The 133,993-nt window shown below is 45.5% G+C and overlaps 1 protein-coding gene and 2 non-coding genes across 3 annotated transcripts; 1 reads left to right on the top strand and 2 right to left on the bottom strand.

Moving 5' to 3' along the window:
- Nucleotides 1–8,321: 8,321 nt before the first annotated feature.
- On the top strand, nt 8,322–8,437 carry LOC115467405. The gene has a single exon (XR_003941700.1). It is a non-coding gene; the product is annotated as a U5 spliceosomal RNA (small nuclear RNA).
- A 2,991-nt stretch (nt 8,438–11,428) lies between these two features.
- Nucleotides 11,429–11,544, bottom strand: LOC115467406. Its single transcript, XR_003941701.1, has one exon. It is a non-coding gene; the product is annotated as a U5 spliceosomal RNA (small nuclear RNA).
- Nucleotides 11,545–24,437: 12,893 nt separating this feature from the next.
- SLC22A7 (solute carrier family 22 member 7) lies at nt 24,438–127,663 on the bottom strand. The gene is made up of 10 exons (XM_030195707.1): nt 126,990–127,663; nt 104,323–104,426; nt 96,281–96,435; nt 83,849–84,017; nt 70,076–70,199; nt 62,234–62,343; nt 51,137–51,351; nt 38,660–38,768; nt 30,388–30,594; nt 24,438–25,076 (listed from the first exon to the last, which is right to left on the bottom strand). Exons 1-10 carry the CDS (start codon nt 127,362–127,364, stop codon nt 24,962–24,964), a joined length of 1,683 nt encoding a protein of 560 aa, XP_030051567.1. The 5' UTR covers nt 127,365–127,663; the 3' UTR covers nt 24,438–24,961.
- Nucleotides 127,664–133,993: the final 6,330 nt, after the last annotated feature.

Below are 133,993 nucleotides of genomic sequence, written 5' to 3'. Positions count from 1 at the left end.
CTGTTAACATGTCCTGTGCAGCACTAACTACAATTTCAGACTTAGAATTCAAAAGGGTACAACATGTGGGAAGAATTAATCTTGCCACATACGCTGTTGCATGTACAAGGAGCACATCCACCGCAAAGCGTGTGTCAGTAACATATTTAATGATGTCATCAATTTGGTCTTGTAAAGCCATAATGGCCTTACGCTGGAGGTGCGCAGTGATTTATACCACTGCCTGCAAATGCCTTATAGCAGGACCATATTTTGCTGCAAGTGGAATCCAAGCTGTGCCAGAAACTGCATCATGAACTCATTTAGACAAGGGATAAGTACATAAGTACATAAGTACATAAGTAGTGCCATACTGGGAAAGACCAAAGGTCCATCTAGCCCAGCATCCTGTCACCGACAGTGGCCAATCCAGGTCAAGGGCACCTGGCACGCTCCCCAAACGTAAAAACATTCCAGACAAGTTATACCTAAAAATGAGGAATTTTTCCAGTCCATTTAATAGCGGTCTATGGACTTGTCCTTTAGGAATCTATCTAACCCCTTTTTAAACTCCGTCAAGCTAACCGCCCGTACCACGTTCTCCGGCAATGAATTCCAGAGTCTAATTACACGTTGGGTGAAGAAAAATTTTCTCCGATTCGTTTTAAATTTACCACACTGTAGCTTCAACTCATGCCCTCTAGTCCTAGTATTTTTGGATAGCGTGAACAGTCGCTTCACATCCACCCGATCCATTCCACTCATTATTTTATACACTTCTATCATATCTCCCCTCAGCCGTCTCTTCTCCAAGCTGAAAAGCCCTAGCCTTCTCAGCCTCTCTTCATAGGAAAGTCGTCCCATCCCCACTATCATTTTCGTCGCCCTTCGCTGTACCTTTTCCAATTCTACTATATCTTTTTTGAGATACGGAGACCAGTACTGAACACAATACTCCAGGTGCGGTCGCACCATGGAGCGATACAACGGCATTATAACATCCGCACACCTGGACTCCATACCCTTCCTAATAACACCCAACATTCTATTCGCTTTCCTAGCCGCAGCAGCACACTGAGCAGAAGGTTTCAGCGTATCATCGACGACGACACCCAGATCCCTTTCTTGATCCGTAACTCCTAACGCGGAACCTTGCAAGACGTAGCTATAATTCGGGTTCCTCTTACCCACATGCATCACTTTGCACTTGTCAACATTTACATATTCTATAGCCAGGGTAAGGGATGCTTCCCCATCTTCAGAGGAAGCTATAGCTGAAGATGTATATCTGCTTACTTGTACAGGAGAAAAAATAGAAGCTATCTTGACCTACAAATAAAGAAAAGGAAGGAGTGGAGCCAGATAACACGTACCTTTCCAATTTTGTGCTAGGTGCAGTAGACAGAAGTGTCGTTATTGGCCAAAGCAGGGCCTGAACCATTGTTAGTAAAGCAGAAAGGAATAGGTGAGGGGGGGGGGGGGGGTAGTTGGATCAAACAGGACAGGGAAAGAAGCGGAATAAGACAAATTAAATGAAGACCACAACAGCACGTCCATCCACAGAACCACTGTGACATAGAGTATATGTAGGGACAACATCTGTAGAGGGAAAACAAATTAAATTACCAGAGATCTGACTGAGGGACAGAGAGAGGGAGGGTTAGAGCTAGGCACTATAAGTGTACAGACCACGCAATCAGACCTGATAAGCACGTGGAACTGGCCAGGTATTGGACATATAGGGTATTTTCCAAAAGATGGGGAGAAAAGGCCAATTTTGGGCGCCCTCAACTGCTTTCCGTCGCGGGGACGACCAAAGTTCACGGAAGCGTGTCGGCAGTGTAGCGAAGGTGGGACTGGGGCATGCTTAGGAGATGGGCGTCCTTGGCCGATAATGGAAAAAAGAAGGGCGTCCGTGACGAACACTTGGGTGACTTTACTTGGTCCATTTTTTTTTCACAACCAAGCATCAAAAAGGTGCCTGAACTGACCAGATGACCACTGGAGGGAATCGGGGATGACCTCCCCTTACTCCCCCAGTGGTCACTAACCCCCTCCCACCCTCAAAAAAAATCTTTAAAAATACTTTTTTGCCAGCCTCAAATGCCATACTTGGGTCCATCGCAGCAGTATGCAGGTACCTGGAACAGTTGTAGTGGGTGAGCCCTCCAAAACCCACCAGAAACCCACTGTACCCACATGTAGGTGCCCCCGTTCATATGGTAGTGGTGTACAGTTTGGGGTTTTTTTTAGGGGGGGGGTTGGGGGCTCAGCACCCAAGGTAAGGGAGCTATGCATCTGGGAGCTTTTTCTGAAGTCCACTGCAGTACCCCCTAGGGTGCCTGGTTGGTGTCCTGGCATGTGAGGGAGACCAGTGCACTACGAATGCTGGCTCCTCCCATGACCAAATGGCTTGGATTTGGTAGTTTTTGAGATGGGCATCCTCTGTTTCCATTATCACCGAAAACCGGGGACAACCATCTCAAAAACGGCCTAAGGACGACCATCTCTAAGGTCGACCTAAATTTCATGATTTGGGTGTCCCTGACCGTATCATTGAAACGAAAGATGGACGCCCATCTTGTTTCAATAATACAGGTTGCCCTGCCCCTTTACGGGGCCGTCCGAGGACGCCCTCATGAAAACTTGGGTGCCCCATTTGATTATGCCCCTCCACATGTGTTTATTTATTTATTGCATTTGTATCCCACATTTTCCCACCTATTTGCAGGCTCAATGTGGCTTACATAGTTTTTTAATGGCAGAATTTGCAAACTTTGTGCACAGAATTTTGCAGAATTTAGATTTTTATTGGCACAACATACTGGCAGGAAGAGGCACACCACACCTCTCACTCTTCCTCCCCCAGGTACACCCCCACCTGTCATTCTACCTTCCCTCAGGTACACCCCCCACCGCTCATTCTTCCTCCCCCAATCATATCCCACACCTTTCTTCCTCCTCTCCGGCACACCCCTTACCTCTCATTCCCCCTCCCCTCTGCACACCCGACATCTAATTCTTCCTCATCTCCGGCCAAACTCTTCATATCTTATTCTTCCTCCCCTCAGACACACTTCCCCACCTCTCATTCTTCCTCCCCAGGCACATCCCACCCCTCTCGTTCTTCCTCCCCTCAGACACACTTCCCCACTTCTCATTCTGCCTCCCCCAGGCACATCCCACCCCTCTCGTTTTTCCTCCACTCTGGCACACCTCCCACTTCTCATTCTGCCTCCCCCAGGCACATCCCACACCGCTCATTCCCCTTCCCCTTGCACACCCCACATCTAATTCTTCTGTCTCACAGGCACATCCCACACCTCTTGTTCTTCTTCCTCTTTGGACACATCCCCTACCTCTCATTCTTCCTTCCCTCAGGCACACCCCCCACCGCTCATTCTTCCTCACATCTATTACACCTCCCACCTCATTCTCTCTCCCCTCCCCTCATTCTCTCTCCCCTCTGCACACCGTCTTTCTTATTCTCTCTCCCCTCAGACAAATCCGCCACCTCTAATTCTTCCTCCCCTGGGACACCCTCCACCTCTGATTCCTCCTTCCCCAGGCTCACCACCCACCTGTCATTCTTCCTCCCCTCTGGCACACCTCCTGCCTCTCATTCTGCCTCCCCCAAGCACATCTCACACCTCTTGTTCTTCCCCCCCCCCCAGTCACATCCCACCCCTCTCGTTCTTCCTCCCCTCAGACACACTTCCCCACTTCTCATTCTGCCTCCCCCAGGCACATCCCACACCTCTCGTTCTTCCTCCCAAAGCACATCCCATACTTCTCATTCTGCCTCCACCAGTCACACCCCCCACTTCTCACTCCGCCTCCCCCTTGCACACGCCACACCCTCTACCTCTCATTCTTCCTCCCACAGGCACATCCTAAACCTCTAATTTGTCTTCCACCAGGCATATCCCCTCCTCTCATTCTTCCTCCACAAGGCACCCCCCCCCCCCCCACACACACACTTCTCATTCTTCCTTTCCTCAGGTACACCCCACACACCTTGCATTTTACCTCCTCTCAAGTCCCCCCCATCTATCATTCTTCCTTACCTTGGCTACACCCCCCACCTATCATTCTACCTCTCCTCAGGCACACCCTGTCTTCATCCCACACCTCTCATTCCCTCGCCCCTCAAACCACTATCCTCATTCTCCCTCCCCTAGGCACACCCTCACCTCTCATTCTTCCTCCCCCACCTCTTATTTTTCATTTCCTGAGCATACCCACCTCTCATTCTCCATCTCTTGAGGCACACATCTCTCATTCTTCCTCCCCCTAGGTACATCCCCACCTTTCATTCTCTGTCCCCTCTACACAGCCACATCTCTTTCTCTTCCTCCCCCACCTGGCATTCTCCTTCCCCCAACTCTCATTCTCCCTCCCCTCTTCATACACCTACCTCTTATTCTTCCTCCCCTCTGCACACCTCCCCCACCTCTCCTCAGGTGCACAATCTCCTCATTCCCTCTCTGCTCAGGTGCACTCCCACCTCATTCCCCTTTTCGTCAGGTGCACACACGCATGGCAATGATTTGATTAACAATGATTTGCAGGACATCTTGGAAAGACTGCCTTCTGTGGTTTACAACTGGCCCACACCTAGTCAGGGTAAACAGATGCCTTTGACAAGTTACTAGTAACTATCCCATGCTAATGGTGGGAGGTCAATGAAGTAGCGCTGATTTCATAAATCAGATATGTGTATGGAGGCACCATTTTTTGCTTATAGTGACCCCTACCTACCTGTGTGCGGAAACCCAGCTTTTCCTCTAGGACAGGACACTGGGAGATGTTGGTGATGGAGCCAGAAAGCAATGAAATATTTGCTTCATGTAGTGACCGATAACGGAAAGGTGAATTATTTTGCAAATTTGCAGTAGGAATTCTCACTCGCTGTTGCGGGTCCATTTGCTCGTATGCAACTTCATCATTCGTCTACGCAGACAATGTCACAATATACATTCCCTTCAGACATGATCTGACAGAAATCACTATTGAAATCAAACTCAGTCTGAACACTATGGACTCATGAGTAAAATCATTTCAACTGAAACTGAACACTGACAAAACACACTGCCTCATCCTCTCATCTCAACACAATACGTACAAATCCACAACCATAAACACCCCACCCCACACCCTCCCTATCTCAGATAGCCTGAAAATACTCGGCGTTAACAATCGACCACAACCTTACAAGCAGTGGTGTGCTGGAGCCAGCTTGTATCAGCTCGCAAGAGCAGGTTGTTAAATTTTTTAACATCTTGCGAGCCGGTTTTGCAGGGCAAGTCGGCTCCGGTAAATGGGGTAAGCATGGCTTGTGGCGCTGATGCAAGCCATGTGGCGCTGATGCAAGCCATGCTTACGCCGTTTACCTCACCTCCCACCACTGCCCTCATTTGCCTGTGCCGCCTTGGGGGGGGGGGGGTGGTTAAACCTTTCTTATTACCTCCGTCCGGCCGTGTCATTGAAAGCCCTGGGTATGGGTGGCTGGAGGGGGGCAGGGGAGAGGAGAATCGCTGGGTATGGGTGACTGGAGGGGGACGGGAGCGAGGAGAATCGCTGGGTATGGGTGGCTGGAAAGGGGGCATGGGAATGAGGAGAATCACTGGGTATGGATGGCTGGAGGGGGGGCAGGGGAGTGAGGAGAATCGCTGGGTATGGGTGGATGGAGGGGGGGCAGGGGAGTGAGGAGAATCGCTGGGTATGGGTGGCTGGAGGGGGGCAGGGGAGAGAAGAGAATTGCTGGACATAGGGTGGATGGAGGGGAGAGCTGTGGGGAGAGGAGGGTTGCTGGACATGGGTGGAGGAGAGGGAAAGGGAGAGGAGGGTTGCTGGACATGGATGGAGGAGAGGTAAGGGAGAGAGAAGAAATGCTAGACATGGATGAAGAAAATAGGCAAAAACTGCATCCAGGTTATACCTCCTCCACTCAGTTCCACGGGGGAGGACCCAGCTTTTACTTACAGATGTAGGGCAAGAAATTAAGAAGAAAGGAGGAAAGTAAATAAATAAATGGAAAGGAAGCCCTGGAAACGGAGTTAAGAGAACAGATAGCAGCAGAATCGGATACTGGGCCAGCATGATCAGAAAAACAAAGTCACCAGACAACAAAGGTAGAAAAAATCATTTTATTTTCATTATTTTATTTATTTGTTACATTTGTATCCCACATTTTCCCACCTATTTGCAGACTATTATAGTGTTTGGAATATGTCCACTTTGAGAATCAGGTGCTCAACATTAAAAGTTTATATTTATTTACTTATTTATGGCATTTTATCCCACATTAAACATGAATTAGATTGGAACCTGGGATCATTTAATTTTTTTTTTCCTGGAGTAATGTATTGCCCCCCTCCCCAGGCTCTCTCCCTGGCTATAGCCAGCTCTGCAATTTGGGGGGGGGGGCGCAGAGGTGGACCATGGAGAGAGCCTGTTGTTAAACATTTACCAGCACACCACTGGAGCCAGGTGAACTCCACAACAAAGAAAATGTTCCACTCAATGTGGAAACTTAAACATGTAAAACCTTTCTTACCGAGGGAAATATTCCGTAACCTAATACAATCAATGGTACTAAGCCATGCAGACTATTGCAACGGAATCTATGTGAGATGTAAAGAACAACTCGCAAAGAAACTCCAGATCGCTCAAAACACAGCAACCAGGCTGATATTCGGTAAATCGCGATTCGAAAGTGCCAAACCCCTCCGAGAAAAACTGCACTGGCTTCCAATCAAAGAACGTATAACCTTCAAAATATGCACCCTGGTCCACAAAATTATCTACGGCGAAGTCCCAGGCTACATGACAGACCTCATAGATCTACCAACCAGAAACGCAACCAGATCATCACGAACATACCTAAACCTCCACTACCCAATCTGCAAAGGACTCAAATACAAAGCAACCTACGCATCCAGCACACAACTATGGAACTCACTGCCGAAAGCTGTGAAAACAACCTACGACCATCTAAACTTCAGGAAATCACTAAAAACCAACCTGTTCCAAAAGGCATACCCTACTGACCTAACATAAATGCCTACACTCTGCAACACAGCAAAACCAAAGCTCGTAATGGGCACTATATAACCGCTCCTCTCTTTGATCCCCATTGTGTCTGAACCTTAATCGATCACAACATCACCATGTATTTGTTTCTCTACCGGACTTGGCGAACGCCTTTACGGTACTATGTAAGCCACATTGAGCCTGCAAATAGGTGGGAAAATGTGGGATACAAATGTAACAAATAAATACATTGTGTGCTGTTTTCCATGGGAGCATTTGAGCCAAGATGTCCAGGATACATTATCTACAGCATATACCGTGGGGTTTCAAATTAAAGTGCCCTTGTCATCATATCACCACAACTATCTTCAGAAATTGCCCACAGATATTGACTATGCCAGGCTCCCCTAGTGCTGGACCCAGTAATTACATAGCACATTGAAAAGCGCACAGTTGCTAGCGTTTGCAAGATGAATTAGAAGAGCGATGGACTATGTACTCCATTGGGAAATACTTTACAAATTTGCCTTGTGATTATACGTGTTTCCCTGGCAGGCAAGCCGCTGCGTAACACTAGTAGCGCTCTAGAAATGTTAAGTAGTAGTAGTAAAAGCGGACGTACAGTAACCCTACCTTTACAAGCCAGAGCAGTATCCTGAATTCAAGCAATTTCTCAATTGTACTAAAAGATTTTATTAAAAAGCAGCTCCTGCAATCACACAGACATCACTGGTCTCAGGCCTCCACCTAATGTAGGCGAAAAGCTCCCTCTGCCTTTCCGTACTGTGCATGTGCAATGCCCTTATCTATGGCTCCAGTAAAGCCACAACATTCAAGTGCACATGTTCCCTGCAATCAGAATAGAATGGTTGCTGTGGAAATACAGGCAATTAAGTGACAGCATTAGGAAAGCAGCAAAAGCGTCAAAATTTCCCATCCCAGAGTGAGAAAGAAGGTAAGTGAGGCTTCCTTCCTGGACACTAAGATTTCATGCATTAGCTCTGATCTTTCTCTGGTCTGGGAGGGGCAAAGGCGGTGGCTCCAGAATGCCAAGGTTATTAGATTACAGTGCTCTTAATATATGCATACCCACAATGCCCTGCGCAATGGTGCGGCTTTATTTTTAAACACTTCTGGTGATATTACTACCTCTTCATTTCTTTTAATGAGAATTTACTGCTTGTTTGTGGTTGGTTTTATCTGACACTATATGAGGATACGTTTTTTCCAGGTTTGTATTTCACTCCCTGCAATTTGTTTAGGAGCTGCTTTTGGTGGCATTTGCAGTGTAAGGGTGATGAAGTTATAATCTCTGGTTTCTCTTCAGATCGAATAAATCTTTCGCCTTTTACTAAAGATTTCCGTGGAGAGGAACATTAATGAGTTTCGTTCAATTTTTGAAGGTCCCGTCTTTGATGGGACTAATATTGAGTTTCAAAAGAAAGATTAAAACTTTTAATTTTAACGCCCCTATTATTTTGGGTTGTAACTGCAGCAGATACACGTGGTATTTTGGTTTTGTTCTTATTGCTACACGTGGAAGAGCTCAGGTGCTTGTGCTTTCTCACGGTCGTGCCCCCACACGCTACATAATGAGCATGACCCGGTAGAGAACAGCTGAACATCAGTGATAAGGTGAAGCCTTGCAAAGAAGCCAGTTAGGTTAATTTCTGGTTCCACTCCCCCTCCTCCCCCCACGCAGCCGTCATCTCTAGAAAAGCGTGGTCCACCTCTAACAAGTCGAAAGCTGTTTCAGTTGGATAGGCAGTGCCTTAAAAGGTGGAGAACAAAAGATTTTTCATTTATTTGATTATCAATAGAAATCAAACAAAATAAAACATGGAAAAGAAAATAAGATAAGATTCCTTTTTTATTGGACATAACTTAATACATTTCTTGATTAGCTTTCGAAGGTTGCCCTTCTTCCTCAGATCGGAAATAAGCAAATGTGCTTTCCGATCTGACGAAGAAGGGCAACCTTCGAAAGCTAATCAAGAAATGTATTGTTATGTCCAATAAAAAAGGTATCATCTTATTTTCTTTTCCATGTTTTATTTTGTTTGATTTCTATTGATAACCTTAAGAGTGGACTAACATGGCTACCACACTTCTCATTGATTTGAAAACTTCCCATATGTAGATATAAATATCATGAAATAACGATTGAATATCACTAAGAGCTTAAAAATTATAGTTGGTAGAAACAACAATTTTAAACTGTATTTTGAGAAAATTTTCTATACCAAAATATAAATAAATAAATACACACACTGTATACAATACAGATGGCCAAATTTCAGTGAGCATGTCCTTTTTCCTGATGGGTTCGTCTTAGCTGTTGTAATCCACCTTGGGAAGCCTGGTGTTATAAAGATGATAGAATATATTGAAATTAAATGGAACTAGAATTAAACAACCCTCCATTGCCCCATGTACAAATAAGTATCTAAGCCGCATTGAGCCTGCCATGAGTGGGAAAGTGCGGGGTACAAATAAAAAAAAAAAACTCTCCTATCATGGAATCACATCTTCACCTCATCTCTTTTGTTCAAATGGATTATTCTGTTTTCAGCCTGTTTCAGAGATAAGTGGTTTTCATAAGTCAATGCAGAAGGGTAGATAGTGGGGTTTGCAGGGGTCTGTGTTGGGGAGTGGACGCAGAGACAAACCTCAAGCACTGCCTGCAAAGTCAACAGACTGGATTTCTTGGTCCTTGAGATCTTCCCTCTCTCCACCTGCTTTTTTACATATTTATACATTTGTCCTTTAGATTGTAAGCTCCTTGAGCAGGGACTGTTCTTCTATGTTAACCTGTACAGCGCTGCGTAACCCTAGTAGCACTTTAGAAATGTTAAGTAGTAGTTATAAATGCTAGGGTGTCCCCATTACCAGCCCCTCGAAATGACAGACATTACAATGTATAACAAAGTACTACTCTATTTATTTGTTGCATTTGTATCCCACATTTCCCCACCTATTTGCAGGCTCAATGATTATGCCGTAATGGCGATTGCCATTTCCAGAATGAGAAATACAAACTGGTATTGCATTAAAGTTCATAAGTGACAGAGTAGGTTAAGCATTCAAGTATAAAGAGTTAATTTCCGGAATGAGAACTAAAGTGGAATTGTGTTCAAGATCCTTAGTGAGAGAGTGAATGAAGCAGTCAAGTGTAGAGAGTTCGGTTTTGTCCAGTTCCGATATACGTTTCGTTGTTTGGTATCTATGAAAAGTTATTCTGTTATTATACTTCCTCTGTGTATATCCTTGTGCTGCAGAAGCTGACATGTTTGAAAATATAAGTGAGGTTAAATTAAAATACTACCAACAACAAAGAATGACATTGTGGATGCAGCATCTCATAGGTTTGTTTGCTTTATTTAGCCACTGGCTTAGGCACAGGCACCGACAGCAAAGTCAACACTGCTGCTGCTGCTGCTGCTGCATAGTCAACGGGTTAAAGCCAATTAAGTTTGTCTCTGCTTCCACTCCCCAATACAGACCCCTGCGGAACCCCAAGTTTTAATCTGTTTGTGTGCGTGCGTCTGACGTCCTGTGTTTAGGACGTCAGATGCACACACACAAACAGATTGCAACTTGATCAGATGATTTGTCCATGTCGCGTAGCCGAGAAGAGGACTTTGGCTGGAGGGGGTTGGGGTCCCCCGCCAGCACAGGTACGTGATGGCGGCGGGGGAGGGTTGGCGGCGGGAAAGGGGGGGCTCGAGCGGGTCGCAGCAGGGGGGGCCAGGGGTCAGGAACTCGGAAGAGGGGTCTGGAAATCGGAGGGAGAGAGGGATTCTTCTGACGTTGCATTACCATGGGCAGAGCTATTACGAAGCCTACGAACACTTCAGGGCTTCACTTCCAAACTGCCATGGAGTCAGCTTCAGAACGGAGGTGCGAATTATTATATTAGATATGGGAAGCTTTCAAATAAATGAAAAAGCTGTCCAATATGTTAAACTCTTTTGTTCTCCACCCTTTAAGGCACTGCCTGTCCAACTGAACCAACAATACAGACCCACAAGGTGGCTGCAGCAGCTCATAGGCTTGCTTTGTTTTGAGAGTACTAGAGATGATGGCTGTGTGAGAGAGTGGAAACAGAGATTAACCTAACTGGCATCTTTGCAAGGCTCACTTCTCTTTAGACCCCACTGACGCGGGTCACGCTCATTATGTAATGTGTGAGATCGCGTGACACACAGCACTGGGAACATCCCCACATGCACCAGCAAAGAAAAAAAATGAATTATGAAAATCCATTGTTTACCAAAACCCTGCTTGCATCTGGTGCAAAATCACAACTTATGAAAAACAAAAAAAAATTTAAACCCTTTGTACACAAGCATTACCCAAAATAGTGGGACAATTAAAAACCAAAGTATTGATCTTTCTTTCAAAACTCAATATTAGTCCCATCAAAGACGGGACCTTCAAAAATTGAACGAAACTCATTAATGTTCCTCTCCACGGAAATCTTTAGTAAAAGGCGAAAGATTTATTCGGTCTGAAGAGAAACCAGAGATTATAACTTCATCACCCTTACACTGCAAATGCCACCAAAAGCAGCTCCTAAACAAATTGCAGGGAGTGAAATACAAACCTGGAAAAAACGTATCCTCATATAGTGTCAGATAAAACCAACCACAAACAAGCAGTAAATTCTCATTAAAAGAAATGAAGAGGTAGTAATATCACCAGAAGTGTTTAAAAATAAAGCCGCACCATTGCGCAGGGCATTGTGGGTATGCATATATTAAGAGCACTGTAATCTAATAACCTTGGCATTCTGGAGCCACCGCCTTTGCCCCTCCCAGACCAGAGAAAGATCAGAGCTAATGCATGAAATCTTAGTGTCCAGGAAGGAAGCCTCACTTACCTTCTTTCTCACTCTGGGATGGGAAATTTTGACGCTTTTGCTGCTTTCCTAATGCTGTCACTTAATTGCCTGTATTTCCACAGCAACCATTCTATTCTGATTGCAGGGAACATGTGCACTTGAATGTTGTGGCTTTACTGGAGCCATAGATAAGGGCATTGCACATGCACAGTACGGAAAGGCAGAGGGAGCTTTTCGCCTACATTAGGTGGAGGCCTGAGACCAGTGATGTCTGTGTGATTGCAGGAGCTGCTTTTTAATAAAATCTTTTAGTACAATTGAGAAATTGCTTGAATTCAGGATACTGCGCTGGCTTGTAAAGGTAGGGTTACTGTACGTCCGCTTTTACTACTACTACTTAACATTTCTACAGCGCTACTAGTGTTACGCAGCGCTGTACAAATTAACAATTAAGGACGGTCCCTGCTCAGAAGAGCTTACCCGGACATGTCCTCTTTTTGAGGACACAGGCAGGTTTTCCCAGTTTGTCCAGATTTGCAGACGAATGGGCAGGTGGACAGGCAGGCGGGCGCCCTATCTTCCCCTCCCCTCTTTTACCTTAGGGTTGTGCCTTGGTGGGTGATCTAGTGACCAGTGGCGTACCAAGGGGAGGGGGGGGGGGCAGTCCGCCCCGGGTGCACGCCACTGGGGGGGGGGGGGTGCTGCACGCACCTGTCCTTTGTTCGTTCCATGCTCCCTCTGCCCCGGAACAGGTGCTCCGGGGCAGAGGGAGCATGAAACGAACGAAGGACAGGCGTGCACCCGAGGTGTCCTTTCGCCGGGGGGGGCGCGCAGCATCCGTGGGGCAGGAGGCATCGGCGATCCGCACCGGGTGTCAACCCCCCTAGGAACACCACTGCTAGTGACCTCTTTGGGGCAGGAAAGAGCCCCCTCTTTCCTGCTTGGCGCATTTGCAGACTGTCTTGCTCCTGGTGCCGCTTCAAAATGGCAGCTGAAAGTTCAAGTAGCTGCTTCGCAAGGCTTTCGTAGAAGTTTTGCAACTGCTTGAACTCATGGCAGCCATTGGTCTGACCCAGCATGGCTACTCTTTTGTTCTAAGGTGTAAATAAATATGTGGATAAAGGTGAGCCAGTTGATGTAGTGTATCTGGATTTTCAGAAAGCTTTTGACCAAGTTCCTCATGAGGGACGTCTGAGAAAGTTAAAGAGTCATGGGATAGGAGGCAATGTCCTTCCGTGGATTAGGAATTGGTTATTGGACAATAGAGAGGTGTGGTAGCCGTGTTAGTCCACTCTTAAGGTTATCAATAGAAATCAAACAAAATAAAACATGGAAAAGAAAATAAGATGATACCTTTTTTATTGGACATAACTTAATACATTTCTTGACAGAAAACAGAGGGTAGGGTTAAATGGCCATTTTTATGAATGGAGGAGGATGAATAGTGGAGTGCCGCAGGGGTCTGTACTAGAACCAGTGCTATTCAACATATTTATAAATGATCTGGAAATCAGAACGATGAGTGAGGTTATTAAATTTGCAGATGACACAAAACTATTCAAAGTTCTCAAAACACATGCAGAAAAATTGCAGGAAGACCTTAGGAAACTGGAAGACTGGGCTAACAAATGCCATAATGCACACTGGTAAGAACAATCCGAATCATAGTTACCTGATGCTAGGGTCCACCTTGGGGGTCAGCACTCAAGAAAAAAAGATCTAGGTGTCATTGTAGATAATACACTGAAATCTTCTTCCCAGTGTGCGGCAGCGGCCAAAAAAGCAAACAGGATGCTAGGAAAGATTAGGAAAGGGATGCAAAATAAGACCAAGAAATTATAACACCTCTGTATTGCTGCATGGTGCGACCCCACCTTGAGTATTGCGTTCAATTCTGGTCTCAAAAAAGGTGTAGCAGAATTAATAAAGGTTCAAAGAACAGCTACGAAAATGATAAAGGGGATGGAACTCGTCTCATAAGAGAAAAGGCTAAAGCGGTTAGGTCTCTTCAGCTTGGAAAAGAGCTGGATGAGGGGGGGGACGACATGATTGAGATCTCTAAAATCCTGAGTGGTGTAGAACAGGTTAAAGTGAACAAAATTTTCACTCTTTCAAAAAGTACAGACCAGGGGACACTCAAAGAAATTACATGAAAATACTTTAAAAACAAACAGGAGGAATTTTTGTTTTCACTTAAAGAATAGTTATGCTCTGGAACTCTCTGTTGGAGGGTGTAGGGTTAGCGTATCTGTGTTTAAAAATGGTTTGGACAAGTTCCTGGAGGAAAAGTCCATAGTCTGCTATTGAGACAGACATGGGGAAGCCACTGCTTACCCTGGGATTGGTAGCATGAAATGTTGCTACTATTTGGGATTCTTCCAGGTACTTGTGACCTGGACTGGCCACTGTTGGAAGCAGGATACTGGGCTAGATGGACCATTGGTCTGACCCAATATAGCTATTCTTAAGTTCTTAATACACACACATTGCATATGTAATACACACATGCAAATACTATTAAAAACAAACAAGCAGACTGATCCACGAGAAGTTGCTGTCATGCAATGACACCTCCAGTCCCGTCGTAACATTTTGAATGTTAAATGTAAGCGTTTCTTTCTGTGCATTGCACAGAATGCTCATTTTAATACTAATTAGTTTGTTGTAATACGTCTGCATAGGATTATTGAATGGCAAAAGCGACGCAAAACCCCTTTGTGCATTAGACGCTGAATAATGTGTACGCTAGACTGGCTGCTAAATCAAACATTGCAAGCATGGTAAGCTTTGAGCATCAGAGCCTCAGTCTTTAGGTTGAATAAACTTGTGTGATTGCTGTTTAAAATCCATGTTAATGGGTTTACATGATACAGTGATGATGAGAGGACGCTGAACATCTTAGCTGCCGGCCTCTACCCTCACAATCCTCGCCATCGTTCCTGAAATCCCCGCATCCAACAGCAATTTGACTGATTTGGGGTGTCAGAGTAGTTCAGGGGGCAAGTCATGATGCTTTATTGGAAATAATGACCTCCAAGCTGCCACAGAGAGACAAGGACAAACTGCAGACCTCTGAGACCAAGATGGCGGGCCCTGCAAGTCCTGCGGGCTAGTCCATCAGCTCAGCAGAAATCATCATGGTAGTGACAACAGCAGTAGAAACGATGCTGGATACGAAATTGCAATTAATAGGCGATAAAGTGGATGCAATTCATGAGAGACTGGATCGCTTGGGCCTGGAATCCAATGAATGCATACAGAGAACCAGTGACTTGGACAAACTGCAAGAATTCAAATCTGCAGGAGCGAATGAGGAAGCAAATTACTTACTTGGAAGACAAAATAGAGGATTTGAATAATCGCTTACTAAGCAACAACATGAGGCTAGTGGGGATTCTGGGGATTCTGGCAGATGGGGAGCTTCGTGGATTTGTTGACACGTGACCAGTTGCACAGACAGTTGGGACCTCTCCAGGTAAAGAGGGCACACAGACAGGCCACAAAGAGATTCTTCAGACCCCTGCCCACAAACCATAATATTTAAGGCAATGCTTGACAAACCCAAGGCGCCAAATCGCCATGGTACCTAAATAAAATCAGATCTGGTGCCTAGGTTTTTGTCCCTGCTTGTAGTATTTCTCTCTCCCCCCCAACCCCAGCCAGGTCCAGCTGCCGTCTCTCTCCATCTCCCTACCTCCAGCCTCCCGAATCCAGCAGCTCTCTCTCACCCAACCTGCTTCCCCCCCCACCACCACCACCACCACCACCAAAAAACTTGCCTGAATTCCCAGCATCGGCAGCCATCAAGACCTGTTGCTCTGGCCAGCATCAGAGCCTTTCCTCTGCTGGGTCCTGCCTTTTCTGAGGTAATTTCCTGCTTCCTCTTGGGCGGGACCCAGCAAAGGGAAGGCCCCGATACCAGCCACAGCAGCTTGTCATGATGGCTGCCGCTGCTGGGGTCCGAAATAAGCTTTGAGGGGGGAGGGGGAAGGAGAGAGACACTGGATTTGGTGGGCCTTAGGTAGGGAGAAGGAGAAAGATATGTTGGGCCCATTGTGGGAGGAGCTGGATGAAGGGCTTGAGGGATATGGAGATGTACTAGACCCTGGGGTGGGGGTCTGGAGGGAAATGTGCCGAACTCTGGGGTGGGGGAGCTGGAGGGATATAGAGATGTGACCGGGGAGGGAGGCTGGAGGGGAGACACACTGGACCTGGGGGGGTCTGGAGGAACATGGGGATGTGCTAGACTTGGCAGGTGCTGGAGGGAGATAGAGATGTGCTGGACTGGGGAGATGGGGCTGGAAGGAGACAGGGCTGGAGGGGCACAGAAATATGCTGGATCTGCCAGGAAGGGAAACACAAGAGGGGAGAGAGAGATCAGACTGAGGGAGGGAAGGAACTGAGATTGATCAGGGTTTGAGGGGTGGAACAGAGGAGGAAAGATGCTGGAGCAACAGACACAGCGAGGTTTATGACAGAGCATGGGGGTGGGGCAGGGGAGAGAGAGGGAGAGATGCTGAACCAAGGGTGTGGGAGGAAGGAAAGAGAGGGGAGGGACAGGGCACAGACAAGAAGTGCTGAGCATGGAGTAAAGTAGAGACAGGGCAGTGGTGGGATAGGGACACAGAGGGGCAATGCTGAATATAAGGGGAGGATAGGGACACTAAAAGAGCAGATTGTGAACATGGGGGAAGATAGATACAGGGACAATGAGGAGAGATGCTGGACAGGACAGATAGGGACACGGAGAGAGAAGAAATGTCGAAAAGTCAGGAGACCCTGGAAAGGCAGGAGAAACAGAGAAAAGCAGAAGAGACACAGACCAAATCGAATGGAAAAATAAAATGGTCAGACTACAAAGGCAGAAAAATATATTTTATTTATTTATCAGTTGGACCATGTCAGCTTTGGGAAATGTGCATCTCTGATATCTAGCATTTCTGTTTCTCTAGTATTGCTGGGGGTAGCGGGGGGAGCATGAACTGGATGTCTACACTACTGGAGGGAGGGGGAGGGAGAAGGTGAGCGCAAACTGTGCAGGGCTGCAGGAGCTGGGGAGGTATGTGCAGGTGGAGAAGATAAAAAGCTGGGGAGCGGTATTGAGATTCAGTTTAGGTGGGAGACAGCTACGGGGGGGGGGGGGGGGGGGGAAGTGTATGCCACAGGAGGGTATATGGGGAGGTGACTGACAGATCTGTGTGTGTGTGTGTGTGTGTGTGTGTGTGTGTATGTTGACGCCTGGCCTAGATGTAAGGTTGTCTTCGCCACATACACTGCGAAATTGGTTGCCTGTATAATTCAAGACACTGATGAAGCTGTGTGTTTTCCGGTGAAATGAGTCCCATTGGTTTTTTTGTACAGCAGATCTTTTCTGTTGACTGATAAATTTGTCTATATCACAGGTGCTTTAAAAACCGATACTGGATTGAATATGGAAGAAATGTTGTTTCCTACTGCATTTTTTGCCTACAATTTTGTGGATGAGCATTAAATAAATTTGGACACTTTCTTTGTATTTGACTAGGAGCTTTTATTGTCTACCAGGATTTGTTGCGGTCTGCTATTTTTTTCCTGTGTTTTCTTGATTATAGAGGTGTCAAACCAAAGCAATTACTCGGTGAATCGAGTGGAGAGAGGGAAGATCTCAAAAATCAAGAAGTCCAGTCAGAGAACAAGAGAATGTTTCCCAATATTTTGGTTGCCACAGACTTGATTTAAAAAAAAAAAAAAAAAAAAGCTTCCAAGCGCACCTGGATAAGTTGCTCAAACTCATTACATCTTCAGAAGGAAACTCTTTGGCACAACAAAGTTCTTTGGCGAGGGTTAGCCATAAATTTGAGAGACTGAGATCGTACCCTGACTCAGGAGTGAGGTTCATTGCAAAACAAACCTATTTGGAGAAATTGTCCCACAAGAATTCCCTTTAAGATCTTAATTCTTGAGCATAACATTCAGGTTTGCTGATATCTGATCTGCTCAATTGTTCTTTACTTCACTTCACATTCTTATTTTCTGCAGTAACCTGAAGTTTTATGTGGATTACATCTCTGGTGAATAACAACCAAATCTTAAAACTAAAGATAACAATTAACATAGTTAAAAATTCCAAAGACATGCGTTTAAAACTGTCTTCAAAATATAACAACTAGGGGGGGACTTCATCAAGGAGTGGTAAAAGTTTGCCTTTTACTGTACCTCGATGTCCTGCGGGATCCTGGTACCACAGGTTCCTGAATCCTGGGCCAAGAGAATAATGCTGCTTGTGAGCCACCTTGCAAGCAATGCTATTCTCATGGTCTGGGAGCATCAGGACACGCAAAGCCATGGCCTGATGCTCTTGGCCTGCAGCTCTGGGTCTTCAGTCATGTGAGATTACCGCTAGGAGGACAGCGCCCAAAGTGGGCATTTCTCCAGCCTGAAGAGCCCCTGGATGACCCCCCTCTGGACTCTCCAGATCATCCCCTGGATCCCCGGATCACCTGCCCTGTATGACCTCCCCCTCCAGACTCCCTGGACCTCCCCTTACACCACCAGTGACTGGTAAGGTGGCCACTATGGGAGGGTAGGTGGGCCTTGGGGGGGGGGGGGATGTACCCAGAGCTGCAGGCCGGGAGCATCAGGCTGCAGCTTTGTGGCCTGATGCTCCCGGATAGTAAACTAGCCTCAGCAAAAAGCAGGGCTATTTCATCATGCTTTCTAGGCCGTAATGCGACTTGCAGTATATCACTGAAAGTGATGTTAGGGTATTTGCATAGTGATGCAAAATGTATTTGCATATTTTGCATCTCATTACTCACTAACACACAGCGACTTAAATATTGCCTTGGTATTTTAATGCGACTTAAAGCCCTGTCGCTGCTTGCTGAATCCCCCCTAAATAGTCAAAAATGACTTTCAAAAATGTTGTTTTCTCTTTCATTAGTCCTTTCCTTGGACTAACATGAGAATGAGCAGATTCTTTGCTGGGTATCTCAGTGCCAAGAAGTAACTTCATGGAATCATTTGTAAGTTGGTTGCAGTGAGTTATGCTGTTCCAGTGCGCTACGATGTTGTTCACGGGCCGCTGAGAGACAAAGCTGGGCTCGGGGAAACAATCTTGAAGGCCCCCCCACCCACCACCAACAACCATTTACTCTTATGGGCTGACAGAAAAGAAGGCTGCCAGCCACCAGCAACATACAGATACTGATGCACTATTAAGAACAGAAAGGGGGAAAATCCATACAGCTCTTTACTGTATATTTTCTCATACTGTTACAGAAGTAAGATGAATTCATTGCCTGAGAATGTGGTAAAGGCAGTTAGCTTAGCAGGGTTTAAAAAAGGTTTGGCTGCTTCCTAAAGGAAAAGTCCATAGACCATTATTAAAATGAATTGGGAAAACTCCACTGCTTATTTCTGGGATAAGCAGCATAAAAAGAAAAAGATGTGAGCAAAATCCAAATCCCAAAATAAAAATGTATTGAACTTTTTTGGGGATCTTGCCAGGTATTTGTGACCTGGATTGGCCACTGTTGGAAACAGGATTATAAGTTTGATGGACTTTTGGTCTGTCCCAGTGTGGCAATACTTATGTACTAAGTCAGAGCTGGATTGCATACAAAACAGAAACCAGACATGCCAAGTTACCTAGTTCCAGGAAGGAGACCTTTTAGCCAATCCTGGTTTTGAACTTATACCCCAAAGCAGTGTGGTAGCCAGCCTTCTGTGGGGGAGGGGTCCAGAGCCCGGGGGGAGGGGGCACATTTTAGCCCTCCCCCCGGCGCCGCCCCCCCACCGCTGACATTGCCGCCCCCCCTCCCGCCGCGAACCCGCCGCCGCTGCAGCCTACCTTTACTTTTGCTGGCGGGGGATCCCACTCCCCGCCAGCCGACGTCTTCTTCTCAGTCACTTCCTGCTCTTCATTTTGTTTGCTGACGTCCCGCACGTACAATTACGTGCAGGACGTCAGCAAACAAATTGAAGAGCAGGAAGTACTGAGAAGACGTCGGCTGGCGGGGAGTGGGATCCCCCGCCAGCAAAAGTAAAGGTAGGCGGCGGCGGGAGCGGGTTCGCCGGGAGGGGGTCCTGGGGTGAATCTGCGGGGGCCCCGGCCCCCTCAGGCCCCACGTAGCTACGCCACTGGTGGGAGTTATAGTCCCTGATTTTACTCACTAAAATCCATGCTGCATGGATTCAGGCCCATAATGCATCAGTACAGGGCTGCCAGAAGCCAGAAATGGTGTAAAATCTCCCTGTTGGAACTGGGTAACTTGACGCCTCTGAGGATCTCAGTATAAACCCTGAACCTTCAGTTTTGTAACACACACCACAGTCCCCGACAAAAGATTTAGAACCTTTCCCTATACAACTCACCATACAGAAATATTATTAAAATCACAAAATATAAAGTAAGTTAACAGTTTCTAGTTGCTAAATTAAAAAAATAAAATGCTTTATTCTACCTTTGTTGTCTGGCCATTTTATTCATATTTGTCACAGTCTGCTTTCCTCTGTCTTTTCTTAAATCTCTTTCAAGGGTTTCCAGTCCCCTCATCTTCCTTACTACTAATCATTTCTATAACGCAGTACTGTACACATTATATGTAGGTACTTTTTTCTGTCCCTAGAGGGTTCACAATCTAAGTTTTTGTACCTTCCTTTCCCTCTGTCTTCTTCACTTCCTCTCCTATATCTGTCTCTGATTTTAATCTTTTCGTTTCAGTTTTTCCATTTATTTTTCTGCCTATCTGATTTAATTAATTTGTAATATCTAGTCCAGTCTTCCTCTCTTTACTACAGCTACCATCTTCCTCACCCTATTCCTCCTATTTCTCATTCTATGATGCCTCAGTTTTCAAGCTAGTACTCCCCCCGCTTTCTCCCCCCTCCTCACAGTTTCTCCTCCCCTCTATCCAGTTCTTCCTCTTTCTGTCGCTTCTCCTCTGAACACTCTCCATTCTCTTCTGTCCTCTGCCCAGCTTCTCCTCTCACTCTTCCATCCAGTATCTCAACTCTTTCCATCTCCATCCAGCATTTCTTCATCACTCTAATTTGCACCCCACCACCCATGTCCAGCTTCTTCCTCTGTCAGTATTTCCCCTCTCTGTACCTATTCTTCTCCAATTGTCCAGCATGTCCCCTTGCTTTCTGACTACCCCCATGCCCAGCATGTGTCCTTTTGTGTCCCTGTACCCCCATGTCCCTACTCAATCTAGCATTTCCTCCCTCTTCTCCTCCTCTAAGCCAGCATCTTCCCCCATCCTGTTCCACTACCCACTCTCTTCCCCATTCCCTTCTGTCACCCTACTCCCACCATGTCCACAATCTGCCCTTCTCTCCCTGAGCAAGCATAGTTCCTTTCTTTCCATCCTTCCTTGATCCAGCATCTCTCTGTCTTCTCTATCAACTTTTGCCCAGCATCTTCCCTCTCTCCACCCCTCTCTCCAGCATTCTTCCCCTTGTCTCCCTACTGCTTCTTCCCATGTTCAGCATCTTGTCTCTGTTTCTCTCTCCCCCTCCCCGTCATGTTTCCTCTATCTTTCTACTTTCCACCACAAGTCTGGCATTTGCACTTTCCTCTCCCGATCTAGAATCGCTCCTCTCTTCTTCTACCTGGTGGATCTTTTTGCCACTCATCTCAACAACAAAGTCCCTCAGTACTGCTCCAGACTCAGATCAAATGTCAGGCTAGCAGAAGATGCCTTTCTTCTCCATTGGGGAGCAAAGTACTCAACGCAACAGCTGGTTTGGTTAGACAGTACGGCAGAAATTGTTTAGTGTCTAGAATCCAACTCCACCTTCATAGGCCCATTATTTCTGTTCCTGGCTGCATCTTCACAACCAGCTTGTTTTGTTTTCAGGTTGATTGGTTGTTTAGGCCTTGCCATTGCAAGTCCCTATTGTCCTAGCATTGTTGTTTTTGGTGAGCCTGGTAGCTAGGGATTTCCAGTTGTGAGATGATATGGCCTGCATGTCCTCAGAGAAAGTTAAGTAACAGGTGTTCTCCAAGGACAGTCAATAATTCTCACAGACCCTCCCTCCTGTCCTTGGAGTTGTCTTGTCTAGTTATGTTATTAGACTTCTGGTCCTGCGCTCGCTCGCACGCTCGAGTGGGAAGGCACCCGTGTATGCACAGTGGGATGCTGCCAAAGGCTTCCTAAAGAGACAGTGTGCTGGGCAGCGTCCACAGCGGGCTCCGTCGGATGACATCACCCAGTTGTGAGAATGATTGGCCTGCTGTCCTCGGAGAATACCTGCTACAGGACAGGTAAGTAACTTTACGTTATTAGTGGTATCACATATCCGAATGGTTATTTAAAATGAAATGGGAAGTTTCCTCATATTGCTGGCAGTACTGTGGAAAAGTTGGAACCTTTATCCTTGTGTTGAGATCCTGCCCAGTTATTCAGCCACTTTTGCACAGTTTTACTCAATGTTGTCTACTCATTGAGCCAGCTATGATACTGTTAGGTCTCAGTCTGGGCCAGTACAGGCCTAAAAACAAGAGTGGCGTTCTACTGTTAGACCATTGCTTTAATTGCTCGCACTTGGAAATCCCCTTGAAAGCCTCAGATTTCTTCTGGTTCCAAGGTATTTGGCATGTTATATTAGTACATGAGTGTTGCCATACTGGCACAGACTGAAGGTCCATCAAGCCCAGCATCCTGTTTCCAACAGTGGCCAATCCAGGTCACAAGCACTTAGCAAGATCCCAAAATAGTACAATACATTTTATGCTGCTTATCCTAGAAATAAGTAGTGGATTTTCCCATCCATTTTAATAATGGCTTATGGACCTTTCTTTTAGGAAGCTATCCAAACCTTTTTTTAAACCCTGCTAAGCTAACTGCTTTTACCACATTCTCTGGCAACAAATTCCAGAGTTTAATTACACATTGAGTGAAGAAATATTTTCTTCTGATTTAACAACTTTGAATAACTTTGTGTCGTCAGTAAATTTAATTACCTCACTAGTTACACCCATCTCTAGCTCATTTATAAAAGATCATTATCCCGATGTAGTGGGTGTCTGAAAACCTTTTTTGCATGTTATAGATGGGAAGACTTAGACAAAGTTTACTCAGGGCTCCTTTTACTAAGTTGTGGTAGGTGCATGCTTACCACAACTTAAAAGGACTTACTGTGGGACGCACTTAAGTGTCCTGTGGTGAAAACCCAATATATGGGCGCAAACCATGCGCTAAAACACGTTTCATTATCTTTCTCAGAGGGGGCGTGTCTGGGGGGAGAATAGACTGGGCGTGACAGTGCAAATCAGTTAGTGCAGCCAATATCACTGCACCCTAACTGATTAGCATGGGATTAGTGCGTGAGGCCTTTCCACTTTCAAAATAGGTGACAGTCAGGGCTCATGTGCTAAATTTGGTTAACGGCCTCGCTCTAATGGTAACATCTCAACAACATGGCCATTAATTCAGAAAATAGAAAATCAGCCATTTTCCAGGTGTGGTAGAACGACCTTAGCACGCAGGAAACACCTGTGTAAGGGCATAAGACCACTTTTTACCACAGCTTAGTACAAGGATCCCTTAATGAAGTTGCCAAACTGCTGGGCCCCACTTCGAGGCTGAGAAGGGGGGCAGACTCAAGAAAAATGTCAGGAAGTATTTTTTCACGGAGAGAGTAGTGGATGTTTGGAATGCCCTCCCGCGGGAGGTGGTGGAAATGAAAACGGTAACAGAATTCAAACATGCGTGGGATAAACATAAAGGAATCCTGTTCAGAAGGAATGGATCCTAGGGAGCTTAGCCGAGATTGGGTGGCAGAGCCGAGATTGGGAGGCGAGGATAGTGCTGGGCAGACTTATACGGTCTGTGCCAGAGCCAGTGGTGGAGGCGGGGCTGGTGGTTGGGAGGCGAGGATAGTGCTGGGCAGACTTATACGGTCTGTGCCAGAGCCGGTGGTTGGGAGGAGGGGCAGGTGGTTGGGAGGCAGGGATAGTGCTGGACAGACTTGTACAGTCTGTGCCAGAGCCGGTGGTTGGGAGGCAGGGCTGGTGGTTGGGAGGTGAGGATAGTGCTGGGCAGACTTATACGGTCTGTGCCAGAGCCGGTGGTTGGGAGGAGGGGCAGGTGGTTGGGAGGCGGGGATAGTGCTGGGCAGACTTATACGGTCTGTGCCCTGAAGAGGACAGGTACAAATCAAGGTATACACAAAAAGTAGCACATATGAGTTTATCTTGTTGGGCAGACTGGATGGACCATGCAGGTCTTTTTCTGCCATCATCTACTATGTTACTATGTTTGGGTCTAATCTATGATCAATCAGAGTATTGTCATCTTGCTGCAGGAGGGGCCGGTAAACTCTCTCCCTATAGCTGATACAAGCTACCTAATATAAGCTGTTGAAAAATAATGATATTGTTATTTGAAAATATTGAATTTTGGTTTCTGATTTTTGCAAAATTAATTAAAAAATCACACACAAAAAAACAAAATGATAATGGTCTCTGCATCTGCCAGTCCTAATCCCCCTTCACTACATTCCCTCCCTTCTTAATCTTTGTTTGTAGTTATTTAATTTATTTATTCATTGCTTAGACATTCATTAGATTTGCAGTATATCAAGTAAAATTGAATGGCAGTGATTTTATAATGATTTTATTATCACTATCACTTTTATATTTGCCGCTGGCCCTTCCTTAAAAATTCTAGATAAAGAAGATTAAACAAGCCTCTATCATGGGAAGTAGCATCCTCTGATCCCAACATGAAAGGCACAGCTTTCCATCATGTCATGGGCTACTTGATTTTCAACATATGGGCAGGGACAGACTGACCACTGGGACCCTAAGGGCAGCGCCTGAGGGCCTAGTCCAGTAGAGCAGTCATGCTCTCCTAGCCTCAATCTGGTTTAATCATTTTTGATAGGTGGTTAGGGGAGTATCACTGTCAGTCCGCTCCTGCATTTTCAGATGTAGACGAAGAATTAATGTCTTTCACTTTTTGAATTGAATTAATCGAATACCATTCTTTCTTGCTGCCTTTTGTGCTGAATGAGTGCCCAGTAGTTAGCACGGGACAAGTTGTGCTAATCCCAGCAGACAGGCTGACAAGGTGCCACAACCGACAAAGCCTCAGGCTTCCACCTTGGTGGAAGTGCCTAAACCTGAACTGTCTGATCAGTGACAGAGTTTTCCAGAGCTTTGAGGGGGATGTCTTCACTGATGTCCTCACAGGGTTGTTTCTCCGGATGGGTTAAATTTGTGCGGCAGCCCCTGCAGAAGAGAATGCAAATGTAAGCAATGTGAACAGGACAAGCCGCTCTGCAACGTAACATGGAGCGCAAGGTGCTTCTCTCAAACCCCTCAATGTGCTAAGCTATAAATGTGTGAGATTTTTTTTAAATGAGTGGTCATAACTGGCTTGTTTCATCATTGGCGGTTTGAGACTCCGTTAGGGATTTTCCTGTTACCCACGGTTGTGAAGGAAGATAGTTGGCATCTCTTCAAACTGTTTTCAAATTTTCTGAATAGAGATATTCAAAGCACACAAGGCAAAGCCCAGCTGTACTTCCAATATCAGGGTTTGCTCTGCCTTTGTGGCTTTTAGTCACCTCCTTGAGGCACAACCCAAAGCCAGTGCCCTGGGAAATTGCGCTTTTCCCCTGCATGAATTGTAGTGGAGCCCATCAGGGGACTTTCCTTTGTCCCAAAAACACCTTCAAGAGGTGTAACACCATTTACAGGAGCAATGGGCTTAAGATACCAGATTTCTAGTGGGCAAATCTGAGAAACTTATTCCTTATAGTGACTGACAGGAATTTTAGTGGGATTCTCTCAGTCCGTACCAGGAGAAAGGGGGGCACGGATATAAAGAAAATAGAAGGATTCCATCCTCTCCTAGATCTAAGGACCTTGAATACATTTTTGGTTTGAGAACATCTCAAGATGGCTTCCCTTTTTGTAAAAGGAATGTTCTCTGGACTAATGGACGCTTTCACCCATATAGAAATACAACCCAGCCACCTGTACTCTCTTAGAACATTATCCGGACAATATAGTGCCCTTCGGATGGTGCTGCGGCAGCTGGAGGTGGAGCTAAGGCAGAGCCACTGATAATATTCAGTCTGGTAACCAGGTGAATTTCTAGATAAACTTAGGACAGTCTTTATCTGGGTACCAGTCTGAACATCGCCAGGATCTCGATGAGTGTCCAATTTTCATTGCTGGTATTCTTGATGCTGAATATCCAGACTTTAAAAACCTGTTGTGACTGGTGGCTAAACGTGCTGAGCACTACAAGCTAACTACTGGGGGGGGGGGGGGGGGAGGGGCGGTAAAAATCTAGCTTTGGTAGCTGTGTACTTACATAAACTAAGAGTGCATGTGTTTCCCTAAGGAGCTGAGAGATCTATGCACTTAACCATTCAGGTGCTGGAGTCATAAATTACCAGTCACCTCCACTGGGATTCACTGGAACTCTGCAAGACATGACTCAAAGGCCCTTTCTCACTAGCCTGGTATCTATTTGGCAGCTATGCTAAAGGTTGTTCTCTCTCTCTCTCTCTCTCTCTCTCTCTCTCTCTCTCTCGTAACATATCAGGATTACAATAAAATGTCTATTCTGTTCTAAACCACCATTGGATCAATGCGGATTACGATATAAAAGAACAGCTAATCCAACACTGGGAACAGCACAATATCATACATAATCTACCAAGGCTAACTTAATCCATGACGAATCATTTCAACTAGCTAGCTAGTTTAGGTAAATAGCAAATAGGGGCTCAGTCAATCTCAAGAGAGTTCCAGCCTTGGGCTGAACAGTAAACAAAGCCAGACTCATGAATAGATTTATATTTCACATTTTTAAAAGTAGGAAACTGCAACAAACAACGAACAAATGGCCTACAGTACCCACAGCAAATATATCCACTAAATAATCTGGAGCATAACCAGAAAGCAGTTTATGCAGTAAAGAGCAAAGCTTAAACTTACATTAAGCCTCTATTGGAAGCCAATGAAGAGATTGCAAGAGGGAAGGTCACATGATCATATTTACGTTTACCATAGATCAATTTTGCAGCTGTGTCCTGGATGTCTTAGAGCAGTCAATATAAAGTGAGTTTCAATAATCAAGATGAGACAGCACCGGTGCCAGAACCACTATTTGAAAATGGGCCCAAATCATCACATGTTTAATACACTGGCGCTGCCTCAGCCTGAGGACCTTATGGTCTTGGAGGAGTCAGGCCACTCACATTTTCCAAGATGTAGTCTGGATCGCCAGACTTCTCAGGGACTCTCTGTGCTGGTGGATGGATCAATCTAATCTAGCAAAAGCTTTTTCCCCTTTCAAACTCCTCTTATTTATTAGGATTTATTTACCGCCTTTTTGAAGGAATTCGCTCAAGTCAGTGTACAGTAAGAATAGATCAAACATGAGCAATAGGCAATTACAGCTGTAAAAATATTTAAGTAACAATACAAAGAATGGCATGGTATACTACTTGCAATGACAACACAATACGCACTAGAACATTAAAATTGGTAGTGAAGGGTAAGGCAAAGGTGTAACATGCAGATAGGTAAGACAGTGAGAACAGTTAGAAAGTAAGGTGACTGATTTAAATATTGCACACGAGGTCAGAGAGATAGTTAACTATTAACTCAGCTAGGGTAGGAGTGGATAAACTTCTCCTGCTCCAGTATGTGCAGATCGAGTCACTCCTTGTGTGTGTGAAGCTTTCACCTGCTTCCTGAAGTAGAGATATGCAAACTGTCCTCCCTCCCACCCCCCACACCATCTCCACTCTGCCCTCCAAAAGATGCAGGTGAACAACTAAAGTATTTGTTTTGGTTTCTTCAGTGCCGAATTCTGTACAGCAAATGCAGATGCAAATTTTGTATTGCTCAGTCGCACAGTATTCCTCCCAGGTGTAACACACTTCAATACATTTTCTTAAGTATCTTCGTCTTTTCTGCTCGTTAGACGTCTCTTCCCCCTGGACTTTCTTCCTTGTATCTGCTCCCAGACCAATCCGTCACTCTCTCCATTCAAGATTGCTCAGTCTTGAGCCCCTTTCTCGCTATTGTAAAGACTTTTGTCCCGCGGCTGCTTCAGTGCAGGAATCTTTCCCAAACACTAGCTCTTCTCTCACCTGAAGGACTGTCTCGGGCGTGCCTCTAGCTTCTCCCTTCCCTCACACAGTGTCCCGTCCACCTTCTGCGATGACGTATTACCTGTTTCCGCGAGGGCGGGGCGGGACACTGTGAGAGAAGGGAGAAGCTAGAGAGGCGCGCTCACAGTGTTTTCTTCTTTTCTGCCCTCGCCACTCGCCACTCGCTGCCACTGAAAGTAGGAGTTAAACACACGCCGGGGGGGGGGGGGGACGACGAAGAAGAGAGGAGAGCTGTCGATCAGGGAGCTCAGCTGAGGGCGAGAAGGAGCAGAGGAACCTTCCGCGAGCTGCCTGGCTGCAGCGCTGCTGCGCCAGGCAGCCCTGCGTTTGCGGGGGGATACAGCAGCCAGGGGAAGGTCACGTTTGGGCTAAGCCTCCCCAAGCCTCTTATACGGGGCGCCTATGTCCGTATCCTTACTCAAGAGCTGTCACTAACTGATACACTGCAAAAATCTTTTTGAATCTTTTCAGTTTTTAAATTTAAAGTTGTAGCAAAGTGAATAAGCGTTGTAGGTTACATACAAAAGCATGGGCTACTGAGACAAAGTCAGCACGGATTTAGTGAAGGGAAGTCTTGCCTCACAAATCTACTGCATTTTTTCGAGGGGGTGAACAAATATGTGGACAAAGGGGGTCAATATTGTATATCTAGATTTTCAGAAGGCGTTTGACAAAGTGCCTCATGAAAGACTCCAAAGGAAACTGGAGAGTCATGGGATCGGAGGTAGGGTATTATTATGGATTAGGAACTGGTTAAAAGATAGGAAGCAGAGAGTAGGGTTGAATGGTCATTATTCTCGATGGAGAAGGGTAGTTAGTGGGGTCCCTCAGGGGTCTGTGCTGGGACCGCTGCTTTTTAACATATTTATAAATGACCTTGAGATGGGAGTAACTAGTGAGGTAATTAAATTCGCGGATGACACAAAGTTATCCAGGGTCGTCTCATCGCAGGAGGAGTGTGAAAGATTACAAGAGGACCTCGTGAGACTGGGGGATTGGGCGTCCAAATGGCAGATGGAAGTTCAACGTTGACAAGTGCACAGTGATGCATGTGGGAAGGAGGAACCCGAATTACGGCTATGTCATGCAAGGTTCCGCTTTAGAAGTTACGGACCAAGAAAGGGATCTGGGAATCATCGTGGATAGGATGTTGAAATCTTCAGCTCAATGTGCTGCGGCAGCTAAGAAGGCGAACAGAATGTTGAGAATTATTAGAAAAGGGATGGAAACCAAGCATGAGGATGTTATAATGCCATTATATCGCTCCATGGTGCGACCGCACCTGAAGTATTGTGTTCAGTTCTGGTTGCCTCAGCATTAACCAGCACAAGTGTAACAGGTGGGGGGGGGGATGGGCCTGGGTCCGCCTGCCTGAAGCCCACTGCACCCACTAACAACTGCTCCAGGGACCTGCATACTGCTGTGATGGAGCTGGGTATGACATTTGAGGCTGGCATACAGGCTGGGAAAAAATGTTTTTAAAGTTGTTTTGTTGGGAGGGGTTTAGTGACCACTGGGGGAGTCAGGGGAGGTCATCCCCAATTCCCTCCAGTGGTCATCTGGTCATTTAGGGCACTTTTTTGGGACTTGTTCGTGAAAAAAAAAGGGTCCAAAAAAAGTGCCCTAAATTCTCGCTAAAAACGGCTATTTTTATTCCATTATCGGCAAAAGCTGTCCATTTCTGTTCAGCCGATAACCACGCCCCAGTCCTGCCTTCACCATACCTCTGACACGCCCCCGTCAACTTTGGCCGTTTCTGCGACGGAGTGCAGTTGAAGACACCCAAAATCGGCTTTCGATTATACCGATTTGGGCGCCCACGGGAGAAAGACGCCCATCTCCCGATTTGGGTCGAAATATGGGCGTCTTTCTCTTTCGAAAATAAGCTGGATGATGAATTAATCACCTCCTTTAGCCAGCGGACAATAGCAGTCTTCAAAGCTCCTCTGACCTCTTGAGGTCTCTCTCCCCCAAATGAAACAGTCAAACTACGCCTATGACCCACAACAATTTGAAAACAGAGACTACAGGGAATAGATTGTGGAGTAACAGAAGAAGGACATGAAATCTGTCCTGCAGTGGCAGAAGGAAGTCAGTCCATTCTGGCTGATTTGTGGGAAAACGGGGGGAAAAATGTATTTTGCTTGGTTTTTCTGCAGTGAACTAGATGCCTTTTGTCTATGAAATACTGGGGATCCTGAAGAAACTATGCATTATGATGGGACAGACTTCCTACACTACAGATAGGCACTTAACTTACTTTTGAGTGTACATGGACTTCCTTTCTTCTGTCATAGTTTCTAAGGGAGGTGCTAGATACCAAAACAGTAATCAGATTCAAGCAGAAAGATTTACTGGGTAAATTTGTGCGTCTTATTGTCTGCCATCTTCTAAGTTTGACTTACAGTTTCTGTTCCACATCGTTGATGGTTTCTGGCAGCCTCGTGTTCAAAGTCTCAGGCAGAAGGAAAGCCATCAAACCACTGACAAGGGCAACAGAGCAGTAAACAACTTCAGGGAGCAGAACCCAAACATCGTCCAGCAGTATGGTCAGGGGGGCCAATGAAGCAGCTACACGGCCAACGAAGGCACAATAGCCAATGCCATTCTGTCTGCAAGGGAAAATAAAGCACAACAAGGAGTCAAGGGGTCCTTTTACTAAGCCAAGCAGTGGCGTGGCTACGTGGGGCCACAGGGAACTAGGCCCCCGTAGATTCGGCCCTGGACCCCCCTGCCGATGACCCTCTTGACCCCCCCTCCCGCCGCCAACCCTCCCCCTCTGCCGCCGTCACCTACCTTTGCTGACGGGGGACCCCAACCCCTGCCAGCCAAGGTCCTCTTCTTCCAGCGCAAGGCTTCGTTCTGTTTCTGTGAGTCTGACGTCAGACTTACAGAAACAGAATGAAGCCTTGCGCCGGAAGAAGAGGACCTAGGCTGGCGGGGATTGGGGTCCCCCGCCAGCAAAGGTAGGTGACGGCGGTGGCAGGGGAGGGTTGGCGGCGGGAGGGGGGTCAAGAGGGTCATCGGCAGGGGGGGGCAAAGTTGTTGGTGGTGATGGTGGGGGGTCAGCGGCACCGGGAGGGGGCTAAAATGTGCCCCCTCACTTTGGGCTCTGGACCCCCCTCCCGCCGAAGTCTGGCTATGCCCCTGAAGCCAAGGTAAAAAGTGGCCGGCGGTTGTGTAGATGCAGGTTTTGGGCACACGCAGAATTATTTTTCAGCGCACCTACAAAAAAATGCCTTTTTAAAATTTTTGCTGAAAATGGACGTGTGGCAAAATCAAAATTGGTGCGCATCCATTTTGGTTCTGAGACCTTACCACCAGCCATAGACCTAGCGGTAAAGAATTTGTGCGGTAATGACCTAGGTGCGTCAGATGCCACTTGGTGCACGTCCGCTACCCGCATCCGAAAATTAAAAAATATTTTGCGGATGCACACCAAAATGAAATTACATCAAGAGGCATGTGGTAGTCGGGCGGCAAGTCCATTTTGGCATGCATTGGGCGCACGTAAAGCCTTACGCGGCTTAGTAAAAGGGGCCCCAAGTTCACTAGCCAATAAATTCCAATAACATAAGCAGATGACAGCAGATGAAGAAGTGTGAAAGCTGTGTTCGTCCATTTTAAATACAATAAATAGAAAACAAGCAAGAAAAATAAGAATATTCCTTTTGTACTGGACTAAATACATTTGCTGACTAGCTTTTGAAGGCAGAACTTTCTTCCTCAGGTCAGGAATGAGCAAAAGACCAACTGTCCCATCCAGTCTGCTCAGTTAGCTCATCCACACTGTAAAGGATATCCCAAGTTTCAGGAGTTTCAAAAATATCACTAGTTGTCCAAGCTCAGGTTCAATGCGGCTTACACAACAAATTAAGAAGCATTACAAGACAATTAATATTAATACAAGAATACAACTATTAACAAAAAATAATCAGCCAGTGAAAGATAAGTTCTTCACTTAACTCATTTATCTCTTTATAATATTAAAAAGAGATCTTGATAAGTTTAAACGCAATCATGGTTTGCAAGAAAAGGCGAAAGTGATAAGTGATAAGAAACGTTGGAGGGTTTTTATGACCGATGATGGTGGTTTGATTGTGAGGTTCTTCTATGCGTTCCTTATTGGAAGTATGACAGCCACTGAGGTCTTTACCCTCCTCTCAATATATGCTTAAGAAAATTTAATTCCTATAATCAGGGTTCTAATTAGGGAATTGTATTAATATTTGGATTCAGTCCCTCTAAGTCCATTAGTCGACAAAGAGGGGCATTTTCGATATGATGTCTACGTTTTGCAAAAAACGTCCAAAATCCGAATAGGAGAGAAGGTCATTTTTGAAAGAGAAAAACATCTATCTTTTGTTTTCAAAAATACGGTTCTGAACATTTTGTGATTTCAACGTTTTGTTTTTTTGGTCCATTTTCGAAAAAAAAAGTCCACATGCAAAACGCACAAAATCAAGCCATTGTGATGTAGGAGGAGCCAGCATTTTTAGTAGACTGGTCCCCCTGACATCCCAGGACAGCAATAGGGCACCCCTAGGGGGCACTGCAGTGGACTTCATAAACTGCTCCCAGGTACTCATCTCATCATTGTTCCCTTACCTTGTGTGCTGAGCTCTCCAAAACCCACCCCCTCAACTGTACACCACTACCATAGCCCTTACAGGTGAAGGGGGCACCTATATGTAGGTACAGTGGGTTTCTGGTGAGTTTTGGAGGGCTCACAGTTTCCACCACAAGTGTAACAGGTAGGGGGAGGTAGGAGCTGAGCCTGGGTCCACCACCTGTCTGCAGTGCACTGCGCCCAACACTAGACTACTCCAGGGACCTGCACGCTAGTCTAATGGACCTGAGTATAACATCCGAGACTGGCATAGAGTCTGGCAAGTAATATTTTTAATCACAATTTTGGGGGGTGGGAGGGGGTTAGTGACCACTGGGGGAATTTTGGCAACAGATCTACATTGACGGATGGACAACAAAGACAGACACAATCCAATTCCTCTCTAATTGGGATAATAGATGCAAACTGATACTAGACAACATTGCCCCAATTCAAACCAGAACCTCGCACAGGAAAAACTCAATACCATGGTTCAATGAAGAACTGAAAAAACTCAAAACATAAGTTAGGAAACTAGAACGTACGTGGAACAAAAAAAAAAGATGATCCCACTCTTAACGCTTGGAAACAACTCCGAAGGAAATACAAATATGCCATAAGACAAACCAAAAGACAATACTACAAAACTGAAGTCGGGCCAAATTACAAAGACACACACAAACTCTTCCAACTCGTGAATAAACTATTAGACACAACTCCAGTCACCACCAACAACAAAGACACTCCAGGAGCCAACGACTTGGCGAAATACTTCAACGAGAAAATCATAAAACTACGACTCAAAATACCAGCTAGCCCAATCGAATATACTACACTCCTAGAATGCCTAGACCCAGAACCCGGAATCCACCCAGCAGACAGGATCTGGACTGAATTCACTATACTACCAGAAGATCTTATCTCACAGACACTTAAAAGATTCGCCAAATCTCGTTGTAAATTAGATATATGCCCAAACAACCTCATGAAGTCGGCCCCCCAACAATTTATAATGGACCTAACTAAACATGTGAATTTCATGCTACAAAATGGACTCTTCCCAAAGGAGAAAGGTAATATTCTACTCACCCCCATACCTAAGGATTCAAAGAAAAATACTAATGAACTAATAAACTATAGACCAGTAGCATCCATTTCCCTATTCACCAAAATAACAGAAGGCATGGTGACCAAACAACTCACAGAGTATTTAAACAAGTTCTCGGTACTGCACGATTCCCAGTCAGGATTTCGCTCTAATCACAGCCCGGAAACCGTACTAGTCACGCTTATGACCAAACTCAAACAATTGAAAGCAAACAGCAACAACATACTACTACTACAATTTGACATGTCAAGCGCATTCGACATGGTCGACCATGGAATTTTATTACACATCCTCGAATACTTTGGAATCGGAGGTAACGTTCTCAGATGGTTCAAGGATTTCCAAACCACCCGCTCATATCAAGTGACATCAAACTCGACAACATCAGCCACATGGACACCTGAATGCGGAGTTCCACAGGGATCCCCCCTCTCATCGACCATATTCAACCTAATGATGACACCCTTGGCTAAGCTATTATTGAATCAGAATCTAAACCCATACATATATGCTGATGATGTAACAATCTTTATCCCATTCAAACACGATCTAAGAGAAATTTCCGACAAAATCAACCAAAGCCTACACATTATGAACTCCTGGGCAGATGCATTTCGACTGAAACTAAATGCCGAAAAAACCCAATGCCTAGTACTCACCTCGCAATACAACAAGAAGGAATTCACCACCATCAACACACCTAATCTAAGTCTATGAGTCTCAGACACCCTAAAAATCCTTGGAGTCACCATTGACCGACACCTAACACTTGAGAACCATGCAAAAAACATAACTAAAAAGATGTTCCATTCAATGTGGAAACTAAAATGAGTCAGACCATTTTTCCCAAGAAATGTCTTCCGATACCTGGTACAATCACTGGTACTTAGTCATCTGGACTATTGTAATTCACTCTATGCCGGCTGCAAAGAGCAAATACTCAAAAAACACCAAACAGCCCAGAACACGGCAGCCAGACTTATATTCAGCAAACCAAAATACAAAAGCGCAACACCCCTTCGCGAAAAACTACACTGGCTCCCACTCAAAGAACGCATCACGTCCAAACTCTGTACCTTGGTCCATAAAATCATCCATGGTGACGCCCCAGCCTACATGTCGGACCTAATAGAACTACCACGCAGAAATGCAAAAAAATCCTCCCGCACATTCCTCAATCTTCATCCTCCCAAATGTAAAGGCTTGAAATACAAATCAATGCATGCATCAACCTTTTCCTATACAAGCACACAGCTCTGGAACTCACTGCCACGCAGTGGTGTAGGAAGGGGGGGGGCGGTGGGGCGGTCTGCCCCGGGTGCACGCGCTGGGGGGGTGTTGGCTCGCTGGTTCCCTGCTCTTTTGTTCTGGGGCAGAGAAAGCAGGGAAGCAGCAGAGCCAACGCAGCTCCCAGTGACATGCACTGGGGGCGGATCGGCCCTCCCGCCTGCCCCCCGCTGAAAGATAGGGTGTGTTTCGGGAGGGGGGAGTGCTCCGGAGGGGGGGGGTGCCGTGCCCTGCACCCGGGGGGGGGGGGTGTGCAGCGGCGACCCGCCCCGGGTGTCAGGCACCCTCGCTATGGCACTGCTGCCACGTAACCTGAAATCGGTCTACGAAATGACCAATTTCCGCAAACTCCTGAAAACTTATCTTTTCGAGAAAATATATCATAAAGAACAACACGCATAACTCTACTTTCTTTAAGATATCCAGGAATGTTCTTTAATGTTTTTTGCTTTCACACTATCATGCACCTAATGTCTATGGCTTTAACACTATCATGTATTTCACCATCATGTAACCAAAACTTCTGCCAAAACAAATGTATACTCTTTTCTATTTCCAATATCCATGATGAATTGTAAGCCACATTGAGCCTGCAAAAAGATGGGATAATGTGGGATACAAATGTAACAATAATAATAATAATAATAGGGGCAGGTCATTCCTTATTCCCTCCAGTGGTCATCTGGTTATTTAGGGCACCTTTTTGTGCCTTATTCGTAATAAAAACAGGTTTTAGTCCTGGACGGTTTTGTTTTGTTTCATTATGGCTGAAAAATGTCTAAGTCTTAGGAACACCCAAGTTCCGCCCTGAACACGTCCCTGGCACTCCCCCTTGAGATTTGGACACATTTCTGGCGGATTTCACAGAAAAACGTCCAAATGCAGACTTATGCCACTTTTTGAACGTTTTTCTCTTTTGAAAATGACCCTGATAGTAGATTAATATTAAAAGATGCATGTGGAGAGAGGATGTATTGAAAAGTGATGGTTATAAACTTCAAAAGAACTACCGTATTTTTCGGACTATGAGACGCACTTTCTTCGCCCAAAATTTGGGAGGAAAATGGGGGGTGCGTCTTATAGTCCGAAGGTAGATTTGGCTGGCTGGCTGGCTGGCTGGCTGGCTGCCCTCCCTCCGAGTTCGGGATCGCCCTCCCCCCAGCCCTGTCACCACTTCTCCCTACTCTCGTCATGCGATCTTCCCTGGTGATCTAGTGACGTCGGGGCAGGAAAGAGCCCCCTCTTTCCTGCCCAGCGCGCTGCTCTCCATCCTCCTGTATGCAGCCTGACGGTCTCGGCGAGATTCAAAATGGCCGCCTTCAATTCTCGGCGGCCATTTTGAATCTCGCCGAGACCGTCAGGCAGTAATGCATACAGGAGGATGGAGAGCAGCGCGCTGGGCAGGAAAGAGGGGGCTCTTTCCTGCCCCGACGTCACTAGACCACCAGGGAAGATCGCGTGATGTGAGTAGGGAGAAGTGGTGACAGGGCCGGGGGGAGGGCGATCCCGAACTCGGAGGGAGGGATTTGGACAAGACGCACCGGAGCACCTAGGTTTTAGAGGAGGGAAAAATGAAAATTTTTTTTTCCTATTTCCCTCCTCTAAAACCTAGGTGCGTCTTATGGTCCGGTGCGTCTTATAGTCCGAAAAATACGGTAACTTTGTCAAGATGTGGGATACCTCAAACAGTTGTTAGCTGGTTGTGAACATCTGAGGGAAGTAGAAAAGCTATGGACAAAACTGAAAGGAGCCTTTCAACAAACATTTTTTGTAAGGAAAGTAAATAAAGGTAAGAGGAAAAGGAGGCTGCTTTGGTTCTCAAAAGTAGTAGCTGAAAAGGTAAAGAAAAAGAGGTTAACCTTTATAAACTACAAAAGAACACAGAGGAAGACAGGTGACAATATCTGGAAAAGCTAAGAGGTCCTTTTACAAAGGCACACTGAAAAGTGGCTTGAGGTAGTGCAGGCACAGGTTTTGGGCGCGCAACAATCCATTTTTAAAAATTTTTGCCGTCCAATTTTGGGTCTGAGACCTTACCACCAGCCATTGACCTAGCAGTAAAGTCTCACGTGGTAACCGGGTGGTAATGAGCTTCATGTGCCAAATGCCACTTGGCGTGCGTCCATTACGCGTGCCCAAAAATAAACAATGTTTTTCAGATGCGCATATCAGACGAACACCAAAAATGAAATTACCACGAGAGCCACATGGTAGTCAGGAGGTAACTCCATTTTGGCATGCGTTGGGCGGCCGTATGCGGCTGAGTAAAAGAACCCCTAAAAGAAGCTGATAAAGCAGTCGGGAAAGCAAAGATGCAAATGGAAATACAAATAACCAATATGGTAAAATAAAGATATGATTGTTGCAGTTGTCCAGGTCTTGCTGCGTCAGATATCATGCTGTGACTTTCATCAGAGTATGTTGTGTGGTCTGCAGTTGTATCCATTGTAGTTGCAGTACAAAAGTATTAAGCCAGAGAGATACCACATAGGAGGGGAGAGATTAGTAAGCTTGACTCAGGAGAGAGACCTTGGGGTGTTGGTGTCCGAGGATCTGAAGGTGAAGAAACAATGTGACAAGGTGACGGCCGTGGGCAGAAGGATGCTAGGCTGCATAGAGGGGTATAACCAGCAGAAGAAAGGAGGTGTTGATGCCCCTCTACAAGTCGTTGGTGAGGCCCCACTTGGAGTATTGTGTTCCGTTTTGGAGGCTGTATTTTGCTAAAGATGTAAAAAGACTGGAAGCGGTGCAAAGAAAATCTACAAAAATGGTATGGGATTTGCGTTGCAAACCGTGCGAGGAGAGACTTGCTGACCTGAACATGTATACCTTGGAGAAACAAGGGTGACATGATACAGACATTCAAATATTTGAAAGGTATTAATCTACAAACAAACGTTTTCCAGAGATGGGGAGGTGGTAGAACTAGAGAACATGAATTGAGGTTGAAGGGGGGGCAGACTCAGGAGTAATGTCAGGAAGTATTTTTTCACAGAGAGGGTGGTGGATATGTGGAATGCCCTCTCGCGGGAGGTGGTGGAGATGAAAACGGTAATGGAAATCAAACATGCGTGGGATAAACACAAAGGAATCCTGTTTAGAAGGAATGGTTCCATGGAATCTTAGCGGAGATTGGGTGGCGATGCTGGTAATTGGAAACAAAAGTTGGGCAGACTTCTACAGTCTACGCCCTGATCGTGACTAAATAGATAGGGATGGGCTGGAGTGTACATTTTAAGGGGCTTCGATGTTAGCTTCAAAACTTAGTACAAGAACAGTGCTGGGCAGACTTCTACGGTCTGTGCCCTGAGAATGACAAGAACAAATCAAACTCAGGTATAAAGTATCACATACCATGTAAAATCAGTTTATCTTGTTGTGCAGACTGAATGGACCATACAGGTCTTTATCTGCCGTCATTTACTATGTTACTATGTTCCTCACTGTGCTTTTACTTAAGTATTAACAATATACATTTATTTTTGCTTTTACTTAAGTAATTTGGTTTCAAACAACATGAAACAACATTTCCTATGTCCTCTCAAACCTTTCAGAGACATATTGACATAGTAAATGTAGTCAGATAAGACTTGCACAGTCCATTCAATCGGCCAGAGTAATATCTGGCACTTTGCACAGACTGAGGTGGCCTCTGACTGTGGCGTCTTCCTACCTCAGCACAGTTGGATAGAACTCTGTAGTATACAGAATTGCGGTTGTAAAGGCAGCTTCGGAAAATCCTTTCCCTAAGACGGCTATCACTGAGCGCACAGACCCCACAGCTGGAAAAAGAGAAAGAATAGTTAAAGCAAACTGGCAGACTGAGCCTGAAAAACACATCACAACTTATGTGCACAGATTCCCCCAGGTTAGGCAGCTGGGAAAGTTCTCCAATGGCTGGTACATCAAAGCACTAAATATACAGGAACAAGTTGACTCTCGTGGTTAGGGGGTGACCCAGTGTGGAAATATCTGCCCAGCTTGTCTGGGTTTGGAACGCTGGGAAAGCACCATTCACAGCCCCTTGACTTGCAGAGATCATAGTGAGTGCAGAATGGGAGGAGTCATTGTTATTGTATAATGGGAGCTTCTAGTGACCAGACTTAGGGCCTGGAATTGAAGGGGTTATAGGTATAAGTGTAACCAAGGGTTAACAGAATTTTTGTTGTTGCTCTTTCATATTTTTTTTATCTTTGGGGGGGGGGGGGGTGAGGAGGTTCCTGCCACTGCCCATGGGTGGGGACGACTCTTTCCATGGCCCGCTGTGGGTGCTGGCGATCTGGTTCTTCGGGGCTGTTTCTGAGCTGTCTGAAGCTCAGTTTTGGCTGGGGAGTGTTGGCAGGAAAGGTCTGCCTAAGCTTCAGGCTGGGTCTGGGAGTCTGCCGTGCATTCATGTGATATCACCTTGTATGCTTGGATGCGTTTGATATAATCTGCTGCCTACCTTGACATGCTGTTAGAAGGACCATTTTGGATTTTATTTATTATCAAAGTGAATACCAGTTTGACCCCTGAGGTAGGCATGTCGTTTTTTTTGCATTAACAATTTCTCCATTATTCCAGTCGAGGGTTTTTTTGTGCTCTTTTGCTGGCTGGTGGAGGGGGGCCAGCCAAAATATTGCATGCTGGCAGCAGAGAAGAAGCCTGGATAGGAGAGGTGGCAGGTTGGCTGGAGGCAGTGAAGAAAGCCTGGGGAGCAAGGGAGCTGCAGGCTGAAGAGGAGAGGCAGGAAGGAGGAAGGCTGAACTGTAAGTAGCCTGTGAGTCTGGATAAGCACTGCAAGCAAGCCTGAGTGAGCGCAGAGCACTGAAACTGGCAAGAAGAGGGGAGGAGGAGTCTGGAGTAAGCTGGAGCAAAGGAGAAGTGGAGCTGCAGGAGGACAGGCAAGCCAAGAGGAGGAGCCAGTGGGACTGTGCAGAGAAACGGTGCTGGGCCAGGACTGGGAGTAGTACAGGCTGTACTGGGAGCAGTGTTGGCCACAAAGAGATGTGCAGTCCAGAGGGACCTGAGCGAGAAGCTAGAAGGGAGTGGCAAGGCTGGGAGCCCCAAAACCCGGAAGGGTTCGGCCATGGGTGTCCTGCCTTGTGTGAATTGGTCCAAAGCAAGTGGAGCTGACCATGCAAAAGTCCGCCTGGTGAAGTGGAGGCTTGCCCAGGAGAGGAAGAAGCCCCCCCCCCTCAAGCCATGTGTCCAGACTCCAAGGAAGTCCCGCCCCAGAGTGTGTCCCAGAAGGAGTGGTCAGTTCCTAAGAGAAAAGCTCATCTAGTGGGGAATCCCTAGCATCCAGGCTCACTACAAATAACAAACAGGAGGACCTAACTCAGATTAACCTGAAACGACATACAAACTGAGTGAGAGTGAAGCCTGGAACAGAATAAAATGGGCCTGGGGGGGGGGGGGGGTGAAGTTGGATTCTAGACCCCAAACAGATTCTGCAACACTGTTTGCCTGAACCGACTATCGTGTTGGGTATCCTGTTGAAGGTAGTAATGAGATGTGAACGTGTGGACTGAAGACCACGTTGCAGCCTTGCAAATTTTTTCAAAGGAGGCTGACTGCAAGTGGGCTACCAACACAGCCATGGCTCTTACATTATGAGCTCTGACACAACCCTCAGAGTCAGCCCAGCCTGGGCATAAGTGAAAGAAATTCAATCTGCCAGCCAATTAGAAATTCTGCATTTCCGATGGTGATGGTGATGGTGATGCTGAGTGTGAAGCCCATCCACATGAGCTCCAAAACCTAGGAGAGATGCATCAGTTATCAACACCTTTTGAGACTGAGGAATTTGGAATGGTTGTCCCAGAGTCAAATTGGATGGTCCACCAGAATGGTCCACCAGAACAGAGAGTGAACAACACTTGGATGACATCTATTCCCATGGCTTGGCACCACTGGGAAGCTAGGGTCCATTGGGCTGATCTCATGTGAAGGCTTGTCATGGGTGTCACATAAACTGTGGAAGCCATGTGGCCCAGCAACCTCAACATCTGCCAAGCTGTGACCTACTGAGAGGCTCAAACCTGAGAAGCCAGGGCAGCTAGAGTGTCCGCTCTTGGTTCTGGGAGGAAGGCTCGAACCTTCTGCGTATTGAGCAATGCTCCAATGAACTACAATCGCTGGAGAGGGTGAAGATGGGACAGGGTAGTTTATAATGAACCCTAGTAGCTCTAACACCCGAATAGTCCTCCACATGGACTCCCAAGTACCGTCCTCCGACATGCTCTTCACCAGCCAATCGTGGAGATAAGGGAACACATGCACCCCCAGCCTGCGTAGCAATGCTGCGACTACTGCCAGGCATGTGGTAAAGACCATGGGTGCTGATGCAAAGCCAAAAGGCAACATGCGGTACTGGAAGTGGTGCATTCCCAGCTGAAATTGAAGATACTTCCAATGGGCTGGAAGTATCGGGATGTGTGTATATGTGTCATTTAAGTACAGAAAGCATAGCCAATCGTGTTTCTGAATCATGGCAAGAAGGATGTCCAGGGAAACCATTCTGAGCTTTTCTTTGATCAGGAATTTGTTCAGGCCCTTAGGTCTAGGATGGAAAGCATCCTCCCTGTCTTCTTTTGGACAAGAAAGTACCTGGAATAGAATCTCTACCCTTCTTCCCCTGGTGGAATGGGTTCGACCATATGGGCCTTTCTGCTTTTCTGAAAGGCAGAAAGTTCCTCTGCAAGTACCTTTTCGTGCTGAGAGCTGAAGTAATGAGCTCTCGGTGGGCAATTTGGAGGTTACTACTACTACTATTTAGCATTTCTATAGCGCTACAAGGCATACGCAGCGCTGTATGCGTATGAGGTTGTAGAAACCAATTTAGGGCGCATCCGAGACGGACTATTTGACGAACCCACCATTCGGAGGTTATAAGGGGCCACATTTTGTAGAAAAATTTCAGCTTCCCTCCATCCAGAAGGTCATCCGTTATGAACACTTTGACAGCGGCTATGCTCTGTTGGAGCCAGTCAAAAGTTCGCCCCTTGCTTTTGCTGGGAAGCAGCAGGAGCCTTAGGTACACGCTGTTTACGAGAACGAGTGTGCTGGGGTTGAGCCTGAGCAGGCTGGCGAGAGGAAGCAACTTGCCTAAGCCTCTGTGGGTAGTAGGCACCCTACCCTGACTTACCAAAATACCTCCTGGATGAGGAGGCAGATGCAGAAGACATCCGGCGTGACAGAGAAGAGATGGTATCATGATTTGGTCAGCAACCTCCTTGACCTTCTCTCCAAAAAGGTTATCCCCTGGCATGGGGCATCCACCAACCTCTGCTGAACAAAATGTTCCAAGTCAGAAACATGCAGCCATGAGAGTCTGCGCATTGCTATGCTCTGAGCAGAGATCCTGGATGCCATGTGAAGTGTCATAGGCGTCCCTGGCCAAGAACTTATGACACACCTTCTGCTGCTTGGCCAACTGATGTACCAACTTGGCCTGCTCTGGAGGGAGAGATTCTGCCAAGTCTAGCAACTTACACATCGAGTCCTGCAAGTAGACGCTTGTAGAGAGCTGATAAGACCGATTACGGGAGACGAGCGTTGAAGCCGGAACATCTTCCTCCCAAAAGAGTCCAAGGTTCTAACTTCTCTACCTGGGGGTGCCAAGGCATAGTCCCCAGTACTCTTGGCCCTTTTGAGAGTAGATTCCACCACCATGGAATTGTGAGGCAACTGGGGCCTACTAAAGCCAGGTGTACTGTGAATCCGGTACTGGGTGTCAATCTTCTTGGGCATGACAGGGACCAACAGAGGGGACTCCCAGTTCTGATCAAGGACTTCCTGTTGCCTCTGATGACTCCTGCTCCATGCAGTCCAATGTGGTTCTGATGGATAAGCATCTCAGTATCTTCTGCCAGGAGTGATCCTAGATAACTTCAGATCAGTGAGTTCTTGAAATGATCTGATGTTCTACTCCATGTTCTACTCCATGTGGAAACTGAAAAGAGTAAGACCATTCTTCCCAAGATCTGTCTTCCGCAGACTAGTGCAATCACTCGTACTCAGCCACCTGGACTACTGCAATTCACTATACGCAGGCTGCAAAGAGCAAATACTGAGGAAACTTCAGACTGCCCAGAACACAGCAGCCAGACTCATCTTCGGAAAGCCAAAATACGAAAGTGCAAAACCCTTACGTGAGAAACTACACTGGCTCCCACTCAAGGAACGCATCACCTTTAAAGTATGCACCTTGGTTCACAAAATCATTCACGGTGAAGCCCCTGCATACATGTCTGACTTAATAGACCTACCACCCAGAAACGCTAAAAGATCATCCCGAACTTTCCTCAATCTCCACTTCCCGAAGTGCAAAGGTATAAAATACAAAGTACTGCATGCATCAACCTTCCCTTATATGAGCACGCACTACTGGAATACACTACCACGCAACCTGAAAACGACCTACGAACTAACCGACTTCCACAAACTACTGAAGACTCATCTCTTCGAAAAAATCTATTGCAAGGATCAGAACACATGAATTCCATACACACTAATAGAAATGCATCAATACACTCTCTTCTGAATTCTCTTCCCCCGTACTTTCACCACACCTAAAACTCTACCCTCAGATAAAATTGCTAAACCCTAATGCTCTCTTGCTATTGTTCTATCGCCCTATCATTTCCCCATCGATACACTGCATTGTTCTATCCACAAATGATATTTTGTCCATTGATACATTCCACTGTTCTATTTCCCCAAATGATATTTTGATTTTCACTTTGCCTTCACATAACTCCTCACTATGTAACCATAACAATACTGTAACAAATTGTATTTCCATCACTAACAATGTATTGTAAGCCACACTGAGCCCGCAAAGAGGTGGGAAAATGTGGCATACAAATGCAATAAAATAAATAAATAAATAAATCTTAAAACAGTTATACCCTGGAGGAAAGGAGAAACAGGGGTGATATGATACAGACGTTCAAATATTTTAAAGGTATTAATCCACAAACGAACCTTTTCCGTAGATGGGAAGGCGGTAGAACTAGAGGACATGAAATGAGATTGAAGGGGGGGCAGACAAGAAAAATGTCAGGAAGTATTTTTTTCATGGAGAGAGTGGTGGATTCTTGGAATGCCCTCCTGTGGGAGGTGGTGGAGATGAAAACGGTAACGGAATTCAAAAATGCGTGGGATAAACATAAAGGAATCCTGTTCAGAAGGAATGGATCTTCAGAAGTTTAGCTGAGATTGGGTGCAGAGCTGGTGGTGGGAGGCGGGGCTAGTGGTAGGGAGGCGGTGCTAGTGCTCGGCAGACTTCTACAGTCTGTGTCCTGAAAATGGCAGATACAAATCAAGGTAAGGTATACTCAAAAAGTAGCACATATGAGTTTATCTTGTTGGGCAGACTGGATCGACCGTGCAGGTCTTTCTGTCGTCATCTACTATGTTACTATGTTCCTTGAGTACCTAGCAAGATGGTGGAGTAAAACGGATGCTCAGAGGCCAGCTCCGAGTCACAGCCCGGGCCAGCCAGATTCCAGTGGTCAGGACACAACTGCCCCTGCCAAGCGGGACCCGAGAGAACGCTGGGCCAGCACCGGGAGCCTGGAACTGCCATCCTGACTGTCCGAGCAGTGCTGAGGTCACCAGCTCAACTGACTGAAGGGGCCGACCACTCACATGGGGGAGCTGAGTAGCGCCGACCTGCACTGGACCACAGCGAGCCCTCGGCAGGCCCGATCACCTCCCGGAGTGATAAGCGGCCATCTGGGCCACTTGCCGCCATCACCAGAGTAGACCCATACCACCAAAGTGCTCAGGGAGGGTAGCTGGACTGAATGGCTCCAGAAAGACTTGCGGCAGGTGGTGAAGCCTTCGCCACCACAGATGCTGGCATGAGTACAGAGCCAAGCACCAGCGGAGGCACACCAGAACCCTTACCGCAGGCTGCAGACAGTGACCAGCAGTGAAGCAGAACAGTGCAGACCCAGCGCGAGCCACCAGCGCAAGCCCCAAGCCACAGCCCATGGCAACGCTGAGGAAAAGTGACGAGACACCTCCTGAGAAAGGTAGGCTTGCAGGTTCATGTGTTTGGTGAGGTGAGACCAGAGCTGGATCAACTATTTGTTCCTGCGGAATCTGGAGCCAGTTGGCAAGCCCACAAGCCACATGTATAGGGGGCTCAATCGGAATCCACTAGGGAAAACAGAACTGTTGGCAATAGAAAAAAAATGCTTGGCTCCTTGTTGTCTGCTGTGCTTGAGTGCAAGCATGTCACATCTGGGGATTGTTAATTTGCTTTTTCCCTAGGGATTGGAGGTTTGGTTTCTGAAGTGACATCTGAAGGAAGGTCGGAGTTGAGTCTACATTGTCTGTTTCCTGTTTGCATGTCCAGTTCCATTAGGTGTTCTAAATCAGTATTTTTCTTTGTAAGACCTCTCCCAGATGTGCCTGTACAGAGCAATCAAGGTAATCTCCAACAGAGGGCGACAGGGACCTCTCACTAATGCACATAAATAAAAAAAAAAAAGCTTCCAGTGTTATACCAGCTCTAAAAAACGTACACATACACGCAGGCACAACTCTAGGTCTACTTAATGCTAGGTCTGTATGGAACACAACCATACCAATGCAGGACCTAAGCATTCAGCGTAACTTTGATGTGCTGTGGGTGACAGAATCATGGCTTTTAAAGTCAGACTGAGTGGTAGTTAGACAATGTTGTCCTAAGGAATATTAAAAGACACTTGTCACTCAAAATGCGATGTACAGAATCATCAAAATTTGCAGAATTCCTTATTGTAGAATGCACACATATAGCCTTCTGCTTATTCTATTGTTCACCAGGAAAAATAATCACCAACTGTTCACCATTCCTAGAATTTCTATCCACACTATAAGTAGAGGAGTGTGGTAGCCGTGTTAGTCCACTGTTAAGGTTATCAATAGAAATCAAACAAAATAAAACATGGAAAAGAAAATAAGATGATACCTTTTTTATTGGACATAACTTAATACATTTCTTGATTAGCTTTCGAAGGTTGCCCTTCTTCAATCTGACGAAGAAGGGCAACCTTCGAAAGCTAATCAAGAAATGTATTAAGTTATGTCCAATAAAAAAGGTATCATCTTATTTTCTTTTCCATGTTTTATTTTGTTTGATTTCTATTGATATCCACACTATCAATCCACCCCCAGAAAGTCTGCATTTTAGGTGACTTTAATGTACCAGGTGAACTACCTATAGAGGAGTTGTCACCACAACAGAGGCCATGGAAGCTATTATTAGAACAGCTTCAATTTAGACAAATTGTGAAAGACCCTACACACATAGCAGGGTATACATTAGACCTAGTATAGATATCACCAACACTATATCAATCCATGATCGTATTGCTGATTGTCTGAGAAACTACATGGACTGACCACGAACTCTCAACAAAAGACTTACAAGAAAAAAAAGAAAGAGGAGTCAAAACACTACAGACAAGGTCCAGATTCGAACCAGCAGACCTAAAGGCTTGTCTGGCAGGTAAACTAGCAGTCGATTTAGATAAGAGTCAAAACTGCATAATCAAGCACTGGACAAAATTACTAACAGATAGCTTAGACCAGATAGCACCGGAAAAGACGATAATAATTAAGAGCTCAGGGGAGACCTGCTGCTGGTGGACACCAGCAGGGCCGTGCCTAGGGTCTCTAGTGCCCCCCTGCAGACTATCAGTTGGCGCCCCCCCCCCCCCCCCCCGTGTGGCACAAGATGCAAAGGAAATAGGAGCTGAAAGATGGAGTGCATCTTTGTGGGATTGCTGGACAAATAGAGGGTTTACAACCACTTAGCTTTTCGTGCTTTCATGTTCACGAAATTAGTAATTAAATCTTTGATATCTAACTGGGTACATATATCATTCTCAGTAGCAATCATGGCAAGGCTTACAGCCTTTCTTGCGAAATACTTGATCGCAAATAATCCTATATAATAATTCTCACCTCCAACAGGATGTGCCTGGGACCGTGTCTCCCTCGGAGGTGGTCTGCTAGGCAGGCACGCACTGATGTTGGTGACTCCTCCCCCTGTGTTACAGCCCACTGCACCCCCCTTCCGCCACCCAGTCAACCTCCCTTCTTGGCGAAAACCGTCCCCCGCCGCCGTCCAGTACCTGTGCTGACGGGGGACCCCAACCCCCATCAGCTGAAGTCCTGTGCTGGCCTTCGCGCCGTTGCTTCTTCAACGATCTTCGGTTCAAGTTCCTCTGCATGCGTCTGACGTCAGACGCACGCAGAGCAACTTGGACACAAAATCATTGAAGAAGCAATGCCTCGAAGGCCAGCACAGGACTTCAGCTGACGGGGGTTGGGGTCCCCCGTCAGCACAGGTACTGGACGGCGGCGGGGGACAGTTTTCGTCGAGAAGGGGGTCAACTGGGTCGCGGAAAGGGGGGGGGGGTGAAAACGGAGGGACGGCAGAGTCTGGAACAGCGAGGGAGGGAGGGTGGGGGATGGCCTTGCTAGCGCCCATTTCCTTCCCTTTTGAAACGGGCATTTTTTACTAGTTTTTTTTATGATTTTTAACCGTGAAAATGATCGCTCACCACTTGCCACACTGACAGGAATTGTCAGCAATATTCTTAGAAACAAATTGCTATACATTGCAAAATAAGATAGCAGATGTAAATTCTCAAAGTGGACATATTCCAAACACTAACATGAAAATAAAATGATTTTTCTCTACCTTTGTTGTCTGGTGACTTTCTTTTTCTGATCATTGATAAGTCTCTGACTCTAAAGTTTAGCAATTTCATTAAAGCAAAATATATTTTCACATATCACAGACTCTTCCTATCCAAGGAGAATCTTTTATATAAAATCAAACACCAAAAAAACAATCAGATTTTCACTTACCAGCTCTTCTACACTACACGTCAGCTAAACTTCCTCTTTTGAAACTACTGTTGGAACCACCAGCCAATGAAATGGCTTTTAGCTGTAGATATCCGGTTACCTGATAATTATGCACACATCATTGCAGTCATGCCCTCCTCTCGGTGTACAAGCTCAGAAAAAAAACCCCAAAAACTTTGAACCACTTACAGATTTTAACAATTACACTATTTAGTTTTTATTTCTCCCCAGTCTCACTTGCACACCTCCCTCCAAACTTGGCTGTTCTCTTTAATTTGAATGTTGTTCAAGCTCACCCTGAATGAGGAGTTCCGTCCCACACCAAAGACATAAATAGCACTGGTTGTATTCTTTCAAACAACTTCAGCAGAGCCTGCCTGCCTCATTGAGCACTGCGGTCAAAGAGGGGAGGGCAGGGGAGAAAAGAGAATCACAGCTTCAGGTAAAACATTTTGCAAGTGAGCTGACCTCAGGAAAAAGGTGCCTGTAGGCGCCCTCCAGGGGTCGGCGCCCCCCTGCAGTGCTTACCCCGCTTACTGTGTTGGCACGGCCCTGACTACATAGAGACAAAACAATGAGCCTTCTCGATCGCCGTCCCATCCTTGTGGAATGTCCTACTGGGATACCTGAGAGCATGTGAAGACAATCAGCAATTCAAGAGGTTACTAAAAACGCATATGTTTGTAAAAGCCTTTCCAACCATATAAGGACCTATCTAGTTAACTCTGTTCCTAGTTTTGTGTGTCTTTTCAACCACACCTACTCTACTGATCATTTTACCACACCCATTCTACTGATCATATTTCCTTGCCACATAATTACAACTGCAACCCATCAAAGACTATATATGTTATTACATGTCCATATAAGTGAAGACTATGTATATAACACAGGCAACTAGGCATCCTCTCTATATAGCTGTAACTGCCACTCAGCTAAAACCATGTACATGACGACTGTCAAAGACTATGTGTGTGAAATCTATGTAAAATTACATATGTGAATATTGTTACCCACCTTGGATAAAAGTAAGATATAAATATATTAAATAAATAAAAATAAAATAAATACTTCATGGAGAGGGATAGTTACAGCCTCCCTAAAAGGAGACGTATAGTTCAGGACTTCGAGCGTCTTAGCCCTGGGCTCGTCCTCCACATCTAAAGGAAATGGAACGGCCGCAGCCATTTCCTTTACAAAAGATGGAAATAAAAGGCTATCCGGAGGAGACTTTCTCAAGTGGAGGGGAGGGTTCAGAGGTGATGTCATAGGAATCATCCAAAGAAAAGTATCTTTGATCCTCCTCTGACTCCCACGAGCGTTCCTCATCGGTGTCGGACAAAACTTCTGCACAGAAGTGTTGAGACCGAGCCCACCTCGACGTAAAGGAACCATGTCCCCGAGAGGGGCATCGAGGAGCTGGCTCCCACCTCAACTCCGGTGTAGCTTCCTCCACCAATGTCGAGGGGGTACTGGCCTGGGTGGCAGTTGACACCGGTACTGCATGTGACACTGGCGTTGGAGACCACACCACAGGCTCAGGGTCAAGAGGGGCTGCAACAGGAGGTATGGCAGGCACAAGCACCCCCGGTACCGACGCACACCATTGTATGAAGCCATCCAGCAGTTCAGGTAACAAGACCTGGATACGCTCATTGAGGGCTGACATTGGGAAAAGCTGGGGTGCCAGCCCAGAAACAGGTTGCAAAACTGGTGGGGTTAAGAAAGGAGTTGGGTCTTGGCTGCTCGGAGACTGGCGCATCAGCACCTCTTGAATGGAGGGGGAGCAATCTTCCCTGTGCTGATAATACTCGAGTGCTGATTCCCTCAATGCCCCGGAGCTCCCGGCACCATACATTGAGGAGGACTGATGCTGATGCTTCTTAGCCTTCGCCCAAAGCTCCGCACCGAGACTCCATGATACCAACGAGGATGATGTCGAATCCTCACATCACCTTGGGGTCGGGTCCAACACTGCCCATTCCCGGGGTCCCTGCCCAGCAGTTGGTGTTGAGACAGGTGGAGACCCACTCGATACACTACTGCTCCCAGCGTCCATAGGTCTCGAAGCAGCCATACCTGGGATCATGCCAATGCAGTCTTCAATGTTGATGCTGACACCGTCGACCCTGATGTCGATGCAAGTGTAGAGGACTTGAACCTGGCTCCAAAAATCTTTTTCTGTTGAGCACCTCTGGACGCCTGTGTTCTCTTGTGCATATGCAGACAGAGGACACAGTTAGCAGGTCTATGGTTGGGCCCTAAGCATTGAAGACACCTAGAATGGGTGTCTGCGCCACTGGGAACTTTAGATGACATGGAAGGAAAAACTTCCGCAGCAAAATCAAACGGGTCGATGGTGCAAGGCACCAAGAAAAAAGAGACGGGAAAAACCCAACTGGAGTCAAGGCCTAAACACAGTCTACTGACTGGAAAATAAAGGAAACTTTAAAATATGCAAAATTATTAAAAATTATATAAGGGAAGAGGGAAAAAGTGACCGGAAAATGGGCAGAAGAAAAAATATTCCCAAAAAAGCTAAAAGGCACTAAAAAAGCTCTTGACAGGGTGTGTGAAGAGACACCAGAAAAAAACACAGCCTCTCTTCACCATGGTAAAAAATGAACTGCGGGAGATGTGCCCTTGTGATGGGCAGGAAGACACTCGCACATGCGTGGTGGAGTGTGTCTCGTGTTCCACAACGCTCTGTTTTCAGCTTGTTAGAAGCTCCGGACTGGGCTACGTGGTGCCGCGTTACCTACTTCTGAGAATAACTAGGCCTGCTTGTCCTTGGAGGAAATATTTACTCATTTTTGTTGTCAAATCCCCTTTGTGTGTGGAGGTTTCTTTGGAACCCCGTAGACCGTGACTTTTTCTGCTGAATTATTTACAAGTGTATTTCCGCACTCCATCACTAGGGGGTTTGTTACATAAGGACTAGATTTAGGGCTCTTGAATTGGAGGGATCATAGATATTGCACAATGGTAGCTTCTAGGGATCAAACTTAGGGCCTTTGATTGGAGGGCTTCAGAAGGGTGTCCTTGTACCTGCACGAACCAAGGACTATCACTGCAATGACAGAACTAGATGACAGGAGGGCTTATAACATCAAATAAAATCCTGGGGCAGTTGTAAAATGATGAGCTGTGAAGCCAGATGTTAAAAGTACAAATATGAAGTAGGATGTTGCTAGGTCAAAAAATATAAAAATAAAAATCAGGCAGCAAATGCCCGGAACACATGACTGAGAGAGAGAAAGAGCAGATTTGAGGCATGTGTACAGAAACTCACACTTTGGGATGACTGTATTGACTCCTATGGATAAAGCTGTCAGCAAAAGTGTCCAGGCCTGGGTATGTCTCCGACCCACTGAATTCATGACGAAGTAGATGCCCAGTTTGGCTGGTATCTCAATGGCACCGTAGACAAAGTGGGTCATATACATATCCAGCCCGAAGCCTGTGATATTCAGACTGATTCCATAGTAGGAGAAAGCCACACCAAACCTAAGAGACATGAAAAGAGAAACACAAGAAGGCGAAATGAAAGCATTTATCACTGAAATAAAGATCTAGTCCTAAGATTTTTTTTATCTTGTAATGGAAAGATTTACAGACTTGAGTTCAGGCATCCTCTGCCTAGGTGTTCTTGTTTTTATCCTGCAAGTCCCTGAGAAGACAAAATACTGCAAAGAGCTGGTCTCTACTCTTTCATTCTGAAGCTATTGCAAGTTCTCAGCAATAATCTCCAAAGTAAAGGAGGCGCTCTAGAGCAGCAGAACTTCAGGGGGTGGAGTCACTGTACTCTTCTGGAAGATTCCATGTGGCTAGTAGCTGGAACTTCAAGAAGCTCCAGTGTGAAAGGCCAGGCCAGATTTGTGAGTATTTTCTGGCAAACCCTTGAGCCCAAAAAAATGGAAAGGGAAGTCATAATAGGATTAATTTGATAACAGAGGGTCCAGGCAAGAAAGGTGCATATATGCACCTCTGTTAAATCTGTTTTACAAAGGTCACATGCTTATCCTTATTCCACATGAAAGCAGGTGCTGTGTTTTCTGAACAAGTACTTTCATGGGAGTGTACTCTGGGCAGTTTTTAAAATGCCTACTTGAGCATGTAAAATATATAACCACATGTTGCTTCTACATTTATTTACCTAAAAACATTTATATTCTATCAGTCACTTCAAATTCTAGGCAGATACCAGAAAACATATCCTATATAATAAAAAGCACCTCCAATGTTCTGAAGCCAGCAGCCTTGCAGTGAAGCCTGAAGCCTGAGGTGTTCGTAGGCATCATAATAGCTCCGCCCACATTCTCAGCTGATTCCAAGGCAAGGGGAACAGCTGTCACTGCGCCGCTCCCTGCCACTTCAGAGCAAGTGGCAGGGAGTGGCGCAACAACCTCCCCCCTCCCCCGCTCGGCGCATCAACAAAGCCGTCACGTACCTCTGCTGAGCTGACGGATCCGAAGTTCTGTTCTCGGCTGCAGGGCGTGGCTTCATGATTGAGCATCAGTGGAAGTTTCTGTGCGTGCGTCTGATGTCAGACGCATGCACATAGACTTCAACAGATCCTCAATCATGAAGCCATGCACAGCAGCCGAGAAAGAACAGAACTTGATCCATCAGCTCAGCAGAGGTACGCGACGGCTTCAGGGGAGGTATTTCGGAGGAAAGGGTGGTGTACAAAGGGTCGCAGTAGGGGGGTGCAGGGGACATTAAAGCGGAGGGGGGGTTTTGAATGTGAGGGAGAGGGTAGTCTGGAACGCGGTGGGAGGGGCTTGACTGCCCTTGAACTGGGAGGGAGGGACATATGTGTGGGTGGGTGTGTGGATGTGCTTCGGGTGGGGCCCTTGAACTGGGAGGGAGGGGGATCTGCAGCTCGGGAGGGAGGGAGTTCTGCAACTCAGCAAGGAAGGAAGGAAGGGAGGGAGAGGGGTATGGAACTCGGGAGGGAGGGGGGAGGGGTGTAGAACTCGGGAGGGAAGGAAGGGAGGATGGGTGGGAATTTACCTTGCTAGCACCCGTTTCGAAACGGGCCTTTTTTACTAGTGAAATAATATAAGCATAAACATACTAAAAACAGACACACTTATAACAACCATAAATATAAACGATCAATAAAATTACAAACAGAAAATATGAAAAATATGATAAAATAACTAAGCAACTCTGTTCCAGTTAGTTGAATCCAACTAGTAATTACCTGCAATGTGACTCTGCAGTTAGAGGTTTCATTTCAATTTGATTTTCAGAAGCTGAACTGAGGCTCTCTAATTGCTACTCTGCTTGATGATCCTGACTCAGCTGAAACTCAGACTATTAGGGAAACCCCGTAACCTTCTGCTGCATCTTGCTCCTGTGTCATGAAACATTTGGTTTGGATTCATAGGATAACAACATTTTAGCTAGTCCTAATCTTTTAGTTCAGGAGTTTGCACTGTAATCAGGGGAGGATTTACCAATAGGCATCTCTGGGCATCCGCCCTGCTCTGTATGTAACTTGTTTCTCATGCCGTTGTGAAGGGTAGCGGAGGCAGGAGACAAGAAGTAGGGAGAGTTGGCTCTTCTCAAACAACAGAGGAGATGTATAGATGGATAAATGTCTTTATTGCAAAATATCAAAATCGACTCGACACAACAGCCGTGTTTCGGCGCATAAGTGCCTGCCTCAGGAGTCTTATGATGTATGGCTGATTACGAAAAGAGATATTCTTATCAAAACTCTATGCATCAAAGATATCAATCAATCCCGAAGTCAGAGAGGAAATCTCAATGGACTGCCAAAACAACTTCAATGAAGGGTAAGAAACCTTCCTTATCTACTGATTCCACCCTGTGTTCAATACTAACTGGTACTTGGCGCACACACTGACGACCTCTTTCATATCAATTGCATGAACTCCTGGCACCAAATTGCATGTGTGTGTTGAGTGCTGGGCAGTGTTCCAGGACAGGCTAAAATGCTGTCGATCTAGCTCCTCCTAGGGGAGTCTTACTGAGGACAGATTAGCTCAGCCAGTCTACTCCTAAGTCATTCACGCTCATCGAAACTGAGAACATGTCTGCAGATAAAGACTATACGAGCTATCCCGTCTGCCTAGGACTAGATAAAGAGGATTGGACACTTGTAGATACCATCCCCTCATTCTATAACTTGGCATCTAAAAGTTATCTTGTAGAATAAAAGCAATTATGCATGTCAGAGGTGCTACTTTATAATGTATATGCCATGGAGGAGCGTTTCTGAAAGAATATCCAAGCCACAATTAGGCCGTCCTGCTCATAACGTCCAAAAATACTGTCCATCGCACAGCAATTGTTGAACAGGAAAGATGTTCAGATTTCCTGTTTGAATACGTGAGAAGGACATCCTTATGCTGGAGATGTCCATCCTGAACAACCATTTTACAAACTGAAATGTTGAAATTATAAACAGGGGAAAACAAGGCTCATGGAAATAATTACAGAGCAGAGGAGTAGCCTAGTGGTTAGTGCTGTGGACTGTAAACCAGATTCAAAGCCCACTGTAACTCTTTGTTTGTAAAGGTGATCCTTCCAGGAACAGAAAAATACTTAATACGCTTGAATGTGCACCACATCCACAGTCTTCTGGCTTGCAGGCTTGTTCTATATCTTTAGGTGCAGTAATTATTTTTTTCTGTTCCTGGAGGGAGCCCCAGAAAAAAAAAAAGTTAAGAGTCACAGTAGGATTTGAACCTGGGTCCCTTGGTTTACAATCCACTGCACTCAGTGGTGTACCAAGGGGGGGCGGTCCGCCCCGGGTGCACGCCGCTGGGGGGGTGCCGCGGCGTGCGCCTGCTGCGAGAGTTCGCTAACTTCTCTCGTTCGCTGCAGCTCCCTCTGCCCCGGAACAGGTTACTTCCTGTTCCGGGGCAGAGGGAGCTGCAGCGAACGAGCAAAGTTAGTAAACTCGCAGCAGGCGCGCGCTGCGGCACAACCCCCCCAACGGCATGCACCCGGGAGGGGCTCTTTCGCGGGGGAGGTGTCTTTCGCCGGGGGGGTGCTGCACCCGGGGGGGCGGGGCGCCGCCCCGGGTGTCCGCCCCCCTAGGAACGCCACTGACTGCACTAACCACTAAGCTACTTCCTCTGACTTTTTGATTACTTTATTCAGAATGGCCATAATACCTGCAGCTTACACACAGCTGCTCTTCCTTTCCAATTCCTCTTTCGGAGGAGAGGGAAGGAGACAGCAACCACAGGGGGATTAAGGAGAGGTCATGCCTTCATTCCTCCAGTGATTAGCTGCTCAGTTGGAGCCCCTCTTTTAACTCGGACGTCTTTTTAGATATGGACGTTTCTTCCCATTCGAAAATCCCTGTTGGATGTCCTACTTTCGGGCCCTCCCTAGTCCTGCCCAAAACACACCCACAAAACGCCCCCCTTGCTATTTGGACAAACTGACATTCCAAATTCAGGATTTGAACATTTTTAGCAGATGGACATTTTTTTAAGCATTTTGAGGCGTCCATCTGCTTTGAAAATGAGTGACAAACTCTCTTAGAATACTATCAGTTGTGTGCATTGAATGGCACTCTTCGTAATGCCAACTTATGCCAACCATTGACTTGTCATAAGTTGGCGCCTCAATTTGGCGTACCAACACAGCTTTGCGCTAGTATTCTACAGTGGTTTAGGCAGGCCCTGAAGCTATTATAGAATTAGCGCTAAGTCCATCCCATTGTGGCCCCTACATTTTGGTGCCAAGGTATAGAATTGCCCCCTTTCTCTTTAGAATAGTTTCAGTAAATCTACCAGGTTAATCTGGAAGAAAAGAGAAGCCCAGTCATGATGCACGATAAAGACGAAGATAGTTTAGGAAATGAATGGAGATTAAAGACGACATCACAGAGGGAGAATCTAGTATTACACAGGCCACATCCCTGGATGCAGAGGTCATGGTTTGAGGTTGGAAGGGTACATACTTGTAAAACCCCCCTGTGGGTGGGTTTTATTGAGAATAAGGAGGGAGAAGAAATCCTGGTAGTGTGCTTAAAAACACAAGCAGGTTTATTCTTTCTGAGTTGATAACTGTCAGTTTCCTTGCCTTAGCAGAGCTGCACAGGAATGTGGCTGTTTGAACATTCAGGGTTGCCAGGTGGAAAAATTTTTTCCCACCCAATCCAGCCTAAAAACAGCCCAAAACCCACCCAAACTCAAACCCCGCCCCTGACACCCCCACCCCCGCATCATCACCCCCGCCCCCGCCGTCATCGGCCCCGCCTCCCCCGTCACCGGCCCCGCCTCCCCTGTCATCGGCCCGCCCAGAACGTCACTAACCCCGCCCAAAACATCACTAACCCCGCCCCCCGCGGCCGAAAAAAACGCCTGAAAACCGCGGAAAAGAAAAAAAAGAAGCCCAAAAAACCGCGACCCGCTGCGGGCAAAAATTTCCCACGGCGGGTCGCAGAAAACCGCCCACCTGGCAACACTGGTGGCTGTTTGAACATTGTTAAATTTGCAGGAGGGGGATGGGTCACACAGCTCTGCCTGTATGTAAATTGAGACAGACAAGCAGAATGCCGGGAGCTCTTTTATACATTATCAGTTGATTAGTTCAATGAAGGTAATAGAGCTTGTAGAATCCATGATGCACACACACTGAACGGAGAGAGCTGGATCAGAATAAGGGAATTAAAAAACTGCTCCCCATGAGTTTAGGGGAGAGGGAGATTTGTGGCATGGTTGGGCATTGTGGAGTTTAGTTCTGCGTTTACCTTTGGTGAATGGTCTTGACAGAAAGCCCTTTAGAGAGAAAACCCTGTTACTAGTAGTTGCAGGCATTTTTAAAGGCTGGTAATTCTGAAGCCCAGCAGATAGAATACTCTTAAAGGATTTCCTGAAGACAAAAAGAGCAGCAGCCCTTAAAAGCATCATTTGAGGCATAGAGGCCTTTGGGAGTAGCTCAGAGCAGAAGAAGGAGCAGCAGCCCTTGGGGGCATTGTTCAAGGCAAGGAGGCCTTTAGTAGCAACTCGAGGCAGAATAAAAGGACCTGTGGGAGCACTATTGATGACTAGGGCTTTGAAGAGCAGAGGTAACCTTCTAGAGGAGAACCCTGGTACTGGTGGTTACAGAGACCTCTTAAGGGCTGGTAAGCCTGAACCTCAGTTCACATCCTCTTTTTTGCACAGGAACAATTCAGATTAGCTTTTTTAATGGAGAAATTTTTGAAAGAACTGCTAAGTCTTGCACATTTACCATCCTTTACAAAAACCAATAATGAAGCAGTTTTTGTAGGTCATGGGAAATGTGGTTTACAAACTTGTAAAACTTGCATGATGACAGTAGAGATGTCTAAATTCACTAATCCAGCAGACGGTAAAATGTTTTTATGAGATCTACAACTACATGCAGTTCAGATTATGGTTTGTACATTCTTTGGTGTAGTTGGACCAAGAGGTCGCTCAGGGTGAGAATGAATGAGCATTGGCCGAGTATTTTACATATGAAACCAGGAGCTCCCCTTACCCAACACTGTCATTCCACTTTCAATTACTTTGAATGTTTTGCTATTGATCAGATCCTTCCCTCAATGCGTAAACGCAATGGAGACAGGTTGTTGCTGTAGCGTGAAATCAGTGGAGTTTTCACCTAAAGACTTTAGAACCTATGGGTTTAAGTTCAATTATTAATTGGAGCAATTAGAGTTGCTTTTTTCATTGGGAAATGGTGATTTCTCTGAACAATTAGGCAAGATCATCCTATATCAAAGAACCAGAAGAGTAATTATGAGAGATATTACGAATTATAGGCCTGTAGCCTTTGTTCCTCTCCATGTTAATATTAGAAGGTATTGTTGAACTTATAAATTATTTAGAATAACATGATTTATTACATCCCACTCGGTCAGGGTTTAGGAGTTATAGTACAGAGACTTTATTGGGAACCCTAATAAGTAGGATTAGAAAATACATGAGTATTGGTCAAAAGACAGTGATATTGCTATTTGACCTAACCAGTGCATTTGACGTAGTGGACTACCAAATCCTTTTGGAACTCTTGAGCTCCTTTGGTATTGGAGGTCATGTGCTGGATTGGATGAGAGATTTTCTTGAGTATAGATCCTAAAGTGTAAGGATGAATGGGGATTTATCAAAACAGTGGAAAGTAGATAGGGCGGGGGGGGGGGGGGGGTATCACAGGGCCTCTGTATCCCCAATATTATTTAATGTCCTGATATCGACCCCGTTTTTTTAATGGAAAATGAAGGTATTAGCTGTTTGTCTTATGTTTGTAAAGATAGGGATGAGGTTAACTTATTCATTAGTCGTACTACTGCTTTAATAGAGAGATGGGCGGCTTGCTTACACCTTAAGTTAAATTGCGATAAGACAAATTTGTAATTATAACAGCACAATTACAATTGTGTTTTGATGGCACATATTTGAAAGTGGAATCAGAATTTAAAAATATTAGGTGTTCTATTGGATAAGCATTTGGCCCTGGAAAAACATTCCCAGGTCATAGTTAAAAAAGCATTCGGTGCACTAAAGAAATTGAGACAAGCCCGTCATTGTTTTAATAAGGATAATTTTAGAATGTTTGTGAAATCTTTGATTTTATTGCAGATTGATTGCTGCAATGTTTTATATGTAGGTTGTAGTATTTTGGTAAAGAAGAGATTACAAACTGTGCAAAATGTAGTGGCTAGATTGATTTTATCTAGAAACAAATATGAGAGGGGGGAACTCCTTTATGTGTTGAACTCCACTGGCTTCCGGAGGGAAGGGGGATTTTCAAGCTCTGTACTTTGATTCACTTGATATTATATGGAATAATGCTGGGATATTTAAATAGATGGATTTCATTTCCCAATTGCAGGAGTACAGAAGTACATAAGTAATGCCACACTGGGAAAAGTAAAAGGGTCCATCGAGCCCAGCATCTTGTCCACAACAGCGGCCAATCCAGGCCAAGGGCACCTGGCAAGCTTCCCAAACGTACAAACATTCTATACATGTTATTCCTGGAATTGTGGATTTTTCCCCAAGTCCATTTAGTAGCGGTTTATGGACTTGGAAACCGTCTAACCCCTTTTTAAACTCTGCCAAGTAGGAAGTTAGCAGGTAATTATCTGTATTTAATATTTCCCTCACCAAGAGAAATTAGATATAAGATGTTACATGAAGTTACTCTACAATATTTATCAGCAAAATGGTGGAATGAATTACCCATTCAGATAAGAATTATCTATTGTTATCGTTTGTTTCGTAATGCTTTGAAAACATATTTGTTTGAAAAATATGTATTGGGTAAAATTTACGGTATGAGGTGCTTTTCTTGTGTTCTTATTGATGTTATATTGTAATCTTCTGATATTTTTAATTTTGTAAATCACACTTAGGTGCCTACTTACAGAATAGTGTCTAAGTGCAGTTAGGCACCTAACTATCATTTATCCTTGTTGCAGCATCTTCCACTTGAGCGCCTAATTGATGCCTAACTTGTGACGGCACTATATAGAATTAGGGGACTATGTATACTTTGGAAGAAAGGCGGGAGAGGGGAGATATGATAGAGACATTCAAATATCTCCATTGCATAAAGGCATAGGAGGCCAGGCTTTGTCAATGGAAAGAAAGCTCTGGAATGAGGAGACATAGGATGAAGGTGAAAGAGGAAACAATTCTTTATGGAAAGGTGGTGGATGCGTGAAACAGCTTTCCAGTGGAGGTGGTGAAGACGAGATCTGTATCTATTCTTAAATCAAGAAAGCTTGAGACAAGCACAGAGGATCTCTGAGGGAGAGAAAGGAACAGTAGAGATTAGTAGTTGCTATGGATAGGCCATACAGTCTTTATCTGCTTCTGTGTATAATTTAAAGTTCTGCCTTTGTATAGGGTGATCCTACGGGGATATATGACTAAAGCACAGCTGACTCATATGTTGGGGTCGGAGAGTGGCAATTGTTCCAAGTGTGATGGGGGTCCAGGTTCGTTTTACCATGCCGTATGGCAATGCCCAAAGGTGAGGGCATTTTGGCAACGAGTCCGTGGTTTTTTTTATAAGGTTGGGTAATAAAATCCAGGGAACCGAAAGGCAATTCTTGTTAGACCAACCTAGGGCTTTTGCCCCTTTAAAGGCGCCTGCGGCTCTTTTATGTAGAAAACTGAGTTTGGTGGCTCGCAAATGTATTATGCAATACTGGACCTCCACGGAGGCACCAGCATACTGGCATTGGAGGAATCAAGTACATCTTCTGGCCTTGTGGGAGGCCCGAGACTCCAAAGCGTCAGCCAAGTGTAAAAAGCAATTCCTCCAGGTTTGGGCCCTGTACATACGAATGTTGAGCCCTAGGGGGCGAAGCTTGCTCGTTAACACCTGTTAAGTGCTGTTGAGATCAGTTAGAGGCTCTTGAAGATACTCCCAGTTTAGCTTTGTTCATTACATGGAGAGTGGGAGGGAGGGCAGTGGGGGAGGTGAGGGTGGGGGGGAAGGGTCTGGGAGGGAGGATAAAGGGTGGAGAAGGGGGGGATGAGGCAAAAAGGAACTTACAGCCCAATGGGTGCAGGGAATGTAAGTATGGATCAGATACACTGAGTGTATATAAAAGGGTCCTTAACAGAGGAGAGGACTTTCGGCGAGGGGCTATCAGACACAAGGCCCTTTGCCCTTGGTGGGGTACTAACTTGAATTGTCTTATGCCTTCTGTAATAGGCTTTCATTTGAAATGTCATTGCACCTGCCTTATATTGTGGAAATTTTAGTAAAGAGATTTAAATATAAAGGGAATAAAACGGAGAGAAGGAGGGGCTTAAAGTTACAAAAGTTTGAGGAATGTCAATAATATTATTTATTTTCTGCTATGATCCAGCCGTGTGTAATGTAAGATTGCTTTGGAATTGATGTACAGTGGAGAAACTGTGTTTTATGACTTGTCATCAATAAAAACCGTTGAAATATCTGCCTTTGAGCGCTCTATCCTTCATGTCACAGCAGCTCCCCCTTAACTCTGCATTCAGTATCACAATCACCTCTTCCTCGGGGGAGGAGTAGCCTAATGGTTAGTGCGGTGGGCTGAGAACCTGGGGAACTGGGTTGAATTCCCACTGCTGCTCCTCGTGACCCTGGGCAAGTCATTTAACCCTCCATTGCCCCGAGTACAAAACTTAGATTGTCATCTCACTAGGAACAGAGAAAGTGCTTGCACATAATAAATGTAAACCACTGAGAGGTGGTGTATGACTCTTTATCCCCTACTTTATTTCCATTGACTCATCCCAAAATGAGAAAAAAAGTTGCAGATGTTCACAGAAAAGAATAGAAAAAGGCATGAATCTCTCACTAATGCTAACCATAGAAGGACAAGCTAACTCTTTACTACTGCTCAGATCATGCGTTACATCCCAACAAGCATTAGAGAACCATGCACTTGACCTTCAGGTCTTCTGCATCGTTCTTTACATCTTGGTTAGTGTCACCCATAGAGGGAGCTCTCACGATTCCCAGGTTCAGTCGGGTGCCATCAAGGAAAATGCCCTGGCCTCAGACAGTCTTCACTGGATCAGCAGATCTCCTGAAGGGGTCTTTTCCTATTCTCAGGAACTAACTAGCCCTCCAGCACTTCCTGTTTCAAATATATGGCTACCCTTACAAAGGAAGGTTCTTGGGTTCTCCCTGTCCTCTGCCCCTCAAAATACAAAGCTCTGCCCCCAGAAAGTAGCAACAGCTAGAGGCTCTACCGTGAAACCTATTATTTATTGAAGAACAATTCCAACCTCTCAAGTTTTCTCTCACACAATACATTTCCCAACATTAAAGGTTCTTCCAGACTGCACAGAAACTCCCTGGGTTACAATCCACTGAATATACCCAGTTAAAGTTAATTGGACAACGGTAGGAAAGACATAACTGGATAACCTTAATCACGTAACTAATTAGCCCAACAACATAAACTCATATGTGCTACTTTTTGTGTATACCTTACCTTGATTTGTATCTGCCATTTTCAGGGCACAGACCGTAGAAGTCTGCCCAGCACTAGCCCCGCCTCCCACCACCGGCTCTGCACTTTTTCTTGGTTTTGATTAGGTTATCAATTTTTATCTCTCACTAGCCCTTTCATCACGTGTGGGGATTTACTCACGTTTGTGCTGGTTTATTCGTGTACATGTCCATTTTTCTGTAGGTATGTTATGTTGCTTTTTTGATATATATATATATATATACATTTTATACATAGTTATAGGCATTAAACATAGGTTTAGGTTGTGCAGGACAGAGCTCCAGTGAGATTTTGTGATTAAACTGACCGTGGTGTTAGTATTGAGTCACTGTATTCAGCAGCACCGGTTGTCTTAGGCAGCCAGGACAGAGCTAAATTCTTCACATCCCAGTGTTTCGACAAGAGGCTTTTCCTTACCACATGACAGCAGCGCAGAGAGACGTCTTCCTTAGCACCGATGTGCGGAACAGGTCGACATAAGAGTAGCTGGTGTGGGTGTTCTCGGCGTCCGCAATCTTACTGAGTGTCTGACAAGGAAGGAAGAGCAGCATCTCATCACTGGCCTACAGACAAGTTTCTCATTTTTAGCCCCCCCCCCCCTCCAAAGTTAATCGTATAGAATGCATTTTGAGAAAAAAGTTATTCTGTGCATCTGAAGACTGCTAAGGAAACTGAGCCATGGGCGTGAGCTATCGCTGACTGAACTAAGTAGCAGGTACCTATACAGGACAGAGAAAGAGGAAGAAAGAGAACTGCTGGGTTATTATATCAGATGCACTAGTGAATTCCCACATTAACTCATAATTCCCCAGGGACTTGTTTGAAACAGCCCGTGAGCTGGGGGACTCAGGAACTTGCTTAAAATAGCCAGTGGGCTGGGGACTCAGGAACTTGCTTAAAATAGCCAGTGGGCTGGGGAATCAGGAACTTGCTTAAAATAGCCAGTGGGCTGGGGACTCAGGAACATGCTTAAAATAGCCCGTGGGCTGGGGACTCAGGAACTTGCTTGAAACAGCCTGTGAATTGGGGACTCAGGAACAGGGCCAGTCCTAGGGTCTTTGGCGCCCCCCTGCAGACTATCAGTTGGCGCCCCCCCCCCCATCTCCTTTCTGTCTTCTCCCACCCTGCCTCTGTCCAGCGATTCTCCTTCGCCCCCATCCCCCTCCCATTTATGGCCACCTGCCCGCCATCTTCTCCCCCCAACATCCCCATTTTTCTTCTTGACACCCTGCGTGGTTTAAGTCTTTTTTAAAATTTACCTCCGTCCCAGTGGCTACGTCATTTCAAAGCCCTGCCTGTCTCTAGCCTTTCCTCCCTTCGTGAGTTCGTTCCCGCAGAGTCCCGCCCTCGAGGAAATGACATCAGAAGGCGGGACTCTGCGGGAACGAACTCACGAAGGGAGGGAAGGCTAGAGACGACCAGGGCTTTGAAATGACGCGGACGCTGGGACGGAGGTAAATAAAAGATTTAAACCCCCAAGGGTGGCATGGTATGGCGGCGCAGCACCACAGCGGCGCCCTTGAAGGCAGGCGCCCCCCTGCGGTGCTTACCCCGCTTACTGGGTTTGACCGGCCCTGCTCAGGAACTTGCTTGAAACAGCCTGTGAATTGGAGACTCAGGAACTTACTTGAAACAGCCTGTGAATTGGAGACTCAGGAACTTACTTGAAACAGCCCGTGAATTGGAGACTCAGGAACTTTCTTGAAACAGCCCGTGAATTGGGGACTCAGGAACTTTCTTGAAACAGCCCGTGAATTGGGGACTCAGGAACTTGCTTGAAACAGCCTGTGAATTGGGGACTCAGGGACTTGCTTGAAACAGCCTGTGAATTGGGGACTCAGGAACTTTCTTGAAACAGCCCGTGAATTGGGGACTCAGGAACTTGCTTGAAACAGCCCGTGAATTGGGGACTCAGGAACTTGCTTGAAACAGCCTGTGAATTGGGGACTCAGGAACTTGCTTGAAACAGCCTGTGAATTGGGGACTCAGGAACTTACTTGAAACAGCCCGTGAATTGGAGACTCAGGAACTTTCTTGAAACAGCCCGTGAATTGGGGACTCAGGAACTTACTTGAAACAGCCCGTGAATTGGAGACTCAGGAACTTTCTTGAAACAGCCCGTGAATTGGGGACTCAGGAACTTGCTTGAAACAGCCTGTGAATTGGGGACTCAGGGACTTGCTTGAAACAGCCTGTGAATTGGGGACTCAGGAACTTGCTTGAAACAGCCCGTGAATTGGGGACTCAGGAACTTGCTTGAAACAGCCCGTGAATTGGAGACTCAGGAACTTTCTTGAAACAGCCCGTGAATTGGGGACTTAGGAACTTGCTTGAAACAGCCTGTGAATTGGGGACTCAGGGACTTGCTTGAAACAGCCTGTGAATTGGGGACTCAGGGACTTGCTTGAAACAGCCTGTGAATTGGGGACTCAGGCACTTGCTTGAAACAGCCCGTGAATTGGGGACTCAGGGACTTGCTTGAAACAGCCTGTGAATTGGGGACTCAGGCACTTGCTTGAAACAGCCCGTGAATTGGGGACTCAGGAACTTGCTTGAAACAGCCTGTGAATTGGGGACTCAGGAACTTGCTTGAAACAACCTGTGAATTGGAGACTCAGGAACTTTCTTGAAACAGCCTGTGAATTGGGGACTCAGGAACTTTCTTGAAACAGCCCGTGAATTGGGGACTCAGGAACTTGCTTGAAACAGCCTGTGAATTGGGGACCCAGGAACTTACTTGAAACAGCCCGTGAATTGGAGACTCAGGAACTTTCTTGAAACAGCCCGTGAATTGGAGACTCAGGAACTTTCTTGAAACAGCCCGTGAATTGGGGACTCAGGGACTTGCTTGAACCCCCAATATTCAAAACCATTTAATCGGCCATGAATGCCACTTAACCCGCTGAATATTCCCAGTTAGTGCTGGGAGATAACCGGCTATATCGTGCGACATAGGCGGCTATCCCCAAATATTAAATTAATATCCGGCTATTGTAAGTGGCCACATTGGGCCACTTAAATAGCTGGTACATCTTTAGCCAGTTTAAAGTTAACCAGCTATCTTCAAATATTGATGCAGCCGGTAACTTTAAAATGGCTAAAAATAAACCGGATAGTCGATACCGGTCAGAGGAAACAGCCTGGCATTGAAAATCCTGACCGTGGGACTTAACTGGGCTCCCTCCCGCGGACTGAATATCAGCCCCAGTATGTTCTGCCCTTGCACTGAGGTGATTGGCTGCAGCTTAAACCAGAGTATAGAACATCGCTATGAGAAGACTCCGAATTCTTGAAGCAAAATCTTCATTAATGCAGTAATTAAACAAGGAAAAATAACTTAACTGTTCAGATGTACTGGGCAAGAGTTTTTGCCTCGCAAACTAGGAGTCTGTTCTCAACCAGCTCTCTCTCCATGAAAGAGAAGCTGGGAGGATTTTAGTAAAATGCTGAGTAGCGATGCTGTTTATACTTCCACACAGTGAAATCTTGATAGCGTCATAGTAGCTTCAAGATGGTCATAGAGCAAAATATAGCATAGGCAGTTCCTGTTCACAGAAGAGAATGCTGCAGACTAACTCTTACTGACCTGATGGGAAGAGAAGAGGGGCAACTAGCCCAGCATGTACAGAACAAGGCAAGTCAATAGAAAGAGTTCCATCAGACACAGGGATCTCAAACATGTGCTCTGAAAGAGCCTATTACAGAGAACTACAAGATAACAGGGATTTGTAGTTCAAAGGCACAACCTTTATTAAAGGTACAGGCAATATAATCTGTTACAGACATATGGGGACAGAACACAGCGACTTGCTTGAAATGGCCCATGGGCTGGGGGACATAGTGGCGGGAACACAACTCTGGCCACATTAGTGGTGAGACTCTGCACACTAGGTTTTCACCAGCAAGTGAGGGAATCTGCTTAACTGGACCCCTGATGGATAAGAATCTTTGTAAAGCATTAATGAAACTGGAAATTGAAACTGGAAGTGTCCATTGACTCCATGAACTCAATGTAGACTGCTCGGATACTCATGCATGTGAAAATTACGGCTGAACATTTACTGTTGGACACTCCACTTCTTGAGCATCATGTCACAGTTGACCAGGGTCCAAATACATCTAGACCCACTTAGGTGAATGGTGGTTCGGAACTCAGCCGGTCTGCTGGTAAATCTGCCATTCTTTGTTCTTGATGTTTGCCCTGTAGTTTATGACATTTCACACTGGTGTAATACAGAGGTAATACTACGCTTTGCTCCATAATCCTGCAGCTCCGATAGCTCCCTCTGTGAAATGTTGTTCTTGATGTTTGGTTCCCATATCTGTGGCTTCAGTCTGGTCCTTCTGGATAGCTTCCGCTCATTTTTGTTGTGGTTTTGTCTTTTTTGCGGGAGATTTTGGACTCTCTTTGTTGTTGCTTGTGATAATGATGCACAAGCAAGGTTAATATACTGTATGGTGCCTTCCTTGGATAATCAAGGGGTTCTTCTCACCCTTCTCTAGTTCTGCTTGGGCGAGGTGGCCGCCGACACTCAGAAGTCCTTCCTTGTCAATGAAGGGGTTCAGTTTTAGAAATGGGTTAACCCTTGGAATATTCATGCCTTTATTGATGCATTTTAGTTCTTTGTCGTATTCTCCTTGTTGTATGCAATGCAGTATGGTACTCTCCACTGAGTTTGATTCCCAGCACAGGCAGCTCCTTGTGACTCTGGGCAAGTCACTTAACCCTCCATTGCCTGCCGCATTGAGCCTGCCATGAGTGGGAAAAAAGCGCAGGGTACAAATGTAACAAAAATAAAAAAAATTAAAAACTAAGGCCAGTGGAGCATCATCATGTATCACCCTGAAAACCAACAGCAAAATCTTAAACTCAATATGCCAATCTCTTCAACCGAGGTGTTATATGCTCCCCTCTACTAACACCTGTCAGCAATCAGGCCGCAGAGTTCTATGCTACTTGCAAAACCCTCAACATTGAATGCAGAAGACCACACAAGAGGGCACTGTAGTAATCAAATGAGGCAGCACATAACTCTGCAGCACGGTGCAAACCTGTTCCCTAAATGACAAGGTAGTATCTAAAATCACCCTCAAACTATGAACTGAGGTTAACACAGGAAGAAAAACAGAATCAAATTGAAAGTCATAAAATGGACATTTTTCACCAGATCAAGCCAACCACAACACCTGAGTCTTTACTACATTTAGGGCCCACCCATTTGCTCCCAACCAAGCCTGGATCAAAGTCTCCACCAATTCAATACCAACTTCAACCACAGGAGGTACAGCAAAATAAAATTACAAATTGTCCACATATAGACAATAACCAACCCCCATATTGGCCAAAAACTTGCACATGGGAGCAGGAGTGGCCTAGTGGTTAGGGAGGTGGACTTTGGTCCTGGGGAACTGAGGAACTGAGTTTGATTCCCACTTCAGGCACAGGCAGCTCCTTGTGACTCTGGGCAAGTCACTTAACCCTCCATTGCCCCAGGTAAGCCACATTGAGCCTGACATGAGTGGGAAAGCGCGAGGTACAAATGTAACAAAAATAAAATAGATACTATTGGAGATTCTACATGGAATGTTGCTACTATTGGAGATTCTACATGGAATGTTGCTATTCCACTAGCAACATTCCATGTAGAAGCCTGCGCGGCCACATTGGTGATCTGCAAGGGCCGACTTCTACATGGAATGTTGCTAGTGGAATAGCAACATTCCATGTAGAATCTCAAATAGTAGCAACAGTGGAGGAGTGGCCTAGTGGTTAGGGTGGTGGACTTTGGTCCTGGGGAACTGAGGAACTCGATTCCCACTTCAGGCAGCTCCTTGTGACTCTGGGCAAGTCACTTAACCCTCCATTGCCCCATGTAAGCCACATTGAGCCTGCCATGAGTGGGAAAGCGCAGGGTACAAATGTAACACAAAATAAATAAATAAACCAATTGAACAACAGCAAAGAGAGGCAGGAACCTCGCAGAACACCAGAAGTCACTTCCAGCCATTGAGAGTCCGAAGTTCGCTGAACCACTTAAAAAGTGCGGTCCATCAAAAAAGAGTAAAACCAGGCAAAAATCTTGCAAGAAGTTCCAAACAATCAAAGTTGCCCAAGTAATAAACTTACTGCATGCCAACCTGGAGCTACCGCTGGCCCAACGCAGGTGTCGGCGCCGGCGGCAGTTCCACCCCCAGTGCGTGGCATTTCTGGCACTAGCAGAAATGTTTGAAAAATATTTCTGCAGGCACTAACCCAGTGGTAATTGGGCAGCGACGTGAGCTACCTTAGCCAACCAAGGCCTTAACCCTTTCATCTATGCAGATGATGTCACCATAAAACTCAACAAAGAAAAAACACACTGTCTCATCCTTTCACCCCAACACATCACGGACAACCCCACAACTATCAACTCCCCAGACCACACCCTCCCCATCTCAGACAGCCTGAAAATCCTCAGCGTTACATTGGACTGCAACATAACACTAGAGAGCCAAGCAAAATCCACAACAAAGAAAATGTTCTACTCAATGTGGAAGCTCAAACGCGTGAAACAATTCTTCCCAAGGGAAACATTTTGTAACCTGATACAATCAATGGTACTAAGCCACGCAGACTACTGCAATGGAATTTATGTGGGATGCAAAGAACAAACCTTAAAGAAACTTCAGACCGCACAAAACACGGCAGCAAGACTCATCTTCAGAAAAACCCGATTTGAAAGCGCAAAACCTCTCCGCGAAAAACTACATTGGCTCCCAATCAAAGAACGCATCGCCTTTAAAATCTGCACTATGGTTCACAAAATTATCTACGGTGCAGCACCGGGATACATAACAGACTTGATCGACCTACCAACCAGAAACACATCCGAATCAACATGAACGTACCTAAATCTCCACTACCCAAGCTGCAAAGGACTCAAATACAAATCAACTTACGTATCCAGCTTTCCTACATCAGCGCCCAAATGTGGAACGCTCTACAAAAGCCTTGAAAACCACGTATGACCACTTACACGTCAGAAAAACACTTAAAACCCATCTGTATAAAAAGGCTTACCCTACCGATCCAACATAAATGTTGGATCTCTGCGACACACCAGCATTAAAGTTCGTAATAGTCACTACACAACTCTCCCGTTGTAGGATTACTTTATGTGATCCTACCACACGAACCTTCATCCTACCACAACATCACCTTGTATTTGTTTACTCCGGAGTCTGCACACAGCTCTCTGTCACAATGTAAGCCACATTGAGCCTACAAATAGGTGGGAAAAGTGTGGGATACAAATGTAACAAATAAATAAATACCTGGTTACCGCTGGGTTAGCGAGGGAGCCCTTACCGCCACCTTAATGGGTGGTAGTAAATACTCCCCTCCCTCCTGCATGGCCAGGTACTGAATGAAATCTTACTGCAGGGCCTCAGCACATGGCAAAAACGCCCCCCCCCCCCCCAACTAGCGCACGGCCCCTTGTACCGCGGCTTGATAAAAGGACAATGCTTATTCCTCCAAAGGGGATATTCTGAAGTATCCATGAACCCCCACTCTGAGCACAGCGTCTCTCTGAAGGACAAAAGCTTGTGGGTAGCCTTTCATACCTAAGGAGAGGTGGTCATTTGGGATGAGCTGCCGGTTTTGGAAGGTTTTGCTTAGGGAGTTATAATTTAATGTATTAGAATTTGAGGTAACAGAATTCAAACACGCGTGGGATAAACATAAAGGAATCCTGTTCAGAAGGAATGGATCCTAAGGAGCTTAGCCGAGATTGGGTGGCAGAGCCGGTGGCGGGAGCCGGGGATAGTGCTGGGCAGACTTATACGGTCTGTGCCAGAGCCAGTGGTGGGAGGTGGGGCTGGTGGTTTGGAGGCGGGGATAGTGCTGGGCAGACTTATACGGTCTGTGCCAGAGCGGGTGGTGGGAGGCAGGACTGGTGGTTGGGAGGCGGGGATAATGTTGGGCAGACTTATACGGTCTGTGCCAGAGCCGGTGGTGGGAGACGGGGCTGGTGGTTGGGAGGCGGGGATAGTGCTGGGCAGACTTATACAGTCTGTGCCCTGAAGAGGACAGGTACAAATCAAAGTAGGGTATACACAAAAAGTAGCACATATGAGTTTATCTTGTTGGGCAGACTGGATGGACCGTGCAGGTCTTTTTCTGCCGTCATTTACTATGTTACTATGTTAAATAGAAGGAATACTGGTATGAGAAGCATGACCAAAGCCGTGAAGGAGAAGATGGGTGTGACCTCTCACCTCAATGCTTATTCTGGAGGCGAAGTCTGGCTGCTGATTTGTTCGGGCACATTGGAGAAGATACTTGTGAGCTGTTTTCACCTTCCCTTTCACCAGTAACCACCTGGGAGACTCAGGAAGCCACCTGACAGGAAACATCATAATACCCATATTATTTCATTTCATACAAAAGCAAATGTGCAAGACAGATACACAATCAAATCCCAAAGATACACCACACATTTAGAAACAGAACCTGCAAAGTGGTTCATTAGCCACAATTAAAGCTTTCCAAGAAGGACCAGCAACTGGGTGTCAGATACCTGAGAATATCACCCACAGCCTTGTGACTTTGTACTAGTGGGCTTACATTTCAGTTACTACTTTTGGTTTTTAAGATGCTTCTCTTATTTATTAATGCACCTGCTTAATCACCTGTACTCGACAATCTAGGCAGCAGGTCCAGCTGTTACAGAAGTGTAGAAAATGACAACGTACGCACTAACTCCTGCATTCACTGAAAGACAGGCACAGGATTGGGCATGTGGTTATAGAATGGGTCATTTATGCTCGTAAACTAATTGACTTGATTGGTGCTTAATTGGCTATCAAAAGTTAGCCTCAACAAGCATTAATTGGCACTAACTACTACTTATCATTTCTATAGCGCTACTAGACGTATGCAGCGCTGTACACTTGAACATGAAGAGACAGAGCTTACAATCTAATTAAGACTAGTAATTACACATGCAATTGATCTGTGCCTAATTTCTCTAGCTGCAACTCCAAAGGGGACATGGCAAAGGGAGGGGCCCGGGTGGGCTTTTAGAAATTACTTGCATTTAAATGCCAGTAGTTAGGCGCATCTTGGTCAAAAACAATCTTATTAACCGCAGACTGGGCTCCAGTAACATTTCAGTACAGAGCACACTCTTTCAGGGATGACCAGTTTTATTTACACTGCTTTTGACAACTGCCTTTGATCTCATACATCAAGCTATTCTTTTATACCGTCTTTCTCAGCTCAGTATCTCTGGCTATGCTTTGTCTTGGTTTCGCTCCTATCTTTTCAGGTCCATTGGTCTAGCACAGTTTCAAAATATTTCCTGCGAGGTACCCCAGGGCTCAGTCTTAGCCCCACTGCAGTGTCTTAGCAACAAGAGGAAGTGCATAAAGTTCACAGATGAAGGCCCCTGAGTAGGATTGCAGAAGACAAACCCAAATAGGAATGGAAGTGACGTAGAGCAATTTTCAGAGACCTGTTTGTGAGGAGCTGGCTAAACTAAAGGTGGACAAAGCGATGGGGCCAGGTGGGATACGTCCAAGGGTACTGAAGGAACTTAGGGAAGTTCTGGTGGCTCCACTAGCTGAACATTTCAATGCTTCTCTAGAGATGGGAGTTGTCCCAAAGGACTGGAGAAGGGCAGATGTGTTCCCTCTTCATAAAAGCGGAAGTAAGGAAGAGATTGGAACTACAGGCCGGTAACTCTGACTTCTGTGGTAAGTAAATTAATGGAAACTCTTTTAAAACAGAAATAGTAAAAATTTTGGAATCCAATGGATTACAGGACTTGAGGCAACATGTTTCACTAGAGGCAGGTCTTGTCAGATAAATCTGATTAATTTCTTTGACTAGCCTGCTTATTTTCGAAGGAGAAGGGCGCCGATCTCCCAACACAAATCGGGAGGTGGGTGCCCTTCTCCTAAGGGCGGCCAAGTCGGTATATATAAATAAAAATATAATAGAAAGCCGATTTTGGCCTCAACTGCTTTCCCTCGCAGGGACGGCCAAAGCTCAAGATGGCATGTCGGCAGTGTACCGTGGTTAAGAGATGGCCGTCCTCGGCCGATAATGGAAAAAAGAAGGCCAGCCCTGACGAGCATTTGGCCGACTTTACTTGGTCCCTTTTTGTTCACGACCAAGCCTTGAAAAGGTGCTCGAACTGACCAGATGACCACCAGAGGGAATCAGGGATCACCTCCCCTTACTCCCCTCGGTGGTCACCAACCCCCTCCCACCCAAAAAAAAAATTTCAAACATTTTTTGACAGCCTCTATGCCAGTCTCAAATGTCATACCCAGCTTCATCACAGCACTATGCAGGTCCCTGGAGCAGTTTTTAGTGGGTACTGCAATGCACTTCAGGCAGGCGGACCCAGGCCCATCCCTTTCCCTACCTGTTACACTTGTGGTGGTAAATGGGAGCCCTCCAAAACCCACCCAAAACCCACTGTACCCACATGTAGGTGCCCCCCTTTACCCTTAAGGGCTATGGTACTGTTGTACAGTTGTGGGTAGTGGGTTTTGGGGGGGGGGGGTTGCGCAGCTCAGCACCCAAGGTAAGGGAGCTATGCACCTGGGAGCAATTTCTGAAGTCCACTGCAGTACCCCCTAGGGTGCTCGGTTGGTGTCCTGGCATGTGAGGGAGACCAGTGCACTACAAATGCTGGCTCCTCCCACGACCAAATGGCTTGGATTTGGCCGGGTTTGAGATGGCCGCCATTAGTTTCCATTATCGGCGAAAACCGAGGCCGGCCATCTCTAAGTCCGGCAATCTGAACATTTAGGTCGACCATCTCTAAGGTTGACCTAAATGTTGAGATTTGGCCAGCCCCGACCGTATTATCGAAATGAAAGATGGCCGCCCATCTTGTTCAATAATATGGTTGGCTCCGCCCCTTCCCAGGGCCGTCCCCGGAGATGGGTGCCCTTAGAGATGGGTGCCCCCGTTCGATTATGACCCTCTAGGTGACCAGAGAGTTGGATGAAGGGATAGTGCTAGATGTGTTGTATTTAGATTTTAGCAAAGCCTTTGACATGGTTCCACATAGATGACCATCAGTATGGGCCTTAAAGTGACTGACTGGGTTAGGAACTGCTTCAGTTGAAGGTGACAAAAGGTAATGGTAAATGGAGCGCATTCTGAGGTGATTAAATTTGCAGATGATACAAAACTATTCAAGATTGTTAAAACACATGTGGACTGTGAAATATTGCAGGAAGACCTTAGGAAATTGGAAGGCTGAGCATCCAAATGGCAGATGAAATTTAATGTGGACAAATGCAAGGTGATCGACATTGGAAAAAAATAATCTGAATCATAGTTACCTGATGCTAGGGTTCACCTTGGGGGTCAGCACTCAAGAAAAAAATCTAGGTGTCGTCGTAGATAAAATGCTGAAATTTTCTGCTCAGTATGTGGTGGCGGTCAAAAAAGCAAACAGGATGCAGGAATTATTAGGAAGGATGGTGAATAAGATCGAAAATACTACAATGCCTCTGTATCGCTCCATGGTGCGACTGCACCTTGAGCATTGCGTTCAGTTCTAGTCGCCATATCTCAAAAAAGAAAAGGTTCGAAGAAGAGTGACCAAAATGATAAAGGGGATGAACTTCTCTCATATGAGGAAAGGCTAAAGAGGATAGAGTTCTTTGGCTTAGAAAAGAGACAGATGAGAGGAGATATGTTTGAGGTCTACAAAATCCTGAGTGGTATAGATCGAGTAGAAGTAAATCAATTTTTTACTCGTTCCAAAAGTACAAAGACTAGGGGACACTCAAGTAAGTTACATGGAAATACTTTTAAAACAAATAGGAGGAAATATTTTTTCACTCAACGAATAACTAAGCTGTGTAACTCTTTGCTGGCGGATGTGGTAACAGCGTTTAGAGTATCTGGGTTTAAAAAAGGTTTGGACAGGTTCCTGGAGCAAAAGTCCATAGTCTGCTATTGAGACAGACATGGGAAGCAACTGCTTGCCCTGGGATTTGTAATATGGAGTGTTGCCACGATTTGGGTTTCTGCCAGGTACTTGTGACATGGATTGGCCACTGTTGGAAGCAGGATACTGGACTAGATGGACCATTGGTTCATGTTCTTCAAATTTAATGCTAAAAATGCAGCATAATGCATTTGGGCTATAAAAACTTGAGGGAGCAGTAGAGTTTAGGGGGTGAGATCATATGTAATGATCTTAAGGTGGCCAAATAGGTAGAAAAGGCAATGGTGATTGGTGAAAACTAGAAGGATGCTTGGGTGCATAGGGAGAGGAATAGCCAGTAGGAGAAAGGAGGCGATGATGCCCCTAAATAAGAATCTGGTGAGACCTCATTTAGAATATTGTGTATAAGTCTGCAGACCTCACCTTCAAAAATATATAAATAGGATGCAGTCGGTCCAGATGGAGGCTACTAAAATGGTCAGTGGTGTTAGTCATAAAGCACATTGGGATGTATATGTTGGAAGAAAGAGGGGAGATATGATAGAGATGTTTAAATACCTAAGTGGCATAAATGCGCAGAAGGTGAGTCTCTTTCAGTTGAAAGGAAGCTCTGGAACGACGGGCCATAGGATGAAGGTGAAAGGTGACAGACTGAGAACTAACCTTAGGTAATAACTTCTTCACAGAAAGGGTGGTGAATTTCTTGAACAGCCTCCTGGTGGAGGTGGTGGAGACAAAAACTGTATCTGAATTTGAGAAAGCTTTGGACAAGTCCATTCAATCTCTAAGGGAGTGAAAGGGAGAGTAGATGGCATGGATGGGCAGACTGCATAGGCCATGTGATCTTTATCTGCCTTCATTGAGTCAGGGTGTCATTGATGTTGTGGTTGATCAAAGGAGAAGATGACTCCAAGTATGTGTGCCTGCCAATGGGGTCCATTTTGAACATTTACTCTAACTTTATTGCAAATTTAGTCAGGATGTTATATTCCAAATTTTATTGAAATTGGCCAAGTTTTGACAGTTATGCAGAAAACAAGCTTTTTATAGTGTTTTTTTGAAACAGTGTAAATTCAAATAAACACACTTTAAAACTATAGTCATATAAAACCTTGCATGCATTTTGTAATAAAACAATGTTTAATTCATTAGGGGTCTTTTTACTAAGCTGCATAAGGACGTCAATTTGGAGTTACTGCCCTGCTACTGCGTGGCCTGTGTGGTAATTTCATTTTTGATGCGCATCTGTTATGCATGCCAGAAAATATATTTTATTTTCTTGCGTGCAGTGAAAATTGGGTGGTAAGTCTGACTTGATGTGTGTAGGTGATTACCGCATGGTTAACGTGAGAGACCTTACCGCTAAGTCAATGGCTTGCGGTAAAGTCTCAGACTCGAAATGGACACGTGCTTTGCCACACGTCCATTTTCAGCAAAAGTTTTTAAGAGGCCTTTTTTGCAGACACATTGAAAAATGGATCTGCGTGTGTCCATAACACGTGCCTACACTACCGCAGCCCATACCTTAGTAAAAGGACCCCTCAGTTACTTCACTATCTCATTTAGGGGCCCTTTTACGAAAGTTTAGCTCGCTGATTCTGTTAGCAAGTACTAAATGCTTAGAGGCTCATAATAGAAGAAGTAACTAACTAGCAAGTCACACACACAAGGAGTGACACCGGCTTCACATCCTGTAGCAGGACACGTTTATACACTCCTACCCTAGCTGGGATCATATTCATGCACCTTTCTGACCATATTATAACGCCCTTTGTAAGTACAGCAATGCGGTGTACAATCAAATCTTACTTAGAAAGGAAAGGAACTACAAAAACAAAGGAAAGATGAAAAGGATTAAGGAGAGAGAGAGAGAGAAAAGAAAAGAGGATAAAGAGATGTGAGTAACTGCCTGGAAAATAGAGTATGGCCAAAGACCAAAGGCGTCCCCTTATTTTCTAACTCCTCTTACTCTCTTACCTATCTATATGTTCCATCTTTGCTTATATTCTACGCTGTGTTGACATTGTAAGTAGTAGACTATGCCATACTTTATATTGTTATTTGAATATTTTTACTGCTGTAATTGTCTATTGCCTATGCTTGACTTATTCTTGCTGTGCACTGCCTTGAGTGAATTAATTCAAAAAGACGGTAAATAAATCCTAATAAATAAACAAAGAACCTGATTCCACTCCTCCACTCATCTGTCAACTGAGGTTCCTTCCAGCCCTACCAGTTAGAAGCCTACCTGCCCTTCCAATACTGATACAAAATCATCTATTTTTATTACTCCTGAATTCTTCATGAATTCCTGGGACCCAGTACTCTGCAATCCTACCCTAGATGAGAAAACAGACTTCAGAACTCTATGATCCACATAAGAACATAAGCATCATACTGGGACAGACTGACGGACCATCAAACACAGTATCTTGTGGTTTCCCAACAGTGGCCAATCCAGGTCACGAGTGCCTGGCAAGATCCCAAAAGAGTACAAGAGACTTCATATATATCTAGAACCTGACATATTCCAGCCTCCATCAAAAAATGGAACCGAAGCACAAGGTCCAAAATGTGTCCAGGATAATCTGCTGTAATCGAAAGTCCTCCACAGCTGTAACTCATGGTAGCACAGTTTCAGCCACATCAACGTACAGGAGATATGATAAAGGTCTATAAAATAACGAGTGGAGTGGAACGGGTAGATGTGGATCGTTTGTTTACTCTTTCCAAAAATACTAGGACTAAGGGGCATGGAATGAAGCTAGAAAGTAGTAAATTTAAAACAAATCGGACATCATGTATTTGCCTATAAACAATTAACTCATTATGTGACTTCTTTGGATCCGGTCACCCTGGGGAAGAGACGTGCTGAGAAAATTCAGGATTTTTTTGACAAGGCCGGGGAGGATCAGGTCACGGTATCATTGCTACATAAGGCCCTGCTACAGATCTGTCCAGGGAAAGATTATGCAGAAGTGGGATGGAGAAAAAGGAAACCGATATGGTTCTCCAAGCAAGTGGTTGAGAAAATAAAGGCTAAAGAGTTGGCGTTCCAGAAATACAGAAAAACTCAAGAAAAGGAACACATGGAAGAATACTGGATGACACTGAAAGAAGCCAAGAGAGAGAGACGACTGGCAAAAGTGCAAGCAGAAGAACAAATGGCTAGAAATGTAAGGAGGGGTGACAAAAATTTCTTCAGGTATATTAGTGAAAGGAGAATGACTAAAAAGGGAATTGTGAGACTAAAAGATACTGCGAACCGCTATGTGGAAAATGATGAAGAAAAAGCAAATTTGCTAAATAGATACTTTTGTTCTGTTTTCACAGACGAAAATCCTGGAGAAGGACCGCGATGGACTGGAAATAGTACAATTGAGAATGAAGTGGATAGAGCACCGTTCACGGAAGAAAGTGTGTATCAACAACTTGAAAAGCTAAAGGTGGACAAAGCCATGGGACCGGACGGGATCCACCCCAGGATATTGAGGGAGCTCAGAGAGGTTTTGGCGGGTCCTCTTAAAGATTTGTTTAATATATCCTTGCAGACGGGAAAGGTTCCGAGGGATTGGAGAACGGCAGAGGTGGTCCCTCTTCACAAAAGTGGTGATAGGGAAGAAGCTGGAAACTACAGGCCAGTAAGCCTCACTTCGGTTATTGGAAAAGTAATGCTGAAGGAAAGGATAGTGAATTTCCTGGAAGCCAATAAGTTGCAAGATCCGAGACAATATGGTTTTACGAAAGGGAAATCGTGCCAAACGAATCTCATTGAGTTCTTTGATTGGGTGACAGGAGAATTGAATCAGGGACGAGCTATGGACGTAATCTACTTAAATTTCAGCAAAGCTTTTGACACGGTTCCCCACAGGAGGCTCTTAAATAAACTGGAGGGGCTGAAGATAGGACCTGAAGTGGTGAACTGGATTAGGAACTGGTTGACGGACAGACGCCAGAGGGTGGTGGTGAATGGAATTCGCTCGGAAGAGGGAAAGGTGAGTAGTGGAGTGCCTCAGGGATTGGTGCTGGGGCCGATTCTGTTCAATATATTTGTGAGTGACATTGCCGAAGGGTTAGAAGGTAAAGTTTGCCTATTTGCGGATGATACTAAGATCTGTAACAGAGTGGACACCCCGGAGGGAGTGGAAAACATGAAAAAGGAACAGAGGAAGCTAGAAGAATGGTCTAAGGTTTGGCAATTAAAATTCAATGCGAAGAAATGCAAAGTGATGCACTTAGGGAATAGAAATCCATGGGAGACGTATGTGTTAGGCAGGGAGAGTCTGATAGGTACGGGCGGAGAGAGGGATCTTGGGGTGATAGTATCTGAGGATTTGAAGGTGATGAAACAGTGTGACAAGGCGGTGGCTGTATCTAGAAGGTTGTTGGGCTGTATAAAGAGAGGTGTGACCAGCAGAAGAAAGGGGGTGTTGATGCCCCTGTATAAGTCATTTGTGAGGCCCCACCTGGAGTATTGTGTTCAGTTTTGGAGGCCGTATCTTGCTAAGGATGTAAAAAGAATTGAAGCGGTGCAAAGAAAAGCTACGAGAATGGTATGGGATTTGCGTTACAAGATGTATGAGGAGAGACTTGCTGAACTAAACATGGTCTTTGGTTGCCTTCACCCCCGCCAGGACCTGTGAGGAGAGGGGGTATCCAGATCAGGCCCAATAACCTAAAGCTGTTAATAAAAGCAGTAACTATGAGGAGCGCTCCAGGTGGGTAGAAAGGGTTAAGCCCCTGGGAGCAGAGCAGGAAGAGCCTGTTCAGTGCAGAGGCAGCAGCTCGAAGAAGTGCACCTCTGGAGGAAGAGGACGGACAGTGGGTCCGACGGCTGGGTAAAAGCTCAATGGGGCAGCCTGCCGTGGAAGGAGCAGGAAGCCACAGTCTTGAATTGTTCTGCCAGAAAGCATGGGAATTGGAGGACTGGTGATTTTTGTAAATATGTAAATGCCCTAGGATTTATCAAGAGACTATTAATTCAGGAGCTGGAACTTGTATAGGAACAATAACCCAAGTCTCACCCTGGCGCTAACTCCAGCCCCTGGCCACAGTGGCATAGCCAGAAGTCAATTTTTGGGTGGGCCAACAGGTTGGATGGGTGGGCACTAGACAGTGGTTTGCTGGTAAATGTTTAACAACAGGCTCTCTCCCCGGTCCACCTCTGCGCCCCCCCCTCAAAATTGCAGAGCTGGCTATAGCCGGGGAGAGAGCCTGGGAAGGGGGAGGCAATGCATTACTCTCTCCAGGAAAAAAAAAATTAAATGATCCCAGGTTCCAATCTAATTCATGTTTAATGTGGGATAATATGCCATAAATAAGTAAATAAATAAATAAATAAATATAAACTTTTAATGTTGAGCACCTGATTCTCAAAGTGGACATATTCCAAACACTATAATGAAAATAAAATGGTTTTTTCTACCTTTATTGTCTGGTGACTTTGTTTTTTTGATCATGCTGGCCAAGTATCCGATTCTGCTTCTATCTGTCCTCTTAACTCCGTTTCCAGGGCTTCCTTTCCATTTATTTCTTTACTTTCCTCCTTTCTTCTTCATTTCTTGCTCTACATCCGTAAGTAAAAGCTGGGTCCTCCGCAGACTTGACTGTCCAGTGGATCCAGCTTCTGCCTACTTTCTCCATCCATGTGCAGTTTTTCTCCTTTCTTTCTTTTCCCTCATATCACCTCCTTCCTCTCTTTTCCCTCCCCTCCATCCATGTCCAGCACCTTCCCTCTTTCTCTTCTACCCTTCCATCCAGTGTCATCCTTCTTTCTTTCGCCATCCTTCTACCCATTACCCTCTCCCAATCCTTCCGTCCATTGTCTCCCTCTAACTCCCCTTCCTTCTAAACAGTTCTCTCTCTCTCAACCCTTTTCCATTCAGCATGTCCTCTCTCCCCATCCTTCCAGTGTCTTTCCTCTTTCCCTCCCTACCCTTCCGTCCAGTGTCTTCTCTCTTTCTGCCCCTTCCTTCCAGCATTTTCCCTCTTTCTCCCTCCTTTCATTCTGCATTTCTCCGTCTGACAGCTAGGGTCTCCCCCAGTTTCTCCCCAGCAGTTTCTCTCTCTCTCCTGCCCATGTCCCCTCTTTCTCTCCCCATCTTTTCACTCATCTCTCTCTCTGTACCCCTCTTCCATCCAGCATCTTCTCTCTGGCTCTCCCCTGCTCTTTTCCACGTCCCTGGCTCTCCCCTGCTCTTTTCCATCGCCCCTCTTTCTCTCCCCATCTCTCTCTAGCTCTTCCCTGCTCTTTTCCATGACCCTGGCTCTCCCCTGCTCTCTTCCATGTCCCTGGCTCTCCCCTGCACTTTTCCACTTTCTCTCCCTCCCCTCCAGCTATCCCCTCCAGTGTTTTCCCCCTCTTCTTCTCCTCCAGTCAATCTCAGACTGTCTCTCTCTCTCTCCCCGACCCCCACATCCCTCTCTCTTCCTTTCCTCCAGTACAGTCACTCTCAGTCTCTCCCTCTTACTTCTCCTTCTCTCCTCCAGTCTAGCCAGTCTCTCCCCCCCCCCCCCAATGCAGCGTGTGTCCCTCTCCCTCCCAGCGGTCCCTCTAATTTGATTACATCGCCATCCCCGTCCCAGCACTAACTAAACCGCTTCCTTCGGGGATTCAACCCCACCACGGCCTTCCTCAACGCGTTGTGATGTGAACTCGTCCCGCCCGGAAGTTGCGTCAGAAGCGGCGGAAGAAGAATGCAGTCTTACGCGAATCGCGTGACGCGATGTTACTAGGTAGCCTGGAAGCGAAGGACGGCATCGAAGAGCTTGGCTGCTTTATGCTTTTAGTGCCGCCGCTCGCCAGTTCGAACCTGCGAGTCTGGAGAGATCAGCTGGGTGGGCGGGCCTGAGCTGAAATTGGGTGGGCCTGGGCGTAGCTACGCCCCTGCCTGGCCACAAGGCAGATCTTCAGTTCAGGTTCACATTCAGGGCCCATCTCCCCTCGCTCATCGGTTCCTGCACACATGTAGTTGAGCTTGGGAGTGGGTCAGTGGTGTGGAATAGAGATCCAGGGGTTTGGGAGGCTTTGCTTTATGCTCTGGAGCTGATCGGTTCCCTCAGCTCTCTGTCTTCCACAAACCAGGCAGTACTCAAAAGTCTCAAACAAGTGCAAAACCTTTATTTGAACTCTTGCTAGAGGCAAATGGCAACTTGTTGTTATTCTCAAAGGGGAACTCCCTTTTCCAGTTCTTCCCTAAATTAAATGTAATGTTATTCACAGCTTCTCCTATCTGTGCCTATCCTGCAGGAAGATATTATCCCCAAGGACTGTACTCCTCTTCTTTACACTGGTTTACTTTTGTGGGCTCAGACCTCTCTTGACCTGACCCTCTTCCAGTGGAGATCCCACCTTTGGGCCACCCTGGTTTGGGGATGAGCTCTTGCTGGCTCTGGTCCCCTTATCCAGGGCTGGGCCCTCTTCTACCCACCTGTAGCACACTATCTCCTGGTTGCCACTTATTGGAGCCACAAACCTGCCTCTCACAGCCAGTGGATCTCCAATTTTAAGGACTGCCCTTGCTCTCCAGCTGGTCAATGACAGGGGATGTACAGGCAACTCCAGAGCTACAGGCAACCAAAAGAGGAGCAGCCTAGTGGTTAATGCAGTGGACGTTGATCCTGGGGAACTGAGTTCAATTCCCACTGCAGCTCCTTGTGACCCTGGGCAAGTCACTTAACCCTCCATTGCCCCAGGTACAAATAAGGACCTGTATATACTATGTAAACTGCCCATTCCATGGGGCATTACAAAAGTATAAAGTTTGGATCTCTCTGCCTGTTGCAGTGTTCCAATAAAGTTGTGTTTTGCATGTAACATAAAACCTGGAGTGGAGAGTTTCATTGGAGTGTGAGTGAAGTCAATTTGCTCAAAGACTATAAAAGAAATAATGACGAGTGTGGCTTAAACCCTACCATCTACCAGGATTTAGCCCGGCCCCGGCCTGCGCCCAGCTCAGAAAAATCAGAACTATTGTTTTTTGGCCCTAGTTTCGGGTACCTGACCCAAGGAGCTAGCTGGTGCCCAGAACTTGTGGTGAGACCAGGGTTATAACTGGAATAGCAGTAGTTACTGCAGAGCAAGAGTGAGGCCTTAGTTTGGGGGTCTCAGTTGTGGAATAGCAGGGGATGGGGCACTGTAAATCAGGATCGCAGTGCACATCTCTAATGTAATGATCTTAATGATCCACAAACATTTTGGTAATTAGTGATTCAGCACTAGAATGAGACAAAACTGATGAGGTAGCTGAGCTTTAGAGAGCAAAGCTGATCCTCAGAAGAACTGTTCTCTTATAATTGGCTCAGCTCAGTTCCTTCTCTCAGTCCCAACCTGGGTCACTTTTAGCACACCACACTCACTCCGCACTCTCCATCCAACATAGTCATTCCAGCTCGAGCTTGGGAGTAGAGTAGAGATCTGGGGATTGGGAAATTAAGTGGGACTTCTTTACAGTGTCTCACCAGTCCAGGAAACAAGTGTCCTCACTCCCGCTTCAAAGGAATGACACAGCTCTCTAACAGTGTCTTTTGATGCAAATAATGTTAGAACTCCTCCTGTCCATTTAAGATTGTGTATTACAACCTCGATCCCTTTTGTCCCTTACCCCTCCCAGAGGCTGCTCTTTACTCTCCTTGATCACAGTCCACTTCCCTCAGGCACAGACCCTTTAGGTTGTCCTTCTTCCGGCGATGCACTTCTGGATCTGCACCTTGGCCTCAAACAGGCTTCCCCTGTCCAGGTTCCTGCCTCGGGCTGGGTTCTGTTTATCCACCTTCAGCTCTGACACCTTCACAGTTGCCACTTATGGGCTGATGATCAGAAGCAAACACAGGCGCTAGAGGCTGTTAGCACCATACTCGCCTGCGTGTGCTACTGCCCCATGAATAGAGCCCCTGAGCGTGCGAAACAATGTGCTCGTGGGCTCTGAACGCAACTAGCATGCAAAATAGGGCTTTTGGTGCAAATGCATGCTAAACCTATTCCTCTCTAATGATCAGTGACCAGCACGCCAAACATTGACTCGCTGGCTGCAGCAAACCCTACGCCACCTCGGAGCTGGTGTTAGGATTGGCAGACCATTGGGGAGGAATGGTGAACCCTGTCCAGCATGCATTTGCATGCTAGCAGGCCCCCCTTCCCCCAATACAGAAGGCTGTGCCCCCTCCTCCCTGCAGGAGCAGGAACCCCGACGATACCCCCACCAGCGACACAGGTTCAAGGGGGGCTGGCGATCCTGTGGATCTCCAGCCCCCACCTAACCCCCCCCCCCTGGCATCCCCTCACATGAATGGAGCCCTGGTGGTCTAGTGGGCCGTGAGTCAATCCCTACCCCACCCCCCTGGTGGTCTTAGCAGCCCTTCCCCACGGAGTCCTAAGCTAAGAGCTTTAAATATATTTTATAATGTGCCTTGGACTGCTATAATCACTATAAAATATAAAAAAATTAACAAAACTAATAAAATATGGACCAGTGGCGTAGCCACAGGTGGGCTTGGGTGAGCCAGGGCCCACCCATTTATGGCTCAGGCCCACCCAACAGTAGCACATGTTTAGTGGTAACTGGTGGGAGTCCCAAGCTCCGCCAGCTGAAGAGTTCCCCTGATGGTAACGAAAACGCTACTCTTCACAACACCGGCACCTGCGCATTCCTGCTGCCAAGGTGGAAAGAAGCGTTTTCCCAGCAGCTGAGATTTTTTTTTGTTGGGGGGGGGGGGGGACGACACTTGGTGCCCACCCAATTCTTGCCTAGGCCCACCCAAAACCTGTTGTCTGGCTACGCCCCTGATATGGACGTTTTTGACCAGTTTTAATATTGGACTTTAAATAAGCTGGTACCTGCCAAGCGTAGACTGTTGAGGTCTTTTCCTCCATTAATATAACAATTTAATCAAACATTAACATCTCACGGTGAAAAGTTATTATTTGAAATTTCAGCTTGTTAGTTGGGTATTTACAATAATTTCGCTGAAAACTTTGTCTGGGGGATTTCATAATTAATAAGAATGAGAGCCTAAAATTCTCTATTAACCCCGACATGGCCAAAGCATTCTTCTGCAGGAATCCTTTACTTACCATATACTGAGAATGCCAAGAGCACAGGGAGAGGTGACAGCGACAAGCAGCCAGCGCCAATCCTCTATCAAGTAGGCAACAAGGGAGAGAAGAATATTGCCAACACTCCAGAACAGACTGCTCAGGACTCCAGCCAGCGTGCGATGCCTCATGTCCACCCACTCCACACCTGCAAGAGAGTACATAAGTATTGCCGTACTGAGACAGTGCGAAGGGCCATCAAGCCCAGCAATCCACAAGTACCTGCAGTACAATACATTTTATGCTCCTTATCCCATAAATAAGCAGTGCATTTTCCCAAAATCCATTTTAATAATGGTCTATGGACGTTTCCTTTAGGAAGCCATCCAAACCTTTTTTTATAAGCTTACTGCTTTTACTACATTCTACGGCAATGAATTCAAGAGTTTAATTACACGTTGAGTGAAGAAATATTTTCTCCAAGTCATTTTAAATTTACTACTTTGCAGATTCACTGTGTGTCCCCTAGTCCTAGTATTTTTGGAAAGAGTAAACAAGCGATTCACGTCTACCCGTTCCACTCCACTCATTATTTTATAGACCTCTATCATATCTCCCCTCAGCCGTCTTTTCTCAAAGTTGAAGAGCCCTAGCTGCTTTAGCCTTTCCTCATAGGGAAGTCGTCCCATCCCCTTTATCATTTTTGTCGCCCTTCTCTGCACCTTTTCTAATTCCACTATATCTTTTTTGAGATGTGGCGACCAGAATTGAACACAATATTCGAGGTGAGGTCACACCATGGAGCGATACAAAGACATTATAACATCCTCATTTTTGTTTTCCTTTCCTTTCCTAATAATACCTAACATTCTATTTGCTTTCTTAGCCGCCACCGCATACTGAGCAGAAGGTTTCAATGTATTATCAATGATGACACCTAGATCGCTTTCTCGGTCGGTGACTCCTAACATGGAACCTTGCATTAAATAACTATAATTCAAGTTCCTCTTTCCAACATGCATCACATTAAACGTCATCTGCCATTTAGACGCCCAGTATCCCAGTCTCGTAAGGTCCTCTTGTAATTTTTCACAATCCTCTTGCGATTTAACAACTTTGAATAACTTCTGTGTCGTCACCAAATTTAATGACCTCACTAGTTACTCCCATCTCTAGATCATTTATAAATATGTTAAAAAGCAGCGGTCCAAACACAGACCCCTGGGGAACCCCACTAACTACCCTTCTCCATTGAGAATACTGACCATTTAACCCTACTCAAAATCCTCAAATTGTTCCTATTCAAACCCTCACAAAGAACAACCATATCTCAAACAACTAATTTTACCTGAATTGGTTGTTACTCTATTTATCATTAACTTTCTCTTTGCTTCATGTACAATTTCTCATTCATAATAGATTTTCTAAATGTTAACCTTCCCAGTATGTTTATGATATTGTATTGTAAAATTGGATTCTTACAACAAATTACTTTCTTATGCATTATTCTTAGTTATGTATCCAATACTGTTTATTGTAAGCCACATTGAACTCAAACCTGTTTGGGATAATGTGGGATATAAATGTCACAAATAAATAAATAAAATACTCTCTGTTTTCTACCTTTTAACCAGTTTTTAATCCACAATAGGACACTACCTCCTAGCCCATGACTTCCAATTTCCTCTGGAGTCTTTCGTGAGGTACTTTGTCAAATGCCTTTTGAAAATCCAGATACACAATATCAACCAGCTCACCTTTATCCACATGTTTGCTCACTCTTTCAAAGAAATGTCATGGATTGGTGAGGCAAGATTTCCCTTCACTAAATCCATGTTGACTTTGTCTCATTAATCCATGCTTTTGAATATGCTCTGTAATTTTGTTCTTTATAATAGTTTTTACCATTTTGCCCAGCACTGACGTCAGGCTCGCCGGTCTATAATTTCCTGGATCTCCTCTGGAACCTTTTTTAAAAATCTGCATTACATTGGCCACCCTCCAATCTTCCGGTACTATACTTGATTTTAAAGATAAATTACATATTACTAACAATAGCTCCGCAAGTTCATTTTTCAATTCTATTAGTACTCTGGGATGGATACCATCCGGTCCAGGAGATTTGCTACTCTTCAGTTTGTCAAATTGCCCCATTACATCCTCTAGGTTTATAGAGATTTCATGCAGTTTTTCCAACTCATCAGCTTTGAATACCATTTCTGGCACTAGTATCCCACCCAAATCTTCCTTGATGAAGACTGAAGCAAAGAATTAATTTAATCTCTCCGCTATGGCTTTGTCTTCCCTGATTGCCCCTTTTACCCCTCGGTCATCTAGCGGTCCAACCGATTCTTTTGCTGGCTTCTTGCTTTTAATATACCTAAAAAATATTTTACTATGTGTTTATCCAGCTTATAATTGAAAAAGAAAAACGCCTATATTGTGACCCAAATCGGGAGATAGACGTTTATCTCACAAAAACAAATAAAGCGGTATAATCGAAAGCCGAATTTGGACGTTTTCAACTGCACTCCGTCGCGGATGCGGACAAAGTTGATGGGGGCGTGTCAAAGGTGGAACTGGGGCGTGGTTATCGGCCGATCAGAGATAGGCGCCTTTCGCCGATAATGGAAAAAAAATATGCGTTTTTAGCAAGAATTTAGGGCACTTTTCCTGGACCCTGTTTTTCCACGAATAGGGCCCCAAAAAGTGCCCTAAATAACCAGATGACCACTGGAGGGAGTCGGGGATGACCTCCCCTGACTCCCCCAGTGGTCACAAACCCCCTCCCACCACAAAAATATGCCGTTTCACAACTTTTTATGTTCACCCTCAAATGTCATACCCACCTCCCTGGCAGCAGTATGCAGGTCACTGGACCAGTTATTAGGGGGTGCAGTGGACGTCAGGCAGGTAGACCCAGGCCCATCCCCCCCACCTGTTACATTTGTGCTGGTAAATGGGAGCCCTCCACACCGCTCCCCAAACCCACTGTACCCACATGTAGGTGCCCTCCTTCACCCCTTAGGGCTATAGTAATGGTGTAGACTTGTGGACGGTGGGTTTTGAGGGGGATTTGGGGGCTCAACACCCAAGGGAAGGGTGCTATGCACCTGGGAGCTCTTTTACCTTTTTTTTTATTTTTGTAAAAGTGCCCCCTAGGGTGCCCGGTTGGTGTCCTGGCATGTGAGGGGGACCAGTGCACTACGACTCCTGGCCCCTCCCACGAACAAATGCCTTGGATTTATTCGTTTTTGAGCTGGGTGCTTTCATTTTCCATTATCACTGAAAAACAAAAACGCCCAGCTCACAAATTGTCGAATAAAACATGGACGTCTATTTTTTTCGAAAATACGGTTCGGTCCGCCCCTTCACGGACCCGTTCTCGGAGATAAACGCCCATGGAGATAGACGTTTTCGTTCGATTATGCCCCTCCACGTGTTTTTGCCTCCAAAGCAATCTTTCTTTCAAAGTCCCTCTTTGCCTTCCTTACCAGCGTTTTACATTTGACTTGACATTCCTTATGCTGCTTCTTATTATTTTCAATTGGGTCCTTCTTCCATTTTCTGAAAGATTTTCTTTTAGCTCTAATAGCTTCCTTCACTTCACCTTTTAACCATGCCGGCTGTCGTTTGGTCTTCCGTCCTCCTTTTTTAATAGATGGAATATATTTGGCCTGGGATTCCAGGATGGTATTTTTAAACAGCATCCATGCCTGATATAAATTTTTGACCCTCACAGCTGCTCCTGTAAGTTTTTCTTTCACCGTTCTTTTCATTTTATCATAGTCTCCTTTTTGAAAGTAAACACTAACATATTGGATTTCCTGTGTGTACTTACTCCAAAGCCGATATAAAATCTGATTATATTATGATCACTGTTATCTAGTGGCCCCAGCACCATTACCTCCTGCACCAGATCATACGCTCCACTAAGGAACATAAGAGTAGCCATACTGGGTCAGACCAATGATCCATCTAGCTCAGTATCCTGTTTTCCAAACAGTGGCCAAGCCAGGTCACAAGTACCTGGCAGAAACCCAAATCATGGCAACACTCCATACTACAAATCCCAAAGATACTGTGACCAGAATTGAACACAATACTCAAGGTGCAGACACACCATGGAGCAATACAAAGGCATTACAGTATTTTTGGTCTTATTCACCATCTCTTTCCTAATAATTCCTAGCGTCCTGTTTGATTTTTTGGCCACCGCTGCACACTGAGCAGAAGATTTCAGCGTATTTTCTATGACACCCTGATCTTTTTCTTGAGCGCTGACCCCCAAGGTGAACCCTAGCATCAGGTAACTGTGATTCAGATTATTCTTTCCAATGTGAATCACCTTGCATTTGTCCACATTAAATTTCATCTGCCATTTGGATGCCCAGCCTTCCAATTTCCTAAGGTCTTCCTGCACTTCCTTCCACTTAGTTTTAAAAGCTTTGTACCACAGCATTAACAGATAGAATCTAACAGGCACTGCAGGATCTAGTTTAGTATTAAGGGGGAATAAAAAGAGAGAGAGAGAGAGAGAGAGAGAGGGAAAAGCAAGCAGGACCTAGTTTAATAAAGGGGGGAATAAAAAGAGAGAGAGAGAGAGAGAGAGAGAGAGAGAGAGAGAGAGAGAGAGAGAGAGAGAAAAGCAAGCAAGCATCATTAACTAGTTGCCATAGTATACAAACCCTTTTCCCATAGTTTTAAACTGAAACCTTTTCTAGAGGTAGAAACTAAACAGCCAAAAACTCTTGTTCTAAAAGGCAGTTATTTTCTGTTCCTTGGCTGCTGGAGAGGTAGCTCATCCAGCGACCTCAATTAAGTGTTAATTAAGGTGTGGCGAAGTAGAACACTTGCATAGGTTGCTGAGTCAGCTTCAAAGAACCTGTTTAAAAGAGGCCCTTAGATTCCAAACTATATAAAGAGGAAAGGTCCCACTGAACTTTCTTTCTGAGAAGTTCTGAGAGAAGAGGACATTTTTCTGGTAAGTGAACGCTACTTTGCTTTGTGCTTTGGGAGCCTAAAGATTGGGGTTTAAAGGAGGAATTGTAGGTTAGTGTTAGGCAAAATAAAAATATAAAAAGCAAATTTTAACAACTAATCTCCATAGTCTTTTCCACTTAGTTTTAAAAGCTTTGTACCATAGCATTAACAGATAGAATCTAACAGGTACTGCAGTATTCCAGCTTCTGAAGGTCTTCCTGCAAATTTTTCAGTACAGAGGTGTGGTAGCTGCGTTAGTCCACTTTTAATCAATAGAAATAAAACAAAATAAAACATGGAAAATAAAATAAAATGATACCTTTTTTATTGGACATAACTTAATACATTTCTTGATTAGCTTTCAAAGGTTGCCCTTCTTCGTCAGATCGGAAATAAGCAAATGTTGGTAGATGACAGTTTCACTCAGATATACTGTCATTGCCTTGAAAATTGTCAGCCTCCTGTCTCCATGCATATAGACTGTCACTGAAATGCTTTGATGTTTCACTCATATATACTGTCATCTACCAACATTTGCTTATTTCCGATCTGACGAAGAAGGGCAACCTTCGAAAGCTAATCAAGAAATGTATTAAGTTATGTCCAATAAAAAAGGTATCATCTTATTTTCTTTTCCATGTTTTATTTTGTTTGATTTCTATAGATTCTACATGGAATGTTGCTATTCCACTAGCAACATTCCATGTAGAAGTCGGCCCTTGTAGATCACCAATGTGGTCGCGCAGGCTTCTGCTTCTGTGAGTCTGACGTCCTGCACGTACGTGCAGGACGTCAGACTCACAGAAACAGAAGCCTGCGCAGCCTTCTACATGGAATGTTGTTAGTGGAATAGCAACATTCCATGTAGAATCTCCAATAGTAGCAACATTCCATGTAGAATCTCCAATAGTATCTATTTTACTGTCATAGTAATGCTTGAATGTTTTCACTTATATACACTGTCAGCTAGCACATTTGCTTATTTCCCATCTGAGGAAGAAGGGCAACCTTCGAAAGCTAATCAAGAAAGGTATTAAGTTATGTCCAATAAAAAAGGTATCATCTTATTTTCTTTTCCATGTTTTATTTTGTTTGATTTCTATAGATTCTACATGGAATGTTGCTATTCCACTAGCAACATTCCATGTAGAAGTCGGCCCTTGTAGATCACCAATGTGGTCGCGCAGGCTTCTGCTTCTGTGAGTCTGACGTCCTGCACGTACGTGCAGGACGTCAGACTCACAGAAACAGAAGCCTGCGCAGCCTTCTACATGGAATGTTGTTAGTGGAATAGCAACATTCCATGTAGAATCTCCAATAGTAGCAACATTCCATGTAGAATCTCCAATGGTATCTATTTTACTGTCATAGTAATGCTTGAATGTTTTCACTTATATACACTGTCAGCTAGCACATTTGCTTATTTCCCATCTGAGGAAGAAGGGCAACCTTCGAAAGCTAATCAAGAAAGGTATTAAGTTATGTCCAATAAAAAAGGTATCATCTTATTTTCTTTTCCATGTTTTATTTTGTTTGATTTCTATTGATTGCAATTTTTCACAATCCACATGTTTTGACAACTTTGAATAATTTTGTGTCATATGCAAATTTAATCACCTCACTTGTCGTTCCATTTTCCAGATCATTTATAAATATGTTAAATAGCACTGGTCCCAGTACAGGTCCCTGCATCATTCCACTATTCACCCTCGTCCACTGAGAAAAATGGTCATTTAATCCTACCCTTTGCTTTCTGTCTAATAACCAATTCCTAATCCACACCAGAACATTGCCTTTAATTTTCTCAGGAGTCTCTCATGAAGAACTTTGTCAAAAGCTTTCTGAAAATCCAGATACACTACATCAACTGTCTCACTTTTCTCCACATGTTTATTTATACCTTCAAAGAAATGAAGCAAATTGGTGAGGCAAGATTTTCCTTGGCTGAACCCATGATGACTCTGTCCTATTAACCCATGTTTGTCTATGTGTTCCATATAATAGTTTTCACTATTTTCCTCGACAGCACACTAAAGCCAAAGCCAAAGGCAAAAGCCCACAAACAGAACACAGAAGCACACCAACTGACCTATAGCGATGCAAAGGCAAAGCCTGAAAGTTCCCAGGTGCTTAATAAAGGCACTAAAGGTGAGGTCACCAGAAGGGTGGGGCTCAGCAACACAAGAGCAGAGCATAGCCTGGCAGGAACAGGATCCCAGAATGGACTAGCCTGGACTGGAACAGATTTCAGGATTTCCACCCAGGCTTCAGGATTTACACGCTGACTTAGTTGGCTGGAGGAACCCCAAAGCAAGTCCGACAGGAAATATAGTCACAATCGTGACAGTACCTCCCTCTCAAAGGCCTTCCAGTCTCCCCAGAGGACTCGGGTTTCTACGGATAACTATGGTGAAACCTCCTGATGAGTTTAGAGACATGAGCCTGGAGTATAAGACTGGAATTCACATCTTGGCTGTCACTGAAACTCGCACTGGACTCAGCATCTTGACCAGAACTAGAACTTGGAGTGGACTCAGCATCTTGGCTGAATCTGGAACTCGAAGAACACTCAGCATCTTGGCTGGGACTGGAACCCAGAGTAAACTCAGCAGCTAGACTGGAACTGGAACTCAGCTTGGACTCTGCATCTGGGCTGGAACTGAAACACGGACTGGGCTCAGCCTCTGGGCTGGAACTGGAGCTCAGCTTGAACTCAGCACCTTGGCTGGAACTGGAACTTGGCGTAGACTCAGCATCTGGGCTGGAACTGAAACCCGGACTGGACTCCGCATCTTGGCTGGAACTGGAACTCAGACTAGACTCAGCATCTTGGCTGGAGCAACTCGGCATGGACTCAGCATCTTGGCTGGAGCTGGAGCTGGAACTCGGCTTGGACTCAGCATCTTGGCTGGAGCTGGAGCTAGAACTCGGCTTGGACTCAGCATCTTGGCTGGAACTGGAACTCACACTGGACTCAGCATCTTGGCTGGAGCTGGAACTCGGCATAGACCAGTGGCGTCCCTGGGGGGGGGGGGGCAGTGGGTTTGGTCCGCCCCGGGAGCACGCAGCTGGGGGGGTGGCACGCACCTGTCGGCTCCGCTTGTTCCATGCTCCCTCTACCCCGGAACAGGAAGTAACCTGTTCCAGGGCAAAGGGAGCATGGAACGAGCGAAGCCGAGAGGCGCTTGGCACCCCCCCAGCAGGTAAAAATGCACCCGGGGGGGTGTCGTTTCGCCGGGGGGAGGTGTCGTTTTGCCGGGGGTGGGCGCATCGGCGATCCGCCCCGGGTGTCAGCTGCCCTAGGAACGCCTCTGGCTTGGACTCAGCCTCTTGGCTGGAACTGGAACTCAGGCTGGACTGCAGGTAAGCCCGGAGCTTGGGATTACCAAGATGCCTTCTTTCAGCGTCAGCCTCTGGAGTATTCTGTAGGACTGGAAGGGAGACAAGTAGGCGGCGGTATTTGCAGTGTGGGGTCATAGGATCAATGGCAGAAAATGGGTTGTCAGCGATCATAAGCTCCCGGACACGCTTTCTCTCTGCTGCCGCTTCAGGAAGTCTCTTCAAGGCTGGATCAGCCAAAAGTGTTCCACAATACTTATAAAGTGTCATGAAAGGATCAAAAACCATAATTAAACTGGAACCAAACTTCACACGGGAAACAGGAGCAAAACCCGGGTGGTGACCTGGATTGCCAACAGGAGAAAAAGTCCTAGGCTGGAAGCCCAGCTAGAAGGATGATCTTGCCAAGCTCATGGCCTTTGCATTCTGTCAGGCCTCTCAAGGGGAAACAGGATTTGTGAGCCCTTGGGCCACTGCCGTAGAGCGACATTGGCAGGCAAAACCGCCAACCAGGACTGGGCAACACACCAACACGGCAGGGAACTTCAGACATAGATAAGCGGGCAGGGATACAAGACTGGAACAGACTTCACCTACACTTGACCACCATTCCCCAGGGGTTGAGCCCCTCAGGTGCAGGTGGCTGGCAGGGCTTACAAGATCCAGGAACACACACAAGGGAAAGGACTCAAGAGCAAGCTTGACTAACAGGGCCAGGAATCAGGACACAGAACTGGGGAACCTCCCCAGGTAACAGGACTCAGCAACCAGCTTGCACAAACAAGGACTGGAGGGAAAGGCAGAGGGAAACAAGAACACCAAATAGACAGACAAGGCTAAACCCAAAGCTGGGCTACAACTACCACCAAAACCCAGAACGAAACAGAAGGCTGAACACCAGGCAGCCACCAACACACAGGGAAATAAAAAAGAAAGCCCACAAACAGACAGAACACTGAGGCAGAAGGCAGAAGCCCACAAACTGACACACTAAAGCAGTAGGCAAAACAGTGGCGTAACCAGGCAGCCAATTTTGGGTGGGCCTGAACCCAAAGTGGGTGGGCACAAAATTTTCTCTCTAACCCCCTCCCCCAGCATTTCCCAACTCAAAAGATAAATACTTTAACTGATGAAGATCCCCAAGCTCTGTCACCTGAAAACTTCCACCAAAGATGGCCAGAATTTACTTTTACCAAGCTTGGTCGGAAGCAGCAACTCCTTGAGCCACCAATAGCGGCACCCCATGCATGCTTAGTTGTCAGTGGCTCAAGGATGCTGCCCCCATCTGCCAAGCTCAGCAGAAGGGATTTCTGGCCACCTTCAGTGGAGGTCCTCAGCTAGCAGGGCTTGGGGATCCCCACCAGCTACAGCAAGGGTCAGGGCTGCTGTTAGCCATCTGGTGCCCAGGGCAGAAAATAAAGAAGCCCTCTCCTCTTTAATCTCCCCATCTGCCATTACAGTCTCACACTGACAGACTATCACCAAATGCAGAAGAAGGGATTACAAATTAGAAATAAAAATATGTAGACAAAAATTGAACTGAGAACCTCAACATTTAGTGCAACACTGGAGAAATAAAAACAAAAATGCATTTCCTTTTCTACTGAACACAATAAAAAAGACATCCGCTAGGAACATTTCCCAAAGCTAACATATTCCATTAAAAACGTTCAAAATAAAATTATTTTTCTACCTTTTGTTGTCTGGACATTTTATTTTTCTATCATGTTGGTTTCAGTTTCTCCTTCCCACTTTCCCATCGTCTTCTGCTAATTCTTCAAGCAACTGTTGTCCATTTGTCTTTTCTCTCCTCTCGTTCCATTTCCTCACTACAACTGCTTCTGAAATATTGATCTTTCCATTTTAGCTCTTTCCTTTCTGTTTTTTGTTCTTTTCTGCCTCTGTCCACTCAAATTTATCCCTCTTTCTAAACTTTTTCTTCCTTTTTACTTTTCAGATATCTATCAAATTTCCATCTCCTTTCACCCACTAGCTCACCCATATCCAAACTCACTCCTTCCCAGCCTCCCATTCCCTTCCATCTTCAATCTACGCACCATTACCATATTTCTACCACCTGTAATCACTATCCTCTCATTCATTTCATTACCATCTCCCCTCTCTCTTTATCCTCTCTTCACTCTTATAGCCTGACATCTCTCTTTTACCCCCTCCCCCCACCAGGATATGCCTGTCCCCTCCCTCCTACCCCTCCCTCCATTGTCCTGCATTTCTCTCTCTTACCCATTGTCCAGCATATCTCCCTTCTGCCCCTGGATCCAATATCTCCCTCTTCCCCCTCTCTTGTGCAGCATCTCTCCTCCCCTTTGCTCCACCTCTATGTCCAACATCTCTCCCATATTGTCCACTATCTCTTTCTCTCTCTCTCCCTGCCTTTAGCCCCTGGTCTAACATCGTTTTCTCTCCCCTCCAGCCATGTTCAATATTTCCCTCTCTCATCTCTCACTCCCTTCCCTCCACTGTCATGTCCAACACTTTTTTCCTCTATCGTCCTTTGCCACTCCTCTGCAGCCTTTCCCTTCCTCTTCCCACCACACCCATATCAAACAATTCTCCCTCTCTTTTCCTCCTGCATCTCTCCCTCCCCATGTCAAACAATTATTTCTCCACCCCACCGTCTCACTCACTCACTCTCTCCACCCCACCCTCTCTCATGGGGCAGGCCCAGGGCAAGGACACTGATGCCCAACCACTAATTTCTCCTCCTGGCCACTGCTGTAGTGTGGCGGCCTTGAGGAATTGCTGCAAGGCAGCTTTCATGCCCTTCCCTGCCTCTCTCTCCACCCCTGCGTCCCACCGCGCCTGCAATGGAAATGCTTGTCCTCCCCGCCGGCGCTGCCTCAGTCCCTGCATGCTACCCTGCCTCGGTCCATGCATTCTTTTCTTCAATTGTCGCGTCGCCGGCAGCGCTGCCATTCACACAGGCAACTTCGCTCCCCTCTGCCGCGTCCATCCGGCCCTTTCTGACGCACTTCCTGTTTACGTAGGGCCAGATGGATGTGGCAGAGGGGAGTGGAGCTGCCTGTGTGAATGGCAGCGCTGCCGGCGACGCGACAATCAAAGAAAAGAATGCAGGGACCGAGGCAGCGCCGGCGGGGAGGACAAGCATTTCCGTTGCAGGCAAAGCTCTTGACGGCCGGAGAAAAGGCAGCGAGCGACATGCGAGGGATGTTGGGTGGGCCTGGAGGGAAAGTGGGTGGGCCTGGGCCCGTCCAGGCCCACCTGTGGCTACGCCCCTGAAAAAGCCCACAAACAGACACACTAAAACAGTAGGCAAAAGCCCAGAAGTCAAAAGCCCACAGACAGAACACAGAAGCAGAAGGCAAAAGCCCACAAACACAGAAGCACATCAACTGACCTATAGTGATGCAAAGGCAAAGCCTGAAAGTTCCCAGGTGCTTAATAAAGGCACTACAGGTGAGGTCACCAGCAGGGTGGGGCTCAGCAACACAAGAGCAGAGCACAGCCTGGCAGGAACAGGATCCCGGAATGGACTAGCCTGGACTGAAACAGATTTCAGGATTTCCACCCAGGCTTCAGGATTTACACACCAACTTAGCTTGGCTGGAGGAACCCCAAAGCAAGTCCGACAGGAAATATAGTCACAATCGTGACAGGTGCCTTACAGAGGTTATATGTTGTAGCTCAGCTCTATGTTCTCTATCTCCAGCTGCTGGTTGATGGACATGACTATTCCTACAAGTTCTGAAACAGTGTGAAGGAATAATGGAAAGAAAATGATCAGGTTAGACCTAATTTCTCCATAATTATATGTGGCAAATCCAAGAAACTACAGAAAAATCACTCACATTTATACAAATATTTACTTAGCTCTCATTATGAGAAGAAAAACATCACAAAAATAATTCCAGGGCAATCACAATGACCCAATACAGCTGTGTTTCAAGGTACACCTGCCAAAATATAGCCATGTTGGGACATTACAATGCTCCTTGGATACTTAAATAAAGTATTTCTGCAATGTTGGACTCTTCAGTCTCTGTTCCCTCTTCTGGGTCATCACTGCTTATTGTGTCTTGTAGTTTATTTGCAGAGACTGGTCCTTTTTTTTTCTGTTTTTAACATCTGTAACAACAACATTAAATTTCTCACTAAGGAGTTACCTACTCAGAGTCACTGTGATAATGCCAAGTCCACATAGGGCCACCCCGAGGAGAGACCTGCTCACTGAAAACATCAGGTAAGAGACAGAAGCTGCAGACACCATCCCAAGAATCAGAGAGAATACGAAAGCCACCAGGAGCATCAACCGCCGGCCAAACCTGCCACAGAGGAAATTACAGCACAACTAGTATACTGTCCACAGAGTGTGAAAGAGTTATCTCTGTTACTATTCTAAGACCCATTCAAATTCCGCTATTGGTGAAATCCCCATCCATTCTTCTAAGATTCTGTTGGATAAGCAAAACCCATCCCTTAATTTTAAGTGTTCTAGCACTCTCTCCAGAGGTAAAGATTACCTCTTCATTCATTGATCTTCAGGAAACTTTGGACAGGAGAAGGCTACCCATTTATCCTGAAATCTTCTGGAAATTATAGGCTGTATCTGCTCATTATCCTGTAGCCCCCTCCCCCAAAGCTTTCTAAAGAATCATAGTTTAGGCAATACAAATCCTTACATGATGGAATCTCCAGACATCTTGACATCTGCTTACACTGTGCCATTTGTAGGAATTTCAATATAAGTACTACCCGTTCTTGATTGAAGGAGATGCACTGGCTGTCTGTTGCCTGAAACGCTAGTTTGTTAAGATGAGGGGGGAATACCTCACAGATTCATTGGCTAGGTGGAAAAATCTAGGGAAATCAGAAGAGGAAAACTAAAAGGAGATATTATAAAGGCAACAAACCATTTTGTTAGGAAAGTAAACATAAGAAGGAAAAAGAGATCACAATCCAGCTCATTTTCGAAAGTGATTGCCGACCATCTTCCAACACAAATCGGGAGATGGCCGGTGATCTCCTGAAACTGGCCAAATCGGTATAATTGAAAGCAGATTTTGGCCGGTGCCAACTGCTTTCCGTCACGGAGCCGGCGAAACATCAAGGGGGCGTGTCGGTAGGGTAGTGAAGGCAGGACGGGGGCGGGATGGGGGCATGCTCATGAGATGGCCAGCTTCGCCCGATAATGGAAAAAAAAAAGCCAGGCTTGACGAGCATTTCGCCGGCTTTACTTGGTCCCTTTTTTTTCACAACCAAGCTTCAAAAAGGAGCCCCAACTGACCAAATGACCACCAGAGGGAATCGGGGATGACCTCCCCTTACTCCCCAGTGGTCACCAACCCCCTCCCACCCAAAAAAAAACCCTTTTTTGCCAGCCTCTATGCCAGCCTCAAATGTCATACTCAGCTCCCTGATAGCAGCAGTATGCAAGTCCCTGGAGCAGTTTTTAGTGGGTGCAGTGCATTTCAGACAGGTGGACCCAGGCCCATCCCCCACTACCTTTTATACTTGTGGTAGTAAATGGGAGCCCTCCAAAACCCACTGTACTCACATGTAGGGGCCCCCCTTCACCCCTTAGGTCTATGGTAATGGTGTAGAGTTGTGGGGAGTGGGTTTGGGGGGGGGGATTTCGGGGGCTAAACAACCAAGGGAAGGAAGCTATGCACTTGGGAGCTATTTTTGTTATTTTTTAAAATTTTTAGAAGTGCCCCCTAGGGTGCCTGGTTGGTGTCCTGGCATGTGAGGGGACCAGCGCACTACAAATGCTGGCTCCTCCCACAACCAAATGCCTTGGATTTGGCCGGGTTTGAGATCGCCAGCATTATTTTCCATTATGGCCGAAAACCGATGCCGGCCATCTCAAACCCGATGAACTCTGACATTTGGCCGGGCCCAACCGTATTTGTGAAGAAAAAGATGGCCGGCCATCTTTTTCGAAAATATGGTTGGCTCTGCCCACTTACGGTGCCGGCCCCGGAGATGGCCGCCGCCGTTCGATTATGCCCCTCATAGGTACATAAGGGGAAGACCGCTTAGCATTCACAGAAAGAGGAACATAGGCAAAAATATTTAGAAAATCTGAGAGAAACTGTGGGTGATGATGGTAAAGCCTAGGTCACATTGGATACCTCTTGGACCCCTGGATCCTCAAATCTCTACATTCTGTAATTTGGACTTGAGAAACTGTAATGAGATTGACCAGGAACCACATAGAGCAATTCTTCAATTTGGATGTGCAGGTAGATCATCTCTCAAAGAATTACAAGAAGATAGAGGGTTAATAATCAAAGCCCCAAATTAGGATGGAGCAATTGTGGTCCAGACTAAGACACGTGAAGGCTCATTTTACATAGAACGTAAAAATTGAAATTGAGACGCCCTCAATCCTGGTGGTATTTTACTAAAGGCTCTCCTAAGGGACATTGTTTTCTACAGTATTGGCACATACTTTTGGTGGCTGTTTTAGAAATATAAACGTTGCTAAAATGAGTGGCTTCCACATGGAAGAGGTGATTTCGCAACTACTTGGAGCTGTCCCACGTTACAAACCTGCAAATGTACGTGTGCCAAATAAACAGTGATACTTTTAATTTTGGAAGCAGAAATTGAAAAAGAGGGGATTGACTCCTTCAATCCCTTGTGTAAAGCCCTGGCCAAAGCAAGCACTTCTATAAATCTGTGTGTAGCCCTGAACTGCTATAAAACCCATAGACGTCGATTCCCTTTGTAAAATGTGGAATTAATATGTAGATTTTTGCCTCACACAAACCAAGTTCCCACCATATCCCCTCAAAATTTCTGCACGGCGTGGATTTTTTTAAAGCTTTAATTTAGACCAAAACTTCTGTTTTAACCATTGCACTAAGTTGTAAAGTTCCATATTGCTGGTTGGTGACTGGCAAAAAATAAATAATTCTCCACATGTAAAACTGTCATTTGCATACAGATGTGATCAAATGGTGCTCCTTATTCATGGAAATATTTCTAAAATAGCCACCATTATGTTGCTGAAATTATGCGCCAGTTATCTGAGCTTGGGAACTATGGGTTGGCTAGCCTGGCCTCTGTGGTAAGGAAACAAATGGAATAGTGAGTTTCTGGAATCCAATGGATTGCAGGTCTTGTCAGATCAATCTGATTAATTTCTTTCACTCGGTGACCAGAGAGTTGGCTTCAGGGAGAGCACTAGATGTTTGCAAAGCTTTTGACAGATGAGTTATACATAAACTGAGCAGTCTTGATTTGAGCCTAAAGTGACTGGGTTAGAAACTGGTTAAGGGCAGTAGTAATGGTGTTCACTCCAAAGATAAGGATCATTCCTTGGTCTACATCCTTATATCATTTTTGAAAGTAACATTGTGGAAGGGTTGCCGAGTAAGCTTTGCCACTTTCAGTGGCAGCCTGGTGACATCAGTCTCTTCAGGTCCATTGATCCCAATCTACTTTACCAGATGGCTTCTTCATTTCAATCTGTCTACGTGCCCCTCCCTTTCCCCTTTTTTTCTGTTGGACTTTTCTCTCTTATCTCTAGAAAGTCAGGCACAATGCTGGCACGATACCATATTGTTTGTTGTTTACTCCTTCGCTCCTCTTTCACCTTACACACCTTCCCCCAGCCATCGTATGTTGGTTGGGTTCCATCCTGGTCTTCTTCAAAGGTGCTTAGAAGGGCAGAGTGGCTTTAGCACAAGCATAAAACAGATTCCCATCATATGCTTTGCAAAACAGAATTGCATTATTATCATTTTCTCTTGTGACAGGCAAAAAAATATTTTTTCTCCCGTTTAATTCATTCTTCTCATAACCCCTCTAGATATCTTTTCCACACAGCTAGAAACCTCTGTGCAAATGCTCTTCAGCTTTCTACCCCCGTCTACTCTCAGCCGATACATTGGCAGACTATTTACTGACGAAGTGATCTCTCTATGAAAGGGATTCTCTCTGGTGGCGCATTGGAAAAGTGCAGGGCACCACACATAGGCGGTTGGTGGCCCAACTGTTTGGGGAGGCTAAAGGGGGTGGGGTTAGAGGTGGGGCCAGGGGCGGGGCTTACATCCATAATTGTCTGACAACACAGAAAAAAAAATAAGTAAAAATAAGTCACAATTAATACCTTTTATTAAATTTAGATATTAAATATGTATCATATATCAAAGAATAAAGTGGTTGCTCAAAGCATATACTAACCACAGTTGCTCAACTGCAAAACACTATGCACAAATTTGTGCAAAAACACACTTATAAACCTTACTGTACCATAACACTGGGCAGACCCTAATAACCCAATATACCACCCATACGGAAAATGCAGACCGTCAACAATATAAAATAAGGGATCATAATATCACAATTCTCATGTAGAGCCACAAAACACCCTTTTAGGGTGGAAAGTGTTCACAATGAGCTCCTTTTATGTAGATCCTTCAAGAGGTAGTGTGTCATGATTTAGGCTCTAAAACCCTTTCTGATGATTTGGTGCCACCTCAGTAAGGCCAATACACAATCTCTCCACTGCAAAACACTATACACAAACTTGTGCAAAAACACACTCATAACCTTACCAAACCATAACAGTACTAATTCCAAGGACAGGACAAGCTACAACCTTATGAGTGGAAAGGCAGCACTATAATTACACCGGGCTCTAAAACACCAGTACACAACCTAGTGAAACAAAAACAAAAAACAAAAAGGGCTGCAAATACTACATACTAGCAGAATACTGCATCTTGATCACACATGAAAAACACATGACACAACAGATATGAAGGCAAAATACTGAACTGGAAAGTTACCTCAAGAAGTCAGACTCAGCATGCAGCAATACTAGAAAAATTGAAACTTACATGCAAAATATCACAGATGCACATTTCCAAAAGCTGACATATTCCAGTTAATAAATTCTGAATAAAATACTTTTTTTTACCTTTGTTGTCTGATCATTTAGTTTTTCTATTCACTTTGGTCCCAGTGTCTTCTTTCCATTTGATATTTTTTCTCTCACCATGTCCACCATCCTCCTGTGCCCTTATGCGTCCTGTCTACCATCTGTAGCCCTGTCCCTATCCTTCAGTATCCCGATCCAGCTCTTAAATTCAACAGTTTCCCTTCCATCCATATCCAGCATTTCTCCTCACTCCCCTCCATCCATGTGCATATACTTCCCTCCCCTCCATCCATGTCCAGCACCTTCCTTCTTTCTCTCCTACCATTCCATCCAGTATCATCCCTCTTTCTCTCTCCATCCTTCCACCCATTATCCTCTCCCAATCCTTCCGTCCATTGTCTTCCTCTATCTCCCCTTCCTTCTAGACAGTTCTCTCTCTTGACCCTTTTCCATTTAGCATGTCCTCTCTCACCCCATCTTTCCAGTGTCTTTCCTCTTTCCCTCCCTACTAGTTTCTTCCCTCCTTCCAGCATTTTTCCTCTTTCTCCCTCCTTTAATCCAGCCAGCATTTCTCAGTCTGACAGCTAGGGTCTCCCTCACTTTCTCCCCAGCAGCTTCTCTCTCTCTCCTCCCATGTCCCCTATTTCTCTCCCCATCTCTCTCTGGCTCTCCCCTGCTCTTTTCCATGTCCCTGGCTCTCCCCTGTTCTTTCCCATGGCCCCTCTTTCTCTCTCCATCTCTCCTTCTCTCTCCTCCTACCGTTTCCAGCCAGTGGCCACGTTCTCTTCTCTCCCTCCGGCCTGGGCCTCTTTACAGCAGCGCTGACAGAAGAAGAAAAAGAAGGGCAGGGCCGCAGCAGCCTTCAGACATGCGCTGTCGGCTCTGCCGGTCCTCTGCCCCCGGAACGGGAAATTGACGTCATGGGGCAGAGACCGGCAGAGCCGACAGTGCATGTCTGAACGCTGCTGCGGCCCGCACTTCTTTTTCTTCTTATGTTATGCTGGCTCCGAGAGAAGCGGCGGCAGTGGATCAGTGTAGGTGTCGTTCCTGGCTGCCGCTGCGCTGCTCAATAGAAGTGGCGGCAACAGAAGATTTCGTCGGGAGTCTCGGGCTACATTTGGAGAGGGAGGCAGGCGGGGCCGCAGAGAAGGTCACAGCTGGGCTGGGGAGGCTTAGCCTCCCCAAGCCTCTTATACGGGGCACCTATGGCACCACAGTAAAGACTTATGATATACAGTTGACAGATGAAGAAATGTTTACAGAAACTAGGAAAGCTGGCAAATCGGGCAACAGTTTAATAATGGGTGATTTCAATTACCCCAATACTGACTGGATAAATATTATATCAGGGAGCGCCAGGGAGATATAATTCCTAGACGTATAAACGACTGCTTCTTAGAGCAACACATCCAGAAACTGACAAGAAAAGGAGTCATTTTAGATATAATCCTTATTGGAATGCAGGGCATAGTATGAGAGGTAACGGTGTTGGGTCCCCTGTGAAACAATGATCATAAAATGATCAAATCTGAGCTAATATCTGGAGTGAATTCACAAAGGAAATCTACTGTAGCAGCATTTAATTTTCTAAAGGGTGACTATGATAAAATGAGAAAAATGGTTAAAAAGAAGCTACAAGGATCAGCTGTAAAGGTTAGGACTTTAAATTAGGCATGAACATAGTTTGAAAATACCATCTTAGAAGCCCAGACCAAATTCATTCCACATATTTACAAAGAGCAAATGACAGCCAGCATGGTTAAAAGTTGAAGAGGCTATTAGAATATGAAGGGAAACTTACTACAGGGGTAAAAACTCACAGTAACAACTTTTTCAGGTGCATTAGAAGCAGAAAGCCTGCTTTGATTGTAAACACAGAAAGGCGGTATATCAAGTCCCATTCCCTTTCCCAGCACAAGTTAGTACTTAACCCCCCCCCCCCCCCCCCCCCCAAAAAAAAGGCCGCCGGTTGGATTACAGGCTCTCTTCGTCAACCCTCTTTTCCTCTTAATCTGTTCAATATCCCAATCACCCCAGTCACATCTTTTCGGTACCTTGGTGGGTGTTATATTGGATCCATCTTTGTCTTTTCAAAAACAAGTCTCTGCTGTTATCAAATCTGGTTTTATCAGTCTGCGTACATTGGGCTACTTGCGTAACTACCTAAATTTTCCAGATTACAGTTGCTCAACCATGTTTTCTTAACCTCATGTCTCGATTACGCAGGTATTTCTGGTCATTTAATAAAGCGTCTACAATCCATGCAAACCACTGCTGACAAGCTTCTTCTTAATGTTAGAATATTTGACAGTGTCACTCCTCTTTTCATGAAACTACATTGGCTTCCCTCCCGTCCCTTTTTGCGTTCAGTTTAAAATCCTCTGCTGAATACACAGAGCATATTTTCTCAATGTTCAATCTTTTATCTTCTCCCTTGATATCCCATATACACCATCTAGGTCTCCAGATGCTCACTAACTTATGCTCCTACCCCAAGGACAGCTCATTATGAGTTCACTCCAGAAATTCATTATTCTGCTGAAAACTCATTTTTTCCAATTAGCTTTTGGACTGCAGAGGGGGAGCTCAGTGATTGGCCGTACACTATGGCTGCTTTATTTTATCTGAGTGTGCTACCTTACATTTTATAATTTGGGATTTCTTTTCATTATAGCTTATTTTGTTATTTTTATTGTACACCACACAGACCTGTTTGCCAGCTTGAGTGGTATATCAAATATTATAAACATTAGAACATAATCCCACTGCTACTGCTTCCCCTCCAGCCCACAACGGTCCTATGTCTGTAATCAACTACCCAGACCACTCCTCACTATCCCACTGCTACTGCTGCCCCTCCACCCCACAACCATTTACCCAGACCACTCCTCACTCTGCACTATGATCTCTCCTTAAGCCACAGAGTGACAGCCACTCTCTCTCCCAGAATCTGGGCACCACCTGTGCAAGATTCACTTTCGTGCACAGAAAGTTGTCAGGGAAGAAGTAGGGTTGACAGCAACAGCATTATAGACTATTAATAGCATGATCTAGGGCTGTCCTGCTGTCTTGGAGTAGAGAGGAAGCACAAAGATTTGGGGTGATAGTGCCAGAAGGGATAATGTCATGGTAGGATTTAACTGGGAGAGTGGAAGGTATAGGAAGAGATAGTGAGAAGTGAAGGCATGCAGGGGCAGAGGCAGAGGTACAAGCAGGCCATACAGAACACAGGGAAGGAGAGGAGCAGTGGTGAAGGTTCACTGTGGTGTTTTAGCGTTTCTGCTGCTTAATAAGCGTCAGCAGCTCAGGATGCACATACTTATCTGATAAGTAACCAAAAGCCACGGCTCCTGCAGTGACGCCAATGAAGAAGATTGTGAGGGAGGCTTGGTTCAGTCCTTTCTTCTCACACACCAGGTCCCACTGGAAGAAAAGGGTAAGGAGAGAGTTGGTGATTGATATGTATTGACTCCTTGGTACATGCCCTATAGCAGAGCTCGGGGGGAGAATCACCACCAAGAAAAGGACACGTCTTTCAAAAGGTAATAATGATACACAGAGCTTCCATGTGTGCTGTACAGGGGCCAATGACTGCAAACTTCCACCTGCACCATCAAGAGATATTTGCTCTGGATAAGAGCAAATTATTGCATTGGGAAGTTATTCAGCCAACAGGCAAAATAAAGTGGGGATTGGGGGAAAAGGAATCCTGTCTGCTATTTCATGGAATGACCTTGCCGTGCATCAGCCTCTTCTTCAAACAAGTGAGGTAGACGTCTATGGGTCCCTTTTTCTCTGATGTACTCGTAGTACCACAAGAAGAGGTAGAGGGCACCTAAATCAGGCTGTGGGCTCCCTCAAAATGTCCTAGTATTTTATCAAAAATGCAGCAAGGGCAGCACAGTTTAGAACATAGGAAGAGCAATTCTATGCAGGTGATATATAAATCTTATATAGGGTCCCTGACATCACTTTGTGCCCCTTATCCTCATTCAACTCCTATCTAGATGCTGTCTCTGCCTGGCTGAAGAATAATGGTATTTTCCTTAATCACTTCAAATGCAAATCCATTTTCTTTCCCACTCCCAATTGCCCAATACCTTCAGCTCCAACTATTGACTGTCTTGCTCTCTCCTTCTGCGAGTCGGTCAGGATTCTTGGGGTTGTCTTTGACTGTAAACTTACATTCAAAGCTCAAATTGATTCTGTCGTTCGCTCTGCATTTTTTGCCCTTCACCCTATTTGTATTATTCGTTCGTTCTTGTCCTCTCTCAGTCCATCACCTTGGGTGAATCTCTTCATAAAGGCATAAATAAATCTGTACCCTTCTTTTCTCTTTGGTAATCTCAAAAATTGACTACTGTAATTCCCTCTATGCTCATCTGCCCTTGCACTGCTTAAAGCATCATCAACTCATCCAATCGACAGCAGTTAGAATCATTCATCGTGCACACCGCTTTGATTACATCACACCACTCCTCTGCCTTGAACACTGGTTGCCTGTCTCTTTCTGTATCCACTTCAAGCTCCTTATGCTACTTTTCAAAGGGTGCCTCCTATCTGCATCTGCTTACTTGCAACATCTCCTGATTCTTTACTCCCCATCCTGTCTCCTGCACTCTTCTTCTGATCACCCATTGTGTGTCCCCTCACCTATTGCTCTTCATTTTACGATCTCTCATGACACCACTTTCAGCTATCCGGGCCCAAAGCTTTGGAACTCATCCCCCCCCCCCCCTCCTCCTACTGATCCACCCTCTCCCTTCCCTCATTTAAAGTCCTTCTTAAGTCTTACCTTTTTTCCTTGGCTTTTGACTCTTCTTCCTTCTAGGGTCTCTCTTGCCCTCTTCTATTGTTCTGGCATCCCCATCTGCATTGTACTATGGCATTTTGCTGTTGTTTCTGAAAAACCACTTAGTTGCCTGTTTGGATCTATTTTGCGGTACATCAACCCAAATAAATACATAAATTAAATACTACTTAATCTCACACTCACAGGGACTAAAACCGGCTGCACATACTGTAAAAGGTGTGAAGAAACACCTAGCCACCCGCCTGGGGTTATCCCATGGCCACAGAGTGTCTATCCCCAGCACAGCTCAGGTCTGCTTGTGCTCTCCACTAGTACCCTCCTCCCACCAACTGGGTCACAACCGTCTCTGAGTGAGTCTCCCACTCTCAAATTATCCCCAGTGATTTCTAGGTTACTGGGGCCACACTCCCAGTGGTCCCACACAGTGGCGTAGCCAGACCTGAGATTTTGGGTGGGCCCAGAGCTAATATGGGTGGGCACGCACTGTCTATATAAGTTTGAGTAGTGTCTCTTGGGGTCCTACAAAATAATGCCTTAGAATTCACTTGATGCCCAACAGCTGCCCTGCATCAGTATAACCACATACATACTTAATGGAAAAATTGATATTTTTAAATATAATTACATTATCCCACAATCTCTCCACTGCAAAATGCTATACACAAACTTGTGCAAAAACACACTCATATCCTTACTAAACCATAACAGCACTAATTCCAAGGACAGGACGAGCTACAACCTTATGCTTGAAAAGGCAGAACTGTAATTACACCAGGCTCTAAAACACCAATACACTACCTCGTGAAAAAAAAAGCAAAACAAAAAGGGTTGCAAATACTACACGCTAGCAGAATACTGCACCTTGATCACACATGAACAACACATGACACAACGGACATGACACAAGGAACTAGAAATAAAAAAATATGAAGGCAAAATACTGAACTGGAAAGTTAACTCAAGAAGTCAGACAGCATGCAGCAATACCAGAAAAATTGAAACTTACATGCAAAATATCACAGATTCACATTTTCAAAAGCTGACATATTCCAATTAATAAATTCTGAATAAAATACTTTTTCTACCTTTGTCTGATCTATTTGCTTTGATCCCAGTGTCTTCTGTTTTATGCAGTGTCTTCTTTCCATCTGATATTTTTTCTCTCACCATGTCCACCATCCTCCTGTGTCCTATGTGTCCTGTCTATCATCTGTAGCCCTGTCCCTATCCTTCCTCGAGTTTCAGTATCTGCCCTCAACGTGTTCCAAACCAGCCCTTAAACTCAGCAGTTTTCCCTCCATCCATATCCAGCATTTCTCCTTACTCCCCTCCAGTGGTGTGCTGGTAAATTTTTAACAACAGGCTCTCTCCCCGGTCCACCTCTGCGCCCCCCCATCCACCTCTGCGCCCCCCCATCCACCTTTGCGTCCCCCAAAATTGCAGAGCTGGCTATAGCCAGTGGGGGGGGGGGGGGGGGGAACGACGACAATGCATTACTCTTTCCAGGAAAAAAAAATTAAATGATCCCAAGTTCCAATCTAATTCATGTTTAATGTGGGATAAAATGCCATAAATAAGTAAATAAATATAAACTTTTAATGTTGAGCACCTGATTCTCAAAGTGAACATATTCCAAACACTATAATGAAAATAAAATGATTTTTTCTACCTTTGTTGTCTGGTGACTTTGTTTTTCTGATTATGCTGGCCCAGTATCCGATTCTGCTGCTATCTGTCCTCTTAACTCCATTTCCAAGGCTTCCTTTCCATTTATTTCTTTCCTTTCCTCCTTTCTTCTTAATTTCTGGTCCTCAGCTTCTGCCTATTTTCTTCATCCATGTGCAGTTTTTCTCCTCTCTTCCTTTTCCCTTATCTTATCTCCTTCCTCACTCTTCTCTCTCCTCCATCCATGTCCAGCATTTATTCTCTCCCCTCCTCTCCCCCTGCCCTCCATCCACCCATGGCCAGCAGTGACCCTCCTCTCCCCTGCCCAGCATGCACCCATACCCAGCGACCCTTCTCTCCCCTGCCCTCCATCCACCCATGGCCAGTAACCCTTCTCTCCCCTGACCTCCATCCACCCATGGCCAGCGACCCTTCTCTCCCCTGCCCGCCATCCACCCATGGCCAGCGGCCCTTCTCTCCCCTGACCTCCATCCACCCATGGCCAGCGACCCTTCTCTCCCCTGCCCGCCATCCACCCATGGCCAGCGGCCCTTCTCTCCTCTGCCCTCCATCCACCCATGTCCAGCAGTGACCCTCCTCTCCCCTGCCCTCCATCCACCCATGCCCAGCAGTGACCCTCCTCTCCCCTGCCCTCCATCCACCCATGTCCAGCAGTGACCCTCCTCTCCCCTGCCCTCCATCCACACATGCCCAGCAGTGACCCTCCTCTCCCCTGTCCTCCATCCACCCATGCCCAGCAGTGACTCTCCTTTCCCCTGTCCTCCATCCACCCATGCCCAGCAGTGACCCTCCTCTCCCCTGCCCTCCATCAACCCATGTCCAGCAGCTCCCTTCTCTCCCGTGCCATCCCTTCCCGACTTGTTTCACAAATTCTCCTGCTTCCTCCCTCCCTCCCGATCCGGTCCCTCACCGACCCTACCTTGGCCATCAAATTCTTCGGGGCAGGCAGTGTTGCCTGCCCGCTGCCATCGCTGACTTTCCTCCACCACCCGATCGCGCTTCAAAATGGCCACCAAGACTTACAGAAGTCTCGCGAGGCCGCCTCTGGAAGTCTCGGCGGCCATTTTTAAAGCGCAAACAGGCGGCGGAGGAAAGTCAGTGATAGCAGCGGGCAGGCAACACTGCCTGCCCCGATGAATTCGATAGTCAAGGTAGGATCTGTGAGGGACCGGATCCGGAGGGCGGAGGGAGGGAGAGCCGGCTCGCCCTTTCTAACAACCGGCTCGCAAGTCCGGCCAAAATTTAACAACCGGATCTTGCGAGCCGGAGCGAGCCGGCTCCAGCACACCACTGCTCCCCTCCATCCATGTGCTTCTACTTCCTCTGTCTTCCCTCCCCTCCATCCTTGTCCAACATTTTTCCTTCTCTTCCCTCCCCTCCATCCATGTGCATCTCCTCCCTGACTTCTCTCCCCTCCCTCCATCCATCCATCCAGCAACTCTCCATTCTCCCCTGCTCTCTCCTCCATCCACCCATATCCAGCAAATGTCCTCTGTCCCCTGCATTCATCCATCCATGTTCAGCAATTCTCCTCTCTCCTCTGCCCTCCCCTCCATCCATCCATACCCAGCAAATTTTCTCTCTCCCCTTTCCCCTCCATCCATCCATGTCCAGTAATTTTCCTCCTTCCCCTGCCCTCCGCTCCATGTCCAGCAATTTCTATTCTCTCCCCTGCCCTCCTCTCCATCCATCCATGTCCAGCAACTCTCCATTCTCCCCTGCCCTCTCCTCCATCCATCCATCTCCAGCCAATTTCCTCTCTCCCCTTTTCCCTCCATCTATCCATGTCCAGCAATTCTCCTCCTTCCCCTGCCCTCCGCTCTGTCCAGCAACTCTCCATTCTCCCCTGCCCTCTCCTCCATCCATCCATACCCAGCAAATTTCCTCTCTCCCCTTTTCCCTCCATCCATCCATGTCCAGCAATTTTCCTCCTTCCTCTGCCCTCCTCTCCATCCATACATGTCCAGCAACTCTCCATTCTCCCTTGCCTTCTCCTCCATCCATCTCCAGCAAATTTCCTCTCTCCCCTGCCCCCTCCATCAATCCCTGTTGTCCGGCAATTCTCCTCTCTCCCCTGCCCATCCTGTTTATTTCAATCCCCTTCCCCATTCTATCTGGCGTCTCCTCCGCCCCCCCCCTCAAAAGAACGACAACGTGGATGCAGCAGCTCACAGGTTTGCTTGCCCTGTGTTTTGAGTGAATGGCGATGGCTGCACGGAGGAGTGGAAACCAAATCGCTTCTTTCTTTCTTTCCAATGGACTAGTTCGGCGGGCTGGCTGGCTCACTTCCACTCCCGAAGTTGCAGCGTAAAAGCAGCAAGCAGCGAGCCAGTCTTGACTCCGTCCTTCGCTTCCTGCCCTCTCTCTGTGCCGTCCTGCCTTCCTCTGATGTCATTTCCTTTCAGGCGGGTGGGACACTGAGAGGGCAGGAAGCGAAGGACGGAGTCGAGACTGGCTCGCTGCTTGCTGCTTTTACGCCTGCTCGCCGCTGCAGGCAAAAAACCGAAGTCGTCGTCGTCGTGGTAGGTGAGGGTCGCAAAAGACTGGGTGGGCCCGGGCCGAGATTGGGTGGGCCTGGGCCCGCCCGGGCCGAGATTGGGTGGGCCTGGGCCCACCCAGGCCCACTCGTAGCTACGCCCCTGGTCCCACAGTTCCCAGAAAGCACTCTCAGACTCAATACACAAACCACCAGGATTCTTTATCAGGCCAGAGAGGCAGAGGCAATAAATGATTGTTTATTGTCTTAAAAATATATTGAACAATGAACAAAAAATGTGCAATCAGCAAACAATAACAAGTAACTGAAATATGGATCAATTATAACACTATTTAAACATTTGTTTAGTTTCTAAAAAGTACCTGGGAAGATCAGGACATATAATTGTTCACTGACCTCAGCAATAAGATCCTGCCGTCTTTTCTTCCTGGCTAGGACTGAACTCAAAACCAGTAACTGCTAGTTAGCTTCAAACTCCAGGCCAATCAGAGCCCAGAACACATTTCAAAAATATACAGCCCCTTGCATCTCGCTTCCTAATTGTGTTAAACTAAAGAAAAGAGCATTTATTCTCTGAAACAACTTTACAGCAGAGAAACACCACCTGCTGCCCATTACTCTGATAACACCCAACTTATCTCTTTTCATCAATACTTTGTAATACCAATTATTATGTAAGCTGCATTGAACCTGCTTTGAGTGGGAAAGCGTGGGGTACAAATGTAATACATAAATAAATAGGAGAAATACACTTCAATACAAAATTAATGAAGGAAAATATTCAATACATTTTACAGGCTTAAAACACACTGTTTCTTCACAACAGGACTTTATCCTCTCCTATCCTAGCTGAGATCATTCTCATCCCTTGTATCATACTAACTAGCTAGTAAAACACACACAGGGACTAACACTGGCTGCACTTAGCAAATAAGAGCCAAATGGCCCATCCAGTCTGCCCATCCACCGCAACCACTACCTCCTCCTTTCCCTAAGAGATCCCACGTGTCTGTCCCACACTTTCTTAAATTCAGACAGTCCTCGTCTCCACCATCTCCACTGGGAGGCGATTCCACGCATCCACCACCCCATAGGCGGTCGGTGGCCCAACTGTTTGGGGAGGCTAAAGGGGGCGGGGTTAGGGGTGGGGCCAGGGGTGGAGCTTAAATCCATAATTGTCTGATAACACACAGAAAAAATAAATAAATAAAAATAAAAGTCACAATTAATACCTTTTATTAAATTTAGATATTAGCTATGTATCATATGTCAAAGAATAAAGTGGTTGCTCAAAGCATATACTAACCACAATCGCTCAACTGCAAAACACTATGCACAACTTTGTGCAAAAACACACTCAGAACCTTACTGTACCATAAATATTACACTGGGCAGAACCTAATACACCAATATACTACCCATAAGGAAAATACAGACCGTCAACAATTTGAAACAAGGGATCATAATATCACAATTCTCATGTAGAGCTACAAAACACCCTTTTAGGGTGGATAGTGTTAACAATGAGCTCCTTTTATCAATGACCATATGTAGATCCTTCAAGAGGTAGTGTGTCTACACCCTTTCTGATGTTTTGGTGCCACCTCAGTAAGGCTAACACACAATCGCTGTACTGCAAAACACTATGCACAAACTTGTGCAAAAGCATACTCAGAACCTTACCAAACCATAAAAGCACTAATTCCAAGGACAGGATGAGCTACAACCTTAAGCGTGGAGAGGCAGCACTGTAATTATACTGGGCTCCAAAACACCAGTACACAACCTAGTGAAAAAAATAAACCCCAAACAAAAAGGGCTGCAAATACTACACGCTAGCAGAATACTGCACCTTGATCACACATGAAAAACACATGACACAACAGATATGAAGGCAAAATACTGAGCTGGAAAGTTACCTCAAGAAGTCAGACTCAGCATGCAGCAATATTAGAAAAATGTAAACTTACATGCAAAATATCACAGATGCACATTTCCAATAGCTGACATATTCCAATTAATAAATTCTGAATAAAAATGTTTTCTACCTTTGCTGTCTGAGCATAGTTTTTCTATTAGCTTTGGTCCCAGTGTCTTCTGTTTTATGCAGTGTCTTCTTTCCATTTGATATTTTTTCACTCACCATGTCCACCATCCTCTTGTGTCCTTATGCATCATCTGTAGCCCTGTCCCTATCCTTTCTCCAGTTTCAGCATCTGCCCTCAAAAGTGTTCCAATCCAGCCCTTAAATTCAGCAATTTCCTCTCCATCCATATCCAGCATTTCTCCTATCTCCCTTCCCCTCCATCCGTGTGCATCTCTTTCCTTTGTCTTTCCTTCCCTCAATCCTTGTCCAATATTTCTCCTCTCTCCCCTGTCCTCCTCTCCAGTCCAGCGATCTCTTCTCTCCCCCTGCCCTCCCTCCTCTCTAGCAATCTGTTCTCTCCCCCTGTCCCTTCCTCCTCTCTGTGTCCAGCAATCTGTCCTCTCCCCCTGCCCTCCCATCCATGTCTACCAATTCTCCCTGCCCTCCCTCAGTCAGCTCCCCAACAGCCCTCCTTCCTGCCCCCCCTGCCCTCCCCTCCTCTCTTTGTCCAGCGATCTGCCCTCTCCCCCTGCCCTGCCAACCCATCCATGTCTAACAATTCTCCCTGCCCTCCCTCAGTCAGCTCCCCAACAGCCCTCCTTCCTGACCCCCCACCCTGCCCTCCCCTCCCTCTATGTCCAACGATCTGCCCTCTCCCCCTGCCCTGCCATCCATGTCTACCGATTCTCCCTGCCCTCCCTCAGCTCCCCGACAGCCCCCCCCCCCCCCCCGTGTTTAACATAGTAACATAGTACATGACGGCAGATAAAGACCTGTACGGTCCATCCAGTCTGCCCAACAATATAAACTCATTTTATATGGTATGTGTTACTTTACATGTATACCTGAGTTTGATTTGTCCTTGCCTTTCTCAGGGTACAGACCATAGAAGTCTGCCCAGTACTGATCTTGTACTAAGTTCTGAAGCTAACATTGAAGCCCCTTAAAATTTACACCAGCCCATCCCTATCTATTCAGTCATGATCAGGGCATAGACCGTAGAAGTCTGCCCAGCTCCCATTCAGTTTCCCCAATTACCGGCGTCGCCACCCAATCTCCTCTAAGATTCCATGGAACCATTCCTTCTAAACCGGATTCCTTTGTGTTTATCCCACGCATGTTTGAATTCCAGCAGTGACTGTTGATGAATTCACACACACACATATTATATATAAACACACACTCATCCCCATCCACCCAATATAACAAGAAAGGAAAAAAATCCAAGAAAGAAACCGATGTCTTGACTTATGATACAACAAACAACAATGACTGGGAAGTAGATGACCCAAATTCATCCTGTGCTACTGTCACATTCTGTTGTACTGTTGTAACCTCAGGCAAGACACATTAAGCCAAATCAAAATCCTGTGCATAAATTCTCTCTACGATAATTTCTTATGTTCTGTATATTGTCTGACAGTACATCCTACAATACTATAGCTCTTCTCATGCCCACTATTCCATATGCTACTGATCTGAAGCACATGATCCACAACACTTACAGTCAAACTGTGACTCCCAGCTGCTACTAGAAATAACTGACAGCCAGCAGGGTCATCACTGAAGCTTATGATAAAGAGCCCCCACTCAGGTAAACAATGCCTCCCGGTGACTAAGCCACACATAGGTGACTCACTCCCCGTTAATACAAAGACAACTCTCTGCTTTAACCATTTTACTTTCCGTGCCAACGACGTCAGTCAAGAAAAGGCACTGCAGGCTCGCCTCCTGCTTCTCCCTTCCCTCTTCACACAGTGTCCCGCCATCGCAGACACAGGAAATGCGTCATCGAAGAAGGCGGGACACTGTGTGAAGAGGGAAGGGAGAAGCAGGAGGCGAGCCCACAGTGCCTCTCCTTGACTGACGACGTCACTGTCATGAAAAGTAAAAGGGTGGGTGTGGGTGTGTGCGCGTGCGCGTGCGGGGGGGGGGCGATGGACGGAGAGGAGGAGGAGGAGGACTGCTGGTTGGGGAGCTGAGGGCGGGAAGGAAGGAGGGACCAGCACCATCCAAGCGCTGCCAGCACTGCGCTTGCAGCGGGGGGGGGGGGGGGGGGGGGGCAGCAGCATCGGCGACGGAAAGGTCACAGTTGGGCTGGGGAGGCTTAGCCTCCCCAAGCCTCTTATATGGGGCGCCGATGCGTGACCACCCTTTCTGTGAAAAAGTATTTCCTTAGATTACTCATGAGCCCTATAACCTCTTAACTTCATCCTATGCCCTCTCATTCCAGAGTTTTCCTTCATTTGAAAGAGGCTCGCCTCCTGTACATTAATGCCACAGAGGTATTTAAATGTCTCCATCATATCCCCTCTCTCATGCCTTTCTTCCAATGTATACATATTGAGAGCCTTAAGTCTGTCCCCATACGCGTTATGAAAGAGACCAGGACTGACTCCTTCCTGTTTATACCTTTTCGTAAGTGTGGTCTCCAGAATTGCATATAGTATTCTAAATGGGACCTCCAGGAGATTATACAAGGGCTTCATCACCTCTTTTTTCTTGCTGGCCATTTTCTCCCTATGCACCCATGCATCCTCTCCTTCTCTAGCTGATATCACTTTTACGCACTTTTCCTGGTTCTGTGAAGTGCTGTCCCACTGGGGTGGGGGCCCTACTGGCTGTATTGTTCATGTGATGTCTATGATTCAATTTACTTAGACATCACATGAACAATACAGCCAGTAGGGCCCCCACCCCGGTGGGACAGCACTTCACAGAACCAGGACACTGTACCAGTGATTTCACAGTGAGAATACTGAAAGGTAACTTTAAAACCATACAAGAACGTAAGACCTTTGAAGTCAGAATGATTGAATATTTTAACACCCAACAGAAAGGACTTAACAAGGATCTGGGGTTCCTAACCTATTATAAATCATAAAGCTGTATGTCTCTGTTGATCACCCTCCCCTCACCTATCCACACCCATCCTGTTAGAATATCAATGATATGCTTTGATGTCCCCATGCATACTTCCTACCCACCCCCCTCCTCCCACCCTGTCAGACTGTCATAGTAATGCTTGAATGTTTTCACTTATATACACTGTCAGCTAGCACATTTGCTTATTTCCGATCTGACGAAGAAGGGCAACCTTCGAAAGCTAATCAAGAAATGTATTAAGTTATGTCCAATAAAAAAGGTATCCTCTTATTTTCTTTTCCATGTTTTATTTTGTTTGATTTCTATTGATAACCTTAAGAGTGGACTAACACGGCTACCACACTCCTCTACTTAGTGAGGTAATGAAATTTGCTGATGAAAAGAAAAGTCCTTAAGTTGGGCTTGGGAAAATCCACTGCTTATTTCCAGGATAAGCTGCATAAAATCTATTTTATTTTTCTGGGATCTTGCTAGGTACTTGTGACGTGGATTGGAAACAATACTGGGTTTGATGGACCTTCAGTCTGTCCCAGTATGGCAACTCTTGTGTTCTTATGTTTACGTAAAGTTGAAGAAACCTTGTTAGACGACTCCATGATGTACACTAAGTGTGAATTCTATATAGGTAATTACATGCATAATTACCATAGTTACGCGCCTATGCACTTCCATTCATTCAGTGGCTAGTGTAAATCCTCACATCAAACTGCTCTCAGTCAGGCACTTAACTGACAGTCTTCTGTAACCTGTGCACATAAGTGCTAGGCATGGGTGAAGTTACCAAGTGGCAACAGCGTCTAATGTACAAAGGGGATGGCATGCAAATGAGATGCATGGATCCCCTTTCTGCATCGGTCGTTGCTTGTGACTCAAAGCTGTCAAATGCAATTGATACTAGACTACCATGGAGTTTTTTTAGTTGCGTGGAGGGTGGCTCGGGGAAGGTCTACTAGGGTCCAGCAAACACCCTCTTGAGCCCCCTCCTGCACAACTCTAAAAACTTTGTGGTGGTCTAGTGACCCCCCCTCCCTTACACTTCCAGAAAATCCCTTGTGGTCCAGTGGACCCCCCCACCCAAAAACTCCCTGGTGATCCAATGGACCCCCTCACGAGCCCCCTCACTCAAAACAACTCCATGGTGGTCTAGTGACCCAACCCAATCCCCTTCCCATACCTTTAAGTCTTGCAGGCAGGAGAGCAGAAGCCTCCTGCCTCTGGGCGGGCCTGCCCGTCTCAAAATAGTAAGAACTCTTCTCAACACTGAAAGGCATGTAAAGCTTAATTCAAATAACTTTATTCAAATCTCCATTATACACCACTTGTAGGTGCTGATATTTTCTACAAGTGGAGTATAATGGAGATCTGAATTAAGCTTTATGTGCCTTTGAGTGTTGAGAAGAGTTCTTAGCGTTGGGATGTGAAAAATACATGAATGAAAGCCCCCGCTGGTGAGACGCGAGACCATTTGATTTTGCACTTCTCAAAATGGTGGCGCCCAGCCCCTGCCTGGTGCAGCCTGGGATGCACCGGGAGGGGTTAAGCACCATATAAAATTGCCCCAGGTACAAATAAGTACCTGTATATAATATGTAAGCCGCATTGAACCTGCTATGAGTGGGAAAGCGCGGGGTACAAATGTAACAAAAATTTAAAAAAAAAAAAAAAAAAAATATATATATATATATATATATATAGTGCTTAGTCCTGTCCGGTGCATCCTGGGATGCACCACCATTTTGAAAAGGGCAGGCCCTGAGGCAGAAGGGAGTAGGCACTGCTCCTGCCTCCAACGCTTTAAGGTTTGTGGAGTGCAGGGGAGGGGAGGGTCGGATCACTAGACTACCATGGAGTAGTTTTGATTGAGGGGGAGCTCAAGAGAGGGTCCACTGGACCACCAGGGTATTTTTTGTTCACCCTTTCTGTGTGTCAGGAGTTAACCCAGGGGTATCTGTGCCGTGGCTGGAATGCTGATTTTAATATTGATGAGCTTGTTTGCATAGGGTTATCGGTATCTGCTACTGGAAACGGTAAAAGGGACGCAGAACCCCTTCATGCATCAGACTTTAAATAAGGTTTGCTTTAGACTGGCTACAACCAGTCTAAAGCAAACGTTGGAAGAACAGTAAGCTTTGCGCATCTGCTAAGTCCCAAAAAGGTGCCCTAAGTGACCACTAGAGGGTTTAAAACATACCCACCCTTAATCTCCGAGTGGTCACTGACCTCCTCCCACCCCCCCCAAAGATGTGACAGTGACAGCACATACGAATCTAAGCGACAGCTTCAGATATTATGGCCATTCCTATTAGAACAGTAAGCTGGCCGAAATAGTAGGCTAGTGGTCAGTGCAATGGACTGTAGATGTTTTTATGTGTTCCAGGAGGGCTCAATACAAAATAGGTGGGATTTTGTACCTGGGTCCACTGCACTGACCAGTAGGCTACCCCTCTGCTCTACTGGGATGTCTATGTGGTCAGTTTACTAGGAATGATACCACACAGCCATCCCTATGGCTTCTTTTTGTGTGTTTTTCTCTAAGACATTTTGTTGGTTTTTTTTTAATGGTACCTAAAGAGCACAAACACATCTGGAAAATATTAATTTTCAAAACAAACAAAAAAAAAGACGTTTTTCCAGTTCAAAAATTGCTATATTCAGGATGAAAATTGTAGATGTTTTCAGCAAAACATCCAAAATTGGGCTTGGGCGTCATATCGAAAATGCCCCCCATGCGTCAAATTGTGCGGACATGTTTGCAGAATTAGAGGGCAAGTGCCTAGATTAGGACAGCTCTTTGGCTTTCCTAAGATTATCGGACAGAATATCTAGGCTAACTGGGTAAATCCTGGCACCACTCCCAGCCTGCCCCAGTCCTGACTGGATAGTGTTGCAGAGGTCACACGGAATGCAGGAACAGCCCTGTCACTGGGATTTCACTGGGCAGGTTCCTCTGCTGCTCACTTAAGTCGCGTAGCTTTAGAAAATAGCCTGCTAGAATGGCCGTCAGCAGAAGGTGGAAATGTGCAGGTATAATCTATGGAGGTCATACATGCTCAAAAGACCTTCTCTAATGTCCTTTTATGTAAGCCATGTGTACAGGGCAGAGCACATGCACTATGTACTTCCTTTATGTGTGAACACATTTGTCTGCTGTTGAGGAAGTGGAAATGTTTGCAGTTTCAATCTTGGCGTGATTTCTGCCACTTTGCCCCACAGGATCTATATAAAACAGCCACAGACATTCTTTCTCTGTGTGAAGATAATATTTTATACAAATACGTGTATACATCACAACTCCTTTCCGCCTCTGCCCAACCTACATCCTGGGGAACGCCTGTGCAGAGCATGTGCACCATATTTCAGTGGGACAACTTTTACACACATGTATACCTCCTGCGGCAGCTTTCTGCCTGTAAAACATGCGGCATTTGCAAAAAAATGCATTATAAAATTACCCCCCCCCCCCCCCCCCCCACATGCAAATGTATTTATATGAAAGGTCTACCTACTTGGCAATGTTAGATGACTCTTAGCACTTCACATACCCTTCTTAACACTCTGGTGTGTCAGGAACATATTTCCATGGCTTGTAACAAGCAATCCTATTTGAACTACTTATGCAGCTTCACAAACAGAGCATTTATTCAGGGCAACAAGCAGGCCACAAACTTCACTCCGGAGGCAGAGGTGCTGGAAACTGATCACTAGGAAGTGAAGGGTAGTGGTGGTTGGTGATTCTCTTCTGAGGGGTAAAAAGGTGTCCATCTGCCAACCTGACATGTTACCTCAGGAGGTGTGCTTGGTGCCAAGGTTTAAGCATTAGAGTTTGCCAAGGCTCATCAAGCCTACTGACCATTAACTGAGGCTTCTCATCTATGTTGGCACAAATGATACTGCCTGGTACCCTACCAAGAAAATCAAAAGTGACTTCATGGCTCTGGGACAGAGGGTGAAGCAGATAGGTACACAGATGGCGGTCTCATCAATCCTCCCTGTCGAGGGTAAAGGCCAAGACAGAGAAGCTCACATCCTGGAGATGAATGCATGGCTGTGCAGATGGTGTCATAGGGAATGTTTCAGCTTCCTGGACCATGGGATGATTTTCCAAGGGCTATTGATGGTGTTCATCTACTGTAGAAAGGTCAAAGTGTCTTCTGCAGCAGACTGGCTAACCTACTGAAGAGGACTTTAAACTATAATCATTGGGGATGGATGATTCTGAATCTAACAGGCTGTGATGGAACAGGCTGACTTGGATTTGGTGGTAGTCATGGAGCTATTGTTCATAGAGAACCATGACTGGGATTATAGTCGTACTGGGTTATAATTTATTCAATAAGGCATCTTAGGAAGAAAGAGAGGTGGTGTGGCATTATATGTTAAAGTGACAGAATTGCAGGATTTATGGAATAAGAAGAAGACACTCCACCTTATAATTGAAAGAGAAAAATGCCTAGATTTCGACCCAAATCGGGAGATAGACGTTTATCTCACAAAAACGAATAAATTGGTATAATGGAAAGCCGATTTTGGACGTTTTCAACTGCACTCCATCGCGGAAGCGTACAAAGTTGATGGGGGCGTGTCGGAGGTGTGGCAAAGGTGGAACTGGGGCGTGGTTATCGGCCGAGAGATGGGCGCCTTTCGCCGATAATGGAAAAAAAGTATGCGTTTGTAGCTAGAATTTAGGGCACTTTTCCTGGACCCTGTTTTTTCACGAATAAGGCCCCAAAAAGTGCCCTAAATGATCAGATAACCCCCAGAGGGAATCGGGGATGACCTCCCCTGACTCCCCCAGTGGTCACTAACCCCCTCCCACCACAAAAAATGATGTTTCACAACTTTTTATTTTCACCCTCAAATGTCATACCCACCTCCCTGGCAGCAGTATGCAGGTCCCTGGAGCAGTTGTTAGGGGGTACAGTGGACTTCAGGCAGGTGGACCCAGGACCATCCCCCCCCCCCTACCTGTTACAATTGTGCTGCTTAATGCTTAGTCATCCAACCCCCCCCCCCAAACCCACTGTACCCACATGTAGGTGCCCCCCTTCACCCCTTAGGGCTATAGTAATGGTGTAGACTTGTGGGCAGTGGGTTTTGAGGGGAATTTGGGGGGCTCAACACACAAGGGAAGGGTGCTATGCACCTGGGAGCTCTTTTACCTTTTTTTTTGTTTTTGTAAAAGTGCCCCCTAGGGTGCCCGGTTGGTGTCCTGGCATGTGAGGGGGACCAGTGCACTACGAATCCTGGCCCCTCCCACGAACAAATGCCTTGGATTTATTCGTTTTGAGCTGGGCGCTTTCATTTTCCATTATCGCTGAAAAACAAAAACGCCCAGCTCACAAATTGTCGAATAAAACATGGACGTCTATTTTTTTTCGAAAATACGGTTCGGTCCGCCCCTTCACGGACCCGTTCTCGGAGATAAACGCCCATGGAGATAGACGTTTTCGTTCAATTATGCCCCTCACTGTGGATTAATCTGGACAGAGGGAATGCAAAATCTATTTGCACTAGTGTGCTATACGGGTCTCCTTCACAGGTAGAAAAAGGCAGAGATTTAATTGAAGACATTCACAATATAGCTATGAAACGGGAAGTAATCCTTGTAGGTGATTTAAATATGCCAGATGTTGATTGGGGCATCCCTGTTTGGGGTCATTGAGAAGTAGGGAGATCCTGGATTCCCTAAGGAAAAATTGTTCCAGCAGTAGATGGAACACATGCAGGACGAGGCCATACTGGACTTAGTGTTTACGAATGGAGAGAGTGTTTCCGATGTCATAGTGGATGATCATCTGGATGGTGTGGTTCAATATTAAGACATGTATGGAAAGGGTTTATTCAAAAGTGATGGTTCTAGATTTCAAAAACCCTAACTTTATTAGATGAGGAAATATCTGAAGGAGTTCTTAGCAGGAGGGGAACATCTGAGGGAAGTATAAAAGCAATGGGCATGGATTTTTGGAACAAAGCCAACATGGATTTAGCCAAGGGAACTCTTACCTCACCAATATTCTACATTTATTTGAAGTGGTGAATAAACATGTGGATAATGGTGAGCCAGTTGATATTGTATATCTGGATTTTCAGAAGGTATTTGACAAAGTATCTCATGAACAACTCTTGAAGAAATTAAAAAGTCATGGGATAAGAGGCAGTATCCTATAGTGGATTAAGACCTGGTTACAAGATACATAGTAACATAGTAAATGACAGCAAATAAAGACCTGTACGGTCCATCCAGTCTGCCCAACAAGATAAACTCATTTTACATGGTATGCGATACTTTAATTGAAAACAGAGAGTCAGATTAAATGGTCAATATTCTCACTGGAGAAGGATAAATAGTGGGGATCCCCAGGGGTCACTGCTGGGACCACTGTGTTTTAACATATTGATAAATGACCTGGAACTAAGAATCAGGAATGATGATGACACAAAGTTATTCAAAGTTGTTGAATCACAAGAGGATTCTGAGTAATTGCAAGAGGACCTTACGAGACTGGGAGACTGGGCATCCAAATGGAAAATGATATTTAATGTGAGCAAGTGCAATGTGATGTATGTGGGAAAGAGGAACTCAAACCATAGTTATGTGATGCAAGGTTCAACATTAGGAGTCACCGACCAGGAAAAGGATCTGGTGTCATTGTTGATGATACATTATCAATAGAAATCAAACAAAATAAAACATGGAAAAGAAAATAAGATGATACCTTTTTTATTGGACATAACTTAATACATTTCTTGATTAGCTTTCGAAGGTAGCCCTTCTTCGTCAGATCGGAAATAAGCAAATGTGGTAGCAGATAGTATATATAAGAGAAACATCAAAGCATTACTTTGACAGTCTGACAGAGTGGGAGGGTGGGGGTGGGTGGGGGTATGCATGGGGACATCAAAGCATTTCATTGATATTCTAACAGAATGGGTGTTGGTAGGTGAGAGGAGGGTAATAAACAGAGAAATACAGATTTATGGTTTATAATGGGTTAGAAAACCCAGGTCCTTATTAAGTCCCATTCTGTTAGAATATCAATGAAATGCTTTGATGTCCCCATGAATACCCCCACCCTCCCACTCTGTCAAAGTAATGCTTTGATGTTTCTCTTATATATACTATCTGCTACCACATTTGCTTATTTCCGATCTGACGAAGAAGGGCAACCTTCGAAAGCTAATCAAGAAATGTATTAAGTTATGTCCAATAAAAAAGGTATCATCTTATTTTCTTTTCCATGTTTTATTTTGTTTGATTTCTATTGATAACCTTTAAGAGTGGACTAACACGGCTACCACACCTCTCTACTTGATGATACATTGAAACCCTCTGCTCAGTATGCAGCAGTGGCTAAGAAAGCAAATAGAATGTTAGGTATTATTAGGAAAGGAATGGAAAACAAAAATGAGGACGCTATAATGTCTTTGTATGGCTCTATGGCAGTGCTTCTCAACCTTCTCCTGGAGGCATACCTAGCCAGTCAGGTTTCCAGGATTACATTACATTACATGACACTTATATCCCACACATACCTTTAAAGTTCAGTGTGGCTCATAAAAAGAGAAAAGAACTGAAACCACTCCAGAAATTACATAACTTCATTAAAAAAACATTTAAAAAGGCATATATATTTATGCAACCTAACCTCTTAAAAATTTGCTAAATAAAAACGTTTTCAACAATCTGTGAAAAGTGTCTTCTAATATCAATTGGTAAATCGTTCCAATGTGTAGCTGCTAAATATGCAAATGTACTAGAGAAAAACATTTTGTAAACCACCTTTCTGGGATCTAGAAATTGAAAAATTAAAAAAAAACACATCTAGATTACTACTACTACTACTTAACATTTCTAGAGCGCTACTAGGGTTACGCAGCGCTGTACAGTTTAACAAAGAAGGACAGTCCCTGCTCAAAGCAGCTTACAATCTAAAGGACAAAATGTCAAGTTGGTGTAGTCTAGATTTCCTGAATAGAGGTATGGTGGTTAGGTGCCAAAGGCGACATTGAAGAGGTGGGCTTTGAGCAAGGATTTGAAGATGGGCAGGGAGGGGGCCTGGCAAATGGGCTCAGGGAGTTTATTCCAAGCATGGGGTGAGGCGAGGCAGAAAGGGCGGAGCCTGGAGTTGGCAGTGGTGGAGAAGGGTACTGAACGGAGGGATCTGTCTTGACATCGGAGGTTACGGGTAGGAACGTAAGGGGAGATGAGGGTAGAGAGGTAAGGAGGGGCTGTAGATCGAGTGCATTTGTAGGTTAGTAGGAGAAGCTTGAACTGTATCGGAAGCCAGTGAAGTAACTTGAGGAGAGGGGTGATGTGAGTATATCGGTCCAGGCGGAAGATAAGACGTGCAGCAGAGTTCTGAACGGACCGAAGGGGGGATAGATGGCAAAGTGGGAGGCCAGTGAGGAGTAGGTTGCAGTAGTCAAGGCGAGAGGTAATGAGAGAGTGGATGAGAGTTCGGGTGGTGTGCTCAGAGAAGAAAGGGCGAATTTTGCTAATGTTGTAGAGGAAGAAGCGACAGGTCTTGGCTATCTGCTGGATATGCTCAGAGAAGGAGAGGGAGGAGTTGAAGATGACTCTGAGGTTGCGGGCAGATGAGACGGGGACGATGAGGGTGTTATCAACTGAGATAGAGAGTGAAGGGAGAGGAGAAGTGGGCTTGGGTGGGAAGACAATAAGCTCGGTCTTGGCCATGTTCAGTTTCAGGTGGTGGTTGGATATCCAGGTAGCAATGTCTGATAAGCAGGCTGATACTTTGGCCTGGGTTTCGGCAGTGATGTCTGGTGTGGAGAGATAAAGCTGGGTGTCATCGGCATAAAGATGATATTGGAAACCATGAGATGAGATCAAAGAGCCCAGGGAAGAGGTGTAGATTGAAAAAAGAAGGGGTCCAAGGACAGATTCTTGAGGAACCAACAGAGAGCGGGATGGGGGTGGAGGAAGAGCCATGAGAATATACTCTGAAGGTACGGTGGGAGAGATACGAGGAGAACCAGGAGAGGACAGAGCCCTGGAACCCAAATGAGGACAGTGTGGCAAGAAGTAAATTGTGATTGACAGTGTCAAAAGCAGCGGATAGGTCGAGGAGGATGAGGATGGAGTAGTGACCTTTGGATTTGGCAAAGATTCAGGGGAAATATTCCTAAAAGGTAGTCTTATTGAACCAGACATATAAGCGGGTGCTTCACCAAAGAACAGAGTTTGAAAATAACTCACGCTTGTAATGGAACCAGTTCAACTGTATCAGCAATGGAGTAACTCTGTCAAATTTAGACAACCTAAATATCAATCAAGAAGAGTGTTTAATAACGTTTGATGTTTCTTAATCACTGCGTTCTTACGTCCACTGTATATGACCATAATCATATGTGACAATACCATCGCTTGCACAATTGATCTAAACACTTCAGGACTAAAACTAGACCTTACATGACAAAGTTTCCACAATACTTTAAATCCCTTATTAGCTACTGCCTGTACTTGCTCTTCAAATGAAAGATATTTATCAAAAACCACTTCCAAGATTTTAAGGGAGGACTCTAATGGGAAGTTAACATCGTCAATACATAAGCTGACCTCATTTCCCACATTAAATTTATTCCCAAACAAAATAAACTTTGTTTTAACCCTATTCATTTTAAACAATGAATATTTATAAGACAAATTTGCATATTGCAGAGACCCATTAAGAGCAAATCAATCTCAAACATATTCATTGTGGTAATCCTGAAAACCTGACAGACTAGATATGCCTTAAAAAACAAAATGTGGTGTGGATGCAAGTCAAAATTCAAAATAAGGAAAACAAATCCACGAAATATGAAATAAGAATCAGGGAAAAAACCTCAAAGACCTTGGGGACTATACAATAAGTCTCAACAAGCTGAACGGACAAAACGTCCTCTCTTCATCATAGGCAAAAAACCCTGAGGCTACACTTTTAAAAATTTGTTCGCTGTGGCCAAAACACTTTATTTAAATTTTCTGAAATTTTTATCATAGATAAATAAATCTTCAATGCATTGAACGCTACAATAGGAACACAGAAGAACTTCCCATAAATAACTGGTTCACTTATCTCTGTTCAATGTTCTCAATCAAATGCTACTCCCGCTGTGCGGATTCTCAAGAGCTGCCCTGAGCCAACGATGGCCAGCGTTTCGCTGCTTCTTCAATACACTGCCTAAGGGAGCTGTGCGAGCATTCTATTTGCAGCCTGAGACCCTGAAGAAGTAGCGAAACGCTGGCCATCGTCGGCTCAGGGCAGCTCTTGAGAAACCGCACAGCGGGAGCAGCATTTGATTGAGAACATTGAACAGAGATAAGTGAACCAGTTATTTATGGGAAGTTCTTCTGTGTTCCTATTGTAGCGTTCAATGCATTGAAGATTTATTTATCTATGATATCAATAGAAATCAAACAAAATAAAACATGGAAAAGAAAATAAGATGATACCTTTTTTATTGGACATAACTTAATGCATTTCTTGATTAGCTTTCGAAGGTTGCCCTTCTTCCTCAGATCGGAAATAAGCAAATGTGCTAGCTGACAGTGTATATAAGTGAAAACATTCAAGCATTACTATGACAGTCTGACAGGGTGGGAGGAGGGGGGTGGGTAGGAGGTATGCATGGGGACATCAAAGCATATCATTGTTATTCTAACATGATGGGTGTGGATAGGTGAGGGGAGGGTGATCAACAGAGACATACAGACAACCTTAAGAGTGGACTAACACGGCTACCACACTCCTTTATTTATCTATGATAAAAATTTCAAAAAATTTCAGAAAATTTAAATAAAGTGTTTTGGCCACAGCGACCAAATTTTTACAGCTGTAGCCTCAGGGATTTTTTTTTTGCCTATGATGAAGAGAGGAATTTTTGTCCGTTCAGCTTGTTGAGACTTATTGTATAGTCCCCAAGCTCTTTGAGGCTTTTTCCCTGATTGTTATTTCATATTTCGTAGACTAGATATGCCTCCAGGAGTGGGTTGAGAAGCACTGCTCCATGGTGCAACCACACCTCGAATACTTTGTGCACTTTTGGTCACCAAATCTCAAAAAAGATATAGCGGAATTAGAAAAGGTACAGAGAAGGGTGATGAAAATGATAAGGGGGTGGGATGACTTCCCTATGAGGAAAGGCTAAAGCGGATAGGGCTCTTCAGCCTGGAGAAGAGATGTCTGAGGGGAGATATGATAGAGGTCTATAAAATATTGAGTGGAGTGGAACGGGTAGACGTGAATCACTTGTTTACTCTTTACAATAGGACAAAGACTAGGGGGAATGCAATGAAGTTACTAAGTAGTACATTTAAAACAAATCGGAGAAAATATTTCTTCACTCAATGTGTCATTAAGCTCTGGAATACATTGCCAGAGAATGTGGTAAACTCAGTAAGCATAACAGGGTTTAAATAAGGTTTGGACGTTTTCCTAAAAGTTGACAAGCCATTATTAAGCTGGACTTGGGAAAATTGACTACCTATCTATTTTACACTTATGGCATCATGGAGTACTTCTGATTGGCCACTGTTAAAGGCAAGATACTGGGCTAGGAGGATCTTTGGTCTGCCCTAGTACGGCAATGCTTATGTTCTTATATACTTCTTCTGCCCCCTCACTGAACAGCTACAATAGAGACAGCGATAGTACAAACTTCTACACATTTGTCCCTAACACACACACCCCACTGTCCCACCACAGATTTGTTTTTCTATACAGACAGGGCTCCATCTGTACGCAGTAGTGAAGAAACCTCCTTTACACATACAGCAGGTAAAAGGTATGTACGAAGTAGCAATGCAAACTGCTCAACAGTATCTGCCAGCCTGTATCAGTTCTTTAAACCCATTCCCCACATGAGAGGAGTTCAGTCTGCGGCCATTTTGTCTTTCATCAATAAGGCTGAGAATTATTGCTGTGGTTTTAGTGGCAAGATCTGTCTCCTGGTACATAAACAGTGAAAGCAACAAACCTTAGACTAGATAAGCAACAAAGTCATTATCAGCGTTACCTGGGCAGTTATTGTAAAACGTGAGTGAAGATAGACCCAACCCTGCACACAGCTCTGCGTGGAGGAGCTGTTGAGCAGAATCTGAGAGGAATAGTTCACCAGCAGATGATCCTGGGGCTTGGAGAACATTTTACAAGAGCTGAAGGACCCATCAGGCTCCTTGGGGATATAAAGGAGGAGAAGGTCCTCTTTAGTGATATTAACAGGCATGTCTTGATCCAGGATAGCACAGTGGTGGGATGGAACTGCTGCAATGAAATTGTGCAGCAGGAAATGCAGCGGCAGAATGATTCTTGGCAGGCTGAGTAATACCAGAATCAAAATCTGGAACCTTCCAAAGCCTCCAGCCTCCAGTAATACATCTTCAAACTTCATGATGAAAGGAGAAAGGAAGATAGAGCAGCCTGCAGGGTGGAGGCAGATGCTCTTGTTGTCTGATTGCAGCAATGATATTGTGAGGCTTGGTGATGAAAGACTTAGAGGGTGGCAGAGGATGGCTGGTGGACAGGAGACAAGTGTTCTGGTAAAAAAAAAGAGAAAGCTTTCTGCTGCTTATCTTCTGGTTTGCAAGCAGTGAAGGAAAGAGAGAAAGAGAGGTGTCTGCTGCCTTTCTTCTGAGGAGTATCTTAGTCTGTTCAGTTTGAACAACCTGTCTGTGGAATAGTTGGGTTCTCCATCAGACGTACATGTACTCAGTGGACTTTTGGACTTGTTTCCACTCTGCTATAATCTTTAACCATAATCACCTTCTCTGCTCTTTTGACACACTGCATTTAATTTAATGATTACCTCACCAGCCATGATACAGATTTTGGCAAGAAAATCATATAAGACCATAGGGGGATCCCAGCTGTTTCTACAAATGGGAGGGGGGGGGGATATTTTCAAACTCTTTTGAATGGATAAATAGTGCTTTACTTCTATAAATTACAAACATAGTAGGACCAAAGGGTCATTTTTTCAAAAGGAGAGAGGAAAACTAATAGGGTACCCAAGGGGACTGTATGGGGACTGGGGCTTTTTAATAGATTTATAAATAATCTGGAAATGGGAACAAATTAGTTGATCAGATTCGTAGATGATGTAATCAAGTTGATCCAATATTATCATCAGATTTCCACATGGTAGAGTAAGTTTGATCAAGAAATTAATATGACTTCATTGTTAGATCATTCCCCAGTAGCGTGGTTGAAATCAATATTATCTGACATTGCTGGACTTTACAACAAAAATAAAAACATAAGAATGGCCATCCTAAGTCACATCAAAGGTCCATCTAGCCCAGTATCCGGTCTCTAACAGTGGCCAAGTCAGGTCACAAGTACCTGGCAAGAGTCCCAGGGATAAGCAGTGGCTTCCCCAGGTCTGCCTAATGCTTTATGGAATTTTCTTCCAGGAATTTGTCCAAATCTTTTTTAAGCCAAGCTACACTAACTGCATTTACTACATACTTGGCAACAAGTTGCAGGGCTTAACTACACTTTGGGGTCCGTTTACTAAGCTGCAGTAAAAAGTGGCCTTAGCACACCTTTACGTGGGGTCTTTCCTACATGCTATTTTTAATGGACATTTTTTTTTAACAAACTGATCATTACTTAATGTTTTTTTGTTTTGCAGAAATTCTAATATGCCTTTCTATGTTTTGTTTGTACTGAAAAACATACCTCTGGCTAACCAAGAATATTCAGTGGGAGATAACTGGTTATCTCCATTGAAATCTGCAGTTAGTGCACAGTGGCTAACTGGCTATATCTTGCTATATATCAGGTTAGCACCGAAAGGTTATATGTGTGTGCTTGATGCAAAGAGCTCCTAACTCTCCAAGAATGAATCCATTCTCTTGAGGCTAGAGTAGCAGACTTTGAGGAATTGAGGAAGACAGAGAGGTACATAGAGGAGGCCTACAGGGACATTGTAGAGAAGTCTCACTTCCAGCCTGGCAGCCCCTGTGCTGCCTTGGAGGAGGGAGGTCTCCTAGAAGGACAGCATCACCGTGGTGAAGTAAGAAGTAATCCTGTGGCCAGGACCTGCCACCAGGGGATGCAATATCTTCTTACACTGTGGATATGTCTCCAGGAGGTTCTGCCCAGGAGGGAAGGGTTAGGACAGCTATTGTAGTTGGTGATTCGATCATTAGACATGTAAGTGGCTGGTGGTTGTAAGGATCACCTGGTCATTTGTCTGCCTGGTGCAAAGCTGGCAGACCTCACGCGTCACCTAGATAGGCTTTTAGATAGTGCTAGGGAGAAGCCTGCTGTCTTGGTAAATGTGGGTACCAATGACATAGGAATATGTGGGAGGGAGGCTCTGAAAGTCAAATTTAGACCCCTAGGTAGAAAGCTGAAATCTAGATCCTTCAGGGTAGCATTCTCAGAAATGCTCCCTGTTCCACACACAGGACCCAAGAGGCAGGCAGAGCTCCACATTCTCAATGCATGGTTGAGATGCTGATGCAAGGATGAGGGATTTAGACTTGTTAGGAACTGGACAATATTCTAGGGAAGGGGGAGACTGTTCCAAAAGGATGGACTCCACCTTAACTGGGATGGAACTAAGCTGCTGGTGCTAACTTCTACAAAGGAGATAGAGCAGCTTTTAAACTAAAATGGTGGGGGAGGGGAGGGAAGCCAACAATCGTCCAGGAGCACAGGGTTCAGTGTGGAGTATCCTCAAAGGATACTATTCAAACAGGACATTTAGGGAATTCCAATACAGAGGTTTCAATAATGGTGAAAGAAATCCAGGAGTGTTTAATGGAAGAACAGAGTAAAAGATGCAAATTATCCCCGTCAACTTCAAAGCAGCTTGTAGATCCTAGGAAAAATACAATTTGAAGTGTCTATATACAAATGTTAGAAGCCTAAAAAATAAGATGGGAGAGTTAGAATATATAGCAGTAAATGATGAGGTAGATATAATAGGCATCTCAGAGACTTGGTGGAAAGAGGACAATCAATGGGACACTGTGTTAACAGGGTACAAATTGTATCGCAATGATAGAGTGGATCAAATTGGAGGGGGGGGGGGGTTGCGCTATATGTTAAAGAAGGAATTGAGTCAAACAAAATAAATATTCTACATGAAACAGATAGCAGGGTGGAATCTTTGTGGATAGAAATTCCATGTGTGAAGGGAAGGAGTATACTGGTAGGGCTGTACTACCGCCAACTCAAAAAACTCTTCTCAAAACCTCTTTAAACAAAAAAAACCTGTAGATTATAATATATAATGCTAGTGGGTCCACTTGCAATGTAAAAATGCAAAAAGAGAAGAAAAAAACTCAAAGTAACTGGGTGCTCAAGCGAACATTGCCACTTCCGTCTTCACAGCACTCACCGGGCCATTACATCATCATTGGCCAAAACCCTCCTTGCATATATTTTTATTATTTTTCTTCTTTTAATACTCAGAAAACATCCTGCTCACCTCAATCCGTGAACAGCAAAAAGTGCAAGCAAAAAGACTTATATTAAGCTAAGTAAAATGGAATGTTCCCCTCCAAAGGGACACCACCTTGTAGTGGTGGAGGGGCTTCTGTGTTTCAATGACTCAGAGGGCTATGCTGAAGGGTTACCCATATCAGACAGGCCTCTGAGGAGAAACCAGACAAAGAGTGTCCCAAACTGGGAGAGTGGTAAGATGGCAACCTGAAGTTTGTATGCCCAACGGCCCAGCTGCCCTCTGAAGTTTCGTCTTCTTTACGTAAATTTCCTCTCTGCAATTGAGGTTCTAAGAGATGATGGAACCTCTGTCCACGTGGGTGTTGTCTACAGACCTCCGACACAATTGGAGGAATTAGATAAAGACCTGATCGCAGATATTCAAAAGTTGGGAAGCAAGAGAAAGGTGCTGTTGCTGGGAGATTTCAATCTGCCGGATGTAGATTGGAAGGTTCCGTCTGCGGAATCGGAAAGAAGTAGAGGGATCGTGGATGCTTTCCAAAGTGTTTTGCTCAGTCAAATAGTGATGGAACCCACGAGGGAGGGAGCGACACTGGATCTGGTGCTCACAAATGGGGATAGCGTGTCAAATATCCGAGTGGGTGCCCAACTGGGCAGCAGTGACCATCAAACGGTTTGGTTTGATATGACAGCTAAAGTGGAGAGCGGCCACTCAAAACTCAAAGTTCTGGATTTCAAGCGTGCTGACTTTAGTAAAATGGGGGAATACCTGAGGAAGGAGATGATGGGCTGGGAGGAAATACGAGAAGTGGAAGGACAGTGGTCCAGGCTGAAAGAAGCTATAAATAGGGCCACGAACCTTTATGTAAGGAAAGTAAATAAAAGCAAGAGAAAAAGAAAACCGATATGGCTCTCCAAGCAAGTGGTTGAGAAAATAAAGGCTAAAGAGTTGGCGTTCCAGAAATACAGAAAAACTCAAGAAAAGGAACACATGGAGGATTACCGGATGAAAATGAAAAAAGCCAAGAGAGAGATATGACTGGCAAAAGCACAAGCGGAAGAACAAATGGCTAGAAATGTAAGGAGGGGTGACAAAAATTTCTTCAGGTATATTAGTGAAAGGAGAATGACTAAAAAGGGAATTGTGAGACTAAAAGATACTGCGAACCGCTATGTGGAAAATGATGAAGAAAAAGCAAATTTGCTAAATAGATACTTTTGTTCTGTTTTCACAGAAGAAAATCCTGGAGCAGGACCGCAATGGACTGCAAAAAGTACAAATGAGATTGAAGTGGATAGAGCACCGTTCACGGAAGAAAGTGTGTATCAACAACTTGAAAAGCTAAAGGTGGACAAAGCCATGGGACCGGACGGGATCCACCCCAGGATATTGAGGGAGCTCACAGAGGTTTTGGCGGGTCCTCTTAAAGATTTGTTTAATATATCCTTGCAGACGGGAAAGGTTCCGAGGGATTGGAGAACGGCTGAGGTGGGCCCTCTTCACAAAAGTGGTGATAGGGAAGAAGCTGGAAACTACAGGCCGGTAAGCCTCACTTCGGTTATTGGAAAAGTAATGGAAGCGATGCTGAAGGAAAGGATAGTGAATTTTCTGGAAGCCAATAAGTTGCAAGATCCGAGACAACATGGTTTTACCAAAGGGAAATCGTGCCAAACGAATCTCATTGAGTTCTTTGATTGGGTGACAGGAGAATTGAATCAGGGACGAGCTATGGACATAATCTACTTAGATTTCAGCAAAGCTTTTGACACGGTTCCCCATCGGACGCTCTTAAATAAACTGGAGGGGCTGAAGATAGGACCTGAAGTGGTGAACTGGATTAGGAACTGGTTGACGGACAGACGCCAGAGGGTGGTGGTGAATGGAATTCGCTCGGAGGAAGGAAAGGTGAGTAGTGGAGTGCCTCAGGGATCGGTGCTGGGGCCGATTCTGTTCAATATATTTGTGAGTGACATTGCCGAAGGGTTAGAAGGTAAAGTTTGCCTATTTGGGGATGATACTAAGATCTGTAACAGAGTGGACACCCCGGAGGGAGTGGAAAAAATGAAAAAGGATCTGAGGAAGCTAGAAGAATGGTCTAAGGTTTGGCAATTAAAATTCAATGCGAAGAAATGCAAAGTGATGCACTTAGGGAATAGAAATCCACGGGAGACGTATGTGTTAGGCGGGGAGAGTCTGATAGGTATGGGCGGAGAGAGGGATCTTGGGGTGATAGTATCTGAGGATTTGAAGGCGACGAAACAGAGTGACAAGGCGGTGGCCGTAGCTAGAAGGTTGTTAGGCTGTATAGAGAGAGGTGTGACCAGCAGAAGAAAGGGGGTGTTGATGCCCCTGTATAAGTCGTTGGTGAGGCCCCACCTGGAGTATTGAGTTCAGTTTTGGAGGCCGAATCTTGTTAAGGATGTAAAAAGAATTGAAGCGGTGCAAAGAAAAGCTACGAGAATGGTATGGGATTTGCGTTACAAGACGTATGAGGAGAGACTTGCTGAACTAAACATGTATACTCTGGAGGAAAGGAGAAACAGGGGTGATATGATACAGACGTTCAAATATTTGAAAGGTATTAATCCGCAAACGAACCTTTTCCAGAGATGGGAAGGTGGTAGAACGAGAGGACATGAAATGAGATTGAAGGGGGGCAGACTCAAGAAAAATGTCAGGAAGTATTTTTTCACGGAGAGTAGTGGATGCCTGGAATGCCCTCCCGCAGGAGGTGGTGGAAATGAAAACGGTAACGGAATTCAAACATGTGTGGGATAAGCATAAAGGAATCCTGTGCCGAAGGAATGGATCTTCAGGAGCTTAGTCAAGATCGGGAGGCGGGGCTGGTGGTTGGGAGGTGAGGATAGTGCTGGGCAGACTTATATGGTCTGTGCCAGAGCCGGTGGTGGGCAGCGGGACTGGTGGTTGGGAGGCGGGGATAGTGCTGGACAGACTTGTACGGTCTGTGGCAGGGCTGGTGGTTGGGAGGTGAGGATAGTACTGGGCAGACTTATACGGTCTGTGCCAGAGCCGGTGGTTTGGAGGAGGGGCAGGTGGTTGGGAGGAGGGGATAGTGCTGGGCAGACTTATACGGTCTGTGCCCTGAAGAGCACAGGTACAAATCAAAGTAGGGTATACATAAAAAGCAGCAAATATGAGTTATCTTGTTGGGCAGACTAGATGGACCGTGCAGGTCTTTTTCTGCCATCATCTACTATGTTACTATGTTATGTTAACTGAGGAAGGGGACAACCGGCGGTCAGCCACCGTTGGCCAGCATTTTGTCCCCTGAGCAGCAAGTGCGGGACCACTGCGCAACAAACTGCCCACAGATGAAAGGGTTGACAAGTCCTTTGATTAGCACCGGCAAAGGAGCGTCAACGCTCTTGGACCTGGAAAAACAACTCCATCGCTCCTGAATTATTCAACCACCGTGTCCAAAGGAGTGGAGGAATGAGTTAGAGGCATATGCTGAAACGGAGGACGTTTACAGCAGAACCCGAATCGGCGGAACCACTCCTAAACACCTAAGAGAAATCAACTTGGAGTTTTTGGCTCCCATGGAGGTTACATTGAATACCATCTGGAAGGCGCTTTGGGAC

Source organism: Microcaecilia unicolor, chromosome 3 (assembly GCF_901765095.1).
Source record: "Microcaecilia unicolor chromosome 3, aMicUni1.1, whole genome shotgun sequence".
In the NCBI taxonomy this organism is placed as follows: domain Eukaryota; kingdom Metazoa; phylum Chordata; class Amphibia; order Gymnophiona; family Siphonopidae; genus Microcaecilia; species Microcaecilia unicolor.
This window is presented reverse-complemented; position numbering and strand designations above follow the sequence as displayed.

Excerpts from the sequence above, each read along its gene's own strand:
- SLC22A7 (XM_030195707.1), bottom strand. The coding sequence starts at position 127,364 with ATGAAGTTTGAAGATGTATTACTGGAGGCTGGAGGCTTTGGAAGGTTC. Across the intron at positions 38,769-51,136 it reads CAATACAGTCATCCCAAAGT|CTGTGGGGTCTGTGCGCTCA; the intron begins GTGAGTTTCTGT and ends CTCTTTTTCCAG. Across the intron at positions 30,595-38,659 it reads TTCTATCCAACTGTGCTGAG|ACAGAATGGCATTGGCTATT; the intron begins GTAGGAAGACGC and ends TTTCCCTTGCAG.